Genomic DNA, 142,278 nt, shown 5'->3' with positions numbered 1-142,278 from the left:
GCAGGTGTTTCGCCTGCTTCACCTATGCTATATTCCGGCTCCAAAGAGGTGTTGATCGTTGCACAGTCTTTGAATGGGGGCCTGCTGCAGGGCTTCTCTCGGACCCAGAGAAGGGAGGGAGAGGGCAATCTGGAATCCTAGGACCCAGCTGACAGCGCACTGAACACAACATAACAGGAGGCGAAGGTGAGGCTTTCCAAAGCAGGCTGTCGCTCCCTCCCTTTTGCAATCGCTTGCAACGTAGCCTCAGCATCCCGTGCAAGGCCCACCGCTGCCATGATCTGTGGCGAGGGTGGGCAAGGACGGGCAAGGGAACCCAGAGGACATGTGTGGATGGTAACAGGCACCTGTGGACCGGGGGTGGCAGCAGGTGCATATTGGATGTGCACTCATCCAGCCCGTGCTTGCAAACGGCTGTGTAGCCGTGCTCCTAAGGAACCCACGGCAGGAACAAGGAGGGATCCTCCTGCAGGCACAATGGAGGGAATCTTTGCCAAAGAAAAAAAGAAAGAAAGAAAGAAAGAAAGAAAGAAAGAAAGAAAGAAAGAAAGAAAGAAGGAGTTGCATCAGGAGAAGTGCTAGTGCAGACAGGAAGAGCAGGAAGGGACGAGCACAAAGATGCATTGGGGGAGCAGCATCAAGCCAGGGAGGAAAACATCTAAGCTCCTTATGGCAACTGGCTGGGGATTGGGAAGGGATTTGCGCAGAGAGGGAACAAGTGAGTGTGAAAGGAACGGTGCACAAGAGAGACTCTGTTATCTCCCCCCCTCTCTTTCCTCCTCCTGGATTGGGCCACCTATCTGCGCCTGGCTCCTGACAACCGCATTTGCCCACCCCCTGGCTCGCTTCTTAACTGTAATTATGAGCATGCCGGGTGGGTAATTACAGTCTTTCTGGTAATGACACAGGCGTGCGCAGAACAGCTGCAACCAAAATGTATGGGGATTAGCACAAGAGGGACCAAAAATACCGGTGGTTCTTCCTTCAGTCAGAACTGCCCTTCTCCGCACATTCATCCACCTGAGCCACAATCTGAGGGGCAGCTCGCCTGAGTTCATGGACGGCTAGGTTTTGTTCTTTCCCCGCCCTAGGCTAGGGGTTTCTTGTTTGTTTGTATTTTAGTATTTTATCCAGGTTTCCCAGGATTATGTGCAGGATTGGTGATGAATCAGACTAGATGAATGCACAACTCCTGCTCTTCTTCCTTTTATCTCTCACAACCTGCCTCTCTTTCCACCTGCTGCTCGACCCGAACATCCTTAAGGTAAAGGTAAAGGGACCCCTGACCATTAGGTCCAGTCGTGGCCGACTCTGGGGTTGTGCGCTCATCTCGCTTTATTGGCTGAGGAAGCCGGCATACAGCTTCTGGGTCATGTGGCCAGCATACCTAAGCCGCTTCTGGCGAACCAGAGCAGCGCACAGAAACGCCGTTTACCTTCCCGCCGGAGCGGTACCTATTTATCTGCTTGCACTTTGTGACTCCCTTTTAAATATTTGAAGACAACTGTTATACAATGCCTCTTAAAGGTTACTTCTTCAGCCTAGACATACCTGCCTTCCACCTTTCCTCATAGGATTTGGCATCCTCACCCAGCACCCTCTTTGTCTTCTAGACGCATCCCACTGTTTCTATATCCTTCCTAAAATGGGCTACACATTTTAGGTACTCCAGGCGAGGCCTGACCAAAGCTGACTAGAGGGGCTCCATCATTACCCCTTGCAATCACAACAGTATATGGCTGTGTTATGCCTTTAAACCACCTTTGAAGCATATCCTTCCACTCAAAATAATTCTGGGCCCTGTAGTTTATCCCTCATGGCGTTGCACTTCCCAGAAACCCTTAGCAAACTACAGTGACCAGTATTCTTTGAAGGAAACAATGTGCTTCAAATGTGCTTTCAAGGTCAAGTGTGTACATGTTGATGCCACCCAGAATTGCATTTATCCTTTTAGCTGCTGTACCGTTGTTACATCAGTGTTTGAATTATGAGAGAGGCATGTTCTTTGTATCCCCTCCCCAAATTTGGCCAGATCATTGGTCCCTCATAACCCTACAAAAAATAGTAGCAAAGGGGGCTTTTTGCAATAGGAAAGAGGGAGATAGGTCAGGCCTGTCCTCCCTTTGAGTCAACATTGAGTTAAGCTTCGTGGGCTGAGTGGGAATCAATCCTTTTCAGGGAAGATCACTCTGACAGGAGTTTGGCTCCACACTCAACTCACTCAAGCAACCTCTCAACTGGTCACCTCATCTGTCTGAGTGTCCAGTCCCTTACTTCCATTCCTGGCCAGCTCTGAGGATCCAAGGCTGGCATCGGGGCCGTGATCCTACCTTTGCACGGGGCACCCAAGGAGGTTGTGGGCATGCCCGCGAGGGAAATCTCAGTTGGCATGCCCGGCCTGAGCTCTCCCCCAAATCCTGGAGCCAGCAGTGCATTCACAGATCCACCTGCTTCACACCCCAGCCCCCAGCCATTCTTCCTTTCTCTCTCCCTTCATTCACCCCTCCATTCACGTACCCACCCAACTCTCACACAGGTCTTTGCCCACCCCCATCTTTGCCTCTTTCAGTCACACCAGGCCCTCTCTTTCTCTTTCTCCCTAAATCTCATTTCTATGGCAACCACCTCCTTCCTCTCCTCGCCTTGCAGGGCGGGGGGGGGGGAGAGGCAGCACCATTCTCATGATAATAGAGCTTTTTCATTAGATGGGAGGCAGTTCCCAGGCTGAAGGGTGAGGGGATAAAAAAACCAAAAAACTATGGTGGGGGGCGGGAGAGTGTTCCTGGCTCCAATCCCACCCCCTCCGCAGACCCTCTCTATCTACCCCTCTCTTCCCAAAGGAGTCGGGAGTCTTGGTTCCCACCCTACCCTTCCCTAAACTCTCCAGAGCGCATTCCAGTGGGACAAGAAAAAAGAATCTTGATATCTGGGCCTCAAGAGTCTCAAAATCTCCATGTCTTGGAGATTGGTCAATTGCCTGTTCTGGAGAGGTTTGCACTCCCTCTGATGGAGCAACTTTGCAGCTTAGGGGGACTCCCTGATCCATCTTTGTCACTGGAGGCTCAAATGAACTCTGTGGCTAGGAGAGCCAGCTTTGGTTGTGGCACAAGCTGTGACCATTCTTGGACCAGGATAGCCTGATGACAGTGGTCCATGCATGGGTAACCTCTCAGCTTGATTACTGAATGGTGCTTTCTGTAAGGCTGCCCTTGTCTCTGGTCTGGAAGCTGCAGCCAGTGCAGGAATGCAGCACCCAGATGGCTCAAACTTGAGCCCAAAACATCTTAATGTTGACACCGGGAAAGGTCCCGGAACAGATCAACAGTCTGTCTGTGAGCACGTAGAAGAGGATGCTGTGATTACTAAGACCCAGCATGGGTTTCTCAAATACAAGTCATGCTAGACGAGCCTCTCTCATTTCAGGGGAATGCTTCAGTAAAGCTTTTGTCCAAGTTCTTCATGGTGTTGTTATTTGTTTGGGGCGTTAAGCTGTAGGCCTCTCCTCTGATGCCAGGATCCAGCAAGTGTTAAAAGCTAATCAAGCCATCTAATTCCTGGAAGAGCCAAGCTAACTTCCTGGTGAGGTGATGGGGGATTAAAGACGAAACCATGAATGCAAATGTTACCTTTATACAGGAGGCAAGTTTACACCCACCCACACCCCTACCTGTCTTCCATCGAGGCAACCAAGAGGCATGGTCTGGGTTCAAGGTCAATGTTCTAACCCAGCAAAACCCTCAAGGAGGGTATGAACTAGGGCTGGTGAGGGCTGTAGCCTGTAGGGGGAAGAGTCTGGCTTTGGGAGAGCTCCAAGAGTCGGATAGAGAGGGCTGAATTTGCCCCCCACCCCTGGTCAGAGGTTCCCACCACAATTCTGGATGGATAGCATAGATAGATAGCTCCATTAGGGTTTGGTGGCGAGATTGTTCTGCCTTTGGGACAGTGATGCTCACTAGATGCCTTTTTGATTTGTAGTTGCTGCTGGTGCCTTACTCTGTTCTCCCAAACCACTCATCTCCTCCTCCTGACCCTCGTCCCTCTTCCTGTTTCCGTCCACTAGAACTCTCTCCCACTCCAGAGGACCCAGTCAGTCGTCTTGGCACTTCATTTGGATGAGCAAATGACCATTTACTGCTCCAGGCGGGTTTCCGTGCAGAGGACGGGTGGCATCTGGCTGCTGGAGCCCCCGCGCCTATCCGTCTGGAAGGGTTATTTCTCCCTGGGCTGGATGAATAAAGGTCCTCATGCTAAAAATATCTCCTAGCCACCCACTCTTTCGATGCTCTCCAAAGAGCAAAGGGATCGCATAGGTTACCCATTCGCGCAGTGTGGGGTGAGACGGACAGTTCTGTGAAATGTAGTCTTAGTTCAGAGATAGCAGGGATTGAATGTGGCGGAGAAATTAAGCTTAGGCTGTCTCTGCAACCACAGCCTTAAACTGGTTTTTTTTCCTCTCTCTTCGCCTCAGGGCTGGAACAAGTTCTCTTGCAGCTCTATGATTCTGTTTTTGGATGCTTAAAAATCTGTGCTGCAAAGTGAATTGGAAGACCAGCATAGAGGGGCAAGAGGAGATGGGTTTCCTAAGACTATCCCACTTACACTTTTTTTTTAATGCTAGAAACTTCCCTCCCCACAAGTTGCTGCTGCTGCTGTTGTTTGGTTGTTATTGTTGTTTTACCCCTGTATTGAGAAAAGATGCAGGTATCCCAAACTTTTTCCGAGCGGGGTAAAAGTAGCTGGAAAAGGAGAGACTTTTCGTCTTCAGGAATCAGTCTTGTGCTTCAAATTGCAGCCTCGGCAGCTTCGTTGTATTTAAAACAAAAACAACAAAAACAAATAACAGGAAATATAAGATCACAGGAATGTTGTTGTTGTTGTTTGCTGTTGTTCTGCCCATCTGACTGGGTTGCTCCAGCCACTTTGGGTGGCTACCAACAAAATATAAAAAACCATAAGGTAAAGGGACCCCTGACCATTAGGTCCAGTCGTGGCCAACTCTGGGGTTGCGGCGCTCATCTCGCTTTACTGGCCGAGGGAGCTGGTTGCCAGCATGACTAAGCCACTTCCGGCGAACCAGAGCAGTGCATGGAAACGCCGTTTCCCTTCCTGCCGGAGCGGTACCTATTTATCTACTTGCATTTTGATGTGCTTTCGAACTGCTAGGTTGGCAGGAGCAGGGACCGAGCAACGGGAGCTCACCCTGTCGCGGGGATTCGAACCGCCGACCTTCTGATCGGCAAGTCCTAGGCTCTGTGGTTTAACCCACAGCGCCAACCGCGTCCCATTAAAAACCATAAAATGAAACAATTAACAACAACAAGCTGCCTTAAACTGAGTCAGGCCATTGCTCTATCTAGCTCATTATTGCCTATACTGACTGGCAGAAGCTCTCTGGGGTTTCAGTCCAAGGTCTCTCCCAGCCCCATCTGCAGGTGCCTGGGATGGAAACCTGGGACATTCAAGGCGCAAAGCAGATGTCCTAATGCTGAGCTACAGTCCTCCCCCAACATGTTCTAAAGCTACACAGAATGTACAGTTCTGTCTTCAGTGAACTCTGGGAACGATCAGTGTTGGCCCAAGACACTTTTCTGCTTGACGCAGAGCTCAGGTGCCCCCCTACTGCCAACACTTTTTAAAAGTCTTGCTGCTCCACTCAGAACCAACCTCTGAATTCACCTACAACCCCACATATGATATAATGCAGGCATAGGCAAACTCAGCCCTCCAGATGTTTTTGGGACTACAACTCCCATCACCCCTGACCACTGGTCCTGTTAGCTAGGGATGATGGGAGTTGTAATCCCAAAACATCTGGAGGGCCGAGTTTGCCTATGCCTGGTGTAATGTGAAGCAGGTCACTTGCCCTGTTTCATGGCAGGGCTGCATCTTGACAATGGAAAGGTCAGGGAGAAGCATCTGCAGTAAGACAGTCCCTAGCGCTCTCACCAACCCGCAACTCCCAGAACTCCTTTCTGGAAGCTGCCATAGTTAAACGGGTATAAAAGAGATGTCTGCAGTGTAAACATGTCCCCTAGGAAATGCTAAGAAGCCTGCTTGAGTGCCCAAGAAAGAGTAAGAAACATTCGGGGTGAGGAGCTAGTAATATTCTAGCAATAGGAAAGTGTAATGTTCTAAACATTGTAGCCTAACATGTGAGATAAGGAACCCGAGGCCATGGCCATATTACCAAATAGGCAGAGCAGGCACCGGTCTATGGGCCCCACAACTTTTAGGGGGCCCGTGACAACGGATCAAAATAATCTTGATTTGATCTTGAAAGAAAATTACAACCAAGTATTAGGAGATAATTTGCAAGGGCTCCCCTCCACCAAGATTCTGACTGCCTAGGGACCTCCACAGGGTTTAATCCAGCATGATGGTGGACTCCACCAATGATGGTGGACTCCAACTCCCATCAGCCCCAACCAGCATGGCCAGTGGTCTGGGATGATGGGAGTTGGAGTCCAGCACCATCTAGAAATCCACCAGTTTGCAAATCCTGTTCTAACAAGCACTAATGTGCTAATTAAAAGCAGGGTACTACAAATATGTCCTACACAGGGATCTCTAAACATAGGATTAAAATCCTCTGCAGCTTTCTAGAAAGGGGGGGAGGGGAGCAAACGGAACCAGCATGTCTTATTTCTGATTACAGGCCAATTATAATCCACTAACTAATTGCGCTTTGAATGACAAGAATGAAACAGATACTGCTTCATCAAGAGGGAATTACTAACCATGTAGTTATGCTTCTGCACAAGGAACTAGTAATAATCATAGAAACCCCACGATGAGGGGGATGGTAATGGAGGAATAATAAGGGGGTAACAAAGATGTAGTGAAGACCACCAAAAGGGGGAATTAGAAAAATTCATGGAAGATAAGGCTATCAGTGGCAGCTAGGCATGATGGCTATGCGTGGCCTCCAGCATCAGAGACACCCTGCGCCTGAATACCAGTTTCTGGGGATCACAAATGCGAGAGCGCTATTGCATGTTTCCTGCTTTCCCTGGGCATCCCATGGGCCACTGTGAGAATGGAATGTTAGGCTAAATAGGCCTGATTCAAGTAGCGCCCCTCCTATGTCCTCATCTAGAAAGGGCGTAGTAAGTTCTGGTTAGAACTGCCTACTAACGTAGTAATTGCATTCAGGCAAGTTCTAGCAATAACCTAGCAACGAAAAGGTTCTAGTAACAAGAGACGAACAATTTTTTAACAGCAAAGGAGTTCGTTACAGAGAACACTGCAATGTTGATCTGTTTCTGTTGCTACTTGTACAGGCATCGAGCGTAGACGCTACACAAAGTACTAAGGATCTACTATATAATCTGCTAATGAGAGGGAATCCGTCATGTTTCGGTAACAAATTTGAGCTAGTACAAAGTGCTGAGGCTGGTTTTGACCAGAGCCAGTTATTTGGATGAATCAGTTCTGGGCTTATGGCAGCTTCATAGGCTACCAGTCTGTTTCCAAGCACAATTCAAAGTGCATATTGCAGCCTTTATAGCTCTAAATCAAGGCATTGGGAACCACAGGCCCTGAGGCCACACTCCTTTCTAGGCCATACATATCATATTTGCCTGGCTGGACTGTGTCCTTGACCTTTGATAATGCTCTTTTCTTTTTTGGTATGTATGGAGTGTTAATTTTGGACTGCCTTTTGCAGATTGCTGCATATTGTCTTGTTTTGTATTTGTTTTGTTTATAAAACCAATAAAGCATTAAAAAAAAGATAATGCCCTTGGTTGCCTGGCTGAAGGATAGGGATCAGGGTGTAAGTGCGTTTGAAAACTAGCCTGCTGTGCAAAGGTAAAATTTGCTTTCATTGCTCTGCCTACATTTGCTCACCGCTGGTGGGTGGCCCCCAGGAGGTTTCCTAGCAGGGAATGTGGCCCTCAGGCGTACAAGGCTTTCCACCCCTGCTGTAAATGGTTTAAGGGTTGCTCTGCCACCTACAGAAATGCATTCTGTCATCTGTAGTCCAATTGGTTCAACTCTTCCTGCTCAGGGTTCCGTCAACCCATTTCCATCTCCAAACAGGCCCAAGACAGTGCCTCTTAAGTAGACTATATATATGCATGCATGCAGAAAACAAACAAACAAACAAACAAACAAACAAACAAACAAACACTTTGCTTTCAGCGGTCTTGGGGTGACTTTGTGTCTAATCTACTGAGAAGAAGAAGAAGAAGAAGAGTTTGGATTTGATATCCCGCTTTATCACTACCCTAAGGAGTCTCAAGGGACGCGGGTGGCGCTGTGGGTAAAAGCCTCAGTGCCTAGGGCTTGCCGATCGAAAGGTCGGTGGTTCGAATCCCCGCGGCGGGGTGCGCTCCCATTGCTCGGTCCCAGCGCCTGCCAACCTAGCAGTTCGAAAGCAAGTAGATAAATAGGGACCGCTTACTGGCGGGAAGGTAAATGGCGTTTCCGTGTGCTGCGCTGGCTCGCCAGATGCAGCTTTGTCACACTGGCCACGTGACCCGGAAGTGTCTCCGGACAGCGCTGGCCCCCGGCCTCTTAAGTGAGATGGGCGCACAACCCTAGAGTCTGTCAAGACTGGCCCGTATGGGCAGGGGTACCTTTACCTTTACCTTTAAGGAGTCTCAAAGCGGCTAACATTCTCCTTTCCTTTCCTCTGTGAGGTGAGTGGGGCTGAGAGACTTCAGAGAAGTGTGACTGAGCCTGGAAGCAGGCAGTTGGGAGGTATCTAAGGCCCATTTAGAAAAGTCACGTGTCCCTATATTACAGAGGACAGTCCTCTTTAAACTCTACCATCTATTGGAAAGAGTTCTCCATCTGAAAAGCTGTCCGATCCAAATTCAGCTTAAAAAGCCATAAGAAGAGAGGGAGAGCAGGAGCGTCTTTGAAGTTGTCCATCAGCACTTAGCACAGGGGTCAGCAAACTTTTTCAGCAGGGGGCCGGTCCACTGTCCCTCAGAACTTTGGGGGGGGGGCGGACTATATTTTTTTGGGGAAATGAACGAATTCCTATGCCCCACAAATAACCCAGAGAAACATTTTAAATAAAGACACATTCTACTCATGTAAAAACACACTGATTCCCGAACCGTCCGTGGGCCAGATTTAGAAGGCGATTGGGCTGGATCTGGCCCCCGGGCCTTAGTTTGCCTACCCATGACTTAACACTTGGACAGCAGACTCAACCGCCAACACAGGCCACATCTTCAAGAGTCTTGCCCACTAGGATGAGGTGCATCGTATTTCTGTTGAAATTATAATAACCACGTCTAAACTGCCACAGATACAGTACATCTATATCAGCACATGCAAATCCGATGCAAATCCGATCCCCCATTTTCCCCAGTGATGCATTTTTTGCTTTTTGGCAGTGAATAAGTGGCCACCTGATCTCTCCTGGTGTGAGAATAGCACTTTTGACACAGGCCAACCACCCCACAGAACAGGACTACAGCCACAAGGGACAAGCTTGGAAGCAGCAAGTTCCATTCCAATTAAAAAAAAATGGAAATCATTTCTATGTGAATGTTTTTGAGGTGTGGTATATAGCTCACATATCTTAGTACAGGCTGCTATTCAGATAGCTCCCGCAGCTTGCTTGCACAACTAACTATCCTAAGATAACCCCTGAACTTACACCAACCTCAAGCAGCTTGTTTACATGTCCAAGAGGAGAATCAGATTCTGAAGTGAGTTAGGGAAAAAAGAAGTTAACAACCCCCAGCCAGCATATGGGCGTCTTAATGCCAATATTACACTCTTCCAATTTATTTTTAAATGAAAAGCGGCCATGGGAAGCTGTCAGTTTCGAGTGGAAAAAACGGCAGCAGAGGGAGGAAGGCTGCTTAACTCTTTCCTCCCCTCTGCTTTTTCAAATCAAAATTACTTCCCCCAATCTGTTTTTCTACCTTGGGAGAGCTTATATATATTTCCTCTGTGGGCTGCAGGCGAATTTGAGTGCAAAAACAATCAGAGGAGAATTGGTTACTCACAGTTTCTCCCCCACTGTTTGTCTGCTCACAGTTGCGGATTCCCATGGCTTTTCATTTTAAAAATAATAACCCAAAATTGGGAGACTTGTTGCGCTCTGCTCCTGTTTAATGTCTAGCTTGGCCTTCCATCACACATCCTTAAGATAACTGTCCAGGGTTGCTCACACAAGTAACAGAGTTTCTCATCAGCACTGCAAACCCGGCATAGCTGAGAAGACACCCCTGCTGTGACCACACACCAGAGTTGAGATGCTTGCTACCCTGGAGAAAACCATTACTTGTGAATGAACCAAGACAGGCGGCACTGTGGTAGTTAGTGCTTGTTCTTCACAATAAACACCTGAGGGAAAGGACACCGCCCTCTTAAGACAACATTCCTTTAATACTTGCATTGGTGGAAGTATTTTGGAAGGAAGAATTTCAGCAAGGGCAGCTTTTTTTTTCCTGTCAGGAGAAACAACAGGAAAAACTGCCCTTGTTGAAATTCTTCCTTCCACTACACAACTGTCAAAGGAGCCTCTTCCCTGCATTACACCTGGCAATCTCATAATTAATATCCTCCCCCTGTCTTGAACCCATGACCCCAGGCTGTCGCTCATGACGGTTAAGTAACGTCCCTAGCACGGTGGGGGCCACAAAATGCCATTAGCATAAATGGTGCGGCCTATATGTAAAGCACGGGCCTTTCTTTAAGGCCGAAGCCAGCACTTAGCAACCCCTTAGCAACAGCTTTTGTTCCTCGCGCCATGGGCCGATCCCGAGTCCATTGTTGGGCCTCTGTGCTGCTGGGAGGATTTGGAGCGATTGTGTGGTGGGGCAGGGTCTCTTTAAGCACTCTTCCCCCATGCTCCCCCACCACCCCAATTGGGGCCAAGGACACAGAGGAGCCATTATTCCCGCCATGAATGGGTACAGTCTTGGCATGAATGGGAGCCTTATTTTTTTTGTGGTTGCTGGGCTCGTTCCCAAAGCGGCTGGGAATGAACCCCAATGCGACCCTTGTCAAATCAGGACAGGGATGGGGTGTTCTTGGGAAGAGAAGGTACGGGGAGGGGAGGAAAGGAGCTAGTTTTTCCTAATGAGAAAATGGGGAACATGTATTGGCGCAGATTTGCTCCAGCGTTTGGGTTCCAGTAGAAAGAGGAGAGCGTGTATAGAGACAGAGGAAGCTGCTGCCTTATGCTGAATCCATCTAGGTCAGGATTCTCTGCACTGACTTTAAGATGCCATCCCTGGAGACGTCAGGTATCCTGACAAGAGCTGGTCTGGGGACCCCGAGTAGCCAGCTGCTGAGGAGGGGTGGCACAGTGACAAAAGGGCTGCGTGTTTGGTGTTCTGGAGAGAGGCTGCCTGCCTGCCTTCATTGGCTGAGGGTACAGTGGTACCTCGGGTTAAGAACTTAATTCGTTCTGGAGGTCCGTTCTGAAACTGTTCTTAACCTGAGGTACCACTTTAGCTAATGGGACCTCCTGCTGCCACTGCACTGCCGCCACACGATTTTTGTTCTCATCCTGAAGCAAAGTTCTTAACCTGAGGTACTATTTCTGGCTTAGCGGAGTCTGTAACCTGAAGCGTCTGTAACCTGAAGCGTCTGTAACCCGAGGTACCACTGTACTGGAAACTGCTGCCTGAGACTACACATTTCCAACTATTTCTGTTCTGCAGCCTAATTCATGCATAACACTAAGCCAAGCTACAGCTTAGTGAGGATGAGGAAGAGTGCTGGTGCACATTTAGAAAAAAAACATTTGCTCCTCCTCCAGTACTGCTACTGTCACACTACCGGGTGCTAAAGGTTTGGCTTGATGTTTGGTCCAAACATGGGCTCCTCGTTTGTTTTCCTCCAAACAAACCACAAACCGTAACTAAGTTTCCTTCTTGGCTTCCTGCTCTCAGTTTGCTTGTGGGAGACAAACCCTGAGCCTAGGTTCAGACTTAGCACTAAACCAAACCACAGCTTAGCTCCCAGTAGCTTAGATGGGGCAGAGTGAAGCAGCCACAGTTTTCTCTCTATGTTTATTCATTCACACCTAGCCATAGTTTAGCTTTGTATTACATGCAGACCAAGCCAGCGTGTACTACTAATTGTCTGATTATGATCATGCACCAAAATTTTACAGGGGGAGAGAAACAGCTGTACTGTGTGCAGGCCCATCAACCTCTGTAACATCAAGATGGTTCTATTGTCCTTCGCTTCATCACTGAACTGCCTTTTGATGGCACTAAAGGTAAAAAAAAACATTAACTGGGACTCCCACAGATTTGCCATGGGGAATATTCTAAGAGGCAGGGGTAACGGAGCCCTACAATAGGCCTCATTGTCAATGTGAAAGTTCTAATTAGTTTTGGATCTGCAGAGCGGCTCATTTTTCTGTATCTGCCAAGCTCCTTGAAGTTCATTTTTGAGTGAGAAATCTAGGAATCATAGGGCACTTTTGCTGATCTCACTTGTCTGGGCCAGTCATCCAACAGCCTCTGAACTTAAAAGAACTTGACACTGTCAGTTTAATAAAGGCTTTGTAAATTTTGTGATGTATGTGCGCGTGTGTGTCGTCTAAGGGGGAAAGTCATACCCAACATGTTTCTAGGGGGAGGAGAATGAAAAGATCAAGGACATTCGTGTTACTAATATTGTAAAGATTGGTTTGGAGACCATGTAGTGCACACAGACATCCGTCTGTCCGTACTGAGTGTTAGTCATTGCATATACGAGAGAGACAGAGAGAGAGACAGAGATGCACATCATTGTCAATTTAAAATGAGGAAATGAGGGTGGAGAAAGAATTTTAAGGACAAGGGTCCTTTTAGTTTAGAGTTTCTAGGTTTGCTGAAGAAGGCTGGGGTCTTGTGGATCAAAAAAGGAGCTTAAAACAGAGGAGGGGAAAGGAAGGAACCATGCTAGAGAAAGGGAACAAGATCTAAAAGGCTGCAGAAATGGAAGGAAGGGAGAACTGGGAGCCAGGATTTCTTAAAGTTGGATGTTCTGAGAGCCAAACTGACATGTGGCATCATTGAGCAGTGTCCCAACAGCCCCTATTTTTTTTTTACTTTTTAAATGATATTTATTGGGAATTTAAAGTTACAACAGCCCCTACACACACACACACATGAAATTCACCTTAAGGTCTCCCACAGCACCTGTCATTTGGTCCCAACTGATCCTATTTATGAGCTTTAGCTGCTATGTGTCCTGCTGTCTGTCCTTGGCAAAGCACCCTATTTATCTTGAACATGTTCCATGTTTTGGGGACATGTCTGAGATGCATATGTACAACGCTGTGGTTGTATGCACATACATGTACTCTAGTTATGCAGGTTTCAGGCCTCTGATGGTTAAATATCAGAGTGGGGAACAGATGCCTCCCTACTTTGAGCATCCATGCCACATGCAAGTCAAGGCACATACTTGGACGAGAAATGGCAACTGCACTACTTTCTGTTCCATCTGCTGGTGCCTAGTTAGTAAATGCTGCTGAACGTGTTTGAGTTGCTACTTTTCTATAATAAGTACAACCAGATCCATTTGGAGCTTAAACATTCTGCTAAGACATCCTTAAGCTTTCCAAAAAGGAAACCGTCATGATTATTCTACCAGCGCACACCCTCCTTCAGAAACCAGTGTAGAACATGCTATTGCATGGTAAATGAATGAATACAGTGTACAGCAGGCAGGGGGCACTTTCTTTAACAGGCTGTGCTAGTGACAAGCACTCAGGTAGTGACATTTGATGTGGGAATAAGCAAGAACAACAGGAGAACTAGCAGATTCTCCTTTCTTTAAAGGAACCCAAGGGGAAAATGAGATACACCACTGAACAGCTCCATACGCACCATAGGCTTAAAGCATGTTCTTTCCCCCAACCCCTCAAGAAACCTGGGAGCTGTAGTTTAAGGCTACTGGGAACTATAGTTCTGCGAAGCGTAAGCTACAGTGCCTAGGATTCTTTGGGTGGGTGGGTGATGTGTTTTAAAAGCTTGGTGTGTTCACAGATACTGTCATCACTCTTGATAGGATTCCGGTAGGTTATTCACTTTGGGATTTATTTATTTTTAAGTGAAGCATGTATGTTTAGTCATCGAAACATTAATTCAGTGCTGTTTATTTGCTTGTTTTAAAGCACAGTCAATTTAATCAGTGTGGTGCAGTGGTCAGAATGCTGGACTAGGACCCATGAAGACCAAGGCTCAGATCACCACTCAGCGATGAAGTTCACTGGGTCACTTTGGGCTATGTCCAGCCTCAGCCTTAACCTACCTCACAGGCTTGTTGTGAGGATAAAATTGAGAGCAGGGAGAACTGTGCATGCCACGTTGAGCTCCTTGGAGATAAGGTGGGATATAAATATTATAATAAATAAATAAAATTGATAAGGCATTGCAAACCTGCTCCGTGGATGTGGGGGGATGTGTATGAAAATAGTAGATTTGTTGGCGGGTTGGCGCGATCGGGAAATGGCGGATTCCCTCCGAGCTCCGGAGGGAATCGGCTCAGCGGTGGATGGGTCTTTGCCGTGCCGGCGACACGGGGACCCTTAAAAACCGCAGGCGCGGAAGCCTGCGGACTGAAGACTCGGCGGGTGCCTTAAGCGCCCCCCCTGATTCGCAATGAGCCTTTTTAAAGGCTACGGAGGGGATACAGGGGACAGCGTGGCACTGAGAGTCGACCGCTACCGCCGCTGAGCGAAGCCGCGAGCCATAACTGGAGAGCGCTGACTTCCTTCCTTGAAATTCGGACTGAAAAAAGAACCCGTGAGTAATTTGGAACTGAACTTTAAAACTTTTACCTTTTGAATTTGAGACGACCGGGGGGTGTGCTAAAAGGAAGTCCCCACCCCCCCCCTTGCAGACGATCCAGAGCAACGAAATAAGAACTAAGCTGGAGTGCCTACCCTGTAAAGGGTGAGTTTTAAAAAGACAGTAACTTCCAAGATTTAGAAAGGTAAATTTGAGCAGGAGAGTGGAGTGTTGGAAGAGTCTTTGTTTTGTGGTAAACAACCCTCCCTCCCGGGCCCGGGAGCGACCTGCTTTGGAGCCTGTATAGAGGAGCAGAATTTGACAGCTGTCAAAAGCTGTCAAATGGACTATTAATAGTGAAAAAAATTGCTGTTTAAGACCTCTCCGGATTAAAAGGAGTTATAATTGAACTAAAATTTTGAGAAACAAAGAAACAATAATAGGACAGAGGATTGTTGGAGAAAAGGTTACTCAGTAACCAGATTCCCTCTAGGGGGAATTCTGTGGAATTACAATGGCTGTGGGCGGAAAGATACTGAGAGAAATCGAAAGAATGTTCTCACTGGTGGGAACCCTACAGGAGCAGACTACAGCTATGAGTAAACAATTGACGACCTTGGATTTGGAAACAAGTAGTTCTGCTGAAAGTAATGAGGGCCTGAGTGAGAAAGAACCCACAGCTGAATTTGAAACAATAAACAAAGAAGAGGAGAAGACAAAACAAGAAAGAGAACAAGTGATCTGGGAAAGTACTAACCAGAAGCCGACATCTGGAGAACACAAGCAAGGAGACTATTGGATTAAATCCACTCTAAGCCTACGAAAGATACAGAAGATGAAAGTGGAGGCCCTGGGACTTTATGGAATTCAGGAGCTCGAAATAAAGAAGTACAATTGGGGCCTCCACATAGACTTTGATTTTGACTATCAGCAAGACTTAGGCCTTGTGGAAATTCCTCAGCAGTTGCCTTTAAATATGGGAAGAGACTATGGACTGATTGGATTGATTGTTAAGGAAATCTTTCGAGACTCGATGATAGACAAAAAGGACTACCAACAAAACCGGCGGAGAGGGACTAAAAGAGAATTGAGAGCCTCGGATATCCGGAATCCAGGCTAAAAACTGTTAATTTGGACATGTCTCAGGAAAGGACGCAAAGCGGGGAGGGGAGGGAGGGAAGTATCAAATTTAAACAACACTCAAGACCAGGGGGTTTAGTATTAAGAAAATTATGTAAGAAAAAATGAGAAATCGAGGGAAGAGAACTGGGGTCCAACTTAGGGAAAATTTATTTTTGTTTTTTATAAAAGGACTAATATTAAGATGGAAGAAATGTCAACTTGCTGACATAAGTTTGGGAATAGGGATGCAGGGGAGGGGGTGGGGGGAAGTCAAGGACTAGGGTTAGAAAATAAGATTTTCGGGAACTATTCTTGTTCGTTGTTTTTTATGTTTGTTTTGGTGTGTTGTTTGTGTTTATATAAAATGTGAAAACCCAATAAAAATATTTAAAAAAAAAAAAAAATGAAAATAGTAGATTTGTGACGTCACAGTACTGGCCAGTAGGTGCTGTTCACAGCCAGCTTTGGCTGCAAATTCGCAAAAAACGAGAGTGACTCTGTAGAGGTGTTTCATATGGACAGAACACAGCTAGTGTGGTTGTAGAGCTCTTCCACAGCTCAAACACTGTTATGTCGTATACACCCTAACTGTTATAGGTACACAATCCTCCTAATTCTCATCTGTGAAATGTTGGGAGGGTATGCTTTTCCTGGCCTCTGGCGAAGGGGATTTCTGCCTTTGAGAGAGGGGAACGATGATGGTGTGTTTCAAATCCTGCACGTTATGGCGGAGTCCGGGAGTGTGTGTGTGTGTGTGTACGCTCTAGGGGTAGGGTAATGACGGCAGAGACAACTGTTGTTGGCAGGGCTGTGTGTGTGTGTGTGTGTGTGTGTGTGTGTGTGTGTGTGTGTGTGTGTTGCAAGGAGTTCAGGGCCTGGAATAACAAACAGACAAAGGGGCCTGGCGAGGCTGTGACGGGACAGAGAGAATGGGACACAATTTCCTATTCTCCCCGTGGAACAAGAGACCCATTGTGACTTCAGTTTGGGGGGGGGGGAGATGATGAGGGGGCGAATGGGCATCTAGTGTGAGAGACGACAGGAGCGAACCGTCAGAGGCCTGAAAGAAGCAGGGAATGCAATAATATTCCAGTGTTAAGGTCTGGATGGGAGGGCAGGCTTTTCAGCCTTTCCTTTGTAGGCTCACGGGGGGGGGAGGGGGGGACGTAGAACGGGACTGGAGTTCTTTCCCTTCTAGAAGACTCCAGCTCAGATCTCAGGTTGTTTACCTCAGGTTAAACACCGAGGGACTGAACAAAGCAGGCCACAACACACCAAGAGATCATACGTGTAAAGCCAATGACTTTACAAGGAATCCTAGAACTCTGGTTTATGAAGGGTATTGGGAATTGTAGTTCTGTGAGCGATAAACTACCCCAAGGAAGAAGTAAAGCTACCGGGTTCTGCTGCCAGGTGTCTTGTTTAAGGTCCCTGGCGCCTTATGTTTCGCTCTGCCCTTTCCCCCTTCTGTAAGGAGTACCATTTCTATCCTGGAGGACTGATAAGCTTTCGGGGGGGGGGGATAGGAGTCTCCCTTTACCAGCAGACGATAACAGCCGCCACACAGCTCCAGGTGACACAGCAAACCCTTTGCGTCTTGCTTTCCTCGTCATCTTCATTGCTGCAGCAGCAGAAGCGGATCAGGTAGACACAGATGAGAACTAGGCTGATGGCAAAGCACAGGCCTGAGACGCTAGCCAGAAACAGCAATGCCTGGAGCGAGAGCAGAGACGAGAAAAAGAAGTGAAAGGAATGGGGCGGCTGATCTTTGGCCTGTAGTTTATCAACACGTCTGGGGAAACAGGACAATCCGTGTCGTCGTCATCAAACATGAACTGCACAACCCTCCTTCCTTTGCCAAGTTTCTAGGCCTCATGAATGAGAAGATGTGTTTAAGAGGCGGTATACAGAGGGCACAGTAGTTATGCCTCCCTGCATAGCCTTCAAATCATGCCATTTGCTTGCAAACACTTTCTATCCTACTATCGTAATGTTGCTTTTGCCCTCTTCCTATATACCGTATTTTTCGCTCTATAGGACGCACTTTTCCCCCACCAGAAATTAAGGGGAAATGTGTGTGCATCCTATGGAGCGAATGCAGGCTCCTTGGCTTCAGTGAAAGCAAGGCAAAGCCTCCGAAGCGCAGAGGGAGCGCTCCCTCCGTGCTCCAGAGGCTACGCGTTGTTTTCGCTGAAGCCGCCTGAAGCCCCCGGAGCGCAGCGGGATCTCCTGCTGCACTCCGGGGGCTTCAGGCAGCTATCCGCAAGCCTTCGGAGCGCAGCAGGAGTTCTCACTGCACTCCGAAGGCTTATGGATAGCCGCCTGAAGCCTGGAGAGCGAGAGGGGTCTGTGCACACCGATCCCTCTTGCTCTCCAGGCTTCACTTCGCTGGAGAGGTGCTGCACAGTTTTCCCTCTCTGCGCAGTGCCCCTTCAGTGAAGCGGGAGGAGCAATGGAAGGGGCTCTGTTTTTCCTGCCACTTCACTGAAGGGGTGCTGAGCAGAGAGAGGGAGAATTTTTTTTTCCTGTTCTCCCCCTCCTATGGTCCAGTGCGTCCTATGGTCCGGTGCGTCCTATAGGTACCTCCTCACTGCAAACAAACAAACCCTGCAAAACATGCTTCTTTCCTTCCATGGAGTTTGTTGGGGCAACTTTTGCCTCTTTCTTTTTGGAAAGGAGAAAAAACAAAATAATCATAATATTTTGAGGCTGTTGAATATCCAACTTTGCAGAAAAAATGGGGAGGGCAATCCTCCCACTCTGCTTTGCTTCAGTGTGGATTTTATTGCTTACATATGAAGCTGGCTGCATTTTATGCTTGTCCCGTTGTTAGCTGCCTTGGGGTTTTCTTTCAGAAACGAAAGGTGAGCCATGAATATCAAAAATGCATTAAAAGGCCCGCCACAGCCAGAGCCTCAAATCTTTCAGGAAACATGAAAGGACTTCCACTCCAGGAAAACATTCGGTGAATTTTTATGAGCTGCAGACTTCTGGAGGTCTACATATCTGTGTGTGATCTTTTGGGGTTTGGCGAAGTGCTTTTGAACTCTAGTTTTGTGTTTGTTGTGGGTTTTTTATGCTTAATTGTGTTGTTGATTCTTCTTCTTTTTTTAAAAAAAGAAGATTGAAAGCCACTTGGAGCTATTTGGTAAAGTGGGATATAAATTAAATACTGAATCTATTGCAATCTCAATTCTGCAGGAACAGGGTCTAGAATCCCTCCTTCAAATCCTGATTTCCCTGGGCAGGCCTTCATACCACACCATTCTTCAGTCCTCATAGCCCACTTTCTGTAAGCTAAATTACATATAAGTATCTGTTGTATACAAGTCATTGAGGTACAGTATATACAGTTGAAATAAGTGCATATTGTCTCCTTGCTTGCGATTTTGTCCATCCCCCTCCGTCCTCCACTGTCTCCCTTAGCCCGTGGGCCTCCCAATGTTGTTGAACTACAATTCCCACCATCCCTGCCTACTGACCATGCTTGCAGGAGCTGGTGATGGGGAGTGATAGTTCAGCAACATATTGAGGTTCCCCACACCTGTTTGAGATCATAAACTCCTTAACACTATGCACACTAAAGATAAAATGAGAAGAAACATGAAAACTACTACAATCCTATGTGCACATGTACCTGGCATTAAGCCCAATTAAACACGCTTGCGCTTCTTTCAGAGCAGACTTGCACAAAATCAAGCTTTCTGTGCAAACTTGCATGCCGTGCAGCTTCATCAGCGCTCAGGATTTGAGAATTTGGAAGCGCAAAGGCTGGCATGTGTTATTTTTTTACTGACACAGGAAATGAAGAGTTGGGCGCTGGGCCTACCTACAGAATCCCACCACACAAATACCGAAGAATGAAATTTGCACGCATCTTTAAGAAGAGTCCTTTGGATGCTTTGACTTTTCTGAATATCTCCCAAACTTCAGGTGCTAAAGGAGGGGCATCGGGACTCCAGTGGACCCTGGCAGTGTTAATTCTGTCTCATCCACTCCTCTACCACCCCTGACGCATGCACGCACGTGCACACTTACGCAGAAACACACACACTGCAGCTGCTCCACAGCTTTTCTGCATGACACCAAGGCTCAGAGTAACAGCAGGGCACACCCTACCCTGCTTGCTGGTGCCGCCCGAGGCATCACAACAAGAGATGTGGATGGAGGGAAGTGTTTATCTGCCTCGCTGGGCCCTCCCTTCCCATTCCGCAAACATACAAACAAACAGATTACAGGCAATCTGACAATTTGCCTCAGGCTTAGACACCACAATCTGTGCCCACGGCAGCTGGCAGGGCCAGAGGGAGCGGCTGGAGGGGTCAGGGGGGGTCAGTTGGTTACACTTGCTGGCCTTTCAAGGACTGAAAGCATCACCAGTCCCAGGAATGAGGATGCATCTGAGACTCTACCTCACACACACAGCTATCCATTCCCTTCCCTCAGAAAACGTACAGTGGTACCTCGGATTAAGAAATTAATTCATTCTGTAGGTCCGTTCTTAACCTGAAACTGTTCTTAACCTGAGGTACCACTTTAGTTAATGGGGCCTCCTGCTGCTGCCACTGCGCCACCACCACACGATTTCTGTTCTCATCCTGAAGCAAAGTTCTTAACCCAAGGTACTATTTCTGGGTTAGCGGAGTCTGTAACCTGAAGCGTCTGTAACCTGAAACGTCTGTAACCCAAGGTACCACTGTACATCTGTACATGCAGACATAGCTCTACATACACCACTTTTAACTGTGGGTGGCCTCTATAATAAAATTGCAAAGATGTCATCACGCTCCTGTTTGTGTGGCCGCCAATAGGTGGCCTCGCAAACTGCAGTGTGGTGACAGAACTGCAAGCAGTCAGCCCAGGTAGGTTGGCTGGCTGGCTGGCAAGCAAGCAAGCAAGCAGGTGGCCCCAGCGAGCGACAGAAGAACAGCCGGAACAGGGCAGGGCAACCAACCAGCAACGCTCTGCTGTGCACCTCACAACAATACCACCCTTTCAGCCTCAGCAGCACAAGACATCTGAGGATGAAGAAAAAGCATCAGAGCAGGACAGACGCTGGAGGGCTGCAACAGCCTGTCCTGGCTGTTCCTCTGTAGCTCATCTACGCTGTACTACAAGTCAAACAGCATGGAAATGAGTTAGTTGAGAGTGAGAATGAGGAGGAAGCAAGGAAGCAGGCAGTTCCCACTGGTAGGGAGGAAGGGAAGAAAGGTGATCTCCCATTCGCACATACCCCTCCGCACTCCTTGGTGCTACCACTGGCTGCTGCTGTCAGAAGGCGGCAGAAAAGGCTGCATTTTAAAATGCAGGGTTCCTTCTCTATCTTTGTGTGGCAGCAGCAGGGGTAAATGGGGGGGGAAGCTTTTTTCTCTCTTTCACCCCCCCCCCCGCAATGCTCCCACCACTGCTACCTGCTGTCTTTGCTACATGAATGCTGGCTTCTCCATCTCTTTGAGAGGCAACCAGGGCAGAGGGGTTGGAGGATGAATGAAGGGGCTTTTTCCCTTTCATTCCACCCCACCACCACCAACAATGGTGGTGAGATGTAAATGGGGGGGGGGGAGTTTGGCAACGTGTGAAAAGGGGGTTGGGGAGCTGTGAGGGGAAGGGATTTTGTTTTTGGGAGGGCGAGAGGTGTAAAGGGAGAGGGAAAAAGTCCTGAGCAAGCTGTAAAGGGGATAACTGGTCAGGTGGAAAGGGAGAGGGAGTTTGGCCAGTTGTAAAGGGAGGGGTTTTTTGTCAAGGGGGTGAGGTTTTCCCCCCTTTTTGAATATTTGTTTAATGCTGCTGTTTTCGAAACCATAATCTATATTGTATTTTAATCTGCTTTTATTCTTAGTTATGGATTTTTTTTATTTTAAAAAATCAAGCCACCTGATGCTTCTATTTTCAGGAAAGCCAGGATGAAGAAAACCTTTCGATATTTCCCCATTGCCCTCTTTTTATCAATCCAGTGTGGGGTGTAGTGGTTAAAGCAGGCAGAACCAGATTCAAATCCTACATGTGGCCTCTAGAGCTCAGTAAGCAAATCTTATCCTGCCTCACAGGGCTGTAGTGAAAATGATCCCAGCACACTATGCATTAACACACATTTAATGCACATGGAATGAGGGACGCGGATGGCGCTGTGGGTTAAACCACAGAGCCTAGGGCTTGCCGATCAGAAGGTTGGCGGTTCGAATCCCCGTGACAGGGTGAGCTCCCATTGCTCGGCCCCTGCTCCTGCCAACCTAGCAGTTTGAAAGCACCTCAAAGTGCAAGTAGATAAATAGGTGCCGCTCCGGCGGGAAGGTAAACGGCGTTTCCGTGCGCTGCTCTGGTTCGCCTGAAGTGGCTTACTCATGCTGGCCACATGACCCGGAAGCTGTACGCAGGCTCCCTCGGCCAATAAAGCAAGATGAGCGCCGCAACCCCAGAGTCAGTCACGAATGGACCTAATGGTCAGGGGTCCGTAATGCACATGGAATACCGGGAACTGCAGTTTTTACCCCTCATGGTGTGACAATTCACAGCACTGCGAAGAAGATACCATTCCCAGAATTCTTTGGGGGAAGCCACGTGCGTTAAATGTGCAGCATGGATGTGACCGATCACATGGGCTGAGGGAGAATCTTGTACACCACTGTAAATTCCTTGGAGGAAGAGCAGAATGAAAAAGGACGGACAATGTAGCTAAGGCAGGGGTGACAACTTGAATAAATATATTGTGGGGGTCCTGGTAAGCCCTGCCCCGCATAACCGATCACATGATGCAGTGCACCCACACCATTTGAATGGGAGTACCCATGAACTTTGTGGGGGCCCTGCTCCCTCAAATATTTTATTGTTGGGGATGAAGCCCCTGCAGCCCCTAGGAATAGGCTCCTATGAATGTAGGGATGGACTGAACAGGAAGAAATTGTGCTTTCAAGGGAGGGATAGCTACATGGGATTTATGGAAGGGAGGGCAGGCTTCATGTTGGGGGGCAGGACCTCAGTTAAGTATTTTTATTGATTCACTTGATTTAGGTGGGGGGGCAGCTGCCCATGGATAGCTAAATCAAATGAGTTGATGGGCTCTGTGTGGGGATTAAGGAAGGTGTTTTGAGTCAGGGCTCCAGGACTTGTTTTCGGTGTCACTGGAAACCAGGCAGAGGGCCTTCTCGGGGGTGGCACCTACCCTGTGGAACGCCCTCCCATGAGCTGTCAAGGAAATAAACAACTGTCTGACTTTTAGAAGACACCTGAAGGTAGACCTGTTTAGGAAAGTTTTTTAAATGTTTGATGTTTTATTGTGTTTTTAATATTTAATATTCTATTGGAAACCCAGCCAGATGGGCAAGGTATAATGAACATATTATTATTATTATTATTATTATTATTATTATTATTATTATTATTATTATTATTATTATTATTATTATTACTATTACCAGTAAGAGAGAGAAAGAGAGATCTCTCAGGTCTCTGAGAAGATGACCCCTCCACACACGACTCCCACCCATCTCGAGAAAGATGGAGCAGCAGTCAGATAGAAGTAGGGAAGGCGGAAACAAGAGAGATGGATAGATAAACGCGATTCTCTCTCTCTCTCTCTCTCTCTCTCTCTCTCTCTCTCTCTCACACACACACACACACACACACACACACACACACACACACACACACACACACACACACACACACACACACACACACTGGATCAGCTGCTGCTGTGAGGCTCAGCCTGACCTACATATCTGCAGTCAGAGCGCTCGCCTCATCGCTGGCGCTGGGAGGGAATCTGCTGCTGCTGCCGCCGCCACAAACTCCCGCCCCCTCACCCGCAGGCCGGGATGGCGCTCCTAGCTCCCGGAGCTGCCCACGGCAGGGGCGGCGGCTTCCCACAGGCAGCTGCACGCGAGCGGGTGCAGCCCCGGGCTGCGGCAGGTCGTTGCCACCGCGCGGGCTGCTTGCTTCGGCTCCCGCGCCTTCGAAGCCGGGTCACCGGAGACCCCCGGGGCCGCCTTTGCGCAGCCCGGCGAGGCGCACCGTTAACAGTCTTGCGCTCTCCCGCCACCTCCGCTGCTTCATGCTTCGCAGCCGCTCCCACGTTGCTGATGTTGCTTGCAATAAGCGAGCAAAAAAGCAACTCTCTTATTTTTTTTAAAATAAATACTCTGAGCATGTGCAGTTTTTGCATTTAACACCATTTCCTGCTGCTTCCTGGGTGGTCGTCTGGGGCCTCTCTGGCCCCGCACTCCAGCCCTAGCTCAGCTCCGCAGTTGCCTCCCTGAATGTGTTTGTTTTCCCTCTGGCACTAGAGACATCTGTTATAGACATAATTAATTTAACGTAATGGGCCTCTAAACGGTTTTTGAAGGACTGAGCACTACTAGGAAAGCAAAGATGAGAGAGGCCTCGGATCAGATCTCCCGGCGCTGCCTCCATTCATTCCCCCTCACACTCATACACACCTGAGCAGCTCAAGGCTTTGTATGCTGATGCTATTAGCCCCATTTGCCCTCACAAGCATAGGTGCCAATTCCTTGGGGGGTTGAGCTCCCTTTGGCTCCCTCATAAAATATTTTAGGGGGCCAAGCCTCCTCAGAATTCATGGGCAATGCCATTCAAATAGTGTGTCTTGTGACCAATTAGGCAGGGTATTGTCTCGTGTCTTGTGACCAATTATGCCCCCCCCCCCCATATTTTATTCAAGTTGGTACACCCTTGCTCACAACAATCTTGTGAGGTAAATTGATCAGGGAGGGAGCAATTGAGCTTCATAGACCAAGCAGGGATTCACACCTAACCCAGCTCCCCACCCTCACCCCCATCCAAAGCTACACCACCACACTGGCTCCATAAAGCCAGAACCTACATTTTCACCCCCAAATGCACAAATAAGAAATACCCGGGGGCATTTCTCCCCCTCCCCAATGTCTGGATAGAAAGGTGTGGATAGGGGAGATGTTGAAACATGTACCTGTGGTGGCTGGTGAAGCATCCGTGGAGCAGAAGGCAAGGAGGCCAACAGTAGGTGGTGCCCAAGCTGACGAGGGGACAGAGCAAGCTAACTTTAGGTTTGCCCCCATCTTCCTCCTCCCTGCTGCGTTTGACAAGGACAGTACAGTGGTAGCTTCAGGTTACATACACTTCAGGTTACATATGCTTCAGGTTACAGACTCTGCTAACCCAGAAATAGTGCTTCAGGTTAAGAACTTTGCTTCAGGATGAGAACAGAAATCGTGCTCCAGCGGTACGGCAGCAGCAGGAGGCCCCATTAGCTAAAGTGGTGCTTCAGGTTAAGAACAGTTTCAGGTTAAGAGCGGACCTCCAGAACGAATTCAGTGCTTAACCTGAGGTACCACTGTACTGAGACCGAGAGGGGGGAACTGACAGGCAACGCCACCCCCTGAACATGTTGTAAAAAGAAGGCAGGCAGGTAGGTACGGGCTGGCTGAGGGCAAACTGAAGTTGGCGGCACAACACCCCATTCTTGATCCATCGGATCATGCCCACTGCCACCACCCTCACCTTTGGGTGTTCAGTTGAGACTTTACCGGTTTGGTTGGGGACCCCATTTTTCATAGGGTTCCCACCAGAGCAGCCAAAGTCTATGTAGGTGCAACTTGTCCCCTCAGGTTCTGTTCAGAAATTTTGGTGAATGGGTGGGTAGGGGGTCAGTTCTGCAGGTAAAACCCTCCCCCCCATCCACAACCCACATTTTCATGGTTATAGAGCATGAACAGAACTATATCCTTGAGGACCCAGTTGTATCTGCCCACCCACAAATAGTCACCTTAATTTCTAAGCCTTCTGTTGTAATGACCCAAGCAGGGTTTGTCTCCACAACTACGAGGACTTGGAAACACAAAACTGCAACAACCAAAGGCTAAGACTGAGACAGTGCACGCATGCATCCCTTCTTCACACAAGCCTCTAGCTGCCAAATCAGAACCCAGAGATCTTGCCCCTACCCCACCCTTAATCATACTGAGGCAAAGGAAATGATCCATTAGTTCCCCGTGGTCTATAGGAAAGTTTCTTCCTCAAATTCCACATACAGTGGTACCTTAGTTTTCAAATGTCTTGGTACTCAAACAACTTGGAACCCAAACACTGCAAACCCGGAAATCAGTGTTTCAGTTTGTGAACTTTGTCAGAAGCCAAATGTGCTCCGTTTTGAGTGCCACACTTCCGTTTTGAGTGTTATGCTGAGCTCTGCCTGTTTTTGCTATTTATTTTGCGTTTTTGTTTTTACAGCTCTTTTTGTTTTGTTTTTGCGACTGTGTCAAACCAGTTCAGCTACTGACTGATTGATTGATTGTGTGACTGTAGTACATTGTTTATTGCTTTCATTTTATGGATCAATGGTCTCGTCAGATAGTAAAATTCATGTTCAATTGTGTTTTGGGGGTTGTTTTTAAAAGCCTGGAACAGATTAATCCATTTTGCATTACTTTCCATGGGAAACTGCGCCTTGGTTTTGGAACGCTTTGCTTTTGGAACGGACTTCCATAACGGATTAAGTTTGAGAACCAAGGTACCACTGTCTCTCAGAAGCCTACTCTGCAGTAACTCAGAACAAAACCTTTAGTGTGGCTACGCATGTACTCTGGAGTAGCACCCCTGTCTCAATAAGACAGGAACTTCCTATTTGCACTTTTCAGAAACACTTGGATACATGTTTGTTCCAACAAACTTTCCCAATGTTTTGCCCCAAGTGTCTAATTTAAATTGTTTAAGTTTGGTTTTAAAGGCATTGGCTGGTTTTATTTTATTTTAAAAAACCCTAAAACCTCATTTTGAATTAATTAATTTTAGAATGAAATGATTTTAGAATGTTGTATTATTTTATTGTTGTTAGCTGCCCTGAGCCTGGCTTCAGCTGGGGAGGGTGGGATATAAATAAAAAATTATTATTATTATTTTTTATTTTGGCTGTTTCTGTTGTAGGCGACGGCCTTGAGATGATTGTGTAGAAGGCGATTAATAAATGGAGATACTGTAATAATAAATAAATGGTAATAAGTTAATAATAATAATAATAATAATAATAATAATAATAATAATAATAATAATCCACTTGTTGAAACTCCTCCCCACTCAATCTCTCTCCTAGTCCGCCTGCCCATCCTCTTCCCCTTCCTGCCATAGAGAGTAGGAAGCTGCCCTCTACCAAGTCACCTCTTTGGTCCAAAGCTCAGTAAGTGTCTACTCTAGGGATGGGAGAGGCTGTGGACCTCCAGAGTGGTGAGACTCCAACTCCCATCAACTTCAGCCAGCATGGCCATGGCTCAGGATGATGGGAGCTGCACCGTAGGTCTCTAGAGCTGCTTTCCTTCATCTGGTGCCTTCCAGGTGTGTTAGACTCCTAACTTTCTTCAGCCCCAGCCAGAGCTGTAACCTGGAAAGGCCAGAGATTGAAGCTGGGGAGTTTTGCATGCAAAGCCTGTTCTCTACGGCTGGGTTATCTTTACTGCATAAATCCACCTGCCTGTTTCAGTCTGTTGCAGAGACAGAAAGATAACCTGATGGCGATACTTGTGAATGGAGAAAGGGAAAATGCAGAAGACAAAAGGGATCAGGGGAGAGATGGATGGATAAATCAATCAATCAATGGAAGGCAAATAAATGAATTAGCTGATTAATTGAATATATTAATTAATAAGACTGTTAGTGAAGGGGGTAGGATGCAAGAGGAAAGCCTTTAGCTATTAGAACGTAAGAAGGATGCAGAAAACTGTTCTCCCCCCTCCCCATCCAGAATGAATTCACAGATCCCCTGACACTCATTAATCCAGCTAATTTGATCCGATTGTTTTAAAAAGCACTTTCAAATATTTGAGTCTCCTAATCCCAAAGCCAAATCTCTCAGCTGGTGTGAACCAGCCTGTTGTTGTTGTTTTGTTGTCTTTTGTTGTTGTCGTCATCAATGGGACACGATCCCCACGTGATGACCCCCACTCTTGTTACAAAGTAGCTCTGCATGTGAGTTCATAAAAGACTGGATGGAGGAACGTGCTCTGTGTGTCTTGTATATGGCTATAGGTGATTCAGAGAAGCAGCTTCCCCAGGGGAACATTTTTATCACTGTTTATTTACTGCTCATTAACGTAATGGTGTGTATGGGGTGTTAGGGGAAGGCCACGTCACGCTCCTTCTGGGGCAGATTGTCCACCTTTGGTCTCCATCTTGCACTCAGCTCTCACCTGTAGCTCCTAGGAGCTGTCAGCATGCGACAGCGGCTGCACCCGGGAATGGCTTCGACTGGCTATCCACACCAAGTAAGGGTAAAGTAAAGGGTAAAGGGACCCCTGACCATTAGGTCCAGTCGTGGCCGACTCTGGGGTTGCGGCGCTCATCTCGCTTTATTGGCCGAGGGAGCCGGCGTACAGCTTCCGGGTCATGTGGCCAGCATGACTAAGCCACTTCTGGTGAACCAGAACAGCACACGGAAATGCCATTTACCTTCCCGCTAGAGTGGTACCTATTTATCTACTTGCACTTTGACATGCTTTCGAACTGCTAGGTTGGCAGGAGCTGGGACCGAGCAACGGGAGCTCACCCTGTTGCGGGGATTCGAACCGCCGACCTTCTGATCGGCAAGTCCTAGGCTCTGTGGTTTAACCCACAGCGCCACCCGCATCCCTAACTAAGGGTAGCCTTGATAAATTAGGGACTTCTGCATGCAAGCAAAGACAGGCTGCAGCGGATGAGACCAATGGTGGGTCCAACAGTCAAGAAGGCAGTTCCTTCACATGGTGAATTGAGGGGCAGGTGGGGCTCATCAGCCCTGGGAAGGTAGCCCATCTAAGAGAAGGAGAACTCTGATTCTAAACTTCTACTGTCTTGTGGGATCTTCAGAAGAAGAAGAAACTAAGGAGTAAACCAGCCTTCCTCAACCTCGGCCCTCCAGATGTTTTTGGCCTACAACTCCCATGATCCCTAGCTAGCAGGACCAGTGGTCAGGGATGATGGGAATTGTAGTCTTGAAACATCTGGAGGGCCGAGGTTGAGGAAGCCTGGAGTAAACCCAACACAAATCTTGAGTGGAGTCCACTCCATATATATCCCTGAAAATGGTACTTGGGACCATACAAAAGATATTAAGACTGGGAGTCTTCCCTTTTTTTAACCTCTCTTCTGAGCAGGAAGATTTGGCAAGGCCTTTCCCCTACCACGAAAACAGGGCCGGCCCAAGACATTTTGGCACCTGAGGCAAACCACGAAATGGTGCCCCCTCCCCACCAGGGAAGAAGGGGTAAGTGAAGTTATACATAAGGAACAAGGGGCAAATAAAGATATGCACTGAGGCCTGCTGTCCCTGTGGATCCTGCCACCTGAGGTGCTTGCCTCACCTTGCCTCATGGGTGGGCCAACCCTGCACAAGAAGCTTCTATTAATGCCACATTTCTGCACATTTCTGAATACTTCCTGCTGAGAAGCTACACAATGCAGATCACACAGTCTTCTGACAATCTGCACTTTCCCAGGTATCTACCACTATTAAGAATCAGTATATTCTGCCCACAAACACATACTACGGCCGCAATCCTAAATAGAAATATACTTAAATGGAAAGAAGCCCCATGGAATTTAATGGGACATAGTTCTCAGTAAACACAAATAGGAGTGGTCCTTAAGACTGAAATTGAGAACCCAAATACATGCAAGTCTCTCTGATTTTTAAGCATGAAAAAGTAGAGGCAGGATTGTACTGCTTAAAACTAGAGATGATTTAACTCCAGCCTTGTTGTATGATCAGCATTGCCTTCCAGAATTCTGATGGTCCACTAATGTGCTTTAGATTGCAAAGCAAGAGTGGATACTCAGGATCTTTGAACAGTTAACTAATCTGAGCTAAGTGATCTTGAGTATCCACTACTCTTTAAGAATGCAAATGCCTTACTTGGTCCCACCAAGGCTGAATTCACAGGACCTTTCCAGACCTTCCTCTTAATTGTTAAGCTCCGCATTATACTTGAGCATTCACACCACAGAAAAGCTGCTTCTTCAGCTATAGTGGAAACAGGGCAAGTTTCCATGATATTTGCTTCCAGGGGAAAAAAAATGTTTGCAAAAAATATGGCAAGGGATGTTATATTTACACTACATTCCACTCCAGTTCAACTACATAGTTCCAGAAATGGCTTTTACATTATGTGAAAGCGCAGATATGATGTGGAAATGAATAGGGAAATGTCAATGAAAATGGAATAAGCTGTCATGTGAATGCAAGTCAAGGTTGCATCATTCTTTGCAAAGCTCCTAGCAGCCAGGAGGTGTGCATGCGGGGGTCGATTAGACACTGGCACGTGGTCCGGCAGTGGCCTGTGGTCTTATTTTTCTCCACCCCTGCTGTGGACTACATGCTGCCTGCAAACTTTCACTATTGGCATACTTCAAGCGGAAACTGCAACACAGTGTTGCAGCATGTGGAGTGCTCCAGTTCAAGTTGCTCCATTCTGTGTCCTCTCCCTCCTGGTTCACAGTTCCCACCCGCAACAGTCTGTGACCACTGAGCATGCTCAGCTCAGCCCTCATAGGTTGTTTTAGAGGTCCCCCATGTGGGGGTTCCCCAAAAAAATATTTTTGTATTCCTGCAAACCTTGGGAGTTCCTCTAAGCCTGTTGAATACAGTGGTACCTCGGGTTACAGACGCTTCGGGTTACAAACTCTGCTAACCAGGAAGTGGTTGCTCCAGGTTAAGAACTTTGCCCCAGGATAAGAATGGAAATCACATGCCAGCAGCGCAGAAGCAGCAGGAGGCCCCATTAGTGAAAGCACGCCTCAGGTTAAGAACGGACCTCTGGGACGAATTAAGTTCTTAACCCGAGGTACCACTGTACCTCCCTCTGGTATGTGGGAGACACTCTTTTGGCTATCTGTGCAACGGTGCTTGCAGCCTTAATGTTGGCAATACAGATGGACAGGGAGTGAGATGGGCAGCCCTTCTGGAGAATGCTTCTAGATTCTACTAATGACACACGAGCAATAATTTCATCACATGGGGTGCCTGCATTGGAAATGACGTCCGACCTATGGGAGTAATTAGCATTCAAAGTAGAAGCGGTATGGGATGCTCTTCTGGTTTCAAGCAGCCCTCCAAGAGCCAGGTAAAGATCAGAACCTGAAGAAGCAATCTATGAACAGGTGTGTGGGAGAAGAGCCAAAGGTCAGAAGAAGCCCCAGATACTGTCCAAAGGGGATTGGGAAAGTCCAAAACCAGCTATTCCTCCCCTTTTCCTCTCAAAATGCACATCAACACGTGCTTATGCAACCCCAAATGCACACTTCCATGCTCAGATGCTATAAATATGTTCAGTTTCATTATTCCATTCCAATGATGCTTTGCATCCCCCCCCCCCAAATGTGACATGCTGCCAAATTTGGAGGAAGATCCAGTACATATTGTAAGTAATACAGTCCATCCGGGGCCTGCCAAATCTGGTGGTGCCACTGGCAAGTAAGGCTGTGTATAATTTATAATTTAATCTGGCAGTTTTATCTGCTTAGTTTGTTTATACACTATTGTACCCAAATTGTGGTGGTTGGTGGGCTGTTGATGTACATCTCTCTCTCTCTCTCTCTCTCTCTCTCTCTCTCTCTCTCTATATATATATATATATATATATATGTAAAAAGGTAAAGGACCCCTGGACGGCTAAGTCCCGTCAAAGGCGACTATGGGGTTGTGGTGCTCATCTCACTTTCAGGCCGAGGGAGCCAGTGTTTGTCCACAGACAGCTTTCCCGGGTTATGTGGACTAAGCCTCTTCTGGAGCAACAGAACACTGTGACGGAAACCACAGCACACGGAAACGTCGTTTACCTTCCTGCTGGAGTGGTACCTATTTATCTACTTGCACTGGTGTGCTTTCATGCTGCTAGGTGGCAGGAGCTGGGACTGAACAACGGGAGCTCACCCTGTCGTGGGGATTCAAACTGCTGACCTTCCAATCAGCATGCCCAATAGGCTCAGTGGTTTAGACCACAGTGCCACCCGTGTCCCTTTCTATATATTTATGGCTCAGGGTGTGTGAGAGGAAGTGGGCAGTGGTTCCTGCAATGGAGGCCAGTGATCTGGTGCTGCCATAAGCTGGAGAGGATGCCAGAAGGAGATAGAAGGGGTGGGCTTAGGGCATGTGGTTTCTAACTATACATCTACGATTCTATGTCATGGATGCTTTAGCTGAGATCCCTGCATTGTAGGGGGTTGGACTGGATGACCCTTCCAACTCTATGATTCTACTCTATGATCTAACCATCGACAGAGGAATAAAAGAAGGGGGGAGAGTATGTTTTCAATGGGGTGTCGTGTGAGACAAAGAGGAGAGGAGTCTCCCTTTCTGCCTTTAAATATGGTTTAGAGCAGAGGTGGGGAAATATGGTGGTGTTTCCCCCCCATATTTTCCGTATTCATTTGTGAGCAATTTCCTGGGGCTTGAAAACAGTGGTGGGCAGTGCCAGGGGAACAAAGTGGGCAGGCAACAGATGCCAGTCTTGTACCGTGTAGGCTGTATTCCAGCCACACAAAAACCAGACTTCCTTACACAAAGAAACCTCTTCATCCTCCATGCAGGTAAGCAAGGTCACACTCACATTGTACATTCAAAGCACAGGGCTTCTGCCCTCCCACCCCAGAGCAAGAACCCAGTTTGTTAAGGGTGCTGGGAATTGTTGCTTTCTGGGGGAAAGCTCTGTGGTATGGATGTCGCCCAAGGAAGAGGCATTATCGCAGTTTAAGGCGCTTGCGGAAGGGTCTGGCTTGAGTCCTGAGGGCCACAGAGGGAGACCGGAGGGGGGCACTTTTGTCCCCCAGGCCCAAAGTCCGCCACCATCTCTCGTTTCAGCAGGTAGAAGGCAGGTTGGGATCTGATAATAGATCTCTGAACGATGTTGCAGTAGATTGGCAAGGATTCCTGACCTGATTTTTTAGCAGCTAGCTGTAACAAAACAACAGCTTTCCCACCTACATTTGCCTGCAGAAATGAAGGCTAACTAGAGCTGAATTTTTGTGATGTAAAGGCGCTCTGGGGCATTGTGGGGAATTTAAATGGTGACACAAATGCCCTGTGTTTTTGTGGAATTTGCTTCTGTAATCTGTTATGACATGAGAGTTTGATCATTTTATGTTTGTATGGTCTTTTGCTATTTGAGGTATTTACATTCATGGAAGTTCTAGGCTGTGCAGGTGGTTGGGTTTTTTTGCCATGACAGCCACCCACTTGGACAGATTTAAAATGGGATTAGATGAATTTGTGGCAGATTTGGCTAGCGATGGCTACCATTCACGATGGCTTTATACTTCTTCCAGTATTATTTCTACATTTTGCACCCAGACATATAAATTAGCTTATACAGATCTGTGTACAGACAAATTCTTTGTATTCTTTTTTTTTAATAAAAAAGTGATGTATACCCTCCAACATTTCTCTGATGAAAATAGGGACGTCCTATTCCATAACAATAATAATTTTATTATTTATACCCCAACCATCTGACTGGGTTGCCCCAGCCACTCTGGGAGGCTTCCAACATAAATAAAAAACATAATAAAACTAAACAGGGCTGCCTTCAGATGTCTTCTAAAGGTTACTTATCTCCTTGGCTCAGGGGCTGCATAACTCTATACCTTCCAACTTTTCTCCGATGAAAATAGGGACGTCCTAAGGAAAAGTGGGACATTCTGGGAAGATCAAATCAGAAACTGGGACAGCTGCTGTTAATCTGGGGCTGCTATCCCTGGAAAACAGGGACACTTGGAGGGTCTGAGTGACGCCTTTCTCTTCTTTGGGTGAGACTTAAGAGGCTGCTTTATTTATTTATTTATTTATTTATTTGCCACTTTATACTTCTACTAAAAACCTCAAAGCGGTGTACAGCATATTAAAGCAATAAAGCAATAGCTGGGTGATGTTCCTCCTTCCTCATGAGCAGCCTCTTCAGTAGGGCTGGTGAGTGTGGGTATACCCACTATACCTTTAAAGCACATTCAAAGCACATCCTACCCTCACTGTAGGTTAAACCACAGAGCCTAGGACTTGCCAATCAGAAGGTCGGTGGTTCGAGTCCCCGCAATGGGGTGAGCTCCCGTTGCTCGGTCCCTGCTCCTGCCAACCTAGCAGTTTGAAAGCACGTCAAAGTGCAAGTAGATAAATAGGTACCGCTCTGGCGGGAAGGTAAATGGCGTTTCCGTGTGCTGCTCTGGTTCGCCAGAAGCGGCTTAATCATGCTGGCCACATGACCCAGAAGCTGTACGCCGGCTCCCTCGGCCAATAAAGTGAGATGAGCGCCGCAACCCCAGAGTTGGTCACGACTGGACCTAATGGTCAGGGGTCCCTTTACCTTTACCCTCCCCAAATTCATGGGAACTGTAGTTTGTCAATATCCTGGGTATTATAGCCCTGTATGGGGAACCCTGGGGTCCCCAGGATTCTTTCATGGGGGTGGGATGTGATTTGAATCTGCTCTAAAGGTGTTGTGTGTATGGCGGGGGTGGGGTCACAGTTCCTGGGGAACACCAGCAGAAAAGGGCTATTGCCCTCCTGCCTTGCACGTGAGCTTCCCGTGGGCACCTGGTTGGCCAATCTGCAAAATGGGTTGCTGGATTATAGAGCCCTTAGGTCTGATTCAGCAGAGCTCCTCTTGAGTCTGCACTGGGGGCGCTCCAGGGATTTGAATGTAATTTAAATGGTGGCTCCAAGTTGAAGCAGTGCTCACTGGAATGCCATAAAAGGGGATCAGCTCAGGCCCCAACAACCGCCCAGCAATGTTGGGCACTGATGCCAGCCCTGCCTGGTGCCTCTCCCTGGGGGCTCAGCGAGAGAGGTAAGTGAAAGAAAGGCTGCAGCCACACCTTGGCAGTGCCACAAAGGGGCATATATTAAGGCTGCGAGAGCTCTTCTTCACAGAGAAACAGTGAAATAGGCAGGGCAGAGATGAGAACTGTGAAGAAGTGCCAGGAGTAAGAGCTATATAAAAGATAAATTATTTATACCGTGCCGGGTTTTTCGCATTCACATCTTTAAAAGGATGTTCAGGGAGAAGAGTCTTTAAAAAAAGAAAAGCTGTAAAAAAAGAAAAGAAAGAAAGAAAAGGCTCGCAGCATGGGAGAAGAAGGAGAGCCTTGTGGAGATCTGTCTGAACCGCATTTGTAAAAGAAGGTTATGAAGGGAGGGTGTCAAGAAGGGCGTCCTACATTTTATGTGACCAGAAAACCCAAATTCTCTAATTGAATCAAATGAAATAGATTTGCATGAGCCCGCTTAATCACAGCACTTCGCGTTGGTCTCAGAGTACAAGGGATTCCCCCCCCCCCTTTTCTCTCTCTTTGGTAGCAGCTGGTGTTCCTTTTTAGGAAACCAGGCAGTGTGGAAAAAAAGGAGGGATTTGGTGACGGGACTTGGATTCTGTGGTGAAACTCAATTCTGTGTGTGGCCGTGTGATGAAATTCAGTTTGACGACAAAATACAAGGTGACAAAACCCAGACTTAAGGGAATAAGGCATAACCCTTTCCTTAATGTACCACTTTGCTACATGTAGGGAATTCCCCCCCCCGCCCCCCATTTTTAAACACAAGGGAAGCAATCACAAACATGATTCTTCACAACCTGTAATCTGAAGTGGTACAGTCCAGAACCCCGCCATCTTAGGCTACAATCCTATGCACACTTCCTTTGGAGCAGGGGTGACAACTTGAATAAAATATTGGTGGCGGGAGGTAAGCTCTGCCCCACAAAATGGATCACAACACACACACACACACCCATTTGAATGGCAATGCCCATCAACTTTGGCAGGGCGTGCCACCCTCAAATATTTTATAGGGGTCCGAAGGGACCTCGGCCCCTAGGAGTCGGTTCCTATGCTTTGGAGTGAGTCAGGCATAGTCAACACTACAAAGGAAGTAGAATGAAGTGCTATAGATCTGAGGATTTGACTGTACCACTTCAAGTTGCAGATGGGTGGTGGTAGACAATTATATTTTTGAAAACTCTCCATACACAGAAACCATCCTGACAGGGAATGTGCTGAGTTATGTGCAGAATTCTTACTAGCAGGATTTTAAAAACAAAACAAGGGGGAGCATTCAAAACAGGCGTCTCTAGCTGCAGTCTGAAGCTGTATAGACACTGTATCTTTGAAGCACATTCTTGCCCTGAAAGAATTATGGGCACTGCAATCTATTATTATTGGTTGCTGGGAATGGTAACTGTGAGGGGGTAAACTACAATGTCCAGGATTCTTTGAGGGAAACAGTATGTTTCACATGTGCTTTAAAGGTATAGTGTGTACACAACCTGTGATCATAACAGTCTGTTCTACCATCACAGGGTTCATACCACCTTTGTCTTCTGCCTGGGTAAGGAAAGGTAAACAGGTAAAGGACCCCTGGACAGTTACGTCCAGTCAAAGGTGACTATGTGGTGTGGCGCTCATCTCGCTTTCAGGCCGAGGGAGCCAGCGTTTGCCAACAGACAGCTTTCTGGGTCATGTGGCCAGCATGACTGAATTGCTTCTGGCTCACAGAGAACCGTGACAAGAGCCAGAGCGCATGGAAACACTGTTTACCTTCCCGCCGCAGCAGTACCTATCTATCTACTTGCACTGGTGTGCTTTCAAACTGCTAGGTTGGCAGAAGCTGGGACTGAGCAACAGGAGCTGGATTCTGCCTGGATAGAGCAGGCCTCGCACTGAACGCAGTAGAGCAACTGGCTGTGAATGTCCTGATTCCACATAATGTGTGGATTCACAATAGGGCTCTCCTTTGTCAAGCAGACCAGTCTTGTAGGAACAACAGGAACTTCTGCATGCACAGCATGTGCTCTGCCACTGAGCCACAGCTCAGAACTTCCTAAGAACTTTCTGTTCCCATCGAGGTCGCTCCCTGAGCCCGCCACCACCCATCCCACTTGGGCCAGGCAACAACAGTCCCAGTGCTTTGAATGGAAATGAGAACTCTTCCATTCAAAGACTCTTTGCAGGGGTCCAGCGAGCGAGTTTATTTGCCACTCAATGACACAAGTATTTGGTTTAGGAAACAGGTTAGGAACAGCCTGCAAGGCTGGCATCATGCTTATCCAAGGGCCATGTTTTCTAGTCTCCTTTAAACATTATAAATTTCACCCAAATCTACAGGTGGCTCCTGCAACTCAGTGCTGGGAAAATTTGGTACAGAACAATCACAGTGCCAAAAATGCACCAGGCCTCACCCCACAGAGGGCCTCCCATGGTCCACCTCACAATGTCTCTCTGACTCTTTCACCAATGGGGCAGGAGAACTAATTGCTGTGAGATGTTGTGCTCACACTGAGAGCTCAGCTCCGTTCCAAAGTGGGATGGACCACAGGGGGGTCCTTCAGGGACTCAATGAGTACTTGAAACAGCACTGGCTGTTGTGGGAAGATTACAGAATGCATGTGAGGCATTGCCAAGGCAGACCTGACTCTCTGACTGACACACCAGGAGAATGAGCAACGACTGTGTCATTTATTCAACAATTGCCCACATTGTTGTTTTTAAAGCATCTGTTCAAATTCAGCACCGTTGGAGCGAAGCGGCTGGCCTAAGCTAGACCACCGATGGAATTCAGAAGACACGGCAAAGACCCCTCAGAGAAGCCGAATTGGGGCAATCTCTTTTCATTAACAATGTCCAGAGAGGTAGCCGTGATACTCTGGTTTAGTGCAAGACTAAGGCTGTGTACCAGGGACGCGGGTGGCGCTGTGGGTAAAACCTCAGTGCCTAGGACTTGCCGATCGCATGGTCGGTGGTTCGAATCCCCGCGGCGGGGTGAGCTGCCGTCGTTCGGTCCCAGCTCCTGCCCACCTAGCAGTTCGAAAGCACCCTTAAGTGCAAGTAGATAAATAGGTACCACTTTATAGCGGGAAGGTAAACGGCGTTTCCGTGTGCTGCGCTGGTGCTGTGGAAGTGTCTCCGGACAGCGCTGGCCCCCGGCCTCTTAAGTGAGATGGGCGCACAACCCTAGAGTCGGACACGACTGGCCCGTACGGGCAGGGGTACCTTTACCTTTAAGGCTGTGTACACAGCATACCTTTTAAAGCACATCCGAAGCATGGGGGGCTGGAGGAGGAAATGTGCTTTAAATTTATGGCATGCACACAGTCTAACACATTTTAACTACCACAACTCTCCTTGCCCCCTGCTTTGCTGTGGAGCATCTTGCCTGAGGAGTGCTCTGGAGAACTCGGACCCTTGCCACTGTTTCATAACATTTGGTTGGTCCTAACAAAAAAGTATTGTCCAATGTGGATTGTTGGATTTCCCACTCCCCCCACCTGATGGACCAAGATGGCTAATGTTGCTTTTTATGTTTTATTACAGCATTAGCTGTTGTAGGACTACAGGACACTTAATCAGATCCAACATCTGATGGATTGGGCTCTAGTCCATGAAACCGTATGTTGTAATAAAATGTGTTAGTCTCTAGGGAGACAAGGGACCATTTGTTGTTGTTATTAAGGTTCTTCTGCTAAGGATGAAGGCTCTTTCTTATATCCCAGTCATATCTCTTTGGGTGGTGCGGTGCAAGTCATCTGAGTGCACTGGGTGATCAAGATTGCATGCAGAAAGTCCCAGGTTCAATCCCTGCTGTCTCCAGGTAGGGAGTAGATCCCTGGCTGAAAAACTGGAGAACTGTTGCCAGTCAATGTGGACAATACTGAGCTAGATGGACCAATGATCTGATAGAGAAGAAGGCAGTTCTCTAGGTTCCTAGTCATCCCCTCTTTGACTTTGTTCGTTTTGGTATTTACTAGCGTTGCTTTGGAGATTCTGCTCTTCCAAAACAATACACCAAATTTCTTTTGTGGCGTCCAAATCATGTGGTGGTTAGTTCCACAAGGTACAATCTGACAAATTGGGTTAGGCAGGATATAATTGGCAAAGCAGCATCAGTTTGGTAAATTTGGCAAGCTAGCTTTTGTGGCTCGGGTTAAGAATGAGCCTGTTCATGTCTTAGATAAAAGGACAGATAAATGTTCTGCTTTTCTCTTTTCACACTTTCCTTCCCAGCTTGGGGCAAAGAAAAGAGTGACTGAAGGAGCAACTAGATTTTACAGAGAAGTTAGGACGTTGGGGTTGACCAAAGTTTACAATTTAATTTCAAATTGTATAGCCCACAGCCTAAGAAGGCCCCATTTGCATGGTACATTTAACCACACTATCATACTACTTCGAACAGTCATGGCTCCCCCCCCCCAAAGAATCTTGGGACCTGAAGTTTGCTAAGGGTGCAGAGAGTTGCTAGGAGACCCCCTGCTCCTCTCCCAGAGTTCCCTGGGAATACGAATGGACTGTTAAACCACTCTGAGAACTGCAGCTCTGTTCTCAGCTCCCAGGATTCTTTGGGTGGAATCCATGGCGGTTTAAAGTGGCATTATCCTGCTTTAAACATGTAGTAGAGATGGGGGCCTCAGTGACAAGAGTACACGCACAATATACATTGAAAGCACATTGAAAGCATCCCCACCTGCCAGAATCCCAGGAACTAGTTTCCTAAGGGTGCCAGGAATTCTAGTTCTGTGAAGGGTAAACTACAGTTCAAAGGATTTGTGTGTGTGTGTGTGTGTGTGTGTGTGTGTTTTAAATCTATGTTGTATACACAGCCTTTCTGTATGCAGAAGGCTCCAACCTTAGTCTTGGCATTTTCAATTAAAAGGATCTGCAGTAGCAGATAATAGGAAAGAAAGACTTCTGGCTGACACCCAGGAGATCCACTGCCTGCTTAGGCAAGCCTTCTGAACCTAGTGTTCTCCAGAAGTTTTAGATTCCAGCACCCATCGCCCCTGCCCATTGGCCATGCTGAGGCTGATGGGAGTTGTAGGAATCCGGAGGGCACCCACTGGGAAAACCTGGCCTGGATGACATAAGCAGCATCCCACACTCCTAAATTAATATTGGGTGTGCTCCAATTTGTGTTGAAATTAAGACGCAAAAGGCCGAGAAATAAAATGTTGGTTTGAGGAATAGATGAAGTGGGATTAGGAACGCAGAGGCAGAGGCCGGCATCTACACAGCCACAGAGCTGATCTGCACACAGTACAAGCTCAACATGTCCTCAGCTGCACTCATGCGCCTTTGCTTGTGTAGCGAGGGAGAGGCATTAACGTGTGAACCAGGCTAATAATGCAGATAAATCAGCTGCCTTTCATTTTCACACAACCTTTCATTTCCGGGCGGATGCAACCGCAAGAACGGCTGTTGGGGCCGTATCCGTGTGCAGCTGGTTCGCACATTACATGCCACTACACAAGTGCTCTCTCTCTCTCTCTCTCTCTCTCTCTCTCTCAGCCAGTCAGGTCTCTCTGTTTGTAGAAGGAGAGTCCTAAGTGAGTCGCCCCAGATAAGACACACTGCCCACGGGAAGAGGCTGCTGAGCCTCATCAGCTTTGACAAGGGGCTGCAGAAATCTGAGGCAGGCGAGTCTCTCGACAGCTGAGCCTCCCTCCACGGATGCAACCTCAACACACACACCTGGACCATTGATGGCTCCTCCTTGACTTCAAAGCTGGAGCTTCTTGACACATGAGAGATGCTCCTTGGACCTCCTTAGCCCTTCCTCCCTGGCATCTGTCTCCTCCTGTCCCACATTATCTTCTTCTTTCGCTCTGTGTGCAATTCCAGCCCCATCCTTCTTCCCTTATCTCTCGATCTGGTCCTCCATCTTTCCCAGAGCATCCTGTCCGGTTCCCTCCCTCCCTCCCTCCCCCATCCTTCCTCCCCCCCTCCTCCAGCCCACCCCCCTCTCACTAGCTGCCCCATTACCTCTCCTCACCTCTCCTTCCCTTTCCCACAAGTCCCCCTTTCACCCCCATTCTGCTCCTTTCCCTCCCTCCTTTAGCATTACATTATCCGCTGCTCACTTTCTCTTCCTTCTCCCTCAACTCTTCTCATTTTCTCCATCCAGGTATTCCTCTTCTTTGGACCACATCTTTGCACTCTGATTTCCTTCCCTACCCGTCTTGCTTCCCCCTTGTTTCCCACCCTTAATCTTTGCCATCCCGTCCTGATTGCTCCTCCATCCATCCCTCCCTCCATCCAAACAGCTTTGCCTGCGCGCACGCATTTTAATTCTATGGGCGCACATCTTAATTCCGTGCATTCAAAAGCCCTTTCCATTCCCCTCTTTTCCACCCCCCCACCTCTCCCCTCACCTTCTCCTGCCGCCCCCGCCTGCCCCCGTCCTCCTTCTCACGCTTCTCTCATTCACTTCATCTTTCCCACAGCCCTGCCTGATTTCTGCCTGGCTCGCTGACCCCACAGATCCTGCAAACCCATGCCTACTCTGGGCATCGTCGTGGCACTCACCTGCTGGTACCCCCAGTCCTCCGGGGCAAATTCGCTCCCCACGGCTTCAAACTGGAAGTTGATGTGCGGCGCCTGGTGCAAGAGGAACGTCCACCACGAAGCTCGATACCCCTGGGGGGACCCCATCCCTCCGACGCGGGGCGCCCACAACCCCAACCCCGCTCACCGCGCTGGTCGCCGGCCCCCCATGCTGGCACACGGATGGATGTCGGGGAATGATGTGCAGGGAGGCAGTGCAGAACATCAGGGCTTATCCGCGCGGAATATTGGGGAGGGGGGAGTGATGGTTGGGGAAATAAAGGGGGGGAGGGCTAGGTGGTGGGGGAAGAGGACCGTGGAAGGCGCAGCGCCATCTAGCGAGCGCTGCGCCCGTCACCGTGATTTAAACCAGCCCTTGTCTCGCCCGACCTGTCAGAGAGACTAATAGCTCCCCCAAGTGGATCTGTCCCTCTACACAATAAATACAAGGCATCGCTGATCAGATTTAAAGCGGATGCAGAGTGGGAGAAAACGCACTAGTAAAGCAACTTCTAAAACTCCGTAATCGCTTCCAGCCTTCCCAATTTTCTACAAAATATACTTGCGGGAACCAATTGAAATATGTGGAGCGGGCTAGGAAGAAGACCTGCGTAAAAATCCTTACACCTGCAGTGATTTCAACCCGTTTTTCTGAATGGTCAGGAATCCTCACAAACAGCCAGTTGCTTCTATTATTATTATTATTAGGGGGCGGGGAGGCAACCAGAAAGTTGTTGCTGCTATAAGCATAACATTTCCCCAGTTGATACGTTGTCGTTTAGAAGATAGTTATTCCCCCCCAGATTGCTGCAGTTGTTGCCTGGGATGTAGCAGCAGGAAAAGCCCCAAAGGTTCTAACATTTCCTCAAGGGGAAATTGCTGCAACCCCTTGGTGATTTTGGTTACCTTTTCCTGAAACTTTTCCAGCTCTACAGTATCCTTTTTGAGGTGTAGTACCTAGAACTGAACACTGTGCTCCAAAAGTGGTGTAGCACCATAGATTTGTATAAGGGCAGTGTGATAAGGGGTTTTATTTTCAATGTCTTTCCTAATGATCTGAAACGTGGAATTCATGCTTTTCATAGCTGCCATACACTGGGCTGGTTAGGGCGCTGTGGGTAAAACCTCAGCGCCTAGGGCTTGCCGATCGCATGGTCGGCGGTTCGAATCCCTGCAGCGGGGTGAGCTCCCGTCTTTCGGTCCCAGCTCCTGCCCACCTAGCAGTTCGAAAGCTCCCCTAAGTGCAAGTAGATAAATAGGTACCGCTTTATAGCGGGAAGGTAAACAGCATTTCTGTGTGCTGCGCTGGTGCTGGCTCGCCAGAGCAGCTTCGTCACGCTGGCCAAGTGACCCAGAAGTGTCTCCGGACAGCGCTGGCCCCTGGCCTCTTAAGTGAGATGGGCGCACAACCCTAGAGTCGGACATGACTGGCCCATATGGGCAGGGGTACCTTTACCTTATACACTGGGCTGGCTCCTTCGAGCTATCCACCACAACCCCAAGATCTCATTCCTGGTTAGGTACCAGATCCTATTAGTGTATATGCAAAGTTAGGATTATTATTATTATTTGCCTCAATATGCATCACTTCATACTTGCTTACACTGAACTTCACTTGCCATTTTAATACCCATTCACTCAGCTTGGAGGGATCCTTTTGCCGTGCCTTACAACTACTTTTTGATTTCACCAAATAATTTGGTGTCATCGGCAAACTTGGCTGCCTCATTTTTCATCTGCAACTCTAGACAATTTATGAATGAGTTAGAAAAGTACCAGCCCAGACACAGATTGTCGGAGAACCCCACTTCTTGCATGTTTCCATTGTGAGAATTGTCCATTTATTCCTGATCTTGGCACTTGTCCTCCAGACTTGCTCCAGCCTCCAGATCACTGTGGTGGTGAAATTTATTTGCAACACCAGACACAGTCACTTTGTGAACTTCTATATTTATTTTGAACGAATGTTGCCCATGGTTGCACACTCTCCTGCTCTACAACTCAGTGACATCAATCTGGAATTTCACTTACCGGTATTTTCAGTTTCTCAAACACATGTTCACATGGCCTTGGTAAACCATAGTTTGGCTTCCCATGCCATGTGAACCAGGCCATAATGAATACAGCTGTACCTTGCAAGTTGAACGGAATCCGTTCTGGAAGTCCATTCGACTTCCAAAACATTCAAAAACCAAATTGCGGCTCCTGCAGCCAATCAGAAGCCTCGGAAGCCCTGTCGGATGTCCGGGTTCCAAAAGAACATTTGCAAACCGGAACAATCATTTCTGGGTTTGCGGTGTTTGGGAGCCAAAACGTACGAGTTCCAGGGCATTCGACAACCAAGGTTATTTATTTTAATATTTTAGAACTGTAAACCACCTAGGGTGCCTTGGCAGAAAGGCAATATATAAATGCAATGAAAATAAATAGGAAATAAATCATTTGTTCATCCCACACTTTTCATTCCATTTACTTTCATACCCTTTAAAAAACAACAACAAAGCAATGTGGAATTTTTATGGTAGGGTAACAGAGAACTTGAATACACTTAAATCTCTGCAGCATCACCAATGTGGTTTTGAAAGCTGCTTGCTGCCTCTCCCCCCCTCCTGTCCCCACACCTGTGGTTGCAACCTAAAAAGGGATGTGGCTTGTCAGTGAGCTTACTGAGGTCAACCATATTGTCAGACTACAGAATATCTGCATGTCAAGGGGGGGAAACTGTGTCACAGAGCACTGGATGTTTGAGAAGCTGCAGCCTCATTCATGGTACAGTACGGCAAGGTGCAATGGAGAGTTGCTGGCTACGGAACCCTCAACCTGAGTTCCTCTTTCAACATCCTCCTTCTTGGCTGGTATGATCAACTGAAAGGTATTGGGACCAGAGACCAGACAGGAAGATCAGAAACCCAGGTGGTGTGTTTACTGAGCACAATTCAAAGTGTTGGTGCTGACCTTTAAAGTCCTAAACGGCCTCGGTCCAGTATACCTGAAGGAGCGTCTCCACCCCCATCGTTTAGCCCGGACACTGAGGTCCAGCGCCGAGGGCCTTCTGGCGGTTCCCTCACTGCGAGAAGTGAGGTTATAGGGAACCAGGCAGAGAGCCTTCTCGGTAGTGGCACCTGCCCTGTGGAACGCCCTCCCACCAGATGCCAAAGAGAAGAACAACTACCAGACTTTTAGAAGACACCTGAATACAGCCCTGTTTAGGGAAGCTTTTAATGTTTAACAGACCACTGTATTTTAATATTTTGTTGGAAGCCACCCAAAGTGGCTGGGGAAACCCAGCCAGATGGGCAGGGTATAAATAATAAATTGTTGTTGTTGTTGTTACTGAGCCTTTACTCCTGAAGTACAAATCCCATCAGCCTCAACAAGCATGGCCAATGGCAGGGGATGCACAACAATGGTTGGGGATGATGGGAGGTGTAGTTCAGTGACAGTTGGAGGGCCCAAGGTCCCCACACACCTGGAATATGTGAAGTAATGGAGGAGGAGTATGTATTTGCCTGATAGAGTTAGGCCTAAGCCTTCTAAGGAGAAGAGACTTTAAGGCTTTGGGAGCGAGGTTAAGGCCCACCATGACTTAAGGTCCAGCACTTCTCATTACAGTGGTACCTCAGGTTAAGAACTTAATTCATTCTGGAGGTCTGTTCTTAACATAAAACTGTTCTTAACCTGAAGCACCACTTTAGCTAATGGGGCCTCCTGCTGCTGCGCTGCTGCTGCACGATTTCTGTTCTCATCCTGAAGCAAAGTTCTTAACCCGAGGTAATATTTCTGGGTTAGCAGAGTCTGTAACCTGAAGCGTCTGTAACCTGAAGCGTATGTAACCCGAGGTACCACTGTATAGACATTAAACACTGTGTGGGAAGGGTGAAGACCATAAGCAAGTGAGGGTTTCATAGGAGGCAAAGGACACAGCCCTGGGTGGCACAGCATTTGCACCCATAGAAGCAACTAAGTGCTAAGTCGTTTTAGTGGAGGCAGGTGGGGAGAGGAAGGAGGCACAGGCTCCAACACTTTTGCGCACCATTTCCTCAAAAGGTAGGTCAGAAAGGAGATGTGAGACATGTAGAGAGGAGTTCCTCTTGGGGCAAAACAGTGAACTAGGCTCTGTATCAAGGATGGGCCACAAATGAGGGTTTGGTCTGGAGAGACCTTTGCTTCCTTTTTATCTTTTGCATTATGTGACTGCACAGCTACCGGGAGGGGGAGGAGTGTTTTTTTAGGTGGCGTAGAGGTGATGACCATGCTATCAGTCACAGAGAAATTGTACCAGTAAGGAAAGAAGGATGTTACAGAGAGTTGCTGGGCTTTAGAAGATGCAGACATTCACGGCATATTCAGTCAGTTGATGGAAGGCACTGAGGCAGAATAGGACAATCTACCAGCAGCAAAGCCCTCACCATGAAGTTTTCTTTCACCATCATCTTTTTGGGTTGGTATTGTAGAGGGGGAAATAGGAGGGTGGAAGGACCAGAGAACGGGATGCTAGTTTCTGTTGCTCAGTTATCTTTCCACTAATGGAATCATCTGCTTTTCCAGGATGGTGGCTGACTAGGAAGACATTGAAAGGTGAGCTGCGTCCAAGACAAAAGAACTTTAATATGTCTCGTAATCAGAATAAATGTGAATGTGAATAGAAGCTAAATGACATGCCTTTTCCTAACCAAATCTATTTTTGTCTTACACATGCATGAGAAGTTAAGATCTACCAACCTTCCTTGCTCTATGCACTCTTCAGAGACCACACCACTATGTTAAAGGTCTCGCTGCTGTTTCTCTCCCACTTCCTGGTCAGTTGGCAAGCTTTGTGTTTTGCCACTATTGCTGTGCCACTCATATCAATTTTACTAGTCTATTTGGACTAGCAGCAAAATGCACCAAAATTGGCACAAGCCCTGTGTGGATTGTGGATATTGGACAACCCAGATCCCAAGGCCTCACCTGAAAGAACCTACAGATTAGTCTGGGTACAGGGATGGGGGAAAACTTGGTCAACTGTGTTAAATCTATCTAATAATTCACATTTCTTCAAATCATGTGTGAACCAAAACACAGTCATTCTTTGAAATTCGTACTTCTCTGGATTTTGAAAGGCATTTCTCCAACCCAATAATGCTGATGAATTTTCTTGAAGAATTAATGAGGAGGCCATCTTGGCTGTGATTCCTGGAAGAATTGTTCCCTGCCTTGCAGGCCTTTCCCCCCTGACTCCAGCTACAAAAACTGAAGGTGTTGAAAAGACTCTTGGGTTGGAGTGTTGTTGGGTTTTTGTTGTTGTTGCTGTTACTGATATTTTGTAAATCTCCGGCTCTCTTTTTTTGCCCAGGACAATCTTATCCCAAGCCTTCCATCTCAGTGGTCCCCAGTAAAATTGTCCCCCTGGGAGGCAATGCTACCATCCGCTGCAAGGTGCGCAGCGAAGACTATGCACAAGCAACATTTGTTCTGTTCAGAGAACTGGATTCATCTTTGCATGCTTCAGTGGTCAAGAAGTCAGAGTGGAATGAGGTTGCATTTTTCTTCGCCAATGTCAAACTATCAGATGGTGGGAACTACCGGTGCCGATATTGCTTCAACTCTTTCTCTGGCGACAGCTGCTCACGTTTAAGTGACAGAGTAAAGGTCAAGATAAGAGGTGAGAGCTGGCTGAGTCAAATTTAGAGATGTACATGAAGTTTTCTAAACTTGAGTCTGGAAATGAGCTTGGGGGGGGGGATAAAAATAGAAGAGAATTTATGAAACCTAAGTTCTTCTCTGGCTCAGACTAAAATCTGAGCCAGGGAAGAATTCCTGTCTTCCCTCTCATCCTCCCTCTCAGCCTTTCTGAGCTCACAAATATATTGCCATCCTTCCCTTTGAAGCCTTACCATGTGGCAGCAGCACCACTGCAGCAGCCCAGCTGTGGGGGCTGAAGGAGAGGGGAAGAGAGTCTGTCTTATGCAGCTGTGCACTATGCCAAGACAAAAGATGCCATGGCCTATGGAAAATGCAGTATAGTTCCTAATCTATGCAAACCAAGGCTTTTTAGTGTATTGACACCAGCAATTTGGAACACTATTCCTACTGATGTCAGACAGGCACCTACAATCTCGATAGATTTCAGTCTGCTGAAAACACATTTGTTTCACCAAACATTTTAGAGAACTAAGTTGACTCAGTGTTGGTCATTTGTTCTGGATTTTATGCTTTTATAACTTTAAGATTTGAAAGTTTTATGGTGTTTCTGAATGATTTTACTGTACACCACCTTGATTTTCTTTCAATGACAGTTTATACACATTCTTCTAAAAAGCATAAGAACTAAAGAAGAGTCCTGCTGGAAGAGGCCAATAGGCCATCTAGTTAGTTCAGCTACTTGTTCTCACAGTGGCCAAACAGATGCCTCAATGGGCAACCCACATGCAGAAATCCTCTCCTCTCCTGTGATTTGTAGCATCTGCCCCCAGACCATGAAGGCAGAGCATAGCCATCGTGACTAGTAGTCTTATCTTCCATGAATCTATCCACTCTTCTTTTGAAGCTGTCCTAGTGGGAGACCATCACTGCCTCCTGTGGGTTCCATGAGTTCCACGGTTTGATTATGCACTGTGTGAAGAAGTCCTTTCTTTTACCTGTGCTGAATCTCCCACCATTCAGCTTCATGGGAAGCCCACAAATTCTAGCATTCTCATATATATGTACACTGTTTGAGTTTGTGTGTGTGTGTGTGTGTGTGTGTGTGTGTGTAGTTCTCCCAAGGGGTACTGTCAGGAGTGGAAAGGTCCTGTGAGCCAGTGTGGTGTAGTGGTTAAGAGCGGTAGACTCGTAACCTGGTGAACTGGGTTTGCTTCCCCGCTCCTCCACATGCAGCTGCTGGGTGACCTTGGGCCAGTCACACTTCTTTGAAATCTCTCAGCCCCACTCACCTAACAGAGTGTTTGTTGTGGGGGAGGAAGGGAAAGGAGAATGTTAGCCGCTTTGAGACTCCTTAAAGGGAGTGAAAGGCGGGATATCAAATCCAAACTCTTCTTCTTCCTCTTTCACTCTACCTCCTTCTCCAGCGATACATTAAATCAGGATGGGGAACCTGCGGCAGATTCCCCATCTTCCAAATCTCAGTTCTCTTTTCTTTCTCACCCAGCTCTGCATTTTCCCAAGCCTTCCATCTCAGTGAGCCCCAGTAATATCGTCAAGTTGGGAGGAAATGTCACGATCCACTGTAACAGTCAAGGCTACCAAGATGTAGAGTTCCAACTCTACAAAAAAGTGGGTCCATCTTTGTTTCATGTTGTAATGGAGAAAGACCGGCAAAAAGGGGTCATATTTGCTATTGCCAACGCCACACTATTCCACGGAGGAATCTACAGGTGTACATATTGTTTCAAGTCAACCTTCTGTGAACTGTGCTCAAATTTCAGCAACAGCATATATATCTACATAAGAGGTAAGGCTGTTTGTGTGCTTTACCACCCCACCACCCCCAAAATAAATGGCACTAACATGGATTTTGTATTCCCTGCAGCTGTATATCAAAGGGGAAAGCTGCATTAGCTAAAACATACAAGGTGTTTTTAAAAGAGGCTCTTTCCGATGCTATGCCAGCATTTGAGTATCATTAGCAATCTTCTCAGATGGTGCATTCCAGGCTAAAACACATTATTTGCTGCTGAATTTAGCAGGATATGTAGACACAGGCTGCCTACACACTGACCTCTCCAGGGTTTCAGACTCGGGGTATTTCCCAGTCATATGTAGTGATGCTGAGGACTGAACATGGCACCTTCTCCCTGCAAATCATTTCCCAGTAAGCTGTGGTCCATCAGGTCATGGACATAGGAATATGAAGAAGAATGGCAGCAAACAAAGGCTTGTTTCATTTAAGCAACTCTGGTTGAAACTGAAGTGCAGGATTAGGCCTTTAAGGGTTTTTTTAGTGAGAGTCTGTCCACCCTGTGAAAATAAATCCTGGTTTGGAGCTGCTTTAGGTTCTGAAATACTAGAACTACAGGCTATGGAGGAACCTTCTAAATACTGCACACATTCAGTTTATTTGCAGTGGTTCCCAGAGCTGCCCATAAGCCCCTGAAAGTTTTGAGATGGGACAGGCTTCAATTCTACCTTCTGACCATCAGGTGGCAAACGTCTACCAAAAATGGAATGGAGATAAACCACACTGTGATGCATGCAAGAATGGGAAAAAATATTTTGATTTTGGTTTGAAAGCCAAACTTTTGCATGAATGGAACTCTGTAACCTGATTGAATTATGCAAATATGTATATACTTCCTTTCTCTGCATTAATTTTGTGACTAGTGCTCATGCTTCCTTAATGCATATAATTCTTCTATGAATAATGGGGGGGGGGGTTGGCAGGGAAGAGGTACGAATGGCTGCCACTGAAATCCTGGCCATTAGAATTCTGGTTTAGCACTTTGGCTTCTGAGCTGGGACTTGACATTGCCCCAAACATATCAAATGCATGTATCAAAGTGAATTGGAAACCCACTTTTACCTGGCAAAACCTGAGATTCCCAGGATTTTTACAACTCATTGAAGAGTCAGGTGATAGCATTTCTCAGCAATGAAGTCTTTTTTAATTAAGGTATGTACATTGTTGCTGGTATTTTTTTAAAAGTATAATGTTATTTCAAATTTAATAGACTAGACCATAATGTAAACATAACTTTTATATGCACTGGGAAACAAACAAATAAATGTGCGATTGACTTTACTGTGATATTTGCTTTATTGCGGTGGTCTGGAACCAAACCCACAACATATCTCTGAGATATGCCTGTATTATAGTAGCAGAATGAGACTGGCTGAGTAGGAGATGAATTGACTGACATGGTCATTAGCAGGAGATATTCCTTGATTACCGTAAACATTGCTACTCCCTGCCTCCCCTTTTATTCCAACACGTAGATCCCAGCCTCTCCAAACCATCCATCAGAATGAGACCTGGGGACCCACTTGCTGAAGGCTTCAATGTCACCATCGAGTGTCACGGACCGGAGAATGGCCTGAACTTTTCTTTGCACAAGTCCAGCAACCTGATAGCATGGCAGATGGCAGAATCGGATGGAAACACATCTGAGTTCTCTCTTTCCATGATCAGGCTGGAGGATGAAGGGAATTATACCTGTCAGTATCACCGCAGAGGACATGCCTTTCAGTGGTCGGAGCCAAGTGACGCACTGGGGTTGGAAGTTGTGACAGGTGAGGAGCCTGGCTTTGTGACTTTGTTTTCCTTCCTTCTGTGTATATGGCAGGAGTTTGGGGAATTGTGATGACCAAAGCCAAATACCTCTATGGCGGAACCATGGTCACATGGCACAGAATGGAGTAACCAGGTGAATTGACTCCACTGGCAATGGCTAAGTATGTGTGGGTTCAGCCCCGACAAAAGAGCAGTGGCAAGAGAAATGGATGAACTATGCAGAACTGGCTAAACTGACATACAAATTGTGAGATAAGGACAACTATGACTTTAAAGAAGAATGGGAACTTTTTACAAACTACTTAAAAAGGCAACAAAATGAATTGGACTCCTTGGCAGGTTTTGAATAAACATACACAAATTTATTGATTGCTAACATAGTAGACAGATAATATAAGGATTTATGCAATTTTACAATTTGCAGAGAATAATATGTTGAGAAATCAGAGAGAGGAGCTGAGGGAAGTCTGAGGGGGGAAATGAATATGACATGTTTTGATATTTTGTTATGTTGAAATTGTTAATAAAAAAAATTTAAAAAGTAAGTGTGGGTTCAGGAATGAATAAGGAGGTGCATTTGAAGCCTGAGGGAGATGGAGACAGTCCTGGGAATTGTGGGAAGCATATGGTTGTATTTACATGATTGTGTTTGGGACCACGTTATCCCTCTTTGATATTCTGAAGTATTGGGGGTGGCTAACCCACAGCATGTGGATTATATCCAGTCCCACTAAACTTGTTCATTTACCGTATTTTTCGCTCTATAAGACGCACCAGACCACAAGAGGCACCTAGTTTTTGGAGGAGGAAAACAAGAAAAAATATATTCTGAATCTCAGAAGCCAGAACAGCAAGAGGGATCGCTGCGCAGTGAAAGCAGCAATCTCTCTTGCTGTTCTGGGTTCTGGGATAGCTGTGCAGCCTGCATTCGCTCCATAAGATGCACACACATTTCCCTTTACTTTTTAGGAGGGAAAAAGTGAGTCTTATAGAGCAAAAAATACAGTACTTAATATCCTGCCCTTCTACCTTCCTCTGCTGCCACCATCTCCACCAGTAGCTTCAGACTCAGGCTCAGGTTCCTCCAGGTCCTCTTCTTGAGTTCCTCATTGCAAGTCCTCACAATCTGCCAATGCATTCCCAACTGACCCCCCCAGGCAGTGCTGAACCTGACCTTCTGCTCTCTTCAGCCAGGACCATCCAACCAATCCATTGGTAGATGAAATTTCAGGCCCACATTATGGACCAGTAATTCTGAACGGAACACCCAGCAAGTGACCAATCATAAACTGACCACTTTTGGATGCTCCTGCAGTGACATAAAAAACTGGAACGCAACATGTATCCCTGCCATCTTATTAGTGGAGCTGTCAGTTGGTCCACTGCTTGCAGACTTAGTATGCTTTGTATCATCTCTCTGACTCTAGTCAGAAGTAAAAGGCAAGTGGAGTAGATTAGAAGGCTGCTTCCATTGGCAGGTAGATCCCGCAGGCTTTTCTTATGTTCTTAGAAATCAGAAGTAAGTCTCACTGGACTCGATGGGGCTAAGTATGCTGAGGGCTGGAAGTTAGAAAGTCAATTTGGAGGGATGGGAGGAACTCGACGACTCGAGAGAGTCAAAATATAGGTGATGAAAAGAAATGCAAAAAATGTATGGTGGTTTTTGAAAATGAAAATGTTAATAAATATTATTTTTTTTTAAAAAAAAGTATGCTGAGGGCCACAGCCTTGGAGTAATCTCCCTCCCCACCCTGCCTTCACCACAACCAACAATTGAGTAGTAGCTCTTCTCTGTCTCACCCTGCAGCAAACACTTTTACATCCATGGAGATCAACATCCGCCTGGGCGTTGCTGGCTTGGTCCTGCTTTCCTTGGTGCTGATTGTGGCTGAGTTCATGTGCAGCAGGCAAGGCTGAGAAGCTCTGACTCAACTCAGTTCCACAAGTCAAGACGCTTCCTTGAGGCATCCAAGACAAGCAAAGCCACAGGAATCCCATAGAGACTGGTTTCATTTCTTGTTCATCTGAAGGCCAAATTTCTATTCTGTGATAACACCAAGGAATCTGTTCATAAGGGGCTGGGGTGGGGTGAGAATACTTGAGGCTTCTGTTTTCTGTGCCTTTTTTTTTGAGCTTTTTATGTAAGTTTGGAACACTTAACTTACTGTTCAGCTAAGTCCTTCTCAGAGAAAACCCATTGAAATAACTGTAACTTATGATTGTATTCCTTGTCTGGGTGTTTTGCTTTTATTATTATTATTATTATTATTATTATTATTATTATTATTATTATTATTATTAATCTCTTATAGTAATCGTATCAAATGAAAAGCAATAAAAAGCATACCAGTCCATCTAAAACCAATGTGACTGTGAGTTAGGTAATTGCTTTTCTGTTGCTTTGAACTGTGATTGGGCAGCAGTAGCAAACTCCACGATGCCCATCCTCAGGGAGAAAGCAGCTCCTGAAATCCAGCGGGGGAAATGAGAGGATTTTCGGGGTATGAGAGCGGAAGACTGTTGTGTGGAGCCAGCATGGAAGAATGCTAGTGCATATCCCCTGAAGGAAATGAAAGATCCCTAGTTTAATTCAAGGGTGGCAAAGGCAGGGGGCAGGGTTTATAGGAAGGGTGGAAATGTCCAAAGCTATTGTGGGGTGCTATTTTAGGGACGGGGGTGGAGAGAGACCATTTTCAAAGCTCTGCGGAATACTACCTCCCTCTCTCAGAGTCTCTGAGATAACCTGATGCCCTGCCCTGTTATTACAGTGCCGCTGCACAATATTTGGCTTCAGGCATCAAAACATCTCAGGCCACTCCTGACATGAAGTCATTCTCAGAGGAGTTCCAGGAAGTCTGCCTCATCGTCCGCTCAGCCTGCAACGAAAGATGAATATAGACCCTTATTTTGTAGAAAGAGGAACCCTGCAGAGCCCCCTTGTATCACTTCTGTGTCTCCTAAATTTCCTCCAGCATAAGAATTCCTTAACGGACAACCTTCGCCTCGCCTCTCTGCGCGGAAGCCTTCTGCGCAGAGTGGGCGTGCCAAGCGGTGGTCCTCCACTCTCCTCACTTACTTCACTGGAAGAGTCTCAGAGCCTCCCCTCCGAAGTGATCTCTGCCTCTCCCTTCTTCCTGGTGTCACCTGGACTTCTTTCCCCAGAGGACGTCCTCTCTCTTCCCTTACTCGTTCCCTCTCCTGCAGAATCTGGGAGCCTAGCCTCTACACTCTGCTCCGATGTCAGTTCCCTGACATCCACCTCCCTCCCAGGACCCTCCCCCGTCCTTTCCTTGGACGGTGATGCAGGAAACCCCCGGAAGGAACTCTCCCCTCCATCTGATGATTCAAACACCCCTCTCCATTCGCTGCTGTCTCTTCTCTCTCCCCAATCTCCCCAGTCGGATTCTTCTTCGGATAACACCCCTTCCTCCTCTTCGTAGGAGGGAAACCTCACAAACTCTTCCTCCTCATCGGTGGTGCCAAATTGCTCTCCCCAGAACCTCTTTGGTGGTTTGGGCTTTCTCGGATACCTGCTATGAAACTCCTCCTGCAGATACTCATCCCTAATCTCTTCTGCTGGGACCCATGCGTTTTCCACTTCTGACTCCCCCTCCCACGCCACCAAGTATTCCACTCGCCCCCCTCTCCACCTGGAATCGAGGATTTCAGCTGCATGGCCACTGAGTTCCCTTTCCTCCATCTGTGGATGCAAGGGTGTTTCACTTTGCTGACCCAGAAATTCCCTCCCCTCCCTGAACGGTGAGAGTAAGGACCTGTGGAACACTGGGTGCAGTTTCATGTGAGACGGCAATTTGAGCCTAAAGGCCACCGAATTAACTTGCTGGGCTACTTTGAACGGTCCCCATCTCTTTGGCTGCAGTTTCTTACACCCTCCTTTGAACGGTAACCCTTTGGTAGACAACCACACCTGGTCCCCCACTCTTATGGTTTCCCCCTCTCTGCGGTTCTTGTCTGCCTGCCTCTTGTACTCTTCCTTTGCCCTTTCCAGGTTGATCTTAAGCTGTTGGTGTAAAGCCTCCATTTCTTCCACAAATTGTTCAGCTGTAGGAACACTCCACCTTCCCTCCCCCTCCCCTGGGAAAGCCCTGGGGTGACACCCGTAATTTGCCATAAACGGGCTCATCCCTGTGGACACATGTTCCGCGTTATTGTATGCAAACTCAGCCAGTTGGTTCAGTACTCTCGCCGTTCTCCAATATTCCAGGTTCTTGTGGTCAGTACACACCTGGACTTTGTGCTGTGCACCTATGAGAAAATGTCGCCATCGTTGAAAGGCCTCATGAATGGCCAGCAGTTCCCGATCATACACCGTATAGTTTTGCTCTGACTTGTTCAGCTTCCTGGAAAAGAAGGCACACGGCTTCCACTGTCCCCCATTTCCCGGCTGGAGCAATATGCTTCCTATCGCTCCGTCTGACGCGTCCGTGTCTAGCCTCATCGGCTTCCGCAGATCCACATGTAGGAGCTGCTCTACCGACGCGAAAGCCCTCTTAAGCTTTTCAAAGGACTGCTGGGCCTCTTCCGTCCATTCAAACTTCTTCTTACTGCTGAGACAATCCGTTATGGGTGCCGTTAGATGGGCGAAGTTCTTGATGAACTTCCTGTAGAAATTTGCAAACCCCAAGAACCTCTGCACATCCTTCCTGTTCTTGGGAGCCTTCCATTCTAGCACTGCCTGCACCTTGCCCGGGTCCATGGCCAAGCCCTTGTCCGACAACCTATAGCCAAGGAATTCCACCTCTCGAGCGTGGAATTGGCACTTCTCCAGTTTGACCCACAGCTGGTGCTCCTGCAGTCTCCTCAGCACTTCCCTGACGTCTTTTACATGCTGCTGCTCGTTCTCTGAGTAGATTAGGACGTCATCCAGGAAAGCTACACAATTCTTGTAGAGCAGGGACCCCAACACATGGTGCATGAAGCTTTGAAATGTGGAGGAGCCTGATTGGAGTCCGAAGGGCATAACTAAGTACTCAAAGGCTCCCAGAGGGGTGAACATGGTGGTTTTCCATTCATCCCCCTCCCTCATCCTTATCAAGTTGTATGCCCCCCCCGAAGGTCCAGCTTGGTAAAAATCTTCCCCTTCCTTACCCTGGCCAAGATGTCATCAATTCTGGGCATTGGGAAGGTCACTGGTTCCGGCACCCTGTTCAACCCGCGAAAGTCCACCACGAGCCTGGGCTCCTGGGAGTCTCGCTTGTCCACAAAGAACACTGGACTACCCCCCACCGCCCTTGATTCCCTTATGAACCCTTGTTTCAGGTTCTTGTCAATAAACTTCCGCAATTCCTGCATCTCCCTATCTGACATGGCGTACAGCTTACCCACTGGCAGCTGAGCGTCTGGGAGTAAGTTGATCTGGCAATCAAAGGGCCTGTGGGGTGGTAACCGATCCGCCTCCTTCTCGTTGAAGACTTCTTCCAAGTCCGCATACTGAGGCGGTACCTTCCCTCTTTCCCCTGCTGCCATCCCTGCCACCCTGGCTACTGCCATCCTCGGGCTTTCTCCTCCATGGCAGTGCTCTACGCAGTGGGCCGACCCAAAGGTGACTGTTCGCTGGTGCCACCCTACTACTGGGTCGTGCAGTGACAGCCAACTCATTGCCAGTATGATGGGTGGTCGTGCTAAGGCGGCTACGTGAAAGGCAATTGTCTCTGTGTGTCTGGAAACTGTCATTTTCATGGGAGGGGTCTGGTGGGTCACTTCCCCTCCCAAGAGTTCTCTCCCATCAATCGTGGTTACTTGCAGGGGATGTTCTAGAGGCACCACCTGTAGCTGGTGTTCTAGCGCAAAATCCTTGCTAAAGAAGTTGCAAGAGCTGCCTGAATCCAGCAGCGCCTTCACGGGGTGTCCGTTTGGGAGTTCTAGCACCACCTCTATGGCGATGGCTGCTCGGGGAGGGTCTGGTTTGGGCACTTCTACTGGTTGCTCGCCTGGCTGCTGTGCCCGCCTTCCTGCAGCCAAGCACTGCCGTTTCCCGGCGCCTCTTTCCTTTCCTCCTCACTCCCCACTGCCCCCACCATTCCTTGCCACGCCTTCTTCTGAGGGCATACTCTGGCAAAATGTCCCGGCTGCTGGCATAGGAAACACTTCTTACTTGTTTTCCCCTCCTTCTTCCGCACCTCGCTGGAGTTTGAAAACCCGCGCGCGCACGCTCCTCCAATCTCCATTGGCTCCTCGGGTGGCGCCGTAGACACTGGCATGTCTGGAATGCGGTTGTCATGCCAACGCTCTGCTCTCCCTTCCCGCCTTTCCAGCGCGCGCGTCTCTTGCCTGACTCGTACAGCGAGCGCCAACTTGGTCAGCTGGTCCATCGATTCCGGGCGGGGTGAGCGGGAAAGTTCGTCTCTCACCCAAGGGGATAAGCCCTCCTCAAATAACATTTGTACTGGTTCGGAACTCAGATCCCACCCAAGTTTATGGATCAACATCGCAAATCTCGACCAGTACTCTCTCACTGACTGGTTCCCTTGTTTGCACCCCATCAGTTCTTTACGAGACATACTTTGTTGAACATCACTCGCGAACATGTGGTCCATGGCGCTAAAAAACTTTCTCACGTCCTTCAGAGCCGCGTTCTCCGCCGCCATTAAGGGTCGGACCCAATCTCTGGCCCTCCCTTCCAGGTGCCCCACCACGAAAGCGACTCTCCCCGCCTCGTCGGCCAAGTCATCATGCTGCAGATCCAGCGCATACTGCACCTCTGTCTTAAAAGCGTTATAATCTGTGGGGTCGCCCCCAAACTTCTGCACTAGTCCCGATACCTTTCTTGCGATTGGGGTAATCTTCCCCTGGGCATCATGGGTCCTCCTTTCATCCAGCCGCGCCACTAGTAGAGCCAGTTGCTGTTCCAAGTCTCGGTTTCTCTCCTCCAGACTCTGCCCTCCTTTGGCTCCCTCTCCTGTGCCGGCTCCTCCAGTTTGACTCATGACTGTGCCCCTGTCCTCTTGCACACAAGCAACGTAAATGACTGACGGATTGCTATCATGGGAATTGGGGTTGCTTGTGTGTAACCTCCAGCCGTTCCCAACTGCTTGGGGTGGTTGCGTCTTTCCCCGGCTGAGCAGCCCTTATGCGCTGCTGCTCAATCGCTGGCAGCATCCGTCAGTGGGTGTCTCCTAAATTTCCTCCAGCATAAGAATTCCTTAACGGACAACCTTCGCCTCGCCTCTCTGCGCGGAAGCCTTCTGCGCAGAGTGGGCGTGCCAAGCGGTGGTCCTCCACTCTCCTCACTGACTTCACTGGAAGAGTCTCGGAGCCTCCCCTCCGAAGTGCTCTCTGCCTCTCCCTTCTTCCTGGTGTCACCTGGACTTCTTTGCCCAGAGGACGTCCTCTCTCTTCCCTTACTCGTTCCCTCTCCTGCAGAATCTGGGAGCCTAGCCTCTACACTCTGCTCCGATGTCAGTTCCCTGACAGCAGACAATACTGGGCTCAATGGACCCACTGACTCACTCATTCTGAGGCAGCTTCCTGAGCTCCTTGCTTTGCTAAGTCTGAGGTCTCTCAGTAACCTTCTACTTTTGTTAACGGAGAAAAATCGAAGGAAGTAGATTAAAATTTGACTTTCATTTTATTTTAACAATACTACTGAGATGCTCTCTCTCTCTGAGAACTAGAAAAATTAAAAATAGGAGTTGTGTTCCACGTCAAACACTCAGCCCTTCACTTCCTCTGGTTTAGCAACCATCAGATAGATGCAAACTAATAAGGGATGTGGTTGATCAGGCAGCTGTGGAAACGGAAGAAAGACCACAGCATTGGCCGATCAGAGAGGAATCATTTCTTCTGCAGAAGAGCTGCATCACAGAACATTGCTGGGTTTCAGCGGCAACAGCCTCCAGCTGAGATCTTCACTCGGGAGACAGCAGAATTAGGAGCAAACGGAACAAACAGCTGGCTACAGAAGCCACGCCATGAAATTCCCTTCCAGCATCCTCTTTCTAGGTTGGTCTCACTCCTTGGAGGGCGGTGGGGTCAGAGTGTTGGTTTCTATTTCCCTCACTGAGCAGCAACTGCAGTCACAAGACATTGTTTTGCATTCCACAGTCCAAGTTACTGTTGGATTCCCATGGGAATGGGAGACTGGATGTGACGTACACTGGTTTCCTGTATTTCACTGTTCTCTCGGTTTCTTTGTTAGAGAGACAGTTGCTTCTCTGCTCCCGGCAGAGGCAGCATGGATGTTTGTATTCTCTCAGCATAGAGTGTAAATAAAATAAAATTAGCAATGTAGCACATTTACCTGCTTATCCTTCTGCTGTGTGGACTACTCTGCTTAGGCTCAAGATAAGATGAGCATGTATCAGCTTCAGATGGGCCGAAGTTGGTCAAAATCTCACACAGAGTGTTTGCAAGAGCAGGCCTGGAAGATTGGAGGCCCGGCTTCCATTTCTGTTGCTCAGATATCTGGACTCTAAATGGATCCTCTCCTTTCCAGGGTGTTGGCTGACCAGGCAGTGGCAGATCTCGAGAGGTGAGTGTCAGTCAGCCGTGAGAATGGTGATAAAAAATAGGGGGTGAGAAGAATGGGAACTACATGCCGTAGACTCCTCCAACCAGGACTACTTTTCTCATGGTAGACTTTATCTGTCTCATATTCAAGGCTTTTTTCCAGTCGGAACTCAGTTCCGGCATCTTTTAGGTGGGGGCAGTTGCCATTATCAGAGAACAAGGGAGGCTTTCATGGTGATTTCCGGTACCTCTTTTTCTAGAAAAGTTGAACTGCCCTTATTTATTTGTCTCTAGACAACCTGTCAAGGAAACCGTCCTCCCAGTTATCCACTTCAGTTTATTTCTCTTGGGTGCAAGGGCTGTTTAGACACAGGGATCCTTAGTCCTGCCCCTCCCACTGTAAACATCACTAGATACTAAGGGAGAATCTTCTCTTTCATTGCCTCCCGGCTGCATGAATCGCAACTGGCGCTGTCCTTCCTGTCTCCTGTGTCTTGGCTTATGCAGGAGAGTGAGCAACCGAGTGACATAAAGGACCTTAGGTTATATATCAATTGGAAAATGTCACAGATTAATACACGTACCACACTTTTGTGGATTTTTGTACCCTGATACAAGTCTACAGGTCTCCCATTGCTACTGCTCTGCCTTCCAAATCTGACTCCTGTTATCTTTCTTTCCCAGGACAGCTTTATCGGAAGCCTTCCATCTCAGTGAGACCAAGTCCTCAGGTCATCCTAGGTGAAGATTTCTATATCCACTGTGAGACTGAAAATAACTCAGAAGCAACCTTCTACCTTGTCAAGGAAGGGAGTTCAGCAGCTGTGGATTCTAAGACTGCCTCACAGTATACAGATTTCCCCCTTTCTAATGCCAAACATGTAGAACCCAATGGCGGGTTCTACAAGTGCAAATATTGCTTTAATGAATATAAATGCTCAGATTTCAGCGATAATGTTTATGTCAACATAACAGGTGAGAGTTTTGCTCTGTCCTTAGACCTATTCATGAGCAGGGCATACAGTAGTTACGTTGAAAGCTAAGCAGTTTCTCGTTTTAAGCCCTAACCCTAATGTCCCCACTCCTTCAGGCAACAATCACATGCTACATGTGGTTGTCTGCAGAGAATCCAATGTGTGGACACATATGTACGGACTCTGCGTGATTGCGACTGGTTACATATGTCTAGGTGGGAATGTCTCTACAGACAACCCCATGGAGCACATGGGTGTTGCAGAAAGACAGGAGGCGGCCACCCTGTGTCACCATTTGAGGCAAAATGGGAATGTGCCTCTTCTTGCACGCCCCCAACTTCCGTTCCTGCCAGAATGCCCCCTCCCTTCTTGCCAAATGCGACAAGAGTCAGGCCGTTGCACATGGCATTGCCACTCATCTTCTCTGTCCCAGGTCAACAGATATTCCAAGAGCAAGTTTCCTATTTTACAGAGGGACACAGTTGCAGATGTTCCACCTTCTGAATATCAGCCCTCTTTCTTTTCCAGGAGACCTTTCTCCAAAGCCTTCCATCTTTGTGAGGCCCAGTCCTCTTGTCATCCCAGGGACACAATTCTTCATCCACTGTAGAAATGAATATCGTAGAAATGAATACCTTGAACAAGCAACTTTCTATTTCTTCAAGGAAGGGACTCCGGGGCATTTGTCTTCTAGGCCTGATTCATTAAATCCTGCATTTCTCATTCCTAATGCCAAGCAAACAGATGGAGGGATCTACTGGTGTTCATATTGCTTCAGTCAAGACCAAGTTAAAAAATGCTCAGGTTCCAGCGACAGAGTTCACGTCAACATAACAGGTGAGGGCTCAGCTCTGTCTTGGTGTGCCAGTTTCACAAATGATACTAAAGTGGAGGTTGAATTTATTGCATCTTCAACCAGAAGGAAATGATGCATTGCCTAACATATCTCTCATTCTCTTTCTGTATTACATTCCTATAAGATTGTAGTTCTGCCTTCTGCTGAATGTTGGAGTTGCACCAGCCTTTAAACACCCCTCTTCTTCTCTTTCCCATTCAGAGCATTTCTATCCCAAACCTTCCATTTCAGTGAGTTCGCATGAAATAATTGCCCTGGGGGAAAATGCAACCATCCACTGTAAGAGTGAAGAGAACCCAATGGCAGAATTCACTCTGCTGAGAGAAGATTCTCGGGCTAACCGTGAGATCCAGAAGATGGAACCAGGCAGTATTTTATTTCCCATTCTCAATGCTAAACGAACTGATGGGGGGATCTACTTTTGCACCTATTGCTTCCAATCAGACTTGGACTTCAATCAGCGATGCTCAAACTACAGTGACAGAGTGTACATCAACATCACAGGTGAGATTCTGTCTTGGGTCGCATCCACACCAAAGACTCTTATACCACTTTAGCAGTCATGGCTTCCTCCATGTAGTTTGGGAACTGTAGTTTCACCAAAAGGTTAAAGTCTCTGTCAGAGAGTCCATTGCCAGTGTGATGAAGAGGTTGATGATTCTGGATGACATTGAACCACACTCTTTGCCAACTAACTTACCTCACATGGTTGTTGTGAGGACAAAATGAGGTAAAAAACCATTATGCTGGCTTGAGTGTCTTGGGATATAGTTAAAAAAATAATGATTAATTAGCTAATTACTTGTCTTAATATATCTTAATATACTGTTGGGGAAATGTATGTTTATATACCATTTTCTATTTTGAAAAGCAGAGGCACTCAGGTGCATAGTCCATAATCCAAGTTAACATATTTTTGTTATGGTGGCAATGCATTATTTTGGAAGCTGCACATTAGGTAGATCTGCCTTTAAGTCTCTGTTAAATCAAATTTCTCATCTGCCTTTTCTTCATTCCATCACCTGAAAATGAAGCAGAAATTGTTATTTTTTGGGGGGCCAATTATATGGCATTGGCACATATTGGCTCAGGCCTCTGGTGAAGATGAATGGTTTGACTCAGTATAAAGCACATTTTCTTATGCACTCTGCATTATTAGTTCCCCAGCTACTGGTTTTGATGGGGCAGGGATAATATTCAGGGAACTAGCATATGTTTCAGCCTCCCTTCCTGCCCTCTAGCTTCAGAGATTGTGGTTCACGTTGCCCATACTTTCAAACATGTCTTTGCACCATTAATGGGTATAAAGATGGGAGGAGAGAGATGAAGCTGAAATAATTTGGATGATAAAGTATTTGGATGCTACTCTCTTTGCACAGTGTGCCTGCACAGTATATCCAGTATATGTCTATTGAAGGTGGTTTTGTGCATAACAAACAGGTCTTTTGATCTGATGCAAATTAGCAGGATGCATTAAATGCACCACAAGCAACATGTCTCAATCCTTTCTTGGCTGTTTCTATCTTTTATTTTTCCTAACACTAGATCCCTGGCTTTCTAAACCTTCCATCACTCTGACACCAACACAGCAGATTTCTACGGGGATGAATGTCAGCATTGAGTGTCAGGGGGCAGAGAGTTATTTGACCTTCTCCTTGTTCAAATCAAACAACCTGATAGCATCACAAAAGGCAGAAAAAAACAGAAATGCAACCAAGTTCTTTTTCTCTGAAGTGAGGTTGGAGGATGGAGGGAGCTACACCTGCCGATTTTACCACAGAACTGACTCCTTTCTTTGGTCAGAGTCAAGTGATCCCATGGAACTGGTTGTGACAGGTGAGGAGCTTCCATAGGTCTTTCTCCCACCTTTCTTCTAACTCTCACTCTCTGTGCATGAGCTCTAGAGATTATGGCTGCCAAAGCCAAATACCACCCTAGGCGATCTTGATCCACATTACAAGGAATGGAGGAACTGGGTGTTTGGGTTTGCATCAGCAACGGGTTACTAGAGGCTAGATCAGAAATGAAGATGATTGCATCCAAGGTGAGGTGCATAGGAGATGGAGGTACATGGAGATAGCAGGAAGCCCATCTCAATATTCACTTAAAGTAAAGGTAAAGGGACCGCTGACCATTAGGTCCAGTCGTGGCCGACTCTGGGGTTGTGGCGCTCATCTTGCTTTATTGGCCAAGGGAGGCGGCGTACAGCTTCCGGGTCATGTGGCCAGCATGACTAAGCCGCTTCTGGCGAACCAGAGCAACGCATGGAAATGCTGTATACCTTCCCGCTGGAGCAGTACCTATTTATCTACTTGCATTTTGACGTGCATTTTGACGTGCTTGCATTTTGACGTACATTCTTGAATAAGACACATGAGAGGTAGGGTGCTGGAGTGGTGACTTGTAGAACTTAAGAAGGAAGCTGAAACGTCAGGTGGATGACCTTTTCATAGACATAGGGCAGTATGAAAGAACTGCTTCCCCACAGAATCCAGGGCCAGCCCTACTGTTAGGCAGAGTAAATCAGCTGCCCTGCCTGAGACAGAAGATGCAGTGGAAGAGAAGTGTTAGAGGACAGAGTTGGGTGCCATACCACCTCCCACAGTGCAAGCTCTGCATAACCTAGAGAAGCTGGTGAGTTTTGGTACATGGAGTGGAAGGGAGGAATAGCACCCCCTTGTCCCTCACCTCAGGCAGAAAAATATATTCGGCTGGCCCTGCATCCAGTTGGAAAATACATGTGATTTAATCAACCATCTTGCTGGGACCAGTCACATAGATCATTCCAGCTTCAAAACTGGTGCTCTCCTTTCTGTAATGGCAGCAGTCACCCCACCCAATTTGCTGTGGATTGGGATTGTTTCATCTGCACATATATTCCCAGTGTAAAGGAAAGAGTGTGTGTGTGTGTGTGTGTGTGTGTGTGTGTGTGTGTGTGTGAGAGAGAGAGAGAGAGAGAGAGAGAGAGAGAGAGAGAGAGAAAGAGAGAGAGAGAGATGGATGGATGGATGGATGGATGGATGGATGGATGGCAGGCATACACACCATTTAAAGCACATGACTCATTCAAAATAATCCAGAGAACTGTGGTTTGGTAAAGATGCTGGGAATCATACGTCAGCAGCAGAGCAGCCCATAGGGAAGATGCAGGTGTTACAAGAACTACTGAGGGAAAAACTGGACAATGCTGAGACTGCGTACAAGAAAAGCACTGATGAGCTTAGACAACAGGGGGAGGAGATCAAAGTTGGGGATAAGGTATGGGTGTCGATGAAGGACTTGCCAACAAAGGGGAGGTGCAGGAAGTTAGAGGCGAGGCGGTTGCGGCCCTTTGGTTGGCACCTCTGGTTATGAACTTAATTTGTTCCGGAGGTCTGTTCTTAATCTGAAACTGTTCTTAATCTGAGCTACCTCTTTACCTAATAGGGCCTCCCACTGCTGCTGCCCTTTTATATGGCTTCACTTGGGTCACACCTATCTACCTGGTCACACTCAGAGGGAGTGGCTCCCAACAGGTATTGCAGGAAGTCCTCCCTTTTTGGAGTCACCTTCCTCTGTGTGTCCATTCTAGGAAACAAGGAATGCTGGACTTGACTGCTCTATGTCTACACCCCACATTTCCAAGGAAGGTACTTGCTACCTTTTGGACTCTGTTCTCTTTTGACTCTTCCTCAAGCTACTGCATCTCTGAGTGATGATAGAGCTGCTTTTTAAAACAAAAAAAACTTGCTTACCAGAAATTTACACAAACCGATGAATATGGGCTGCATTGTAGCAGTTCCCAAACTCCCCTCTTCTGGTCATGGATCAGATGAAAATTGGTGAGAGTCTTGGAGGATGACTTAATTCATTTTATGCCTGTTGTAGCTGTTGTAATACACTGTGCCGGATGTCGCAAGATTTGTAGGTGTGTGTTTTTTTCTCAGACAGGCCTCAGACCCCCCTAAATGAAGCTCATGGGCAGGCAGCCACTCAGGGACCACAGCTGGATAACCCCTGCTCTGTTGGATAATGTCAAAGCAGATTCATCCAGCACTGCCGTTTGAATTTTTGTACAAACTCACTCTATTCGATTCTCCAGCTGCAGGTGAAAGCCTCCTATTTGACAGAAGGAGGCTGTTGCAAGTGTTTCACCTTCAAACCACCTTCCCATTCTCTTTCTTGATCAGAACAATATCCTGAGCCCTCGATTACAGTGATTCCCAGTCCTAATGTCGCCTTTGGAGGGAATTTCTACATCCAATGTCGGAGTCCACATTACGGAGCCACCTTTGATCTCTACAAGGGAGAACCTGCAAAGTATGTGCGATCTGAGAAATCTTCGTCTTATACAGTGGATTTTTTCATTTCTGAGGCCAAACTAGAACATGGAGGAATTTATCATTGTAGGTATTGCTTCAATGGCCCATGTTCATATCTAAGTGACAGACTTTACATCAACGTAACAGGTGAGGGCTTGGCAGAGTCTCTGTGTGACAGTTTTACAAATGACGCTAAAATGGGTGTTGGGTTTACTCCATTTGACAATCAAATGGGGGGGGGGGAAGTGCACTGATTGAACTATATAACTGAACTGATCGAAATATGTACCTATCAAAAGGGATTCTTTATCTCCATTTCTATTTAATTGTTAGTATTTTATTCCAGATTAAAATGCATTCTCTGTAACCAAAGTCGTAATGGAATGCAGATTGTGTAGCACACTATATAATCCCCTGCTCTGCACTCCATTTGTCACACACCCAGGCCCTAGTCAACGGCCAAGGCAATGGATGTTACTATATAACCTGAAGCCTACAATGGAGAGTCCACAGCAATCCTACCCCAATAGGTTCTGTCCCTCTCCCAGGGCATCTCTGCTGTGCAGCTTGCCTTCCCTGTCAAGGCTCACATCCCACCTGTGTTCCCTGCCAACTAATCTCCTGAGTAATGGCATACAGTGGTACCTCAGGTTAAGTACTTAATTTGTTCCAAAGGTATGTTCTTAACCTGAAACTGTTTTTAACCTGAAGCACCACTTTAGCTAATGGGGCCTCCTGCTGATGCCGCGCCACTGCTGCACAATTTCTGTTCTCATCCTGAAGCAAAGTTCTTAACCCGAGGTAATATTTCTGGGTTAGCGGAGTCTGTAACCTGAAGCGTATGTAACCCGAGGTACCACTGTAAATGCATCCTATCAATATTCACACTCTGAATAGCATATGGTTTTCTATGTTCCCAATAGCATTTTACAAAGCCGGACTATTGTGTAAGATCAAAGGATTAAGCATCCCTCTTTTTCTCTTTCTCCCCCTGGATAAGCTTCTCCCAAACCTTCCATCTCAGTGAGCCCAGGTGAGGTGATTGCTCTGGAAGGAAATGCCAGCATCCACTGTAAGACCGAAAAACAGCAAGAGGCAGAGTTTACTCTACACATTAAAAATTCTTCAAATACTTATGAAAGCAAGAAGATGGGGTTGGGAGAAGTTCTATTTCCTATTATCAATGCCAAAGAATCAGATGGGGGCATCTATCGCTGTAGCTATTGCTTAAAGCTTGAGAACACTCAAGCATGCTCAAATTACAGTGATGAAGTACACATCAAAGTAACAGGTAAGAAGATCCTGTCTTAATCCTTGTACAGAGTGGTGCCTCGCAAGACGAAAAGAATCCATTCCGCGAGTCTCTTCGTCTAGCGGGTTTTCTGTCTTGCGAGGCATTCGTCTTGCGGGGCACCACTGTATGCATCTTTTGCAAATTGCACCAATACAGGTTTTAATTTGCTGCAATTGTAAATGGAAACATGTGCTGGCTCCACCATTCCTTAGTTTTAAAAGGAGGTATCTCTTCACGTCACAGTTGGGTATCATTTCAACATTTGTAAATGGATTCCCTGACTTCTACAGCATCCTTCCTCTCTGTCTCCTGGCCCCGCACCTCTCCAACTCCCTCTTCTGCCTCTATTTCTGAACTGCCCTCTGCCGCAGACTCTTCCTGCTCACTAAACCCTGCACCTGTGTATGACCCTTCCTCCTCACAGTCGGCTCTTCCTCCCTCTGACCACTCCTCATTGTCACACCACCAGTTCCCTGGCTCTGAGCCATCTTCCCATGGGGGCTCCCTGGGGGAGTGCTGGTGCCCCCCACCTCTCCTCTGCATCCAGACAGTCCATGAGTCTTTATAAAGATATTGAACAACACTGGGCTTGTGAGCATTAAATGCCTGTTTGCAGATAGTAAACTCAGTCCTTCACAGCAGAATGCAGCAGAAGCAATTGTGATTGGAATAGTAACAGCAAAGGTTTTATTTATAAAGCAAATAACAAAACAATAAGACGACTCTCACATCCATCTTCTTCAGCAGAGGAGCAGAGAGAATGGAGAGAGGGAGGAGACATTTAAATAGTTCCAATACTCATACATCAATTAAGTAATTAAAGGCAACCCGCAACATTATGCAATATGAGAATGAGACATTACAACACTAACACCCTCCCCTTTTCATGGTAACATTGCCTTATCATCTAGTACATCTGTACATATAGACCCAGTTGTTGTTTATTTACAACCTTCGACAACACGTCTCTGGGGGAAACAGAGGCTTCCTTCCTTCCTGTACTGAGAGTGATGGAAGCCCCTCCTGTCCTGTAATCCTGGCTGTACATCTCCAAGAGAGCGTGAGTGAGACAGAGGCAGCTTCAGAGGAACTGCAGCCTTTAGACATGGCTCCTGAGGGGGATGGGCAAATTGCCCCCGAGTCCCCACAGACACGATGAAGGAGTAGGGTCCAGGCTTGGCATCAGTCCAACAGGAGGAGGGGTGGCAGATGGAGGATATCCTGTTGGCGAAGAACCCGCCCTTTAGTGAGCTCAAAGTCGTCATTGTCAGATGATTGAGCTGTGAGCTCAGACTGAAACTACTGTGTAAAGGTAAAGGACCCCTGACCATTAGGTCCAGTCATGGCTGACTCCGCGGTTGCGGCGCTCATCTCGCTTTATTGGCCGAGGGAGCTGGTAACCAGCATGACTAAGCCACTTCTGGCTAACCAGAGCAGCGCACGGAAATGCCATTTACCTTCCCACCAGAGTAGTACCTATTTATCTACTTGCACTTGACGGGCTTTCGAACTGGTAGGTTGGCAGGAGCAGGGACCAAGCAACGGGAACTCACACCATAGTGGGGATTCGAACCACCGACCTTCTGATCGGCAAGTCCTAGGCTCTGTGGTTTAACCCACAGCGCCACCCGCGTGTAAATACTACTGTGTAAATACTAATAAATCTAAGCGCAATTAAACTGCCAGCTTGCCGCATCTTTGGTATGAGAGGGACATTGTAAATCCTGACATTTATTTATGCAATATATATGTGATAAATAATAGCACAAAGCCAGCAGTACACACACCATGTGCCAGTAGAAACCAATTCATCAGTTAAAATACTCACAAGTTAATACAGTGATCCAACAGAATAGTTAAAAATTCACATGGTGGATAGTTGACCATCTATTTGAGCTATGATACATTCCACATTAGTGTGATTTTTGTAGTGGTGCTGCCACTTCCTTGCTTGTGAGTTTCACAATGCTGGCACCACCATGAAGTGCTGTGCAGCTTGCCTTCCCTGACAGGAGTCTCATCCCACCTGTGTTCTCTGCCAACTAATCTCCTGAGTAATGGCATAAATGCAGCCTATCGATATTCACACTCTGAGTTCCATGTGGTTTTCTATATTCCACAATAGCCTGCAAATCTTTCCCATTTTACAAAGCCAGACTATTGTGTAAGATCAAAGGATTAAGCATCCCTCTTTTTCTCTTTCTCCCCCTGGATAAGCTTCTCCCAAACCTTCCATCTCAGTGAGCCCAGGTGAGGTGATTGCTCTGGAAGGAAATGCCAGCATCCACTGTAAGATCAAAGAACAGCAAGAAGCAGAGTTTACTCTACACATAAAAAATTATTCAAATACTTATGAAAGCAAGAAGATGGGATCAGGAGAAGTTCTATTTCCCATTATCAATGCCAAAGAATCAGACGGGGGCATCTACCGCTGTCGCTATTGCTTAAAGCTCGAGAACACTCAAGCATGCTCAAATTACAGTGATGAAGTACACATCAAAGTAACGGGTAAGATCCTGTCTTAATCCTTGTATGCATCTTTTGCAAATTGCACCAATACAGGTTTTAATTTGCTGCAATTGTAAATGAAATTGGAAACATGTGCTGGCTCCACCAAGCCCCAAAGGTTCTTCATGTGGCTTTTATTGACCTTAAGCAGGCATTTGATCGAATCTCTAGAAAGCAGCTATGGACAAAACTGGCTGCTACAAAGATCGATCGTCGTCTCCTTCATCTGATTATCAGCCTCCATACAAACACCTTTCTGAGAATCAGGCTAGACAATAAAGGCCTAGTCTCCAACCCCGTTACCACCACTAGAGGGGTAAGACAGGGTTGTCTACTGGCCCCAGCATTGTTTAATTTTTACATTAACTCACTGGTGACTCACATGGCCAATGATGCTTTCCACCCCCCCAAATTAGCAGGCCCATCTCTGAATGTTCTTCTGTATGCGGATGACGCCGCACTTCTTGCCAGATCCCCTATTGGACTGAGGAGAATGTTTCAAGCTCTACATGAATACTGTGATCAGCATGAGCTCCAGCCCAACTATGCTAAGACCAAGATCATGGTCTTCTCTGCCCAACCGAGGCTCCATCGATGGTCCCCCTAGAGCAGGTTAACTGCTTTAAATATCTGGGACAAGTAATACGGTCAAATAGGTCTTTTTCTGGCTCATAGAGACTATATAACAACCAACGCATTTAAAGCAGCCATCCAGATTAGATCTCTATATGCTAAGAATAAGGCTCAATCAGTGAAGATAGCTTTGAGACTCTTTCAAATGAAAGTCCTCCCCCTTCTTTTAGTGAGCATCTCTTTAGGCTCCCGTAGGGATTTTTTGAAACTGGATTCTATCCAAACGCGATTCCTTAGAGCCATCCTTAGGATTCCCTCCTCGGTAGCGGGTGCGGTTATGAGATTAGAGGTCGGCTGGCAAGCTCTACGGTATGTGGCCTTGAAGACGAAGCTCTGGCTATGGCTCAAGCTTTGTTTTAAACCAGTAGGTATTGCCCCCTTGATATTGAGGGACGATTTCCAATCATCGTGGGAAAGGGAGGTCATTAACGAGGTTCAATCCTGCGGATTGTCTCACCTTTACTTTGAGTCTATGACGTACAATCAAGCTAGAGCTGTGATCTCCCGGAGACTGAGTGACATTGCCAGACAAGAGGACATAGCCCAGGTAAAACCAGGGATGTTCCTAGGGGACCAGATTTATCGGACTATACCAGCCCCCTACCTTGCAGAAATCCACTATGTGGAATACCGCAGACTTCTTACAGCAGCTAGATTAAATGTCCTTGACTCTGTGATATTGTGGGGAAGGTACAGGGGAGTACCATACGCCCAGAGAACCTGTCATTGTGCCATGGGTGTGGTTGAGTCCACCAAACACATTCTCTTGACTTGCCCTTCTTATGCAGAGCTTAGACAAAATTTTATAGACCCACTTCTATGTCAATTTAGCTTCCTACCCGGAGAAAACCAGGTTTTACACTTGCTGAATAATGTCACCAGAGCTATACCTTCCTTGGTGGCCAAATTTCTTTTTTTAGCTTTTAAGCGTCGCAAGACTATAATTGACTGTATTGATATGGGGCTATCTGTTTAGCCCATTTTAGTGTTGGCTAAGTTCTAAAATCTTCCTGGATGTTTTAACTGTGTATTGACAAATGTACTTTTTTCTGACTGACGGTCGAATAAAAGGTTGATGATGATGATGTGCTGGCTCCACCATTCCTTAGTTTTAAAAGGAGGTATCTCTTCACATCACAGTTGGGTATCATTTCAACATTTGTAAATGATGGATTCCCTGATTTCTACAGCATCCTGCCTCTCTGTCTCCTGGCCCTACACCTCTCCAACCCCGTCTTCTGCCTCTAATTCTGAACTGCCCTCTGCCCCAGACTCTTCCTGCTCACTAAACCCTGTCACCTGTGTATGACCCTGTGTATGACACAATGCCGGCACCACCATGAAGTTATTCCACCATTTAAATCCCTTTATTCTAAGATTTTTCAGGCTTGTTCCATGTTTTTGTTGCTTACTGCTTGTGGTGTCTTTTTGTTGTTGATTTGCATGTAAACCAGCAATACACTATTGCTGCTATTTTCTTTGGGGTTGATTCCAATAATTCATTTTGCAATCTTTCCTCACCCCACTTCACCCCACTGTCTCAACTTTAATCTTCAATCTTAGGGGGTTGGGGGTCAATCTATGGGAAGCTTTATTATCCAGCTTCCTCTTAGTGACTACATGGTTGGTTCAGTTCTGCCCCACCCTCAAAACATCCTGCTTTAGGAACCTCCTCTGACAAAAGTTTTGCTTCCACAACATTTTCCATGGTTGCAGAGGAGGCCAGTGAACAGGGATGTCTTTTCGATCCAAACCCATCCATTAGATCAAGGATTAGGCTAGCAGTCTTAGTTGTACAAAATAGGAATGCATTTCTTGCATATATTATACAGTGGTACCTCTGGTTACGAACTTAATTTGTTCGGGAGGTCTATTCTTAACCTGAAACTGTTCTTAACCTGAGCTACCTCTTTACCTAATAGGGCCTCCCACTGCCGCCGCGCCGCTCCCGCTTGATTTCTGTTCTCATTCTGAGGTAAAGTTCTTAACCCGAGGTACTACCTCCAGGTTAGCGGAGTCTGTAAGCCAAAGTGTTTGTAACCCGAGGTGTTTGTAACCCGAGGTACCACTGTATATGATTTGCCTAACTCTTACTGCATTTTTTTGGTCAAATTTCCATCAGAACATGGTACGTGTGCTGTTGATCCTTTTTTTACAATACGTATTATATTCTGGATGGGACTTCCTTTGTTGATATAGTCCCTTTTAAGGCTAGCTTGTGGGTTGTATGGGAGGTTGTTAGAAATTCTGGAATGTTGAGCTCTAATGCAGATGTTCCTCATTAAGGTCTCAAGGCCAGTGCTGAATGTTTATCAAAGACCTGTGATGGGAACAGGTGTTGATTCTTTTGGGATGGAGAGGGTGAGCACCATAATTAGCACTCACTTAAATCTGGGTGGGGCTGGTATGAGGGAGCTTTCATCCTGAAGGGATGATCAGTGCCTGTTTGGACCTTAGATTGTCTTATGCCTTCCTGCTCAGCCTGCTACGATTTGCGTGTTTTGTGTCAGCCAGCTAAATGAGATAGTTTTGTTATTTTCTTGGCTTCTGAGCAGTCCTAAATTGTGTAATCATGTGAAGTTTTTGCTTTTAACAAAGTCTTGTTTTTAAAAACAAAGGTTCTTTTTATGAGAACTGAGACCATCTCCCTCCTCACCCTGCCTTCACCACAACCACCAATTGAGTAGTAACTCTTCTCTGTCTCACTCTGCAGCAAACACTTTTACATCCATGGAGATCAACATCCGCCTGGGAGTTGCTGGCTTGGTCCTGCTTTCCTTGGTGCTGATTGTGGCTGAGTTCATGTGCAGCAAGCAAGGCTGAGAAGCTCTGACTCGACTCAGTTCCACAAGTCAAGACCCTTCCTTGGGCATCCGAGACAAGCAAAGCCACAGGAATCCCATAGAGACTGGTTTCATTTCTTGTTCATCTGAAGGCCAAATTTCTATTCTGTGATAACACCAAGAACCTTTTCGGAAGTGGCTGGGGTGGAGTGAGAATACTGGAGGCTTCTGTTTCTGTGCTTTTTTTGGCAGCTTTTAAAAAAAGTTTGGACAGGGCCGTCTAAAGCATATCCAGCGCCGTGGTGCAAAGATCCCTGCCCCCCCCCCCGTTTCCCAGAGTTGTTAACCTCCTTTTTTTAGGAAGGGAAGACCAGCAGCAGCAGAGGAACCTCTTGGGGCGGGACGGCGCTGCTGGCGACACACCCAGCTTTGCGGGGCTGAAGGAGGAGGGCAATGGTTGGGGGGGGCTGGCTGCTTCGTGCTGCAGTGGCCACGGCAGGCAGAGGCTCCGGGTGCAGCGCTGCTTGGGTGCAGCATGGTGGAGGCAGGTGAGGGCAGTGAGTGGGCCGGGGGAGCCAGCCCTGTGGAGAGCCATTGTGCCTGATGCCCAGCTCAAAGACGAAGACAGCTAGCAGGAGGGGCACTGCGCGTTCCTGCACCACTCCCACTGACCGTCGTCTCGGTTTCTTCCCTTTTCACCTTCTGGCACTCCGCAGAATTCGGCGCCTGCAGGCTAAAAGGAAAAAACCTGAGCCAACGCTCAGCAGGAGCAGTACATGCACCCTCGCTCACTCAGCGCACTCGTTCAGTGTTCCCCGGACTCTTGCCTGGCACCCTCCAAAACTTGGCACCCTGGCACCCCACACCACTAGCATTTATGGGTAAGACGGCCCTGAGTTAACCTACTGTTCAGCTAAGCCCTTCTCAGAGAAAACCCATTGAAATAACTAAGCGAATCATGTGTATTAACTCTGTAACTTAAGATTTTATTCCTTGTCTGGGTGTTTTGCTTTGGGTTTTTTTATTATCTCTTATAGTAATTGTATCAAATGAAAATCAGTAAAAAGCATACCTGTCCATCTAAAACCAATGTGACTGTGAGTTAGGTAATTGCTTTTCTGTTGCTTTGAACTGTGATTGGGCAGGAGTAGCAAACTCCGAAATGCCCATCCTCAGTGAGAAAGCAGCTCCTTGGCATGGTCGGCCAATTGGTGCCAAAGAAGGACAGAACTTTCTTTATGTATGCCACAACAGCAGCAAGAATGCTTATTGCAAAGTATTGGAAGACACAAGATCTACCCACTCTGGAAGAATGGCAGATGAAGGTGATAGACTATATGGAACTGGTGGAAATGACTGGCAGAATCCGAGAAGAGTCCGTGGAGGAAGATTGGAAGAAATTTAAAGACTATTTACAGAAACATTGTAAAATTAATGAATGTTAGAATGATGGTGGAATGAATCTATGTGATTTTAGCAAAAATGTAACAAAGATTTAAGAAAAATAGACTGTTAATTGGTGAAAAGAGGGAAAGTAAATTTATATTAAGATCAAGATAAATTTTCAGGATAAAAATTTTGAAGAGAGGGAAAGGATTTGCTGAAATGGATAATTAACTTAGAATACAAAAAAGGGAGGTGTGAGGAGGTCAGGGAAACAAGCAAATGAAAGATAAGTTATGGGAAGGTTTGATTTTTTTTGTTTTTAATTGTTTCTATCTTTATGTTTTTTTATTGTGATGTGTTGTTTTGTCATTGTTTAATTTGGTGTGTTTTCTTTTGCCTTTTTGTAAACTTAAAACCCTAATAAATACTATTTTTTAAAAAAGAGAGAAAGCAGCTCCTGAAATCCAGCGGGGGAAATGAGAGGATTTTCAGGGTATGGGGTCAGAAGACTGTTGTGTGGAGCCAGCATGGAAGAATGCTAGTGCATATTCCCTGAAGGAAAGGAAAGGAAATATCCCTAGTTTAATTGGCAAAGGCAGGGGACAAGGTTGTTGTTTTTTTTGGTCATAAACAGTTTTTTGTGTAGCTGGTGTATGTGACCACGTGGAAGGGTGTATAAGGGGAAGGCGTGCCCTTCCAGACGCCCTAGCGTGCCCTGGGAGACTTGCTACACTTGCTGCTGCAATGGCAAAAACTAGTGAAGAAAGAAAAAAGGGGGCAGAAATTCCTCTGCTGTCCTGAATTTTGGGATGTAACCCCCCCCCCAATTTTTTAATCCATTCTAGAAATAAATTGTGGGTGGGAAATCCAAATGAATCTTTGGGTTAGTACAAGGTTATTTTAACAAAGTGCAAACCATGCCCCTCTAGTAAGAAGCACGGGCAACAGACAAATATCTCACATTGTTGGAGAAGTGCTCAGATCCAGGCATGGCTTCCTCATGCCTTTCACAAGGACCAACCAACCACCGTTTCAATACAGTCTGTTCGGATGAGCTCCTCTAAGCGGGGGCAATAAAAAGATAGGAGGAGAAACCTGGGAGGTGAAGAAATAAATCTGTCTTTAAAGATTTCATACCCAACTGAGATCAGATTGATGAATGGGCCAAATACTGTATTTGGGGGCTGGTCGTTCCTCTAGTGTGGGGAGCCACCATAACTGCAGTCCCAATGCCTCTGTGGAGCTTAAATTTACAACTCATGATGTATCTGTGAGTCTCTACAGAGGGACACACCACCAGGTCTCCTTAACTGTTCCTTAAATGTCCTTTTTTGACCAAGAGGGTCCAAAGTGACAGCATAGGCACAATATCTTTGGGGAGGAGGCAGTAAGTGACCAGAGCTTGAATTTGCCATGATGTACAACTGGGCATACTAGATTTCTTTTGCTCCAACAATACTACTGAGATGCTGTCTCTCTGAGAACTAGAAAAATTAAAAATAGGAGTTGTGTTCCACGCCAAACACTCAGTCCTTCACTTCCTCTGGTTTTGCAACCATTAGATAGATGCAAACTAATAAGGGATGTGGTTGGTCAGGCAGCCGTGGGAACGGAAGAAGGACAACAGCATTGGCCGATCAGAGAGGAGTCATTTCTTCTGCGGAAGAGCTGCATCACAGAACATTGCTGGGTTTCAGCGGCAACAGCCTCCAGCTGAGATCTTCACTCAGGAGACAGCAGAATTAGGAGCAAACGGAACAAACAGCTGGCTACAGAAGCCACGCCATGAAATTCCCTTCCAGTATCCTCTTTCTAGGTTGGTCTCACTCCTTGGAGGGCGGTGGGATCAGAGTGTTTGCAAGAGCAGGCCTGGGAGATTGGAGGCCTGGCTTCCATTTCTGTTGCTCAGATATCTGGACTCTAAATGGATCCTCTCCTTTCCAGGGTGTTGGCTGACCAGGCAGTGGCAGATCTCCAGAGGTGAGTGTCAGTCAGCCGTGAGAATGGTGATAAAAAATAGGGGGTGAGTAGAATGGGAACTAAATGCCGTAGACTCCTCCAACCAGGACGACTTTTCTCATGGTAGACTTTATCTGTCTCATATTCAAGGCTTTTTTCCAGTCAGAACTCAGTTCCGGCATCTTTTAGGTGGGGGCAGTTGCCATTATCAGAGAACAAGGGAGGCTTTCATGGTGATTTCCGGCACCTCTTTTTCTAGAAAAGTTGAACTGCCCTTATTTATTTGTCTCTAGACAACCTGTCAAGGAAACCGTCCTCCCAGTTATCCACTTCAGTTTATTTCTCTTGGGTGCAAGGGCTGTTTAGACACAGGGATCCTTAGTCCTGCCCCTCCCACTGTAAACATCACTAGATACTAAGGGAGAACCTTCTCTTTCATTGCCTCCCGGCTGCATGAATCGCAACTGGCGCTGTCCTGCCTGTCTCCTGTGTCTTGGCTTATGCAGGAGAGTGAGCAACCGAGCGACATAAAGGACCTTAGGTTCTGGACTCTTCCACTTCCTCTCCACCCTGTCCTCCTCCAATGTCAACAGGGAAGGGGAAGTTAAAGAGCCCTCCCCTCCCCTCTGCTATCTCAGAAGTGAGTCATTGGTTGAAGGCTATATTGTTGGCCCTACAGCTGTTGCTCAGTTCAAAATATGATTCCTACTTCTTTTGAAAACAGCTTGGTGATGAGGAATATGTGAAAATATAGATATATGTCAATTGGAAAATGTTACAGATTAATATACGTACCACACTTTTGTGGATTTTAGTACCCTGATACAGGTCTTTTACAAGTCTCCCATCTCACTCCTGTTATCTTTCTTTCCCAGGACAGCATTATCGGAAGCCTTCCATCTCAGTGATACCAAGTCCTCGGGTCATCCTAGGTGAAGAATTCTATATCCGCTGTGAGAATAAACTTAACTCAAAAGCAACTTTCTACCTTGTCAAGGAAGGGAGTTCAGCGGCTGTGGATTCTAAGACTGCCACACAGTATACAGATTTCACCCTTTCCAATGCCAAACATGTAGAACCCAATGGCGGGTTCTACAAGTGCAAATATTGCTTTACAGAAAATACATGCTCAGAATTCAGCAATAACGTTTATGTCAACATAACAGGTGAGAATTTTGTTCTATCCTTAGACCTATTCATGTGCAGGGCATCAGTTACATTGAAAGCAAAGCAGTTTCTCGTTTTAATCCCTAACCCTAATGTCCCCACTCCTTCAGCAACAATCACATGCTACATGTGGTTGTCTGCAGAGAATCCAGTGTGGACACACATGTAAGGACTCTGCGTGATTGTGGCTGGTTGCATATGTCTAGGTGGGAATGTATCTGCAGACAACCCCACGGACCACATGGGTGTTGCAGAAAGACAGGAGGGGGCCATCCTGTGTCGCCATTTGAGGCAAAATGGGAATGTGCCACTCCTTGCATGCCCCCCACGGTGTCCCCCCACTTCCGTTCCTGCCAGAATGCCCCTCCCTTCTTGCCAAATGCGACAAGAGTCAGGCCGTTGCACATGGCATTGCCACTCATCTTCTCTGTCCCAGGTGAGCAGATATTCCAAGAGAAGGAGAAAAGTTTCCTATTTTTTAGACTGATACAGTTGCAGATGTTCCACCTTCCGCATATCAGCTCTCTCTCTTTCGCAGGGCAGCTTTATCGAAAGCCTTCCATCTCTGTGAGTCCCAGTCCTCTCATCATCCCAGGGACACGATTTTTCATCCACTGTAGAAATGAATACCATGAACAAGCAACTTTCTATTTCTCCAAGGAAGGGACTCCGGGGAATTTGTTTTCTAGGACTGACTCATTTAGTAGTGTATTTCACATTCCTAATGCCAAGGAAACAGATGGAGGGATCTACTGGTGTTCATATTGCTTCATTCAAGACCAAGTTCGAAAATGCTCATGTTCCAGCGACAGAGTTCACGTCAACATAACAGGTGAGGGCTCAGCTCCGTCTTGGTGTGCCAGTTTCACAAATGATACTAAAGTGGAGGTCGAATTTATTGCATCTTCAACCAGAAGGAAATGATGCATCTTCTCTCTCGTTCTCTTTCTATATCACATTCCTATAAGATTGTGGTTCTGCCTTCTGCTGAATGTTGGAGTTGCACCAGCCCTTAAACATCTCTCTTCTTCTCTTTCCCATTCAGAGCATTTCTATCCCAAACCTTCCATTTCAGTGAGTTCGCATGAAATAATTGCCCTGGGGGGAAATGCAACAATCCGCTGTAAGAGTGAAGAGAACCCAATGGCAGAATTCACTCTGCTGAGAGAAGATTATTCGGGTAACCATGAGATCCAGAAGATGGAACCAGGCAGTATTTTATTTCCCATTCTCAATGCTAAACGAACTGATGGAGGGATCTACTTTTGTACCTATTGCTTCCAATCAGACTTGGACTTCAATCAACGATGCTCAAACTACAGTGACAGAGTGTACATCAACATTACAGGTGAGATTCTCTCTTGGGTCGCATCCATACCAAAGACTCTTATACCACTTTAGCAGTCATGGCTTCCTCCGTGTAGTTTGGGAACTGTAGTTTAACCAAAAGGTTAAAGTCTCTGTCAGAGAGTCCATTGCCAGTGTGATGAAGCAGTTGATGGTTCTGGCTAGGACTTGGCTCAAATCCCTATTCAGGTGTGAAACTCATTGGATGAGATTCAAGCACACTCCTGTTGTGAGGACAAAATGAGGTAAAGAACCATTCTGCTGGCTTGAGTGTCTTGGGATATAGTTGAAAAAATAATGATTAATTAGCTAATTACATGTCTTAATATATCTTAATATACTGTTGAGAAGATGTATGTTTATATGCTGTTTTCTATTTTGAAAAGCAGAGGCACTCAGGTGCATAGTCCATAATCCAAGTTAACATATTTTTGTTATGGTGGCAATGCATTATTTTGGAAGCTGCACATTAGGTAGATCTGCCTTTAAGTCTCTGTTAAATCAAATTTCTCATCTGCCTTTCCTTCACTCCATCACCTGAAAATGAAGGAGAAATTGTTGATTTTTTTGGTCGATTATATGGCATTGGCACATATTGGCTCAGGCCTCTGGTGAAGACCAATGGTTTGACTCAGTATAAAGCACATTTTCTTATGCACTCTGCATTATGAGTTCCCCAGCTACTGGTTTTGATGGGGCAGGGACAATATTCAGGGACTAGCATATGTTTCAGCCTCCCTTCCTGCCCTTTAGCTTCAGAGATTGTGGTTCACGTTGCCCATACTTTCAAACATGTCTTTGCACCATTAAGGGGTAGAAAGATGGGGGGGGGAGGGAGATGAAGCTGAAATAATTTGGATGATAAAGTATTTTGATGCTACTCTCTTTGCACAGTGTGCCTGCACAGTATATCCAATACATGTCTATTGAAAGTGATTTTGTGCATAACAAACAGGTCTTTGGATCTGATGCAAATTAGCAGGATGCATTAAATGCACCACAAGCAACATGTCTCAATCCTTTCCTGGCTGTTTTTTTCTTTTCTTTTTCCTAACACTAGATCCCTGGCTTTCTAAACCTTCCATCAGTCTGACACCAACACAGCAGATTTCTACTGGGATGAATGTCAGCATTGAGTGTCAGGGGGCAGAGAGTTATCTGACCTTCTCCTTGTTCAAATCAAACAACCTGATAGCATCACAAAAGGCAGAAGAAAACAGAAATGCAACCAAGTTCTTTTTCTCTGAAGTGAGGTTGGAGGATGGAGGGAACTACACCTGCCAATATCACCGCATAGGATTCCCCTTTCGTTGGTCAGAGTCAAGTGACCCAATGGAACTGGTTGTGACAGGTAAGGAGCTACCATAGGTCTTTCTCCCACCTTTCTTCTAACTCTCACTCTCTGTGCATGAGCTCTAGAGATTATGGCTGTCAAAGCCAAATACCACCCTAGGCGACCTTGAGCCACATTACAAGGAATGGAGGAACTGGGTGTTTGGGTTTACATCAGCAACGGGTTACTAGAGGCTAGATCAGAAAGGAAGATGATGGCATCCAAGGTGAGGTGCATGGGAGATGGAGGTACATGGAGATAGCAGGAAGCCCATCTCAATATTCACTTACTTGGGGCATATATGGGAATGTGATATGGCTTTCTGCACTTGTGTCATGTAATCATTGGCCGGAAGGATATTCATGGCCCTGGAAATAAATGAGATCCAGCAATGAGATCCATGTTTCTCTGTGTCTAAGAAATGAAGAGACCGATACCATTTGACTGAAAGATGTTTGAACTATAAAGATGTGGAAAAGTACATTCTTGAATAAGACAGATGGGAGGCAGGTGCTGGAGTGGTAACTTGTAGAACTTAAGGAGGAAGCTGAAACGTCAGGTGGATGACCTTTTCATAGACATAGAGCAGTATGAAAGAACTGCTTCCCCACAGAATCCAGGGCCAACCCTACTGTTAGGCAGAGTAAATCAGCTGCCCTGCCTGAGACAGAAGATGCAGTGGAAGAGAAGTGTTAGAGGACAGAGTTGGGTTCCATACCACCTTCCACAGTGCAAGCTCTGCACAACCTAGAGAAGCTGGTGAGTTTTAGTACATGGAGAGGGAGGGAGGAATAGCACCCCCTTGTCCCTCACCTCAGGCAGAAAAATAGCTTGGGCTGGCCCTGCATCCTGTTGGAGAATACGGGTAGTTTAATCTTGCTGGGACCAGTCACGTGGATCATTCCAACTTCAAAACTGGTGCTCTCCTTTCTGGCATGGCAGCAGTCACCACACCCAATTTGCCGTGCTCACAGGATTGCTTCATCTGCACATATATTCCCAGTGTAAAGGAAAGTGTGTGTGTGTGTGTGTGTGTGTGTGTGTGAGAGAGAGAGAGAGAGAGAGAGAGAGAGAGAGAGAGAGAGAGGTGGGTGGGTGGGTGGGTGGGTGGGTGGATGGCATACACACCATTTAAAGCACATGACTCATTCAAAAGAATCCAGAGAACTGTGGTTTGATAAAAATGCTGGCAATTGTAAGTCTGTAAGGAGTAGCTTCTGTGAAAACCAAGGCCTTCCTAGGATTATTGATGGGAAAGCATGGTGCTTTAAAAGTTCTTTAGCTTTCTGGTGTGTGCACAGCCAAAGATGGTGGGTGTCCATACTGTGCAGTAGATAGAAAGCTTTTGTCGTAAGAATGACCCCCGCAGAATCAGACCCAAGGCCCAACATTCTCATCTCAGAGTGGCCACCCAGAAGCTTATGGGAAGCCCACAAGCAGCTTAATGCATGCAACAGCCCTCTCGTGCGCATGATCTTCAGCAACAGATGTTCAGAGGTATACTGCCTGTGGTGGTGGAGGTATAGCACATGCACGGCCATCATGACTAGTCCAAATGCCATCCTGAGTGACGTGGTCATGTGGGGGCTAATGGATGCATGTATGGGAATTGGGAGGTGGTCTTGTGGAGGTTAATTGATAGATCCAAAGGCCAATAAGAGGATCATTCCTAATAGCCACTGAACACTGCACAATAAGCATTAGTAGCTTTCTAACTGTCACCTGGTTTTACAGACATATTTGCAGTCATCCTGTGGGCAAGCATTGCGGCTGGACTTTCCCTTCTGATTCTCTTCCTGCTGGTACTTGCCTTTATATTGTACAGAAAAGGCAGAAAGGGTAAGTGGACCTCTGAATGGACTGCTTTACAATGGCTGAGATTAAAACATGCAAAACTGTTTTTCTAGTGGTATAGGTTTTCAGTGACCTGAACAGCAAGTTATCTTTTCGCATCTCTAGCAGAAGAAAAATTTTCTGTGTGTGTTATTTGGATGACAACTCCAGCATGGCCAACAGTCAGAGCTGATAGGACTTGTAGTCTAAAACATCTGGGGGGGGGCACCAGGTTAGGGAAGGCTGGTCTTAAGAGTTAGGCTACATGGGGAGGGAGCAGAACCCGCAATGCTGCTCTGAAACAGATTGGGCCAAGAATCTCATGCTCTCTTTCTGATCTGCAGATTCCACGGCCCACGAAAGAAGCCAACCACCGAACATAGTAAGCTTTCTTGGCAACAAAAACTTCCCTGTAAACAAAAACCTTTATGACTGTGGACATCCTGCCAACCTCCTACACTCCAGACCCTTCATTCTAAGAAGGAAAAAAACACATCTCTGCCAGTGTGGTGTAGTGGTTAGGCGTGGTGGACTCGTAATCTGGGGAACCGGGTTCGCTTCCCCGCTCCTCCACATGCAGCTGCTGGGTGACCTTGGGCCAGTCACACTTCTTTGAAGTCTCTCAGCCCCACTCACCTCACAGAGTGTTTGTTGTGGGGGAGGAAGGGAAAGGAGAATGTTAGCCGCTTTGAGACTCCTTAGGGTAGTGATAAAGTGGGGTATCAAATCCAAACTCCTCCTCCTCTTCTTCTTCTTCTTCTTCGGATTCACTGACAGTGTATAAAGCAGCTCAGTTTTATACCAGAAGTTTGTGGAGAGGGAAGCTGCATTCCAAATGTACCCCTTTAGCCTTAGGGTTGCAGAGTTATGTAAAAAAGAAAGAAAGTGTGATCCTGTCCGGCAACATTTTATTTATTTTTTAGCAGTAGACTCATTTGACTGTGGGTGTGTAAGTATGTGCAGAGTGCCAAGTAACACTAATCCTCTTGAGAGCTGAGTGGCAGCCCCAGGTGCAGTGGCGGAGCTTGCCACTCCTGCACCCAGAGCAGCGGGGCAGGGAGATCCTGGGGGGGGGGCATTCACGGCCCGTTGGCATGAACCTCCCAGGGGGGATTTTGTCACCCCCCTCTGGGATGGCACCTGGGGCAGAGTGCCCCCACCACACACCCCTTCTGATGCCCCTGCGCAGATGCCATTTGCTCCTCTCTGGAAGTTGCTGTTCAAATTCCTGTCATTTACACATTCTTATTCATCATTCCCATTGTCCCTCTAGAACAGAGATAGGCAACCTAAGGCCTGGGGGCCGGATGCAGCCCAACTGCATTCTCAATCTGGCCCACGGACGGTCCAGGAATCAACGTGTTTCTACATGAGTAGAATGTGTGCTTTTATTTAAAATGCATCTCTGGTGTGATGGGACGATGAGCTGCTTGTGCGTAAAATCCAAGTCCCTCAGAGTTTGATCAAGTTTGCAAACCTCTGTCTGTAATGGAGCCCCTTAAACATGGCTCCCTCAGTCGCTGGCAGATTCCGACAGTGGTTGCTTTCGGAATCGCTTCCAACATAAAAGCTCCTTAACGGAAACACGTCTTCTGGACTCTCTGCGTGACAGTTTCCGGCGAGGAGTGGGTGTCCCTACGGGAGGTCCTGAAACCTCCCCACTGCCCTCGCTGGAAGTGTCTCGGAGCCATCCCTCCTGCTCACTTTCCCTCAGCTCAGCTCCTCTCCCCCTACTGGTTCCCTCTTCAGCTGCTGAGTCTCTCCCAACCTGTGTGAGCCCTTCCACCTCCCTTCCTTCCGATGGCAGTTCCCTGACATCTGGGTTATTTGTGGGGCATAGGAATTCGTTTATTTTTCATCCCAAAATATAGTCCGGGCCCTCACAAGGTCTGAGGGACAGTGGACTGGCCCCCTGCTGAAAAAGGTTGCTGACCCCTGCTCTAGAAGATGTAGTGGCAGAGACTGCATGCTAAATATCTTCCTCTTCCTCCCCCCTCCATAGCCCCTGGAATCCGACAGCAGAGAAGACCCTGATGGAGTTTCTTACGCTGCCCTGAACCACGGGACCCTGAAATCCAAACAGGTACCCGATGCTGACAGGATCCCTGAAAGCTGTACTTACGCAACATTGGCCCAAGGCAGACCAAAGTAGGACTGACAAGCAGGACCTCTTAGGACGTAGAGACTTCTGGGACCTCGGCTGATCCTTGGTTTGCAGGGACATTTCTAGCACGACAATGCTTCCTAGTAGAGCCTTCTTCACCGAGAGAACCTGCTGCTCCCACCAAAGAGCTGGACACTCAAAATATGTATGTACTCTTCTTCTTTGACCACTGACTACCTCCTTTCCGTAGAGTTCTTCCTTAGGCTCCTGGATCACTAAGGTGGTTTGGCCCTGCGGTTGAAAACATCGCCTAATCCAGTGTTGAGAATCTTCAGCACTACATTTTATCATATGTAGTGGACATCTAAGCTAATAAAAGTTTTCTGGGAGATGATATATAATGAAATGGAAAAAAATGTTTAAAATAACTTCTGCTTTAAAAAAACCCCAGAAGCTTTTCTATTAGGAATTATAGGTACCGACATTTCAAAAGATCAGAAAAGACTTTTTACGTACGGGACAACAGTCGCTCGGATGCTATTAGCCCAGAGATGGAAAGAAGACAAAGTCCCTGGAAAGCTGACTGGAAAGCTCAAGAACCAAGAGGACAAAAACTTCAAAAAAAGAATGGGGTGGGGGAAGTTATAGTTTATTTAGGAGACCACTGTAAAATGATGGATACATTAGCAGGATTTTAATCTCACTTGCAATGTAACAGATACCTTGGATAACATAGATTGATACAAATGATAGATTATGCAATAATATGCAGATTTTAATGTTGATATTAACACCCATGGAGGGGGTGGGGTGAAGCCGTGAGATTCAGAGTAATCTCTATATATGAACATGTATTTGGATTGTTATACAGTGGTACCTTGGTTTACAACCATAATCCATTCCGGTTGTAACCCAAGGCGCGCTTTCGCTAATGGGGCCTCCCCCCAAAAAAAAGGGTTGTAATCCCCCCCCCCAAAATGGGTTGTAATCCAAAAAAAGGGGCACACACTTCCGGGTTTGATGTGCTTGTAATCCAAAATGGTTGCAAAGTAAGGTACCATTGTAATTCTATATTTGTAAACTAAAATAAAAAATATTTCAAAAAAGATAATCTTCAACTCTGTGGATTGAATACTCTGTACTCAGATTCCCAAATGCATGATTACACTGCTAGCCTTTTTAAAATTGTCTTTTTATTAAAACCTGGGCATCTATGCTTAGGTCTGAGCCAGGAGCACACTCAAACTGCAAACCTGCGTCTTCAGGGGGAGTGTTACCCCATCCAGCACAAACCGAATCCCTATTCCCTGTCCTGCCTTCTGACTGACTGTCAGGGGCTGGACTGGGGAGGAGTGGGGGGGCTGCTCCCCCTTCTCCTGAACCTTCCCGAAACCAGGAGGACAGTGTTGATTTAGAGCAGTGGTTTGCAGAAGGGCATAGTCCACAGTCTGCAGAGGGCAGAAGCTGGGAAATCCTAGAAGAGGAAGAGCAGGAAGAAAGGGAAGCCGTGGGAGAGAGGCAGCCGACAGACTCATTGTCTTTGGAAAGCATTCCTGAGCCTCCCTCGCCCAGGACTAGGCGTGCTGCGAGAGTAGCTGAACAGAGACAGAAAGCCCAGACCAACCGGCATGAGGATGATGTAGTATGAGAGAGACGAAGGGGGTGTTACGATATAGAAGCAATGCGGCCACGAGCTGCTAGCTTGAAAGCAAAACATGAATGGGAATGCTGGGACTGTTCCGTGGGAAACAGAGGGACAGTCTATTCACAGTGCGAAGCACCGGAATTAGCTCAGAGTGTAATATGAGCTGTACAGGAAGTACAGGAGGAGTTTGTCTCTCGGCTGCTGGAGTTTGAAGAGAGCAGACGTGTTTTCTGTAACGCTGCAAAGACAGAAATAAAGGCATGTAAATACGTTTCTGTCTATCTCTTTCCCCTGCCCACGGGGGGGGGGCAGGAAAGAGTGGTGTGTTCTTCTCACGCTGAGGAGGATCGCCGATCGCGACCTAGCCTGTATCCTGCTGGGAAATGCAGACAGGGAGGTCAACCGGAGATCAAGCCGGGTGCCTGGAGAATGGCCAGTTTCTCCTGATAAAGGCTTGATTCCAACAGGGGGTGGGACTTTACTTGGAGCGACACCATTTCTAGAGAGAGAGAGACACATCCCTTTGTCTCTCGCTGTGATTGTTGAATAAACTAATTGGTCAGAACTCTTCTTTTCTTTTATCTGCTTCTTTGCGGCCACCATGGGATTCACTGAGCCTTGACACTGACCAAGAGCACCTCAGTCTTGCCTGGACTAAGTTTCGATTTGTTGGCCCTCATCCAGTCCTTTAGTGATGACAGACCGAGTTGAGAACTAAGAAAGCTGCTTTAGACTTGGGCAGAAAGGAGAACTAGAGCTGGGTGTCGTCAGGCTGCTGGGGACAACACCCCCCCCCCCAAGTCCAGGTGACCTCTCCCAGTAACTTCATGATAACATTTCTTTACGTGCAAAAAAGAACAATAGTGAATGTTGCATTTAGTTGCTGTTTAAAATTCACAATAGGAAGCAGATTAAGACTGAAATCTTAACCCCACTTACCTGGGAGTAGGCCTCACTGAATGAATTAGGATTTATTTCTTAGGTTAGCATAACGTAGTTAGGAGTGCAGGCCTAATGGATATAGGATGCCTTTGGCACTTCAGGGAAAAAGGGGGGGGGGAGTACCAGTATATATCAATGAATATCTAAACAATTTATATTGCAGAGCCATTCATGTATCTATTCACACATATATGTGTGCCCTTATTTTTTAAAAAAGTATGTTATAAAGAACAAAGATTGAAACCTTTCAGTGCAAGAGTCAGTGCCACAGTGGCGGTTGAATGTACAGATGGAAGGAAATCCACTTGGTTGTTCATTTGGAACAGATTCCCAGGATCCAATCCAGAGTAGCAATATTTGGCACAATGCTTCTTGGTTGCTGCCTCTGGCTGACTCATGAGTCGGATGACAGATGATGCCACTACTTCTTCCCTTTTAGTCTGGATTTTTTTCAGACTCTGCTTGTGACAGCTTTTTTATTTTTTGCCCTGTTCTTGCCCTCTTGGTTTCCACATGAGCCAGCTCACTTCTACTTCACTTGGATAGTTGTAGAGATAACATACTGAGCTACAAGGGCAATTTTGCCTGATTTTTCCCCACCCCGCACTGCACTTCACAAGCAGGAGGCGTTGTGAAAGACTACGAGGGAGTCAATTTAGATTTCACAAGGAAGAAGGCTGTCCTCTTTTCCCCAGACATGTCCTCTTTTTAGAAGACATTTTAGAAGACATCTGAAGGCAGCCCTGTTTAGGGAAGCTTTTAATGTTTGATGTATTACAGTATTTTAATATTTTTTGGAAGCCGCCCAGAGTATAAATAAATTATTATTATTATTATTATTATTATTATTATTATTATTATTATTATTATTTCATGTGTATGTAAAATGAGGGTCATCATAGCGATCCATAGTCGGCAAATGTCTTCTCCTTTGTGCTCTTCAAAATATGGCAGCCCTATGACACTCCCCCCCACGTGTTTGAAATTTCCACCCCTACATCCCCCCCCCCAGATTTCCTGACCCCAACCAGTTCTGTACTCTACTGAGAACTGTGCCTCTGAAGAACACACTTCCAAGAAACAGCAGACAAGAATCAGGGGGTGGTTGGGTAGAGGCTGTTTGTTTCATGGGAAGATGGGACTTGGGCTACCTTGTGTAGGGATGTCTATAGATGCTGGGAGAGGATAGGTTTATTAGATATTATACTTCTTTTCTCATGTTTGTGAATTCAACAGGGCACATCCCTTTGCAGCTTAAAAGGGAAGCTTAGCTAGGCTAGTTTTAGCTTTTTAGTTTAAGTAATGCAGGTTGCTTCTGGATTCTCCTGCTATTTCCCCCTTTTCTCTCCCTTAAAACAATATTCACACAAACAGTCTTGCAAAAGGTAAAAACAACGTTTACTCACTCAGAGTATCTGTTGCAGAATAAGAGATACAGGAGTTTTGTATCTCTGCAGGCTTAAAATGGTAATTCAGTTAGACATATTTTAGTCTAGCTTAAGATGGAGTTTGAGCTACAGCTCAGACTTAGCAGTTCTGGCTTGGAGATGAGATGAGATGAAGAGTAAGAGTGAAGAGAGTCAAAGGAGAAGGTGCCCAGGTAAGGAGAATATATAGGGCCACACCCTCTCCCTCTTAGGGCACAATGGGATCGCCACTCGCAAAGTCCTCTCTAGCAAACTTACAGGTAAACTCTGTGAGCTTCAGCTCCCATCATGGGCCCATCTAGCAAACATGAATCGTTGGTTTGACTGCATTGTAAATATCCCACACCTAAAAGCTGAACAGAGGCAAGTTGTCAAGTCCCAGTGGGCTGCCCAGGACTTGAATTTGCAATGATGTGTGACTGGCAGTACAAGATTCCTTTCGCCCTCACAATACTGCTGAGAATCCCTCTGTCCAGTGACATAGCATGGGTTGCTTGCGCCCGGAGCTGTACAGAGGGGGGTGGATGGGAGAGAAATGGACAGAGGACACATGCACATTCAACTGCTTAACATCGTCCATGTCACCCGGGGAGATTGCAGCTGCAGAGATAAGAAAAGACTTTTTCCATTGTCTGGAGAGGTCACTTCCTGGTTTGGATGCAGAAGCTATTTTCAATAGAGCCCAGCGACGGAAATGCACAATGGCATCGAGGCAGCACTGGGTGTTGAAATTTTGTGCCCCATACAATTTTGTGCCTGGGACAATCACCCCTCTGCCCCCCCCCCATGCTACACCACTGCCTTTGTCTCAGGACAACAGGTATAAAAAAGCACAGGGGATACAATCTATGCTAAACCGTGTTTCCCCCCCCCCCAAAAAATGCAGAAGTTTCATCTGTTCACTTCCGTTCCTTCCATTGTGCAACCCACAGTTGTGACATAATAGGAGATGTGGTTAATCAGGCAGTCTAGGGAGGGGACTATGATCAGAATATCAAATCAGAGAGAAGCGATTTGTGCTGAGGATCCGCTGTGTAACAGAACATTGCCAGATTTCAGCAGCAACAGCTGCCAACCAAGACCGTCGTTCAGGACACAGCAAAGATAGGAGCAAACAGGACGCCCTGCTAGCGGCAGAACCCACGCCATGAGGCTGTCTTCCAGCATCCTTTTTCTTGGTTAGTATCCCACCTTGCAAGATGGTGGGGGCAGAGCAAGTGGCCAAGGCGCTGTGGGGAGCTCAGAGGCCCAGCTTCAGATCCTTTTGCTCAGATGCCTCGCCTCTAACACAATCCTCTCCTTTCCAGGGTGTTGGCTGACCAGGCAGTGCCAAATGGCTAGAGGTGAGTTTGGGTCAACGAAATAATCCCAAGAGTGGGAGAGAGGCATAGGGCAGAATGGGAGTTCAATGCCAGGGCCTCCCACAATCCAACTTGCTTTTCTCACTACTGCTGAATGATAAATGGTAGCTCCCACACTTTCCCTGTAGTGTGCAAGGATGACAGGTGCAGGTGCCCCACCACCCTTTGTCTTTAGACAACCTGTGTCCATCTCAGCTGTCCATGTGTCACTCTGAAGTTTCTGTAGGAATGTTAAGGAAGGTAGGAGAGGATAAATTTATTAGATATGCTCCTTTTTTATATATATATAATTTTTTATTCACTTTTCACAAATTTTAAACAAATACAAATAACACAAACAAACACAAACACACAAAAAAAATAACAGGTATAATTTCAAATCCTTATTTTCTTGTAACTTCTTTCTCCGACTTCCCCATACCTCCCCTTTCTGCATTCTATTTTCAAATTTCCCCCCAGCAAATCCTTACTCTAATTTTATTTAATTTACATCCTCTATTTTTCTTTAAATTTAACCCTTACCGCTGTAAACCCCTTAGTTTTTAAAACCAGTGTCATTCTAACATTCAATAATTTTACAATACTTCTTAAGATAGTTTTTGAATTTCTTCCAATCTTCTCCTGCCGCCTCTTTTCCCTGGTCTAGATATGCTCCTTCCTCGCTCATGCTAGTGAGCATAGAGCAGATCACATTCCTTGCAGTAAACAACAACAACAACAATTTTTATTATTTACTGCAAGGAATTCTGCTATTGTTGTTGTTGTAGTTGTTGTTGTTGTCCCCAGCCACTCTAGGAGGCTTCCATGAGAATATTAAAGACAGAATAAAACTTCAGACATTAAAAACTTCCCTAAATATGACTGCCTTCAGATGTCTTCTAAAAGTCAGATAGTTGTTTATTGCCTTGACATCTGATGGGAGCGTGTTCCACAGGATGGGCGCCACTACTGAGAAGGCCCTCTGCCTAGTGAAGCTTGTTGATGGCTGGTTTCAGCAATTCAGGATGCCCTTTGTACAGACACGCTTCTTCCTGGTCATTTCCCCTTTATTTCCCTCTTAAAACAATAACAACACAAAGCCATCTTATTAAAATAATAAACTTTACTCACATTCAGTAGCAATCTGAAGGCAGGCTTTAGCTGCAATTTCTGTTTCATTTGCAGGAAAATGTAGACAAGAGAAGTGAAGTTTCAGACATACAACATGTGGCCTACATGCTTACGGATGAGGCTGCATATGAACAGCAGGATGAAGAGTAGGTCAAAAGAGATCCAAAAGAGAGATTGAAAAGAGGAAGATGGCTGTGTGCCCAGCCCTTTTATTTGGCTTCACTTGGGTCACACCTATCTACCTGGGCACACTCAGAGGGAGTGGCTCCCAACAGGTATTGGAGGAAGTCCTCCCTTTTTGGAGTCACCTTCCTCTGTGTGTACATTCTAGGAAACAAGGAATGTTGGACTTGACTGCTCTATGTCCACATCCCACATTTCCAAGGAAGGTACCTGCTACCTTTTGGACTTGGTTCTCGTTGACTTTTCCTCAAACTACTGCATCTCTGAGTGATGACAGAGCTGCTTTTTAAAACAAAAAACCTTGCTTACCAGAAATTTACACAAACCGATCAATATGGGCTGCGTTGTAGCAGATTCTAAACTCCCCTCCTCCGGTCATGGATCAGATGAAAATTGGTGAGAGTCTTGGAGGATGACTTAATTCATTTTATGCCTGTTGTTGCTGTTGTAATACACTGTGCCAGATGTCGCAAGATTTGTAGGTGTGTTTTTTTCCCTCAGACAGGCCTCAGACCCCCTAAATGAAGCTCATGGGCAGCCAGCTGCTCAGGGACCACAGCTGGATAACCCCTGCTCTGTTGGATAATGCTAAAGCAGATTCATCCAGCACTGCCGTTTGAATTTTTGTACAAACTCACTCTATTTGATTCTCCAGCTGCAGGTGAAAGCCTCCTATTTGACAGAAGGAGGCTGTTGCAAGTGTTCCACCTTCAAACCACCTTCCCATTCTCTTTCTTGATCAGGACAATATCCCGAGCCCTCGGTTTCAGTGATTCCCAGTCCTAATGTCGCTCTTGGAGGGAATTTCTATATCAACTGTGGAAGTCATCATTATAAAGCCACTTTTGAGCTCTTCAAGGGAGAACCTGCAATTTATGTGCGATCTGAGACATCTACAGCTTATACAGTGGATTTTTTCATTTCTGAGGCCAAACTAGAACATGCAGGAATTTATCAGTGTAGGTATTGCTTCGATCGCACATGCTCGCATCTAAGTGACAGACTTTACATCAACGTAACAGGTGAGGGCTTGGCTTAGTCTCTGTGTGACAGTTTTACAAATGACGCTAAAATGGGTGTTGGGTTTATTCCATCTGCCAATCAAATGGGGGGGAAGTGCACTGATTGAACTATATAACTGAACTGTAACTGCACTGATCGAAATATGTACCTATCAAAAGGGATTCTTTATCCCTAATTAACTATTAGTATTTTATTCCAGATTAAAATGCATTCTCTGTAACCAAAGTCGTAATGGAATGCAGATTGTGTAGCACACTATACAACCCCCTGCTCTGTACTCCATTTGTCACACACCCTGGTCCTAGTCAACTGACAAGGCAATGGACGTTACTATGCAACCTGAAGCCTACAATGGGGGGTCCACAGCAATCCTACCCCAATAGGTTCTGCCCCTCTCATAGGGCATCTCTGCTGTGCAGCTTGCCTTTCCCTGACAAGGCTCACATCCCACCTGTGTTCTCTGCCAACTAATCTCCTGAGTAATGGCCTAAAAGCAGCCTATCGATATTCACATTCTGAGTTGCACGTGGTTTTCTATGCTCCCCAATAGCATTTTACAAAGCCAGGCTATTGTGTAAGATCAAAGGATTAAGCATCCCTCTTTTTCTCTTTCTCCCCCTGGATAAGCTTCTCCCAAACCTTCCATCTCAGTGAGCCCAGGTGAGGTGATTGCTCTGGAAGGAAATGCCAGCATCCACTGTAAGACCGAAAAACAGCAAGAAGCAGAGTTTACTCTACACATAAAAAATTCTTCAAATACTTATGAAAGTGAGAAGATGGGATCAGGAGAAGTTCTATTTCCTATTATCAATGCCAAAGAATCAGATGGGGGCATCTATCGCTGTAGCTATTGCTTAAAGCTCGAGAACACTCAAGCATGCTCAAATTACAGTGATGAAGTACACATCAAAGTAACGGGTAAGATCCTGTCTTAATCCTTGTATGCATCTTTCGCAGATTGCACTAATACAGGTTTGAATTTGCTGCAATTGTAAATGAAATTGGAAAAGTGTGCTGGCTCCACCATTCTTTAGTTTTAAAAGGAGGTATCTCTTCATGTCACAGTTGGGCATCATTTCAACATTTGTAAATGATGGATTCCCTGACTTCTACAGCATCCTTCCTCTCTGTCTCCTGGCCCTGCACCTCTCCAACTCCCTCTTCTGCCTCTAATTCTGAACTGCCCTCTGCCCCAGACTCTTCCTGCTCACTAAACCCTGTCACCTGTGTATGACCCTTCCTCCTCACAGTCAGCTCTTCCTCCCTCTGACCACTCCTCATTGTCCCACCACCAGTCCTCTGGCTCTGAGCCATCTTCCCATGGGGGCTCCCTTGGGGAGTGCTGACGCCTCCCACCTCTCCTCTGCATCCAGACAGTCCACGAGTCTTTATAAAGATATTGAACAACACTGGGCCCTGGACTGGACCCTACAGCACCATACTTCTCAGTGTGTTTTTTCCCCATTGGTGAGCACTCTTTGGGTTTGGTCAGTCAACCAGCTACAAACCCACCCGACAGTAACACCCTCTACCCACATTTTACCAGCATCTCACAATAATATTATGGGGAACTTTGTCCAAAGCCTTACTGGAATCAAGATGTGCTTCATTCACAGCACTGGGAGATGGTTGTGCAGAGGGTGAATGGAAAGCTCCATGAACTGATAGAAGGGTCTTTCTTGGGAGCTTCTGGGCACTGCCTGTGGGGGGTTTGGTGAGCATTGGCAGTATTCTAACTCTAGGTGTCCTTTTCATGGTTTTACAGGTGGGAATTCAAAAGCCGGACATTCAATAGCCATGTGGGCAGGCATTACTGCCGGTGTCTTCCTTTTGGTCATCTTCCTGCTGATCCTTGCTTTTGTATTGTCCAGGAAAAGGAAAAAGGGTGAGTAAGCTTCTGGATCAGTTGTTCTGCAATGGCTGAGATGAAAGCATGCATAAACCGAGGTTATAAATGCTTACTTTGTGGGAGCTGTACCACTTCATATTCCACATGAGAAGATTAAAGTCCCAGGTGTCAAGACAGGTTGCAATCTCAGAGAGCGAACGCTCTTCTTTTAAAAACAAAATATGGTTGGACAGGCAGACTTGATGGTATTGGGCCAGTGCCTGGTGAAATCTCTAAAGCTGGTGCGAGGCCTGAGTGAAGCAAAAAAAAGGGGGGTATTTATTTATTTATGCAATATATATGTGATAAATAATAGCACAAAGCCAGCAGCGTGCACACCATGTGCCAGTAGAAATCAATTCATCAGTTAAAATACTCACAAGTTAATACAGTGATCTAACAGAATACAGTGGTACCTTGGAACTCAAACTTAATCCATTCCGGAATCTGTTCCAAAACCAAGGTGTGCTTTCCCATGGAGAGTAATGCAAAATGGATTAATCCATTCCAGACTTATAAAAACCATCCCTAAAACAGCAATTTAACATGAATTTTACTATCTGACGAGACCATTGATCCACAAAATGAGAGCAATAAACAATGTACTGCAGTCACACAATCAATCAATCAATCAATCAATCAATAGCTGAACTGGATTCTACACGGTCACAAAAAAAGAGCCACAAAAACGCAAAATAAATAGCAAAAACAGACAGACCTCAGCATAACACTCAAAACGGAAGCGTAACATTCAAAACGGAGCATGTTCAGCTTCCGAAAAAAGTTCGCAAACCGGAACACTTACTTCCAGGTTTACAGCGTTTGGGTTCCAAGTTGTTTGAGTATCAAGGCATTTGGGAACCAAGGTACCACTGTAGTTATAAATTCATATGGTGGATATAATTGACCATCCATTTCAGGTATGATCCATTCCACATTAGTGGTGGTGCTGCTACTTCCTCGCTTGTGAGTCACACAATGCCGTTACCACCATGGAGTTATTCCACCACTCCCATCTCTTTATTTGAAGATTTTTCAGGCTTGTTTCATGTTTTTGTTGTTTACCTCTTGTGGCGTCCTTTCACTGTTGATTTGCATGTAAACCAGCAGTGCACCCAATGAGAAGCCACACCTTGGTTTCTGAATGGTGCTGGGAGTTGAATGGACTCCCAGAACGGATTAAGTTTGGCAATCAAGATACCACTGTATATGGGCCAGTGGGGACAGAAAAACACCATCCATAACTTTACTCAGAAACCTATTGGGTGAAAAATCTCACAGTGTGTATCTCTGCTTTACAGGTTCCATGGCCAATGAAAGAACTCAGCCAGCAAACATAGTAAGAAATATTCCAATGAACAAAAACTTTTATGACTGTGAACCTCCTGCCAACACTTTACAGCCCTGACATTCCAACCGGGGGAGGAGGACTCTAATTCGATGCAACAGCCACTACCTTTCCAAGTAACAGGGAATGGCAGGGAGGGCTGATTTGATTTGGGGTGGGATAGAGGGCCAAGTACAATCCTCCGCATGGTCTGTGCCCATCTCCAGGTATGCCCATTTTTTGAACTGGCTCTTCCAAATTCCTGGAATTTCTCTGGACCAGGGATGGAGGACCTGTGGCAGATGTTGTTGGACTACATCCCCCATCAGCCATAGCCAGAGGCCATGGATGATGGGAGTTGTAATCCAGTAAGATCTGGAGAGTAGCAGTTTCTCCATTCCTGCTTTGTTTCCATTGTATGTCACTCTAGCAGACCGAATGGCAGGACCGCAGGCTACATCTCCTTCTTTTCCCCTCCATAGCCCTTGCAGTCTGAGCCTGAAGAAGACCCAGATGGAGTTTCCTATGCTGTACTGAGCCACAGCTCATTGAAAACCAAACCAGCACCCGATGCAGATGGGATCCCTGAGTCCTGTACTTATGCAACAGTGGCCCAACGCAGAACCAAGGAGGGCCAATAAGAAGGACATCTTACAATCCAGCGACTTCTGGGACCTTGGCTTATCCCCGAGTGTTATGGACATTTTGCTTATTTCTAGCTTGCACGACATGGGAGACGAGTTTCATAAGGTGGCCTTATTCACGGAAAGAAACTATTGCTCACAGCTAAGAACTGGGCAGGCCATACGTAATGAATTTAAAAAGATGTTTAAAATAGCTATTCTCAAGATGCCTGAAGCATTTCCCCCCCAGGGATGATAGGGGCAGAGGTTCCTAAAGAGATGGTTAAATTGTTTGTGTAAGCTACTACCGCAGCCGGAATCCTGTATGCGCAGAAGTGGAAAGAAGAGTGGGTGTTAAAGTTAATGGACTATGCAGAGATGGCAAAGCTGACAGCAAAAGTAAGAGATCAATAAGATGGGAACTTTGTCGGAGAGTGGAGGTTCTTTTTGGACTATCTGAGAAAAAGCTGCAGCCCAATGAAATCACGAGCCGGATTTGGATAATAGGCAAGGGGAGGTGAATAAATAAATGATTGTAATGTAAGTTATAATACCATAGAAAATAAAAGGCCGGTCAAAATGTAAGAAATTATGATATTGAAAGTGAATGGAATAACGTCAAGTTTCGTGTAAAAAAACTAATAAAAAATTATTATTAAAAAAAGGGAATGGGGCAGCTGCTTTTACGGCTGTGTTGGAAGACCACATCCTTCCAACTGCTGGTAATATGGAAAGAGGCCAAAATAGGGGAGGGGACCTCACTTCCGGGGCCTGGGTGTGGCCCTTGGGGCTCTCCATGGGCAATGATCCTCAGTACCATCTTGAGGGCTTTTGCCTGGCTGGATGGTGTCTTGATGTAACATTGCCTCCTGCTTGCCAGAATCGGGACTAGAGAAGTGGGGTGTTGTTAGGGACTGTGCTGAAGAGGGCTGCACTGAGGAGAAATGGTGAGAGCCTGCCCTTCCCCCTGCTAGTGATCAGGATCCTGACTCTTCCCAGGAGCGGGAGGACAGTATAGATTTGGAACAGTGGTTTGCAGAGGGACATAGTTCAGAAGGCAGAAGCTGGGAAATACCAAATGGGGAACAGCTAGGAGGAGAAGCACTGGGAGAGAGAGAGTTAACAGACTCAGTTTCTCTGGAATGTGTTCATCAGCTCAGCCCAAGGTCAAGAAGAGCAGATAAGGTGGCAGCACAGAAAGCACAGTGGTCACAAGATCTGGTTACAAGACATGGTAGTGACATTGAGGACTAGGGAGGACATGGGGGGAACCCTTAATTGGGAGCACCTTCATTCCGAGAAATGGATTCTTTGTTCTCTCCCTGTGATCATTAAAATATCGAACTGGTAAGAGACTCCTTTCTCTTTGTTCTGCTTATCTACTGCCAAAGGGGTGGGGTGGTAGAAGCTCCTTCAGGTATACAGGGCCGAAGCCGTAGTCTTTCACTACTTGTTTTATTTATTTGGAAAAATTTATGAACTCTGTGAATGTATAACCAATCCCTCAGCAGTTTACATTAAAAAGTATAATTATCAGTGATATACGGATAAAATCAACATATTTATAAAATGAGCATACATAGCTAATTATATGCCTGGATATTCTTGCTGAAATAGAGAAGTTTTTTTTTTAACCTAGTGTCTAAAACAGCGTGACCAGGGTGTCTGCCTAGTGGGCGTATCCGAAAACACATGATCTTATATATGCTGATTTTGCAGAATATGACTGCAATGTGGAGGGGGGGAAAGGGAAGTAGTTTGCAAGGCACTTCCAGTGCTGCTAAGCTGTGCATGAATTTCATGGGCAAGAACTGTGTTGCAAGAACTGTGTTGCATTTCAGACCCTGCAGCCTCCCTCGAAGGTCTTCATTCCGGGGACAGCACACATCTTGGGGGACACAGGACACTGGACTACAGGGCTAGGTGCTCCTTCAGCATGAGGCTCTCTGTCAACATCCTCTTTATAGGTTGGTATCTCAGATGAAAGGGTGAAGGGACTGAGGGTTGTGCAACAGCCGGGTGGAAGGACCAGAGACCCAGTTGTGGTTCCTGCTGCTCAGCTATACTGCCGCTAATACAATCATCTCCTTTCCAGGATTCCTGCTGGCTGGACAGTGGCAGATCTCTGGAGGTGAGTCTCTTCGGGTAATAAATATGAACATGGGGCCAGGGGGAGATGGATGGGGGCAGAATGGGAGCAAACTGCAATGATTTTCCCCACAACCAAATCTGATTTCCTGACATCTGCATGATAACCACAGAGGCCTACCAAATGTTCTCCGATCTATACAAATGTTAAAGGTACAGGAACATCCAATCCAAATTGATTTCGAGGTTAACTTGTAGGAATAAAGCCCTCAATGGCTTGAGACTTGGGACCTGAAGGAATGCTTCCTGCCATGCTGACGTATCTGAGGACTGAGGACTGAGATTAGAAGGGATGCGGAGGAGGATATATTCCTGCCATTTTAAAAGCATTGTGTTATATAGACTGTTGGTGCTTGTTTCTTGTTTTCTGCAAGTCACCCTAGAGAGAGACATATAAATCTCCCAGTACATTTCTGAGCACAATTCAAAGTGTTGATGTTGACCTTTAAAGCCCTAAATGGCCTCAGCCCAGTATACCTGAAGGAGCGTCTCCACCCCCATCGTTCAGCCCAGACACTGAGGTCCAGCTCCAAGGGCCTTCTGGCAGTTCCCTCCCTGTGAGAAGTGGGGTTACAGGGAACCAGGCAGACTGGTGCCCGCCCTGTGGAATGCCCTCCCTTCAGATGTCAAGGAAATAAACAACTATCTGACTTTTAGAAGACATTTGAAGGCAGCCCTGTTTAGGGAAGTTTTTAATGTTTGATGTTTTATTGTGCTTTTATTTTGTTGGGAGTCGCCCAGAGTAGCTGGGGGAATCCAGTTAGACGGGTGGGGTATAAATATTATTATTATTATTATTATGAATCAATTTATTCAACAAAAATTGGTGTTCTGTGGACCTTGACCCTCTGATCAAAGCTTCGGTATCCCCAGAGCATGCAAATGTCTCCCACCTTTGCAGATGTTCCACCTTCCAAATCTCAGCCTTATTCTCCTTCTTTGATCTAGGACAATATAACTCAAAACCTTCCATCTCAAAGGGCCCCATAAATGTCAACCTGGGGGGAGATATCAACTTGGAGTGCAAAAGTGGCTACCATCAATCTGCACGACACTTTCTGTACAAAGGAGATTCAGACCATTCTGCTTCAGCAACTCAGAAGACAGAAAAGGATGCAATTGTATTTCACATTTCCAATGCCAAAGAATCAGATGGCGGAATCTACCGATGTAAATATTGCCACAACGAAAACATATGCTCAAATTTCAGTGATGGTGTCCAAGTCAACATAAAAGGTGAGAGCCGGGCTGAATCCTGATACGCCGTTTTCCCAAATGACACATAAAATGAGACTTTATATCTCCCACATGTATAAATCATGGGGGGGGGGGACTTCTTTTACTTAGGCAACCTTTGCTAACCTGGTGCCCTCCGTGTGTTTTGGTCTACAACTCTGGGCAATTTATCTGGAATATATTTGTATTTTGAGGAGATAGTGCTCTAACATGGTTTCCTTTCCTGCCTCTGTTTGCTTCCCCCTCTCTAAGCTCTTTGATGGCTGAAGAACAGCCTTTAATTTCCTAGTCCTAATCTGTTGGAAGGAAGTGATATTGCTGGGTACCTTCTTTGGATGTTGGACATTGCTTTAAGAAAGTGAGGCATTGGGAGAGGTGGCTAATGAATAATCTGTACATTGCTAGTAGCACGTAGGCGGTCAGGCAAACCACACAGGTTAGCTATCTATAAATCGGATAAATGGACATAAATCTGACATCAGGAATCACAAGACAGAGAAACCAGAAGGACATTCTATACAAGATCTCAAAGTAGCTGTCTTATTACAAAAGAATTTCAGAAATAGACTGGAAAGAGAAGTTGCTGAATTGCAACTTATTACCAAACTTAAAACCATGGAGAGACCTGGTCTGAAAAGAGACATTGGATTTTTATCTCATTACACTGGTACCTTGGGTTACATACGCTTCAGGTTACAGACTCCGCTAACCCAGAAATAGTACCTCAGGTTAAGAACTTTGCTTCAGGATGAGAACAGAAATCGCATGGCGGCAGCAGGAGGCCCCATTAGCTAAAGTGGTACCTCAGGTTAAGAACAGTTTCAGGTTAAGAACAGACCTCCGGAACGAATTACGTTCTTAACCCAAGGTACCACTGTATACAGTACATGATAAAGCTATTTTTAGCCATCCCACCCCTTGCTTTTTTCTGTAAGACCAATTGCAGTCATTAACAGTCGTCAACAGGTTTACCACACCTATCAGCCAATCACCCATTCCCACCACCCTTCTGAGTAATACCCCTCCCCACCCTCTCACTATATATAAGGGTCTGGTGACTTCTGTTTCAGTGTATCTGAAGAAGTGTGCATGCACACGAAAGCTCATACCAAGAACTAACTTAGTTGGTCTCTAAGGTGCTGCTGGAATGAATTTTTAAAATTTTGTTTCAACTGTGGGCATACTGTTTAGGGAGAAGCTCTTGCACGGACTGAAGGCCATGTGGCCGTGCAACCTGAGGCTACCTGGGGGGGGGTCACTTCACCACTACTTTAGGGTAGCAGATCGAAGTGCTTGCTTGGTACGTATATACTGCTTGCTGTTTAGAATAAAATCTTTAATCTTCTCACTCACTTGTGTTTGTCTTGCCTCTGAATCTCATTTAAAAGAACCACCTTGCATTTGGCAAGACAAACTCCCATCAGCCTTAGTCAGCAGAGCCTGCTTGGAGTTGTAGTCCAAAACATCTGGAGGGTACCAGCTTGGCAAAGGCTGGACTAAACTATACAGTGGACTTTAGGGTCTCTCTCCTGCTTTGCATCCCACTTACATGTCTTGGCAATTTTCATGAATGAAGGCAATTCTCAGTGGCTGGTTTTAGCAGGAGCAGTCTTGCACGCATGCCTTTGAAAAAGTGTTACAAAGCATTCTAAAAAAAAAAGGCATTTACAGTTAAACACAATTATTTCATCTCAAGATTGCCCTGTAACAGTGCTCTTCAGCCACCAAATGTTTTCAAATTCCTCCTGAAAGTTCATGATTTTGGGGACAGGGTGTTGGGTGGATTTGGAGGGCAGGATGTGATACTACCGTATCTTATTAATTATCTGACCTCTTGCTCACTTGTGTAAAGGTAAAGGGACCCCTGACCATTAGGTCCATTAGGTCCATTAGGTCCTGGCGAACCAGAGCAGCACACGGAAATGCCGTTTACCTTCCCGCCGGAGCGGTACCTATTTATCTACTTGCACTTTGACATGCTTTCAAACTGCTAGGTGGGCAGGAGCAGGGACCGAGCAACAGGAGCTCACCCCGTTGCAGGGATTCGAACTGCTGACCTTTTGATCAGCAAGTCCTAGGCTCTGTGGTTTAACCCACAGCACCACCCATGTCCCAACGAACATCTAGTTAGCAGAGTTTAAATTTACCTTTTGCAGCATGAACTGTGGAAACTTCTGGGACACGGTCGCTTAACCTTATTAGTAATTATCCAGGATGCTTCAGCAGATTGGATCTTCCCCTTTTTATCCCTCTACACAAAATAAACACACAGAAGTCTGTTATGTAAGAATAAAAATAGTGTTTACTTACATAAAGCTTCGGGCTCGATAGAAGCAGAAAGTAGCAGTGAAAGCAAGTCAGGCAGAATCTACTCATATGTTACAAAAATACATGGTAAAGATCAAAATGGGGTCTGTGCTCCATCTTTTCTCTCCCCCCATAGCTTGCAAATCATTCCCATTTCACAGAGCCAGACTACTGCATAAAAATCAAAGGATTAAACATTGCTTTTCATCTCTTTTCCCCTAGGGACAGCTAATCCCAAGCCTTCCATTTCAGGGAGCCCAACTGATGCAGAAATAGCACAAAATGAAGTTTGGGAAAAGGGAGAGAATATGAAATCACCAGGTTTGTCATCCCTACATTAGAAGCACCATCGTAGATGGTAAAATAAAAATGGTAGAACAGCATAGAGGAAACTCCCCCCTCCCCTCCTGCGCAGGGTTTAACCCCTTAGTTATGCTTTGGGTAAGAGGAAGCCTCAGTACCCAACTATTGGGAAGATAATTTCATCATCAAACAATTTGCGACAGAGAGTTTCTTTGCTTCCCCATTATTTTCAAGGCACCTCAATATTTTTGCTACATTTCTGTCATTCTCCTATTTCCCCTGCCTCCAGCGGAGTAGCTAGCCGCTTGGGTGCCAGGTGTGGGGGCGTGTCCTGCAGCTGGGGGCAGAGCCTCTCTGCCACCTCCCCCCCCCCAGCTGTGGGGTGGCTGAGGGAGAGGCAGTAGGCAGAAGCAAGTCCCACGCTGCCATTTCAGGCAGCGCGGAACCTGCAGGCACCTAAGCCACCATGTTACTCCTAAAAAGTTCCGTAAGCCCAATTATTATTATTTTTAAACTCATTTTGTCACTCCCCCCTCAGTGATGACACCTGGGGTGGACCTCACCCCCTTCTTCTGCCACTGCCTTCCTCCCGCTGCTTTCTCTCTGTCATTATCTATATTCAACCTGCCTGACACTTCCTCTCTCGTTCTGCTTTCCTTTTCCTCCATCTTGTTCTGTTTATTTTGGTTACACAACATCTGGGGGAGGCATGCCCACTGCTTTTGCAGAGGGAGGGAGGAGCTGAAAATAAATCTTGGGAGGAACAGGATGCTTAGTCTGCATCAGCAAGAGAGCCAGTGTGGTGTAGTGGTTAAGAGCGGTGGACTCATAATCTGGGGAACCGGGTTCGCGTCTCCGCTCCTCCACATGCAGCTGCTGGGTGACCTTGGGCTAGCCACACTTCTTTGACGTCTCTCAGCCCCACTCACCTCACAGTTTGGCTAGGGCCATTAAGGAACAATACAGGGCCATTGAGAGCCATTGGCAATGCAAGAGAACTCCCCCCCCCCACTTGCCCTGAGGTGTGAACAGCGACTAGGAGTCTGGAAGGCTGACAGGGTAACAAACTGGGATCCATCTTGGGTAGGATGGCTGAAAGCTGGCAGATAGAGATGCCTTAGATTCCATTGCTGTACTGCTGTGTGGGACAACCGCCTCTTGGAAAGACCAGGCATGCTGATGTCCCATGCACACACGCCGCGGTGACGTCGGCACACCCCAGGCACCCACTGTCACTGGGGCAAGGTGGCGCGCCTGGCAGCAGTGACGGGTGAACCCTGCCACCCCACCATGGATTGGTTGCTGGTCAAACGAGGCTAGCATATAGGGGAAGGTGTATGAGAGGCAGAAAGCGAGACAGAGAAGAGAATCGTGATGTGTAGTAGAATGAATGTAAGGGCTTTGTCAAAAGGGATATGGAAATGCCTGCAAAGGAACAGGGGGGGTGGGCTACATGGAGGCTGGAGAGATAGATGAAATAGCAGAACAATAATTTTGGGTAGCCTCTGGACGTGTCTGTGTGTGGTTTGGTAAGCACCGGCAGCATTCCAACTCGAGGTATCCTTTTCATGGTTTTACAGGTGGATATTCAATAGCCATGTGGGCAGGCATTGCTTCCAGTGTTTTCCTTCTGGTCCTCCTCCTCCTGTTACTTGCCTTCATATTGTCCAAGAAAAGGGAAAAGGGTGAGTGAGCTTCTGGATGGGTTGCTTCACAACAGCTGTGGTTAAAAGGTGCTAAATCTTTACATTTGCCCCTTAAAGTCCCGCATGAGAAGAGATATTTAAATATGTTCCAAAGTTGCTGTTAGGGAGAAAAGGTTTCTCTTAAAAACAACAACAACAACATAGACTTTTATCCGTTATAGTTGAGCAGATAGGTTTGAAGGTTTTGGGGCGATGTCTGGTGAAATCTCTAAAAGCTGGTGGGTAGGCATGAGCAAAGCAAAATTTCTTATTATTATTATTATGTATTTATTTACGTAATATTTGTTAACCAATGAACAAACAAAAGTAAGATGCTTGTGATAAATAATAGCACAAAATTGACAGCACACACACCAAGTGCCAGTACAATGGATTTAATACAGTGATCTAACAGAAGAGTTATAAATTCTACCCTTTTATTGGATGATCTTTCTGGATTGTTTTATGGTGGTCCATTTACTGCTGATTTCCATGTAAACCAACCACACACTATTATTACTACCATCAGTGTAGAATCCCATAGAAGTAGTACTCTTTCCCCACCCCATTTCCCCCACTGCCTCTTCGTTCATCTTCAATCTTGGGTGGTTGGGAGTCAATCTGTGGGAAGCTTTATCATCCAACTTCCTCTCAGAGACTGCCTGGTTGGTTCAGCTCTCCCTACCCTCAAAACAGCCCACTTTCAGGGCTTCCTTCAGCAGTGTTATGTATTGGGTTTAACACATTTTATGTTACAAGGCGCGTTCTAACCAATTGTATAAGGGTTGATAGACGAACGTTCTAATGGCAAGTAAGCGCATGCACTTCAACTGTCAACAGTCAGTTCATGCTCAGCATTATTATTGTGTTGTCCAGTCAGTTTGATTCTTGTTTTCCTATGAGTGAGCTGTTGTCACTGACAAATGTTAAATAAACATAGTTGAGGAACTTATACTGCCTTGGGCTTCTGACTTTTCCCAAACATTTAACAAGCAGTAATATTGCTTTTGAATCCCTGCAACAGGGTGAGCTCCCGTTGCTCGGTCCCTGCTCCTGCCAACCTAGCAATTCAAAAGCACGTCCAAGTGCAAGTAGATAAATAGGTAAGGTAAACGGCAGGAAGGTAAACGGCGTTTCCGTGCGCTGCTCTGGTTTGCCAGAAGCGGCTTAGGCATGCTGGCCACATGACCCGGAAGCTGTACACCGGCTCCCTCGGCCAATAAAGCGAGATGAGCGCTGTAACCCTAGAATCAGCCACGACCGGACCTAATGGTCAGGGGTCCCTTTACCTTTAATATTGCTTCCACCACATTTCCCATGGTTCAGAGGAGGCCATTGGCTTCTAACCACCACCACCACCACCCCATCAGATCCAGAATTAGGACAGCAATCTTTGTGGTGAAAAATAAGAGTGCATTTCTTACATTTGTTACATATGATTTGCCTCTCTCTTCCTGCATTTTATGTCAATTTACAGCAGAACATGGTGGGTGTGCTGTTGATTTTTGCCATTATGACTTCATTATATACTGTAAAGGATTTGTCTTATCATCTTTTTTACCAGTTGTACTCACATTATTCAGAACAACGCCTTTTGACAGTCGATATCCCATTATCTGTGTGATATGTTTCAGCACATTTAAAGAAAAAGTCTTCATGCCATTGAAGAAAATAATTATTTCAGCTTCCTTAGTAGTGAATGTTTTCAGTGCCAAGTATAAGCTTACCAGATTTTTTTCAATGAATCCAGGGACACTTTTCAACTTCAATTGATTTTGTATGGGGACTGATTTGTAAATCCAGGGACTGTCCCCAGGAAACGGGGACATCTGGTAACCTCAGTCAAGTAACAGAGATGAATTGGGTGGCTTCCTCTATCAAGACAAGGGTCTTGGAGGTTGTACTATATGGGCCAGTGGGAGGGGGTGGTAGCAGCATCCATAACTTCAGTCTGAAACCAACTGGGTGAAGAATCTCACAGTATGTCTGTCTCTGCTCTATAGGTTCCACAGCCAATGAAGAAGTTCAACAAGTGAACACAGTAAGAAACATTCCTATGAAACAAAACATTTACAACTGTAAAGCCAATGCTTTACACTCCTGACACTCAAACCTGGTGGAAGGGAGACCGAACATAACATCAATGCAACATCCTCTACCTGTCCAATTTATAGGGGATTACAGGAGTGATTTGATTGGGGGTGGGGCAGAGGGCCAGATATCATTGGTTGGTATCCTTGGATGTCTTGAAATGGCTCTCCCAAATTCCTGAAGTTTCTCTGGAATAGGGATGGGGTGCCAGATTATTATTATTTAACTCCATCTCCTATCAGCCCCAGCCAGCATCGCCAGTGGTCAGGGATGATGGGAGTTGTAGTCCAATCATGTCTGAAGGGTCACAGGTTCCCTATTGCTGCTTGGCAGCACTCTCCTTTGTTTTTATTGTAACTCCAGCAGAGGGAATGGCCAGATTGCATCTCCTTCTTTTTCCCTCCATATCCCTTGCAGTCTGAGCCTGAAGAAGACCCAGATGGAGTGTCCTATGCTGTACTGAGCCACAGCTCATTGAAAACCAAACCAGCACCCAATGCAGATGGGATCCCTGAGTCCTGTACTTATGCGACAGTGGCCAAAGGCAGAACCAAGGAAGGCCAATAGGCAAGGCGTCACAAAGGAATGCAGCCCTCAGACTGGAAAAGATTCCCTGACCCTGGCTGTACATCATCCCTTCCTAATGGAGAATGGTTGAGAGCCAAAGACTCAAAGGAAGGAAGGAAGGAAGGAAGGAAGGAAGGAAGGAAGGAAGGAAGGAAGGAAGGAAGGAAGGAAGGAACTAATAACCAATAACCAGCTGCCTTAAAGGAACAGTAACATTAGGCATAGTCTCCCCATGTAAATACATTTGTCCCAATAATCACATAATGCTTTTAAGATGTCTCTAATCGTTTTACTATAATGTATTACTTTGTTGTATTTTTGGCATGTTTCATTTTTTTTATGACTATTTTGTACTCATGAGAATGAAAAGTGGTCTAGAAACAGTTTAAATAAATAATCTCCTTTTCTGGTTTTAGTGCAAGTTGTTGTTGTTAGTGCAATGTTAAATTCTAAATGACCCTGGACTATTGGGGGTTGCTAGAGACTCCTCTTTGTCCCTCATAGGAATTACTATGCTCATAGTCCTGGAAGTTTCTTGATAAGGTTGTTGTTGGTTGTTGTTTTTTTGTCACTGTGTGACTGGAGACAATCTCTCAGGACTCATCTAGACTTATCCAATTGGAAAACCCAATCTTAAGTAGTGAATTAGAGCAAATGTCAATTGGGTTTTCCATGGATTGATATTTGCTCAAATTTAGCCCCAAAATGTGGGGTTTCTTTCTGGGGAAAGTGGCAGGACAAGAGCAGAACCACTCTGACTCGTGCCTAGAAAGCACAAAACATGTAGAAAACCTGGAGTATTATTCCTATGAAATCCCAAGCCATTAACTTACAGTGCCTGGATAGCTCAGTGGGTTACACTATGGTGTTGATAACACCAAGGTTGCAGGTTCGATTCCTGCTAAGATTCTGCTACATTACAGACAGTGCCTGCACAGGCCATCAGCGTTACAGCATGCCGGTCATTTGACAGTGCTAACCAGCTAAGTTGGCTTGTCTGTCAACGCTGTGGGGTGCCCAGTTGAAAGAGGAAGGTATTGATTTATGCCAGATAAGCTCTATCACTGGTTCTCCTATGCAATAAATGGAAACACACCTTTTTTAAAAGGAAAAAAGATGACAAAACGAATAGGAAGTTCTCCTGCCCCCGCCCCCCTTGTGAACTTTTGCAACTGAGAAAGATCCCTCTTCTGCCTGAAGCTACCCTGTAACCCAATAATAGGTATTTGCAACTATGTTTGGAATAGAATCACAAATGTAACTTACGGTAATTTTCAAACTGAAAGTCACTGTAACACATGCAAATCACAAAGGTACATTTATCTGCCAAGCTGATAGACATTGTAAACCCTTCAGGGAAACATTGAAACATATCTTCCTCTCGCTCAGCCTCCAGAAACATGAACTGCTAGACTTCTAATCTGCCTTCAGAAAAGTGGTTTTTCACTTGTAGGCTCACCTCACTAGCAGGGCTCCAGAACACTTCAGATTTTGTTGTTTTGAGTTTCTTTAGCTCATCTTGGCCTGGTATGTTAACAAGTCACAGTTTGACTTAATCTATTGGGTGCTCAGGGACTCAACTTTCTTCTTCAGTTTCAATTCCACCCTTCGCTGTGGGGCGAGCACTGAACAACAACAACAACAACAAATTTTTATTTATACCGCACCCTCCCCAGCCAGAGCCGGGCTCAGGGCGGCTAACACCAGTAAAATTACAATAAAAACATAATGGGGGTGGGGAACCAATTTAAAATACAGGTTAAAAATACAATTTAAAAGGCAGCCTCATTTTAATAGTAGCCCATAGATCAAAACCATATGGGGAGGGAAACATAAGGGTCAGACTGAGTCCAAACCAAAGGCCAGGAGGAACAGCTCTGTCTTGCAGGCTCTGCGGAAAGATGTCAAGTCCTGTAGGGCCCTAGTCTCCTGTGACAGAGCTTTCCACCAAGTCGGGGCCAGTACTGAAAAGGCCCTGGCCCTAGTTGAGACCAATCTAACCACCTTGTGACTTGGGACCTCCAAAATGTTGTCATTTGTGGACCTTAAGGTCCCCCGCGGGGCATACCAGGAGAGGCGGTCCCGGAGGTACGTGGGTCCTAGGCCGCATAGGGTTTTAAAGGTCAAAACCAGCACCCAGTCAGCAGGAGGAGCATAAGTATTTTGGCAGCAGCAATAGAAGAGGCAGCTCCATTTCTATTTGAAAGGGAAAGTGCAGCAGCAGCAGCAGCAGCAGCAGCAGCAGCGACCACAACAAAGCTATGGTCTCGGGCCACAATGTTTAGCCTCAGCATCCTGCTCTGAGGACATCCCCAGTATTTGAGTGTGGTCTGTCTTGCATCCGCTTAGATGGGCAACTCTCTCTTCCTCTGTGCCAGTTCAAGAAATACCAGCTCTCTCTCTCTCTCTCTCTCTCTCTCTCTCTCTCTCTCTCTCTCTCTCTCTGTGTGTGTGTGTGTGTGTGTTTCATTTCTGCCCTTTCTGTTCTTTTTGGTTTCCTTTAGTGCTATTCTTAGGTTAATTACTGTCAGTGCTCAAAGGGGAAGGAAAAAAAGGAAACAGTCAGCCTTAGGAAATATCATTTGGCTTTGAGCTCTGATGAATACTTTCTTTGAATATTTTACTCTCCAACCTAGCGTGCCATTTCCTTCCCATTCTTCCTTCCTGCACCCCATCTTTTCAGAGAGCAAACCTGCAGGAAAGGTCCTTTTCATTTGACTTATGTACGGTAACCTGGCTCTGCCAGCAGTTTCTGGGGAGTCTATTTAAGCATCTCACATGCCTCAGCCACCAAAAAGCCCTCAGAGGACTTACGGGGAGAGAGGGGAGTAGTAACAGCCAGACTTGGTCCCTCACCATCATCTGTTCCGTTGTTTGCCACCTGCCCTCAAGATTGTGCCCAAAAGTGGCTCACAGAATATCAAGGAAACAATAAGTATAACCATTCAAAACATATTAGAAAATAGAAATAAGAAGGTAAAAATCAGTCCATAAAACCATAGTATAAAACCAATCGGAAGCTGCAGAAGTCCCGTCAGACATTCGGGTTCCAAGGAACATTTGCAAACCAGAACACTCACTTCTGGGTTTGAGGCGTTCAGGAGCCCAAATGTCCGAGTACAAAGGTGTTTGGGATCCAGTGTATGACTGTATACACAAATTTCTAGGTTTCATATTGGCCGATTTTCATAGCTATCAAGAAAGATGTTTGTTTGGTGAATCCCTCAGGCTGTTCTGCTTAGGTTCATTTAACTTTAGCCCCATTGGGGAAATGACAGCAAGGTGGTCTTTACACACACACACACACACACACACACACACACACACACGCAACTGTTGACTTCAGATAAATCTGTAGACTGTGAGGCTTTAGCCACAGATCTTTTCAATGCCATTTTGTCTAGAAACAATAGTCAGGCTGTGGAGCCGCTGGCAAAGGAGAAGACTAGGGTTCTGGTTATGAGAGTGGTTGTGTAGAAGAGGGAACTTCAGCAGCTGCAGCATTTTTTTGATGTGTGTTTACCATTATGGTAGCCACAACTTCCTTTTCTTACAGTTGGCCACTCTAGTTTTTTGGGGGAGGGGGGAGGAGGAGCCACATCTTGAAAGATCAAAATGTGAGCAGCCAGTAATGATCCTGGTCCTCAAGGCATGTATCCCACGGTATAAAATCAGCCAAAATCTCATTCCATTATGCTGGCGAGATTGCAAACTTCCTGGAATTACTGTACACCATGTGGCGGTGCTGTCCAAAGATTGTTCCCTTTTGGGAAAAGGTTCTCCAGACCATAAACCAGATTATGGAATCAGACCCCACAATAGCACTGTTATCTTATTTTCCTTTAGATGCCCAAGAAAGCGTAAAATGTTATTGCCCATGTGTTAGCTGCTGCCAGATTAAGAATGGTCATGTACTGGAGGACTCTCATTGTAAATCTCTTTGAAGCTTAGATGTCAGAGATATGGGATTCTATACTTAAGGACAAACTAACAGCCTTACAAACTTTTATTGAATATGCACAAACCGTCAAGCATGGCTTCCAGCCACCAGCAACACACCGAACATTAAGGAATATCACTTTCATCCCACTACTGTAATATATATCCAGTGAACCACAGCTGGCATTGCTCCTGTTATATTTTTCCCATTTTTGTGATGGTTCTGTACTCCCAACCTGTTGTTGTTGTTGTTGTTATTGATATTTCTTTTCTCCTTTTTCAGATCCAATTCATTTGTAACTGAAAATCAATAAAATACATTTTTTTAAAAAGGGGAAAAAGTCACATCTCCAATGCTGTGTCATGTTGGGGAAAGTCAAATATTAAGGAAGTTGCCTCAGGAAGAGGAGTGGCAGGGGAAACGCAAACACCAGTCCTATGAAGAGATCCTCTTTCTGTAAGATTAGGTAAGGGGGCCTGTGGCAGACGAAAGGCGACACACGCAGTCATTTGTCTTCCTGTAACTACAGGCCCTGGATTAGTGAAATGAGAATGTGCAAACTCCAGAGGGAAACATGGTTAGCTCCTGGCTCCTTCCCCACTGTGGCAGCCACTCATACTCTGGGTTAATTTTCTGAGGCATTCTTGAGAATCCTGGCTCTCCCGCTCTCTTCGTCTTGCCCCTGCCACAGAACCACATGAGACAAGCCTGCTTGATCAGGCCAAGCCCATCAAGCCCAGTATCCTGCTCTTCTTACCTTGGCCAACTAGATGCCAGTGGGAAGCCTGTAAGCCAGAAATGAGAGGAGCAGCACTTTCCCATTTGCTATTGGCAACAAGTGGTATTTAGAGGCATACCCCCCAGTCCACTTCTGTAATGAGATACATGAATAATGTCTCTGACAGTAGAGGTACAGCATAGCCATAAGGGCTAAGGGACCCCTGACCATTAGGTCCAGTTGTGGCCGACTCTGGGGTTGCGGGGCTCATCTCGCTTTATTGGCCGAGGGAGCCGGCGTACAGCTTCTGGGTCATGTGGCCAGCATGACTAAGCTGCTTCTGGTGAAACTAGAGCAGCACACGGAAACACCATTTACCTTCCCGCCGGAGCAGTACCTATTTATCTGCTTGCACTTTGACGTGCTTTCGAACTGCAGGGACTGAACAATGGGAGCTCATCATGGGGATTTGAACCGCCGACCTTCTGATCGGCAAGCCCTAGGCTCTGTGGTTTAGACCACAGCGCCACCCACATCCTCTCTGTCATAAGGGCTAGTAGCCATTGAAAGCCTTGTCCTCTATGAGTGTGTCCAATCCTCGTTTAAAGCCATCAAAGTTGGTGGCTATCACTGCCTCCTGTGGCAAAGAGTTCCATAGTTTAGCTATGCACTGCGTGAAGCAGTTTATCTGCTCTGCATTTTCAAATACTCAGCTTCCTTGGGTGTTCATGGGCTCTAGTGTGTGAGAGGGGTGTCTACTCAATTTCTCAATGCCATGTGTAATTTTATAAACTTCTATTATGTCACCTCCCCCTTTAAACAGTCACAAATGCTGCAACCTTCCCACATAGAGGAGCCACTCCCCCCCCCCACTGCTAGTTTCTCACTGAGCAGCTGCGTGGAGTCACAGGACTCTGTTTACATTCCTGGGATTCCATGCTATTGGAGTCTCACGGGAAAGGGAGACGGGATGTGAGCTGGACCATAAAGAAGGCTGATCGCCGAAGAATTGATGATTTGAATTATGGTGCTGGAGGAGACTCTTGAGAGTCCTGTGGACTGCAGGAAGATCAACCCTATCCATTCTTAAGGAAATCAGCCATGAGTGCTCACTGGAAGGACAGATCCTGAAGCTGAGGCTCCAATACTTTGGCCACCTCATGAGAAGAGAAGACTCCCTGGAAAAGACCCTGATGTTGGGAAAGATGGAGGGCACAGGGAGAAGGGGACGACAGAGGATGAGATGGTTGGACAGTGTTCTCAAAGCTACCAGCATGAGTCTGACCAAAGTGTGGGAGGCAGTGGAAGACAGGAGTGCCTGGTGTGCTCCGGTCCATGGGGTCACGAAGAGTTGTGCACGACTAAATGACTAAACAACAAAAAATTATTTCAGTCTATGCTTTGTATCTCTCCATATCGTCCGTAGTAGTTGTTACATTACAAGTGAGATTAAAATCCTGCTAATGTTTTCATCTGCTTACAGATGTGGTCTCCTAAATAAATTATAAACTTCTCCCATTCTTTCTTGAATTTCTTGTCTTCTTGGTCTCTGAGTTTTCTGGTCAGTTTTGTCATTTCAGCCTAGGCTAACAGCTTAGTTTGCCATTTCTCTTCTTTCCGTCTCTGGGCTAGTAGCATCCGTGCTGCTGTTGTCGTATACATAAAGAGTCTTTTCTGTTCCTTTGGAATGTTGGTACCTATAATTCGTAACAGAAAGGCTTCTGGTGGTATAGTTAACCTCTGAGGAGAACGCAGCTAAGGATAGCTCAGTTAGAATCATAGAATCATAGAGTTGGAAGAGACCACAAGGGCCATTGAGTCCAACCCCCTGCCAAGCAGGAAACACCATCAGAGCACTCCTGACATATGGTTGTCAAACCTCTGCTTAAAGACCTCCAAAGAAGAAGACTCCACCACACAGTTGGTAGACCACAAGACTCTTATTCTCAGGGTTGTGGGTTTGAGCCCCACCTTGGGGGAAAAACAAGCAAACTCCTACATTGCAGGGGGTTGGACTAGATGACCCGTGTGGTCCCTTCCAATATTGCAAGTATATATGAAAGCACATGATCTCCTGCAAGCTGAGTTTGCAAAATATGACTGCAGCATAGTAGGGAAAAAGGGAAGTGGCTTGCGAGGCACTTCCAGCGCTGCTCAGCTGTGCTTCACAGAGTATGTGCACATCAAAGGGGAGAACAGTGTTGCAGAGCCATGTTGCAGCCTCCCTCCAAGATCTTCATTCCGGGGACAGCACACATCTTGGGGGACACAGGACACTGGACCACAGGGCTAGGTGCTCCTTCATCATCATGAGGCTCTCTTTCAACATCCTCTTTATCGGTTGGTGTCTCAGATGAAAGGGTGAAGGGACTGAGGGTTGTGCAACAGCCGGGTGGAAGGACCAGAGACCCAGTTGTGGTTCCTGCTGCTCAGCTGTATTGCCGCTAATGCAATCATCTCCTTTCCAGGATTCCTGCTGGCTGGACAGTGGCAGATCTCTGGAGGTGAGTCTCTTTGGGTGATAAATATGAACAAGGGGCCAGAGGGAGATGGATGGGGGCAGAATGAGAGCTAACTGCAATGATTTCCCCCAACCAAATCTGACTTCCTAACATCTGCATTATAACCATAGAGGCCTACCAAATGTTCTCTGATCTATACAAATATTAAATGTACAGGAACATCCCATCCCTTTTTCTTTCTCTCTCTTTTTTGGTCAAAATGTACATTTACTGATTTTTCAGTTAGGTTTTTTAAAAAAATATATATTATTTGATTATACAAAACATAAAATTGTAACAATCCAAATGCATATTGATATACTGTACAGTGGAACCTCAGCTGTCAAACACTTCGGAAGTCAAATGATCTTCCGGAACGGATTACCTTTGGCTACTCTGAATCTCGAGACTTCTCCCCACCCACTCCATGGGTCCCATTGTCAACATTTACAACTGCATATTATTTCATAATCTATATTTTATATCAATCCATATTATCCATGGTATGAACCCCATCCCTATTTCTTTGCCTTAGACAATCTACACACAAAATGCAATTCCCCCAGTGTAACCTTAGACTGAGCAACTAGACATGATGGCAACCTTCTCCCTGCACTGCCAGAGGCAGGATACCTCTGAAGAACAGTTGCTAAGAATCACAAGCGTAGAGAATGCTCTGCTGCTCTCAGTCCTGCTCCTGGACTCCCCACAGACATCTGGTTGGCCCCTGGGGGAACTTGCATGACAAAGCTCAAGTAGCTGCAGTAGAAGAGAGTGCCTTCTACCAACTCATTCTGATAGGCCTATGAGGCGGCAATTACAGAGGACAGTCCTCTCTTTCAAAAGCCGTCCAAGTTCAGTTTTGAAAACCATAAGAAAGGAAAGCAGGAGGGGGTCTTGAAGTTGCCCACCCACCATGAGCAGCTGAACAGTGGAATGAGCAGACACACAGCTCACCTGGCCACAGTCTTCCCCACTAGGGTGAAAATAATGCATTTTCATTTAAAAATTAGTAATTACTGTCCTACCTTAGTTCTCAAATGGAATCTGTTCCGGAAGTCCGTTCAACTTCCGAAAACGTTCAAAAACGGAGGCATGGCTTCTGATTGGCTGCAAGAGCTTCCTGCGCTCAATTGGAAGCTGCGCTGGACATTCAGCTTCCAAAAAACTTTTGCAAACCAGAATACAGTACTCACTTCCGGGTTTGTGGCGTTTGGGAGCCAAAACGTTTGAGTCGCAAGGCATTTGAGAAGCAAGGTGTGACTGAATTTATAAATGTGGATCTTCCCATATAAATTAGCATGTGGTAAAGTCAGGGCCTTCATTTGTCTTCCTCTTTGGTGATCCATCTTCCAAATCTCACCTTTGTTCTCCTGTTTCGGTCCAGGACAACTTTATCCTAAACCTTCATTCTCAGCAGTTTCCACAAATGTGGTCAGACCGGGGGGAAATATCATCTTACGGTGTGCAAGTGATTACCATCAAGATGTAAAATACTATCTGCACAAAGATCCACCATTTCTTTATTCAGCATATTGGAATAGTGAGTGGGGTGCAGCTGTATTTCAGATTGCCAATGCAAGAGCTTCAAATGGCGGAACCTATACATGTAGCTATTGCTTAAGTTATGATCAACAGTGCTCATTTCGTAGTGATCCTGTCCAAGTCTTCATAAAAGGTGAGAGCCTGGCTTAGCCTTTTTATGCTATTTTCACAACTGACATGTAAGGGGAGGGGAGAGAGAGAGAGACAATTTCTGTTCTTATCCTGAAGCATGGTTCTTAACCCGAGGTACTATTTCTGGGTTAGTGGAGTCTGTAACCTGAAGCGTATGTAACCTGAAGTGTATGTAACCCAAGGTAGCACTGTATTAGATATTGCCATAAATTCAACAGAAATGCCATAAATTCCACCAAATCTCTGAACCAGTGCTTTTCTTTGAGGGGGCAAAAGGGTGCCAGTACTGGGTGCCCTTAAGTACCTCCAGGAAAAAGCACTGTGAGGCTTAAATAAAAATTGCAATCACACAGTTAGATACACGTGATATTCAGTGTAGATGCAGACAAGACCAATGATGCCAAATACTTGGTTCTTAACTCTTTCTACAGTGTTCATTGAAATAAGCAACAGAAATGTACAGTAACTCAGCTTATAAGATTTCCTGGATCTGCCACACTGAACTGCAGCAAACAGTAACTCTTCTCAGGAACCCATCTCCCACCTAGCCTGGCCAATGATGGGTGTTGTAGGCGTGTGGAAGGTGTAAGGTCACCCATCTCTAAACTGAAGTTGTAAACAAAAAACTTAGAAGCATCAAGATCTTATGAACATTTACCCTCCGATCCATCCTCGGGATTTTGCATTCTCCCAGAACATGCAAACCTCTCCCATATGACAGACTGTTGCCTGGGACTGATTTGAGAAGGCTGAACTGCCTCTTTGAAATCTCACCCTTGTTCTCTTCCATGTGCAGGAAAGCTGCATCCCAAGCCTTCCATCGCAGTGAATTCAGCTGAAACGCTTGCCGAAAAGGGGAATGTCAAAATCAGCTGCAAGGCAGAAGACAACTTACCAAGGCTTTTCTCTTTGTATATACAAGTGGATGCAGATAGGCAGCTGAGAAAACTGACAGAGAAAACAGCAACAAAGGAGGCTGTGTTTGCCTTTGACAATGCCCAAGAATTCCAAGGGGGTCTCTACCAATGTAGATATTGCAACACAACAGCCTTCGTTGAACTGTGCTCAGATTTCAGTGACAGCCGACGCATCAACAGAATAAGTAAGGTTCAACATACATCCTCCTATTGTCACAAAAGGGTCTAAAATGGGAGTGTTCTGCATTTTCAACATCTGTACATCCAGTGGAGAATTTGCATAGAATAAAATATTCCAGATTGGCTGGGATTGAAGGAGGGAGTGTGGTGTGCATGGCTCTGAGAGCCAGTGTGGTGTAGTGGTTAAGAGAGGTAGATTCGTAATCTGGGGAACCGGGTTCACGTCTCCGCTCCTCCATATGCAGCTGCTGGGTGACCTTGGGCTAGTCACACTTCTCTGAAGTCTCTCAGCCCCACTCACCTCACAGAGTGTTTGTTGTGGGGAAGGAAGGGAAAGGAGAATGTTAGCCGCTTTGAGACTCTTTCGGGTAGTGATAAATTGGGATATCAAATCCAAACTCTTCTTCTTCTTCTCTTGGAATCTTCTGAAGAAAGCTGCAGGAAGGTGTTTGTAGAATTTGTAGTGTTAAAACGGAAAGGGGTCAAACCATCGCAAGAGGTGTTGAAATTTTGGCAGGTTGGATAGTTACAATGGAATGGTCTCGGTAGTGGAGTGCACATTTTTATTCTTATTTATTTATGATTATTACTTTGGATAGATAGATAGATGGATAGATAGATGATAGATAGATGATAGATAGATGATAGATGATAGATGATAGATAGATGATAGATAGATGATAGATGATAGATAGATAGATAGATAGATAGATAGATAGATAGATAGATAGATAGATAGATAGATACCGGTAGAAAGAAAGAAAGAAAGAAAGAAAGAAAGAAAGAAAGAAAGAAAGAAAGAAAGAAAGAAATTAGATAGAGATAGATAGATAGATAGATAGATAGATAGATAGATAGATAGATAGATAGATAGATAGATAGATGATAGATAGATAGATGATAGACAGACAGATGCAGACTATGAAGGAATCTTTGTCCTTCCAGATGTTACTGGGTCCTAGCAAGTGTGGCCAATGGCATGTAGGTCCGTAACATCTGGAGGGCCAATAATTATCTACAACTACTCTAGACATTTTTAACTAAAGAAAAAACAATAACAGTCCCTATGTACAAGCATTTTTTCATAAGCAAAGAGCCATTCTAAGCATTTTTTAAATTATTTGTTAAAAGTCAGTTTGTTTAGCCTGTTTGTTTGTTTGTTTGTTTGTTTGTTTGTTTACTGAATTTATATACTGCCCTATACCCAGAGGCAATTCACAGAAAAGATCACAATATATAAAAATAAAAACAATAACCCAATAACCCCACCCCCCACCCCTCAAAAGAGCCACATAGTTAGGGCATAGTTCTAGTTTGCAGATATTTCTGCTGATCTGATCAAAAGCAGCAGAGTGTGTGGAAGAATATCACGCCACTTCCCTCCATACCATTCTCACAGTGTTTTATTTGCACCCAGATTCCAGCCTGTCCAAACCCTCCATCAAAGTGCTACCCGACGAACGTATTTCCCCAGGACAGAATATCACCATCGAGTGCCAGGGGCCAGAAAAGGGTCTGAACTTCTCCCTCTACAAATCCGGGGAACTGATAACATCGCAGGTGACGGAGTCAGAGAGAAACAGAGCCGAGTTCCCTTTCTTCAACGTGGGGTTGGAAGATGAAGGAAACTACACCTGCCAATATCACCGCCGGGGAAATCCCTTTGCCTGGTCAGAGCCAAGTAATGCCACGGAGCTGGTTGTAAGAGGTGAGAAGATTGGTTGGGTACTTGTCTTTCCCCTGCCGTCCAAGTCTCGCTCCCTGTTGTGGAGGAGGCAGGAGCTTCAAGGGGCCTGAGACTCACACTGCAGGGAGGAGGGAACCAGCTTCTTAGTCTCTGTCTGCACGACTTCTCTAAAAGCAGGAGAAATGTTTCCTACTTTGCAGTGATACAGTTGCAGATGTTCCACCTTCCAAATACCAGCTCTCTTTCTTCTCCAGGAGACCTTTCTCCAAAGCCTGCCAACTTTGTGAGGCCCAGTCCTCTCGTCATCCCAGGGCATCTCTGCTGTGCAGCTGGCCTTCCCTGACAAGGGTCTCATCCCACCTGTGTTCTCAGCCAACTATCCTCCTGAGTAATGGCATACAGTGTACCTCGGGTTAAGTACTTAATTCGTTCTGGAGGTCCGTTCTTAACCTGAAACTGTTCTTAACCTGAAGCACCATTTTAACTAATGGGGCCTCCCGCTGCTGCCATGCCGCTGGAGTAAGATTTCTGTTCTCATCCTGAAGCAAAGTTCTTAACCCAAGGTACTATTTCTGGGTTAGCGGAGTCTGTAACCTGAAGCGTATGTAACCTGAAGCGTATGTAACCAGAGGTACCACTGTATTGAACAACACTGGGCCTGTGAGCATTAAATAATAATAATAATAATAATAATAATAATAATAATAATAATAATAATAAAAAATTTTATTTATATCCCGCCCTCCCCAGCCAAGCCGGGCTCAGGGCGGCTAACAACAAATGCCCATTTGCAGATAGTAAACTCAGTCTTTTACAGCAGAATGCAGCAAAGCAACTGTGGTTGGAATAGTAACATCAAAGGTTTTATTTATAAAGCAAATAACAAAACAACAAGACGACTCTCACATCCATCTTCTTCAGCAGAGGAGCAGAGAGAGAGGAGAGAGGGGGGAGACATTTAAATAATTCCCATACTCATACATCAATTAAGTAATTAAAGGCAACCCGCAACATTATGCAATGAGACATTACAATACTAACACCCTCCCCCTTTTCATGGTAACATTGCCTTATCATCTAGTACATCTGTAACATCTGTACATATAGACCCAGTTGTTGTTTATTTACAACCTTCAACAACAAATCTGCGGATATTTCTTAAATCTGGGTTCGGGCTTGTATGAGGGAGCTTTCATCCTGAAGGGATGATCAGTGCCTGTTCGGACCTTAGATTGAATTTTGCCTTCCTGCTCAGCCTGCTACGATTTGCGTGTTTTGTGTCAGCCAGCTAGATAAGATAGTTTTGTTATTTTCTTGGCTTCTGAGCAGTCCTAAATTGTGTAATCATGTGAAGTTTTTGCTTTTAACAAAATATTGTTTTTAAAAACAGCGGGTTTTCTTATGAGAACTGACTTTGGCTTGAGTTACTGAGCCTCCCAGCTGACCCCCAGGCAGTGCTGAACCTGACCTTCTGCTCTCTTCAGCCAGGACCACCCAACCAATCCATTGGTCAATGAAATTCCAAGCCCACATGATGGACCAGTAATTCTGAATGGAACACCCAGCAAGTGACCAATCGTAAACTGACCACTTTTGGATGCTCCTGCAGTGACATAAAAAACTGGAACGCAACATGTGTACCTGCCATCTTCTTAGCAACAGGGAGCAACTGTGACAGTGGAACTTTGAGTTGGTCCACTGCTTGCAGACTTAGTATGCTTTGTATCATCTCTCTGGCTCTAGTCAGAAGTAAAAGACAAGTGGAGTAGATTAGAAGGCTGCTTCCATTGGCAGGTAGATCCCGCAGGCTGTTCTTATGTTCTTAGAAATCAGAAGTAAGTCCCACTGAACTCAGTGGGGCTAAGTATGCTGAGGGCCACAGCCTTGGAGTAATCTCCCTCCCCACCCTGCCTTCATCACAACCAACAATTGAGTAGTAACTCTTCTCTGTCTGACTCTGCAGCAAACACTTCTACATCCATGGAGATCAACATCCGCCTGGGAGTTGCTGGCTTGGTCCTGCTTTCCTTGGTGCTGATTGTGGCTGAGTTCATGTGCAGCAGGCAAGGCTGAGAAGCTCTGACTCGACTCAGTTCCACAAGTCAAGACCCTTCCTTGAGGCATCCGAGACAAGCAAAGCCACAGGAATCCCATAGAGACTGGTTTCATTTCTTGTTCATCTGAAGGCCAAATTTCTATGCTGTGATATCACCAAGGAATCTTTTCGGAAGCGCCTGGGGTGGGGTGAGAATACTGGAGGCTTCTGTTTTCTGTGCTTTTTTTGAGCTTTTTTTACAAAGATTGGACAGGGCCTTCTTAAGCATACTCCCCCCCCCCCGATTTCCCAGAGTTGTTGACCTCCTTTTTTTAGGGAGGGAAGACCAGCAGCAGCGGAGGGAGCCTCTTGGGACGGGACGGCGCTGCCCGTGCCATGCCCAGCTTTGTGGGGCTGGAGGAGGTGGGCAACGGCTGGGGCTCCTCCGGCAGGGAAGAGGCGGAGGCTGGATGAGGCACCTCCCAGCTCAGCTGGTCGTTTCGTGCTGCGGTGGCCATGGCAAGCGGAGGCTCTGGGTGCAGCACTGCATGTGGAGGTGGGTGAGGGTGATGAGCAGGCCGGGGGAGCCAGCCCTGTGGAGATCCGCTGCCCCTGATGCCTGGCTCAAAGACCAAAGACAGCTAACAGGAGAGGCACTGCGTGTGCCTGCGCCTCAACCCGTTGGGTGAGTGAGCACACCAAGTGAGCGGGCCTGCCCTGAGCGAGCAAGGGTGTGTGCGGCTGAGCGTTGGCTGGGTTTTTTCCCTTTTAGCTTTCTGGCACTCCGCAGAATTTGGTGCCTACTTCTAAAAGGGAAAAAACTGAGCCGACGCTCAGCGGAAGCTGTGCATGCACCTTCGCTCACTCAGTGCGCTCGTTCAGTGTTCCCGGGACTCTCACCTGGCACCCTCCAAAACCTGGTGCCCCGGCACCCCACACCACTAGCATCTATGGGTAAGACAGCCCTGAGTCTGAAAATGAAATGAAATACAGTGGTACCTCGGGTTAAGTACTTAATTCGCTCCGGAGGTCCGTTCTTAACCTGAAACTGTTCTTAACCTGAAGCACCACTTTAGCTAATGGGGCCTCCCGCTGCTGCCGCACCGCTTGAGCACAATTTCTGTTCTTATCCTGAAGCAAAGTTCTTAACCCGAGGTACTATTTCTGGGTTAGCAGAGTCTGTAACCTGAAGTGTATGTAACCCGAGGTACCACTGTATTCCAAGTTTAATTGGCAAAGGCAGGGGACAAGGTTTATTTTTTGTCATAAGCAGTTTTTTGTGTAGCTGGTGGATGTGACCATGTGGAAGGGTGTACAAGGGGAAAGGAGTGCCCTTCCAGACGCCCTAGCGTGCCCTGGGAGACTTGCTACACTTGCTGCCGCAATGGCAAAAGCTTGTGAAGAAAGAAAAAAGGGGGTAGAAATTCCTCTGCTGTCCTGAATTTTGGGATGTAACCCCCGTACCCCATTTTTTAATCCATTCTAGAAATTGTGGATGGGAAATCCAAATGAATCTTTGGGTTAGTACAAGGTTATTTTAACAAAGTGCAAACCATGCCCCCCTAGTAAGAAGCACGGGCAACAGACAAATATCTCACATTGTTGGAGAAGTGCTCAGATCCAGGCATGGCTTCCTCACGCCTTTCACAAGGACCAACCAACCACCGTTTCAATACAGTCTGTTCGGATGAGCTCCTCTAAGCGGGGGCAATAAAAAGATAGGAGGAGAAACCTGGGAGGTGAAGGAACAAATCCGTCTTTAAAGATTTCACACCCAACTGAGATCAGATTGATGAATGGGCCAAGTATCTGCTGTGGGAGAGCTGAGCTGTTCTACAACATGGACGGGATGAGAATAAGCACTGGTGCCTTGAATCTGAACATTGCCCAAGTCATGTGCAGGCAACTTAGCTGTGGACATGCCCTGCATTCATCTGCAGAAGGTCTTGGATATACATATGGTTTAGTGCTAGGAAATAATTTCACTTGTGAAGGGCAGAAGCTTTTCTCAGCCTCTGCCAAGGAAGATATGTCTATGGTGAGAAGTGCAGGCCTAGAAAGCACAAAACATGCAGAAAACTGCTTGAACCCATGCTTTCTAGGTGTGGGATTGCAGAAGTGAGGGCGACCCCTCAGCCTCAACCTTGTCTGCCAGTATCACCCCCATCATCTTTTCTAGCCAGTCTTTCCTTGTAGTTTCAGGGACTCCGTTCCTCAGGTGCCATTTCCCCGTCTATTGAAACTGAGTTTTCATCAATGGCTTACCCTGCCCCTGCTATAAAGCGAAACTAAAATCTTATGGTAAGAACTCTGCAACATCCAGAATTAATCACATAGATGTTTCTCTTCCTTCTGACTCAAAAAATGTGTTTCCCTACAACTCATCAGAATAATTCTGGGCAGATCACTTTCAAGTATGATCTTCTGGGAGTCCTCTCTTATTAATAATTTAGATAAAACCACATGTTCGTATGAGATTATGATGTAGTGCATCCCTTTCAATTCTTATTTTTTAATTTTTTGAAAATAAATTTTCATTGGTTTTACAATTTCAAATTCAACAATTATTTTTGATCCAAAAGAAAAAAGAGGAAAAAAGAGAAATACAAAATATCCAACATGGAATACAAGAACTAAAATAAAAAATATAAGAAATAAATTTTTAAAAAACAAAAAATATCTTTTCAGAGGTTCTCTTTAACCTCCTGACTTGCCTCCATTTCCTTTCCTAGTTCATTGAATATATATATATTCTGCATAATTATACTTAAACCTCTTTTTTCTTATGCTTGTTATTTCATCTGAATTACATACCATCGGTTTTCATTGTTTCAGTTCAAATTTCCTTCCGTAAACTTTACCTTATTTTAACTATTTGCAAGTGTTTACCAGCGGTAGGCAACCCAAGGCCGGGGACCCAATCGCCTTCTCAATCCGACTCATGGATGGTGCAGGAATCAGCGTGTTTTTACATGAGTAGAATGTGTCCTTTTATTTAAAACGCATCTCTGGATTATTTGTGGGGCATTAGAATTCGTTCATTGTTTTTTTCAAAATATAGTCTGGCCCACCACATGGTCTGAGGCACGGTGGACTGGCCCACGGCAGAAAAGGGTTGCTGACCCCTGGTTTAGTCAAAGCCTGCCAATGTTTCTACTTGTTTACAATATTTTTGTACATATACTAAGGTTACCAGACGTCCTCATTTCCTGGGGACAGTCCCCAGATATACAAATCAGTCCCCTTACAAAATCCATCTATTTAATAGGAAGTTGAAAAGTGTCCCTGGACTCATTGGAAAAAATCTGGTAACATTAACATATCCAATAAATGCATTTATTGTGTTAAGTTCTTATTTAATCCAAGGGCACCTCTTGATTTTCTGGTGTTTATGTAAATAATATTGCATATGTATGTAATAATATTAGATTAATTATGGGAAATTTATATTTGGTAAATGTGTAGGTCAGTATAATATATGAATTAAGGTATGTGTTGGGTTGGGGAGGGGAGGGGAGGGACTGTGCTTGGAATGTTGGAAGTGAGTGGTGATTGGCTCGGAGTTTGCAAAGGAGTTTGAAAGCAGATGGGAGAAGTTTAGAGAGTCACCTGAGTTTGGAGTTGAGTTGCACTTAGAGCTAGAGTTGGATGTGGACACGGAGAGAGTATTTGGATAGTAGCGTGGCTGATTTGGTAGAGTAGGGTCGCTATTGTTGTACAAAATCACTATACTGCATGCACATATTGGGATGCACGTAGATAAATACATCTCACTCACAGAAATAGATAGCCATTTCTATCTATGAACCCCATTTTATACAACCTGGAGTATTATTCCTATGAAATCCCAAGCCATTAATTTCCATTACAGACAGCGCCTCCACAGGCCACCAGCGTTACAGCATCCCGGTCATTTGACAGCACTAACAAGCTAAGTTGGCTTGTCTGTCAACTCTGTGGGGTGCCCAGTTGAAAGAGGAAGGTATTGATTTATGCCAGATAAGCTCTATCACTGGTTCTCCTATGCAATAAATGGAAACACACCTTTTTAAAGAGGAAAATAGATGACAAAACGAATTGGAAGTTCTTTCCCCCGCTCCCTTTGTGAACTTTTGCAGATGATATAGATCCCGCTTCTGCCTGAAGCTACCCTGTAACCCAGTAATAGATATTTGCAACTATGTTTGGAACAGAATCTCAAATGTAACTTGATTTTCAAACTGAAAGTCACTGTAACACATGCAAATCACAAAGGTACATTTATTTGCCAAGCTGATGGACATTGTAAACCCTTCAGGGAAACATTGAAACATATATTCCTCTCACTCAGCCTCCAGAAACATGAACTGCTAGACTTCTAATTTGCCTTCAGAAAAGTGGTTTTTCACTTGTAGGCTCACCTCACTAGCAGGGCTTCAGATTTTGTTGTTTTGAGTTTCTTTAGCTCATCTTGGCCTGGTATGCTAACAAGTTACAGTTTGACTTAATCTATTGGGTGCTCAGGGACTCAACTTTCTTCTTCAGTTTCAATTCCACCCTTCGCTGTGGGGCGAGCACTGAACAACAACAACAAATTTTTATTTATACTGCACCCACCCCAGCCAGAGCCGGGCTCAGGGTGGCTAACACCAGTAAAATTACAATAAAAACATAATGGGGGGTGGGGAACCAATTTAAAATACAGGTTAAAAATACAATTTAAAAGGCAGCCTCATTTTAATAGTAGCCCATAGATCAAAACCATATGGGGAGGGAAACATAAGGGTCAGACTGAGTCCAAACCAAAGGCCAGGAGGAACAGCTCTGTCTTGCAGGCCCTGCGGAAAGATGTCAAGTCCCGCAGGGCCCTAGTCTCCTGTGACAGAGTGTTCCACCAAGTTGGGGCCAGTACTGAAAAGGCCATGGACCTAGTTGAGACCAATCTAACCACCTTGCGACTTGGGACCTCCAAAGTATTGTCATTTGTGGACCTTAAGGTCCTCCGCGGGGCATACCAGGAGAGGCGGTCCCGTAGGTACGTGGGTCCTAGGCTGCATAGGGCTTTAAAGGTCAAAACCAGCACCGTCAGCAGGAGGAGCATAAGTATTGTGGCAGCAGCGATAGAAGAGGCAGCTCCTTTTCTATTTGTTTGAAAGGGAAAGTGCAGCAGCAGCAGCAGCAGCAGCGACCACAGCAAAGCTCTGGTCTCGGGCCACAATGTTTAGCCTCAGCATTCTAGCTCTGAGGACATCCCCAGTATCTGAGTGGTCTGTCTTGCATCCGCTTAGATGTGCAACTCTCTCTTCCTCTGTCCCAGTTCAAAAAATAGCTTTCTCTCTCTCTCTCTCTCTCTCTCTGTTTCATTTCTGCCCTTTCTGTTCTTTTTGGTTTCCTTAATTCTAGTGCTATTCTTAGGTTAATTACTGTCAGTGCTCAAAGGGGAAGGGAAAAAAGGAAACAGTCATCCTTGGGAAATACCATCCTACCTCATTTGGCTTTGAGCTCTGATGAATACTTTCTTTGAATATTTTACTCTCCAACCTAGCGTGCCATTTCCTTCCCACACTTCCTTCCTGCACCCCATATTTTCAGAGAGCAAACCTGCAGGAAAGGTCCTTTTCATTTGACTTATGTACAGTAGCCTGTCTCTGCCAGCAGTTTCTGGGGAGTCTTAAGCATCTCACATGCCTCAGGCACCAAAAAGCCCTCAGAGGACTGATGGGGAGAGAGGGGAGTGGCAACAGCCAGACTTGGTCCCTCACCATCATCTGTTCCGTTGTTTGCCACCTGCCCTCAAGCTTGTGCCCAAAAGTGGCTCACAGAATGTCAAGCAAACAATAAGTATAACCATTCAAAACATATTAGAAAATAGAAATAAGAATGTAAAAATCAGTCCATAAAACCATATTGTAAAAACATGGCCCCCCAAAAAGCAACCCTAGTTTAAGGGCCTAAAATTAACATTATATAAAACAATATTAATAAGCCAACATAATTAAATAACTGAAACTGAACAGCTGAGAAAATGATATCAACACAAAAATGGAAGAACACCATAGAAATCACCACCCTGTTCCAGATCCTGTTCCTGTATCCAACGGTTTGGTTACTGGATTCAATCTATACCATCCAAGGATCTCACCCCCATCTCCCAGCTCCCTGGTTATTATGTAGGGGGGTCCTTTGTCCGCCATTATCATGGACTTTCTTAGCCAAATGGCAACCAATAACTTTCCTTCCACACTCTCCCACCAAACTACGTATTGGTGGGAATCTTCCCTCGTGCTGGAAGATGGATTGTTTCTCTGCAACCATAAAGACTTGGATCGGTTGCCGGGGGAAATGATAGTAGAGATTTGTCACATTTCAAGTACACCTCAAAACTACCTTAAACGAAACATAGAACTGTAGACTACAGTCATACCTTGGAACTCAAATGAAATCCATTCCGGAACTCTGTTCGATTTCCAAAACGTTTGGAAACCAAAGCACGGCTTCTGATTGGCTGCAGGAAACTCCTGCAGCCAATCGGAAGCTGCAGAAGTCCCGTCAGACATTCGGGTTCCAAGGAACATTTGCAAACCAGAACACTCACTTCTGGGTTTGAGGCGTTCAGGAGCCCAAATGTCCGAGTACAAAGGTGTTCGGGATCCAGTGTATGACTGTATATACAAATTTCTAGGTTTCATATTGGCCGATTTTCACAGCTATCAAGAAAGATGTTTGTCTGGTGGAATCCCTCAGGCTGTTCTGCTTAGGTTCATTTAACTTTAGCCCCATTGGGGAAATGACAGCAAAGTGGTCTTTACACACACACACACACACACACACACACACACACAGGCAACTGTTGACTTCAGATAAATCTGTAGACTGTGAGGCTTCAGCCACAGATGTTTTCAATGCCATTTTGTCTAGAAACAATAGTCAGGCTGTGGAGCCGCTGGCAAAGGAGAAGACTAGGGTTCTGGTTATGAGAGTGGTTGTGTAGAAGAGGAAACTTCAGCAGCTGTAGCATTTTTTTGATGTGTGTTTACCATTATGGTAGCCACAACTTCCTTTTCTTACAGTTGGCCACTCTAGTTTTTTGGGGGAGGGGGGAGGAGGAGCCACATCTTGAAAGATCAAAATGTGAGCAGCCAAGAATGATCCTGGTCCTCAAGGCATGTATCCCACGGTATAAAATCAGCCAAAATCTCATTCCATTATGCTGGCGAGATTGCAAACTTCCTGGAATTACTGTACACCATGTGGCGGTGCTGTCCAAAGATTGTTCCCTTTTGGGAAAAGCTTCTCCAGACCGTAAACCAGATTATGGAATCAGACCCCACAATAGCACTGTTATCTTATTTTCCTTTAGATGCCCAAGGAAAGTGTAAAATGTTATTACCCATGTGTTAGCTGCTGCCAGATTAAGAATGGTCATGTACTGGAGGACTCTCATTGTAAATCTCTTTGAAGCTTAGATGTCAGAGATATGGGATTCTATACTTAAGGACAAACTAACAGCCTTACAAACTTTTATTGAATATGCACAAACCATCAAGCATGGCTTCCAGCCACCAGCAACACACCGAACATTAAGGAATATCACTTTCATCCCACTACTGTAATATATATCCAGTGAACCACAGCTGGGATTGCTCCTGTTATATTCTTCCCATTTTTGTGATGGTTCTGTACTCCCAACCTGTTGTTGTTGTCATTATTGATATTTCTTTTCTCCTTTTTCAGATCCAATTCATTTGTAACTGAAAATCAATAAAATACATTTTTTTAAAAAAGAAAAAAAAGTCACATCTCCAATGCTGTGTCATGTTGGGGAAAGTCAAATATTAAGGAAGTTGCCTCAGGAAGAGGAGTGGCAGGGGAAACGCAAACGCCAGTCCTATGAAGAGATCCTCTTTCTGTAAGATTAGGTAAGGGGGCCTGTGGCAGACGAAAGGCGACACATGCAGTCATTTGTCTTCCTGTAACTACAGGCCCTGGATTAGTCAAATGAGAATGTGCAAACTCGAGAGGGAAACATGGTTAGCTCCTGGCTCCTTCCCCACTGTGGCAGCCACTCATACTCTGGGTTAATTTTCTGAGGCATTCTTGAGAATCCTGGCTCTCCCGCTCTTTTGGTTGTGCCCCTGCCACAGAACCACATAACACAAGCCTGCTGGATCAGGCCAAGCCCATCAAGCCCAGTATCCTGCTCTTCTTACCTTGGCCAACTAGATGCCAGTGGGAAGCCCGTAAGCCAGAAATGAGCGGAGCAGCACATTCCCATTTGCTATTGGCAACAACTGGTATTTAGAGGCATACCTCTTGTCCACTTCTTTCCAAAGAAAGCTGGCTTGGATTCTGTAATGAGCTGCCTGAATAATGCCTCTGACAGCAGAGGAACAGCATAGCCATAAGAGCTAAGGGACCCCTGACCCTTAAGTCCAGTCGTGGCCGGCTCTGGGGTTGTGGCACTCATCTCGCTTTATTGGCCAAGGGAGCTTCTGGCGAACCAGAGCAGCGCACGGAAACGCCGTTGACCTTCCCGCCAGAGCGGTACCTATTTATCTACAGTACTTGCACTTGCTTGCTTTTGAACTTCTAGATTGGCAGGAGCAGGGACTGAACAATGGGAGCTCATGCCATCATGGGGATTCGAACCGCCGACCTTCTGATCGGCAAGCCCTAGGCTCTGTGGTTTAGACCACAGCGCTACCCACATCATCTCAGCCATAAGGACTAGTAGCCACTGAAAGCCTTGTCCTCCATGAGTGTGTCCAATCCTCCTTTAAAGCCATCAAAGTTGGCGGCTACCACTGCCTCCTGTGGCAGTGAGTTCCATAGTTTAGCTATGCACTGTGTGAAGCAGTTTATCTGCTCTGCATTTTCAAATACTGAGCTTCCTTGGATGTCCATGGGCTCTAGTGTGTGAGAGGGGTGTCTACTCACTTTCTCAATGCCGTGTGTAATTTTATAAACTTCTATTATGTCACCTCTCCCTTTAAACAGTCGCAAATGCTGCAACCTTTCCACATAGAGGAGTCACTCCACCCCGATCTGTTTGGTTGTGCTTTTCTGAACTGAGCAAATAGCATTACCGAACCCAGTGAAAGCCAAAAGTGATCTAGTTTTCTCTCTCTTTTTTTGAAACGATTTTTATTTTACAAATGTAAATTAATTACAATATCAAATACATAGCCATAAAATGAGATTCCTCTGAACCTCCAGACTCCCCTCCCCCCCAATCCCATTCATGGGTACTATTGTCAACATTTACAAGAGGAATAAATGGAGGCAGTGAGAGATTTTACTTTCTTGGGCTCCATGATCACTGCAGATGGTGACAGCAGCCATGAAAATAAAAGATGCCTGCTTCTTGGGAGAAAAGCAACGACAAACCTAGACAGCATCTTAAAAAGCAGAGACATCACCTTGCCAACAAAGGTCCGTATAGTTAAAACTATGGTTTTCCCAGCTGTGATGTATGGAAGTGAGAGCTGGACCATAAAGAAGGCTGATCGCCGAAGAATTGATGCTTTTGAATTATGGTGCTGGAGGAGACTCTTGAGAGTCCCATGGACTGCAAGAAGATCAAACCTCTCCATTCTGAAGGAAATCAGCCCTGAGTGCTCACTGGAAGGACAGATCCTGAAGCTGAGGCTCCAATACTTTGGCCACCTCATGAGAAGGGAAGTCTCCCTGGAAAAGACCCTGATGGGAGAAGGGGACGACAGAGGATGAGATGGTTGGACAGTGTTCTTGAAGCTACCAGTATGAGTTTGACCAAACTGCGGGAGGCAGTGGAAGACAGGAGTGCCTGGCGTGCTCTGGTCCATGGGGTCACGAAGAGTTGGACACAACTAAATGACTAAGCAACAACAAATTATTTCATAGTCTATGCTTTGTATCTATCCATATCGTCCGTAGTAGTTGTTACATTACAAGTGAGATTAAAATCCTGCTAATGTTTTCATCTGCTTACAGATGTGGTCTCCTAAATAAATTATAAACTTCTCCCATTCTTTCTTGAATTTCTTGTCTTCTTGGTCTCTAAGCTTTCTGGTCAGTTTTGTCATTTCAGCCTAGGCTAACAGCTTAGTTTGCTATTCCTTCTTTCTGTCTCTGGGCTAGTAGCATCCATGCTGCTGTTGTCGCATACATAAAGAGTATTTTATGTTCCTTTGGAATGTTGGTACCTATAATTCGTAACAGAAAGGCTTCTGGTGATATAGTTAACCTCTGAGGAGAACACAGCTAAGGATAGCTCAGTTGCAGAGCACAAGACTCTTATTCTCAGGGTTGTGAGTTTGAGCCCCACCTTGGGCAAAAAACAAGCAAACTCCTACATTGCAGGGGGTTGGACTAGATGACCCATGTGGTCATTCCAATATTGCAAGTATATATGAAAGCACATGATCTCCTGCAAGCTGAGTTTGCAAAATATGACTGCAGCATAGTAGGGGAAAAGGGAAGTGGCTTGCGAGGCACTTCCAGCACTGCTCAGCTGTGCATCACAGAGTATGTGCACATCAAAGGGAGAACAGTGTTGCAGAGCCATGTTGCAGCCTCCCTCCAAGATCTTCATTCCGGGGACAGCACACATCTTGAGGGACACAGGACACTGGACCACAGGGCTAGGTGCTCCTTCATCATGAGGCTCTCTTTCAACATCCTCTTTATTGGTTGGTATCTCAGATGAAAGGGTGAAGGGACTGAGGGTTGTGCAACGGCCGGGTGGAAGGACCAGAGACTACATCAGCTACATTGCCACTAATGCAATCATCTCCTTTCCAGGATTCCTGCTGGCTGGACAGTGGCAGATCTCTGTAGGTGAGTCTCTTTGGGTGATAAATATGAACATGGGGCCAGGGGGAGATGGATGGGGGCAGAATGGGAGCAAACAGTAATGATTTCCCCCACAACCAAATCTGATTTCCTGACATCTGCATGATAACCACAGAGGCCTACCAAACGTTCTCTGATCTATACAAATATTAAATGTATAGGAACATCCCACCCAAATTTCTTTCTCTCTCTTTTTTGGTCAAAATGTACATTTATTAATTTTTCAATTAGGTGTTTTCCAAAAAAATAATTATTTTTATTTGATTATACAAAAAATAAAATTGTAACAATCCAAATGCATATTGATATACTGTACAGTGGAACCTCGGTTGTCGAACGCTTCAGAAGTTGAATGTTTCAGCTTTCAAACGACAACCTGGAAGTGAATGGTTTTCGAACACGCCTCAGAAGTCAAACAGCTTCCAAGGCATGTTTCTCCATAGGTGTTTTCCAAAAAATAATAATTTTTATTTGATTATACAAAAAATAAAATTGTAACAATCCAAATGCATATTGATATACTGTACAGTGGAACCTCAGCTGTCAAACACTTCGGAAGTCGAACGATCTTCCGGAACGGATTACCTTTGGCTACTCTGAATCTCGAGACTTCTCCCCACCTGCTCCATGGGTCCTGTTGTCAACATTTACAACTGCATATTATTTCACAATCTATATTTTATATCTATCCATATTATCCATGGTATGAACCCCATCCCTATTCCTTTGCCTTTAGACAATCTACACACAAAATGCAATCCCCCCAGCGTAACCTTAGACTGAGCAACTAGACATGATGGCAACCTTCTCCCTGCACGGCCAGAGGCAGGATACCTGTGAATAACAGTTGCTAAGAATCACAAGTATGGAGAATGCTCTGCTGCTCTCAGTCCTGCTCCTCGACTTCCCACAGACATCTGGTTGGCCCCTGGGGGAACTTGCATGACAAAGCTTGAGTAGCTGCAGTAGAACAGAGTGCCTTCTACCACTCATTCTGATAGGCCAATGAGGCGGCCTTGTGTTCTGCATTACAGAGGACAGTCCTCTCTTTGAAATGCTGTCCAAGTTCAGTTCTGAAAACCATAAGAAAGGAAAGCAGGAGGGGGTCTTGAAGTTGCCCACCCACCATGAGCAGCTGAACAGTGGAATGAGCAGACACACAGCTCACCTGACCACAGTCTTCCCCACTAGGGTGGAAATAATGCATTTTCATTTAAAAATGAGTAATTACTGTCATACCTTAGTTCTCGAATGGAATCCGTCCCGGAAGTCTGTTCAACTTCCGAAAATGTTCAAAAACCAAGGCGTGGCTTCTGATTGGCTGCAAGAGCTTCCTGCTCAATCGGAAGCTGCGCTAGACATTCGGCTTCCAAAAAACGTTCGCAAACCAGAATACAGTACTCACTTCCGGGTTTGTGGCATTCGGGAGCTAAAACGTTCGAGTCGCAAGGCACTCGAGAAGCAAGGTGCGAGTGTATTTATAAATGTGGATCTTCCCATATAAATTAGCATGTGGTAAAATCATGGCCTTCTTTTGTCTTCCTCTTTGGTGAGACTTTTGTAGATGCTCCATCTTCCTAATCTGCATTTTCATTTAAAAATTAGTAATTATTTATAAATGTGGATCTTTACATACAAATTAGCATGTGGTAAAGTCAGGGCCTTCTTTTGTCTTCCTCTTTGGTGATCCATCTTCCAAATCTCACCTTTGTTCTCCTGTTTCGGTCCAGGACAACTTTACCCTAAACCTTCCATCTCAGCGGTTTTCACAAATGTGGTCAGTCTGGGGGGAAATATCATTTTACGGTGTTCAAGTAATTACCGTCAAGATGCAATCTACTATCTTCACAAAGATTTACAAATTCCTGATTCAGCATATTGGAAGAGTGAGTGGCGTGCAGCTGTATTTCAGATTTCCAATGCAAGAATTTCAGATGGCGGAACCTATACATGTAGCTATTGCTTAATTTATGATCAACGGTGCTCATTTCGTAGTGATCCTGTCAAAGTTTATATAAAAGGTGAGAGCCTGGCTTAGCCTTTTTATGCCATTTTCACAACTGACATGTAAGAGGACGTATAAAAAATATGTTGTTGTTGTTGTTATCAAGAGTTCTCCACTAGTACTAGATATTGTCATAAATTCAACAGAAATGCCATAAATTCAACAAAATCTCTTTACCAGTGCTTTTCTTTGAGGGGGCAAAAAGGTGCCAGTACTGCATGCCCTTAAGTAACTCCAGGAAAAAGCACTGAGAGTCTTAAATAAAAATTGCAATCACACAGTTAGATACACATGATATTAAGTGTAGATGCAGATAAGACTAATGATCCCAATTACTTGGTTCTTAACTCTTTCTACAGCGTTCATTGATATAGGCAACAGAAATGTACAGTAACTCAGCTTATAAGATTTCCTGGATCTGCCACACTGAACTGCAGCAAACAGTAACTTTTCTCAGGAACCCGTCTCCCACCTAGCCTGGTCAATGATGGGTGTTGTAGGCGTGTGGGAGGTGCCAGGTCACCCATCTCTAAACTGAAGTTGTAAACAAAAAACTTAGAAGCATCAAGATCTTATGAACCTTCACCCTCCGATCCATCCTCGGGATTTTGCATTCTCCCACAACATGAAAACCTCTCCCATTTGATAGATTGTTGCCTGGGACTGATTTGAGAAGGCTGAACTGCCTCTTTGAAATCTCACCCTTGTTCTCTTCCATGTGCAGGAAAGGTGTATCCCAAGCCTTCCATCGCAGTGAATTCAGCTGAAACGCTTGCCGAAAAGGGGAATGTCAAAATCAGCTGCAAGGCAGAAGACAACTTACCATGGCTGTTCTCTTTGTTTATACAAGTGGGTGCAGATAGGCAGCAGAGAAATCTGACAGAGAAAACAGCAACAAAGGAGGCTGTGTTTGCCTTTGACAATGCCCAAGAATTCCAAGGGGGTCTCTACCAATGTAGATATTGCTACAGAACAGCCTTCGTTGAACTGTGCTCAGATTTCAGTGACAGCCGACGCATCAACAGAATAAGTAAGGTTCAAAATACATCCTCCTATTGTCACAAAATATGATTATTACTTTGGATAGATAGATAAATAGATGATGATGATAGATAGATAGATAGATAGATAGATAGATAGATAGATAGATATAGATGCAGACTACGAAGGAACCTTTGTCCTTCCAGAGGTTACTGGGTCCTAGCAAGTGTGCCCAATGGCATGTAGGTCCGTAACATCTGGAGGGCCAATAATTCTCTACAACTGTTCTAGACATTTTTAACTAAAGACAAAACAGTAGCCGTCCCTACGTACAACCATTTTTTCATAAGCAAAGAGCCATTCTAAGCATTTTTTAATTATGTGTTAAAAGTCAGTCTGTTTTGTTTGTTTGTTTGTTTGTTTACTGAATTTATCTGCTGCCCTATACCCAGAGGTCTCAGGGCGGTTCACAGAAAAAGATCACCATATATAAAATCAAAATAAAGACAGTAACCCAAATAACCCCCACCCACCCCCCAAAAGAGCCACATTTTAAAAGGGCATAGTTCTAGTTTGCAGATATTTCTGCTGATCTGATCAAAAGCAGCAGAGTGCAGGGGAAGAATATCAAGCCACTTCCCTCCATACCATTCTCACAGTGTTTTATTTGCACCCAGATCCCAGCCTGTCCAAACCCTCCATCAAAGTGCTACCCGACGAACGTATTTCCCCAGGACAGAATATCACCATCAAGTGCCAGGGGCCAGAAAAGGGTCTGAACTTCTCCCTCTACAAATCCAGGGAACTGATAACATCGCAGGTGACGGAGTCAGAGAGAAACAGAGCCGAGTTCCCTTTCTTCAACGTGGGGCTGGAAGACGAAGGAAACTACACCTGCCAATATCACCGCCGGGGAAATCCCTTTGCCTGGTCAGAGACAAGTAATGCCACAGAGCTGGTTGTAAGAGGTGAGAAGATTGGTTTGGTACTTGTCTTTCCCCTGCCGTCCAAGTCCCGCTCCCTGTTGTGGAGGAGGCAGGAGCTTCAAGGGGCCCAAGACTCACACTGCAAGGGAGGAAGGGAAGCAGCTTCTTAGCCTCCGTCGGCACCACTTCTCTAAAAGCAGGATCAGAAATGAAACAGGATTGCATTCGAAAGGGCATATTATCGTTTGCATCCCATGTTAGTCGCACAGAGTGTCCCAACTTGACCGGGTGAAAGACTCTCAGGACCTTGCTCTGCCTGAGAAGTTGGAAAGAGATTGCCAAACAAAGTTGATTGTCAGATTACTGGTCCTTTTGGCTCAATACTGGTGACGGGCATGGCCATGGATGATGGGAGCTGGAATCAAATGCACCAAGTTGGGGGAGGTTTGTGGCAGTACAGGTGAAACTCGGAAAATTAGAATATCAATAATATAATAATAATATGAAGAATCTCAGAAAATTACTGTGCTTGATTGGCCAGCAAACTCGCCTGACCTGAACCCCATAGAGAATCTATGGGGCATTGCCAAGAGAAAGATGAGAGACATGAGACCGAGCAATGCAGAAGAGCTGAAGGCTGCTATTGAAGCATTCTGGTCTTCCATAACACCTCCACAGTGCCACAGGCTGCGAGCATCCATGCCACGCCGCATTGAGGCAGTAATCGATGCAAAAGGGGCCCAAACCAAGCACTGAGTACATATGCATGCTTCTACTTTTCAGGGGCCCAATGTTGCTCTATTTGCAATCCTTATTTTGCTGATTTCATTTAATATTCTAATTTTCTGAGATTGTTAATTTGGGGTCTTCATCAGCTGTACGCCATGATCATCACAATTATAACAAATAAAGGCTTGACATATCTCGCTTTGCATGTCATGAGTCTATCTCATATATTAGTTTCACCTTTTAAGTTGAATTACTGAAATAAATGAACTTTTCCATGATATTCTAATTTTCCAAGTTTCACCTGTAGATGAGGGGTCAGCAACACGGTGCCTGCAGTATTTTATATATATATATATAATATTTATTAAAGTTTCAGAAAAAGGAATTACATAAAAACAAGAAATACAAAAGTAAAAGACAAAAATAAAAATACAAGAAAAATACAGAATAAAAAAAAATAAGTACACTTACAGAAAAAAGGGAAAAAAGGAAAATAAAAAATCAACCTTTCCATATCTTACATTCATATCCTTGTTTCCCTGACCTCCTCCTACCTCCCTTTTTTTGATCCAATTCAATTAATTAATTCAGCAATTTCTTTCCCTCCTTATTATCCTGATCTTTGATCTTAATATATTATAACATTAAATTTTTACCTATTTAGAAATCCAATTTTTCCATATTCTTTTATATCATTCGGTGCCTGCAGTATCCCTTCCCACCCTCCATTAAAATTAGCCTTCCAAAAGCTGTGTCCAGTAGAATAGGTTGCCGTGTGTGCTTGGTTGTGAGCTGCCCATGCCAGTTTCTCTGATTTGTGCCCAAAAAGGTTGGTGACCCCTGCATGGGTTGGACTAGATGTCCCACAGGGCCCATTCTATGATTCTATGCAAGTCTATGATTCTATGACAGCAGGTTTGTTTCAGCTTCTGACACGGCCTGCAGGTGCTAAGTTAAAACATCCACAGTGCCGGCACTCAAGACGTGAATTATTTTGCAGATATGCCTGAAGAAGCCAAGACAATAATATGGGCCAGCATTGCAGCAGGCCTTCTCCTTCTTCTCCTCTTCCTGCTCCTGCTTATCTTTGTACTGTACAGGAAAAGAAGAAAAGGTGAGTGGACCTCTGAATGCGGAAACATTTTGCTACCTTGAGTTGCACATCAGTGTTGTGTGTTTTTGGCCCCATATAAAAGAAGAGTCTTCTTTAAAGGGGGGGTCGTTATACCTGCAAATAAAGTTTAAATGTGAAGTTTTAATTCTAGAGCTTTTGCAGCACTTGTCTTACAGTGCAAAGTGCAATCCTGCACATGTTTAAACTGAAAAAAAGCTAAGTAACCATTCAGTGATTACTAGAATAGTAAATTCTCATTTGAAATGAAGCCAACGTGTTGCAAAGACTAATCCTATGCATGCTTCCGCATAAATGTAAAACTTGCCCTCTCCTTTCTCTTGCCAAATTGTGCACTTTCAACTCATGGTGAAAGCAGCTGTTAGCCAACATGCCATTCTGACTGTGACATCCTTCTCACTAAGCTAAATGAAAGCAGGGAGACAGGAGGCCACTGCCCCCTAGTGCCCGGAAGGCTGAAAGACAGAAAGTGTGAATGTGTGGAGGCTAAGCTGTAATATGTAACTGTGTGTTTTTCTACTAAGCAACAGTCCTTCCCTACTCAAAGTTATTTTATTGGCACATCAGTACATTTTTTCAAGTCTATGTAACTCAATAGCATACACTTCCCTTTATTGAGATTCAAGTCAGATTTCAGCATGATAGATCAGAATGCTTAATGATATGTGCTTCCTGGGTATAGTCACCTGAAGAAAGTTGAATTGCAAACTAATATTTGACTGGCATCATTGAATCCATTCCTGTTGCCCAAATATATTTACATTGTATCCATGCATTATATGACTTGGCTTTTATTTATTTATTTTTAGTTTTTGTTAATTTTTTAATGAAACAAATTTATTTATAGAAATGGAAAATTGCTGCAGGGAAATATAGCTGTGGAATTTATTTTTCCATGGGGGCGGGTGTGGATTACCTTCCATTTCATAAAATTTCTAGCATTCCTCACTGGTAATCTTGGAGAGTATTTATGGCCCAAGAAGCTCCCTCCACTAAGAGGAAGTTTAACATTTTGGGGGACGGGGCAGGGAATGATCAGTATTGCTAGTTCTAATTTGAAATCGACAAGGCAGCTAATTTCATAATTATCTATCTGATCTACAGGTTCCACTGCCAATGAAATGCCTCAAACAATGAACACGGTAAGAAAAATTCCTAGGAACAAACACCTTTATCATGATTGTGAACTTCCTGTTAAATCCCAACTCTATTATTAGAAAAGCATATGTCTCCATTTTTTATATACAGTATTTAGAAATATTTTAATAGTCCATGTTTCATGGCCAAGCAATGCCAATGTACAGTAAAAACCTCAGTATCCTATGTGGGAAAGGGCTATTGTGCTCATTCTGCTTGTGGGCATTTGATGGGCAACTGGGGGAAGCAGGATGCTAGACTAGATGGGCTTTTGGTCTGATTCAGCAGAGCTGTCACATTCTTAATCAGCGCCAACCCATCCTTCTTACTGGGGATGAAACAGACATGGGAAACACCTTCTGAAGCCTCTAGCCTTCCAGTTATTTTGAACTACAACTCCAACAGACCCCAGTCAACATAGCCAATATCTGGTTGATGGGAGTTGTAGTTCAAAGCGTTTGGAGGACAAGCTGTAGAAGGCATAGCTGTCAACTTACAGATTTGAAAATAAGGGACCAGCAGCCAAAATAAGGGACCTGCAGCCTCACCTGCTCCAGGCACTCCAGTCTTCCTGTCCTCCTGCAGTCTGGTCAAACTCATGCTGGTAGCTTCAAGAACACTGTCCAACCAACTTTGTAACCAGAGGTTCAACTGAATAGAATCTGAATCACATGCACCACAAGGCCTATGCAGACTCAACTTAAGATGGCTCCCTGGCCTGGCTTTGCACTGCAAAGTTTGCAGCAGCACGTGCAACAAAATGGTGTCCAGCATTCAAAACCCCCCTCAGCTTGCATTAACTAGCCACACACAAGGCATGCAAGCTCCACCCCCCAGTCGTTCTTAGACTTCTTATTGAGTGAGCAACACAGCCAAGCAACACAGTTGGAACCGGCCTCCTCCCTGGCTGGCTGCTTCCTTTGAAATTTAAGGGACATCATTTAAGGGACATCCATCAATAAGGGACAGCAGCGGGACATGGTGCTGGAATAAGGGACTGTCCCTTCAAATAAGGGACACTTGACAGCTATGGTAGAAGGCTAGACTCGTATCTCACTCAGCCTGATTCCTAATATTAAATTTCAAAGCTGCCTTTGTGGCTGTGCTCAATCTACTATGCATTTTGGAAAGTAGTTTGTCTGCCTGCGCTCTATGCATTCAGACACCCCTTGAGATATCACTGCCAAACTGGGCATGACAGTTCCTCAGCCGGAGAAATTAGTTTTCATCAACACTGAGATACCAGGCACCCAGCAGGTGTGAACCCTCTTGTTCCAGTGTGGGTGGGAGGAAGGAGAAAAGACGTGCAGTGTTTCATTCCCACATCCCCCTTCTTAAAAACCTAAACATTCGCCCCTCCTACATATTGATTCAGGGCTAGATCCGGATCACATGTTTCCTGGATCAGGTTGGGGCTTCTACACAGCCTTAAAACTAACAAATTATATTGTCCATTTAAAAATCTATGGTTTGTTTCTAAGAATTCCCTGGCAATGCCAGGCACTTTTTCCTAGTAAATAAATAATGGTCAGTGGCACTAAGTCTCTTGTAACCTAATCTAAGATTACATCACGGATATGCAGTGTGTCCCTTTTTTTGATGCTGCCTGACTCCAAACTCTGACAGCCCTAAGCAACATGGACAATAGTCAGGATGATGGGAGTTGTAGTCTAACATGATCATCTACCCCTGGATTGCAAGCTTAATCTCTTCTCTTTTTTTGACCCACTCTGTAGGCCCCAGAACCTTACCGAGAAGCAGACCCTGCTGAAGTCTCCTACGCTGTATTGAACCACAACTCACTAAGGACCAAGCGAGCAGCTCCTCCTGCCACAGCCCCGCAAACTTGTGTCTATGCCACACTGGCCCATGACAAAGTCAGGGAGGGTCGGTAGGCAAGACTTTACAGAGATGCTGCATATGCCCCGAGTTCTGGGGTCAAACATTTTAAGGCTGCTTCATGTGTACAAGCGCTGCTTATTTTATCAACACATGTCAGGTGTCATGGGGAGCTAGCCAGTGGTCAAAAGCTGGGGTATCTGTTACAGTGGTCAGAGAGTGTTTTTTGACTCTGCAATTTCGGCTTTATGCTCTATCCCTGGAATGTAACCCATGCGTAAGTTGAGAGTCGGCTATATTATATAAGTCTATGTTATTTAAAAGCAGAGAAAGATCCACATATGGGTGCTGGGCTGAGAGAAAGAGCCTACAGCAGCTGGACTCCATTCCAGTTCCCCACAAATTCCATTTAAAGAGAACACCCACCTTTTTCATAGCCAAATTAACACACAAAAAATGGAATTCCGCTTATCCAGACTGAATCAGAGCCACAAAATACATGGTAGTTATTGTGTCTCATAAGTATGGACCATTTCTTTCTTATTCATATAAAAAAGTGCTTAATTTAGTGTGTTTTTGTTGTAGTTTAGGTAGCATCCAATATAAAATGCCTGCCTTGTCATTTTCCCAATCACATGTTGTGTGGTTACAAATTTCAGTCATTAACAAAAAAATCACTAGATGCTTTGGTGCAGAAGAAAGACCTCTTCTCTGGCAGCAGATGTACTTTTGTACGTGAAACAAAGAAAAGTGAAATAGCTTTTCAAATGGTCCAACGGCACCCTCTACTGGACTACTCTGGGATAACAGGGCTGTTTGTATTACAGGTGTGCATTTTATTTAAAACCTGAAAGCTGAAAAGGCATCAGAAATATTTGCATTGTTATAAGTTTGTGAGTGCCAGACAGCTATAATCTCTAGATCCAGCAAGTGTTAGAATTGAATCAAGTCTCCTGAACTCCTGGATCCAGCAAGTGTTAAAATATAAGCCATGCTAGGAGTAGACTAGGTTTCTATTTATTTACTTACCTATGTCAAAGATTTATCTTTCACTTTTCAACTGCAGCGCTCAAAGAAGCTCATATCAAATGTAAATATGATGTCTGCAAACCAAGCATTTAAAAAACAGAACAAGCCCAACAAATGCAAAAGGCAGCATCTGACATTGTCTTCCCCTCCCTCTCCTCCTTGCATCAGGAGAGTTGGCGGTAAATAGCCAAATGGAGGAGACAGTTCAGATGCTGCAAGCAACTACCTCTCTCGACTCTGCTATTCCTAACTTGAAATGACAGTTCCTATGACCTGGGACTAAGAAGTCATCAAGGACTGCTTCATATAGAAGCCTTAGTTGCCAAAAGAAATTGTTGCTCACAGCTGAGCTAGGCAGGTGAAGATACTTCCTTGGCTGCACATAGAACAATCATATATCTATAAACTAGGGAAAAGTCCAAGTTTTTAGAGTCCAAGCTTCTTAGAATTTTACAGAGTAATGATGCAAATGGTGAGATGATTGGTAATTCATTTTAAGATGCTTTTCTCATTTCCATTTTTATCTTTTCCCCCTCTTTCATTTGAATGCAGAAGAGTCTGGTGTTGTTGGGCTTGTAACCAGTGTACCGTTGCCCACAAACTGAAAGGTGCTTAAGAGTTACAGGGTTTTCTGGAAGTAGGGAAGTAATACGCCAAGCCTGCTAGTTCTTGCCATTCATACTCAGTTTACTGGGTCCATTTTCTTGTTTTTTTAAAAAGCATTTATTGATCTTCCATTGATCAACCAGTCCATTTTTTAGAAAAGCGTTTATTTTTTTTACCCTTGGAGAATGCCAGGCTTAAGACAAATGAACCATGCCTTTTGAAATGATCCAATACTCTGCAAACAACTGTTAACAGCAAATGCAACTACAATCTCCTCTTGCAATTGACCTGCTCATGCACTAAGTGCCACATCACCAAGACAGAGGAATAGCTTTAAAAGACTTTATTCCAATCAAGTATTTTAAAAAGTATTACGCTCCCCTAATACACACACCATGAAAAATACAAAACCACAAGTTTCTGCCTTCACGCCCCTACAGGATACCGGCCTGATCACGGGGATAGGAACTACCCTGAGGCCTCAAGCTTCCCACTCCTAGAGTCAAGAGCACCCTCCAACCACCCTCTCCAATATAGCACTATTAAAAAGGCCCCCTTCCTCCCCCACCCACTCCCAGTTCCTAAGCCAGGACTGTACATGTTCCAGCATCATCCTGCACATGCCAAATCTGAGACTGGGTGCAAGCCAAGCTGAACTCTTCCATGGAAGTTTCTAGACCTTAAGGCTGTGATGACAGGTTTGAAAGTATGTGAAGTATCAAAAGCCAGAAAGGTGGAGTGGGTGGGAGGGAGCCTATTCAAAATTTCCAGTGACCGTACACAGTCCAGACCAACAAAACAGAAACAAAATAACAGTAGGAAAACTGGATCTTCACAATTTATACAGGTTCAGAGTTTGGTTTATGTTGGCCTAGATATTTGTTTTATTGCAGAGTACATATAGCCCTGTTGAATACACTCCAGCATCTTCTTTCCTGTGAAAATAAAAAAAAATCCAGACTTGCCCAAGTTCATTATAAAAAACTCTAATCCTAAAGTGAACGAACAAGTGCTGGAAAAGCCCTAAAAAGCATTGGGGAAATTAGGAGGAGGCAGGTAGAGCAGCGACATAAGCTTCACTTTAGTTGCTGTATACTATGGCATGAGCAATCCATTCCCTTATAAAGGAGATTTTGAGCTGGAGTTAGCAGCTAACTTGCCACAAGAGAGAAGTTCTATAAATGACACACTGCAGTTCAAAACTGCAAATATTAGAGCAGATGGTGATATTCTAAAGCCCTCCACTCCACTACTCCCTGAGGAACCCGGCCATCCAGAGACCTTTCCCAGTGCCTAGCTTGTTTATTTATTAAATTTATATACTGCCTTTCATCAAAAGATTTCAGGGCAGTTCACACAGTTTCTTCATCCTCCATCCCTGGCAAGGGTCAAGGTGCTTTGACACCTCCCTGAGCACAATTTTAGGGGAGGTGGGGTCTTCTTTTGAAAAGACAACAGATTGGCTCCAGGCCAAAAGCATGCTTTATAAACCTTACAGAGGATGGAAGAAGCAATGCTAACATACAAGGGTATGTCGGTGTGTGTGTGGAGAGTGAAGTATGCAGAGGCAGAATGACAAGGGCTAGCTATGACAAAGTTTTTTATGGGAATGAGACAGAGAAGCTGTTTAAGATAGGATGCAAGAGTCAAAGAAAACTGGGTTCACCACTCTTGAGGTTTAAAGACAAGCAACCCTCCACCCATGTGAAAGCCATGGAGAAAAGACTCAACAGACACAGGACTGAAAGCAAAGAAGATCAGAGACAGAGCCTAAAGGGATGACTTGATGCCCCCCCTCTCAAAGCGAGGTAGCTTAAAGAGTAAATCCACCTTAAAAGATGGGTAAACACGAGGCACCAACAGGTGAAAACTGAACCCCAGCCTGTCCTCCAACAGGAGCATTCAGTGTCCTGGCTAGCAACATCCACCCTTCCCACCCCAAACCTTTCCCTAACACAAAGCCCTTGACCATCTCACCCCCTTCCGTTCTCTTTACCCACCCCACCCCACCCCAGCAGTACTACCTAAAGGCTGTGCACTCTTCTATGATTCTATGATTCACTAATCCGCTACTATTAACAAACATGGAACAACACAAACTGACAAGAGTAGCAGACAGGGAAGGAAGCATGGGCGCTCCCAGCAGCAAGGGCCAAAATCAGCTGCAAGGGGCAGGAAAAAAGATCACCTTTTAGAACAAACAGTGATATACAAGTGAAAATGCACATCTCATAATATTTCTCAATATTATTACTGTAAATGTTT

At 45.7% G+C, this 142,278-nt stretch overlaps 6 protein-coding genes and 1 long non-coding RNA gene across 13 annotated transcripts in view; 6 read left to right on the top strand and 1 right to left on the bottom strand.

Annotated features, from left to right (window-relative positions):
- TTYH1 (tweety family member 1) overlaps positions 1 to 41,382 on the bottom strand; it is a 65,389-nt gene extending 24,007 nt beyond the window's left edge. Inside the window, exons 1-2 of one of the 2 annotated variants that reach the window (XM_081167128.1) lie at positions 41,124 to 41,382; positions 17,368 to 17,540 (exon numbers count right to left, since the gene is read on the bottom strand). In XM_081167128.1, the coding sequence (XP_081023254.1) occupies positions 17,368 to 17,540; positions 41,124 to 41,249 (299 nt within the window). In that variant the 5' untranslated portion in view covers positions 41,250 to 41,382. The remainder of the gene's footprint in view (positions 1 to 17,367; positions 17,541 to 41,123) is intronic. The other variant, XM_081167129.1, reaches the window with a different exon arrangement.
- Positions 9,975 to 14,303, top strand: LOC308571568. The gene is made up of 3 exons (XR_014001527.1): positions 9,975 to 10,880; positions 12,092 to 12,199; positions 14,090 to 14,303. It is a non-coding gene; the product is annotated as an uncharacterized lncRNA (long non-coding RNA).
- A 3,977-nt stretch (positions 41,383 to 45,359) lies between the features above and the next one.
- Positions 45,360 to 72,626, top strand: LOC308571551 (T-cell-interacting, activating receptor on myeloid cells protein 1-like). Of its 2 annotated transcripts, none has more exons than XM_081167147.1 (5): positions 45,360 to 45,719; positions 46,477 to 46,785; positions 48,271 to 48,573; positions 50,055 to 50,348; positions 72,098 to 72,626. In XM_081167147.1, the coding sequence occupies exons 1-5, from the start codon at positions 45,668 to 45,670 to the stop codon at positions 72,205 to 72,207; spliced, it is 1,068 nt and encodes a 355-aa protein (XP_081023273.1). In that variant the 5' UTR covers positions 45,360 to 45,667; the 3' UTR covers positions 72,208 to 72,626. The 2 variants fall into 2 exon arrangements, with proteins under 2 accessions (XP_081023273.1, XP_081023274.1); XM_081167148.1 differs by lacking the exon at positions 72,098 to 72,626 and adding an exon at positions 52,157 to 52,580.
- On the top strand, positions 57,961 to 95,489 carry LOC308571526 (immunoglobulin superfamily member 1-like). The gene is made up of 13 exons (XM_081167087.1): positions 57,961 to 58,311; positions 58,805 to 58,840; positions 59,503 to 59,793; positions 60,321 to 60,629; positions 60,850 to 61,152; positions 62,194 to 62,484; positions 64,818 to 65,096; positions 65,950 to 66,240; positions 68,461 to 68,751; positions 91,615 to 91,905; positions 92,753 to 92,872; positions 94,177 to 94,214; positions 94,685 to 95,489. The coding sequence occupies exons 1-13, from the start codon at positions 58,281 to 58,283 to the stop codon at positions 94,841 to 94,843; spliced, it is 2,730 nt and encodes a 909-aa protein (XP_081023213.1). The 5' UTR covers positions 57,961 to 58,280; the 3' UTR covers positions 94,844 to 95,489.
- Positions 95,490 to 96,598: 1,109 nt separating this feature from the next.
- Positions 96,599 to 105,583, top strand: LOC308571560 (uncharacterized protein). 4 transcript variants are annotated; one of them, XM_081167169.1, is made up of 6 exons: positions 96,600 to 96,792; positions 96,921 to 96,956; positions 97,922 to 98,209; positions 100,739 to 100,837; positions 102,400 to 102,504; positions 104,508 to 105,583. In XM_081167169.1, the coding sequence occupies exons 1-6, from the start codon at positions 96,762 to 96,764 to the stop codon at positions 104,606 to 104,608; spliced, it is 660 nt and encodes a 219-aa protein (XP_081023295.1). In that variant the 5' UTR covers positions 96,600 to 96,761; the 3' UTR covers positions 104,609 to 105,583. The 4 variants fall into 4 exon arrangements, with proteins under 4 accessions (XP_081023297.1, XP_081023295.1, XP_081023296.1 ...); XM_081167170.1 differs by having other exon boundaries at positions 102,400 to 102,552; XM_081167171.1 differs by lacking the exon at positions 100,739 to 100,837 and having other exon boundaries at positions 96,599 to 96,792.
- A 6,411-nt stretch (positions 105,584 to 111,994) lies between these two features.
- LOC308571548 (osteoclast-associated immunoglobulin-like receptor) lies at positions 111,995 to 118,906 on the top strand (the record flags this gene model as incomplete). The annotated part of the gene is made up of 6 exons (XM_081167145.1): positions 111,995 to 112,160; positions 112,289 to 112,324; positions 113,709 to 113,999; positions 114,795 to 115,100; positions 116,513 to 116,803; positions 118,746 to 118,906. 6 exons carry the CDS (start codon positions 111,995 to 111,997, stop codon positions 118,853 to 118,855), a joined length of 1,200 nt encoding a protein of 399 aa, XP_081023271.1. The 3' UTR covers positions 118,856 to 118,906.
- On the top strand, positions 112,062 to 140,976 carry LOC308571542 (immunoglobulin superfamily member 1-like). 2 transcript variants are annotated; one of them, XM_081167136.1, is made up of 9 exons: positions 112,062 to 112,090; positions 129,407 to 129,466; positions 129,579 to 129,614; positions 131,360 to 131,650; positions 132,359 to 132,664; positions 133,293 to 133,583; positions 135,271 to 135,384; positions 136,507 to 136,544; positions 138,276 to 140,976. In XM_081167136.1, the coding sequence occupies exons 2-9, from the start codon at positions 129,436 to 129,438 to the stop codon at positions 138,432 to 138,434; spliced, it is 1,266 nt and encodes a 421-aa protein (XP_081023262.1). In that variant the 5' UTR covers positions 112,062 to 112,090; positions 129,407 to 129,435; the 3' UTR covers positions 138,435 to 140,976. The 2 variants fall into 2 exon arrangements, with proteins under 2 accessions (XP_081023262.1, XP_081023263.1); XM_081167137.1 differs by lacking the exon at positions 112,062 to 112,090 and having other exon boundaries at positions 129,263 to 129,466.
- Positions 140,977 to 142,278: the final 1,302 nt, after the last annotated feature.

This window comes from Podarcis bocagei (assembly GCF_964188305.1).
Source record: "Podarcis bocagei genome assembly, chromosome: 13".
Lineage (NCBI taxonomy): Eukaryota > Metazoa > Chordata > Lepidosauria > Squamata > Lacertidae > Podarcis > Podarcis bocagei.
This window is presented reverse-complemented; position numbering and strand designations above follow the sequence as displayed.

Bases quoted from the DNA above. Each gene is read 5' to 3' on its own strand.
- LOC308571551 (XM_081167147.1), top strand. From the start codon at position 45,668: ATGGAATCATCTGCTTTTCCAGGATGGTGGCTGACTAGGAAGACATTG. The intron at 46,786-48,270 runs GTGAGAGCTGGC...TTTCTCACCCAG, and splicing joins AGTAAAGGTCAAGATAAGAG to CTCTGCATTTTCCCAAGCCT. The intron at 48,574-50,054 runs GTAAGGCTGTTT...TCCAACACGTAG, and splicing joins CATATATATCTACATAAGAG to ATCCCAGCCTCTCCAAACCA.
- LOC308571526 (XM_081167087.1), top strand. From the start codon at position 58,281: ATGAAATTCCCTTCCAGCATCCTCTTTCTAG. The intron at 60,630-60,849 runs GTGAGGGCTCAG...TTTCCCATTCAG, and splicing joins AGTTCACGTCAACATAACAG to AGCATTTCTATCCCAAACCT. The intron at 62,485-64,817 runs GTGAGGAGCTTC...TTTCTTGATCAG, and splicing joins CATGGAACTGGTTGTGACAG to AACAATATCCTGAGCCCTCG.
- LOC308571560 (XM_081167169.1), top strand. From the start codon at position 96,762: ATGAGGCTCTCTGTCAACATCCTCTTTATAG. The intron at 96,793-96,920 runs GTTGGTATCTCA...TCTCCTTTCCAG, and splicing joins TGTCAACATCCTCTTTATAG to GATTCCTGCTGGCTGGACAG. The intron at 96,957-97,921 runs GTGAGTCTCTTC...TCTTTGATCTAG, and splicing joins ACAGTGGCAGATCTCTGGAG to GACAATATAACTCAAAACCT.
- LOC308571542 (XM_081167136.1), top strand. From the start codon at position 129,436: ATGAGGCTCTCTTTCAACATCCTCTTTATTG. The intron at 129,615-131,359 runs GTGAGTCTCTTT...GTTTCGGTCCAG, and splicing joins ACAGTGGCAGATCTCTGTAG to GACAACTTTACCCTAAACCT. The intron at 132,665-133,292 runs GTAAGGTTCAAA...ATTTGCACCCAG, and splicing joins CCGACGCATCAACAGAATAA to ATCCCAGCCTGTCCAAACCC.